The sequence below is a fragment of the Muscardinus avellanarius genome (assembly GCF_963383645.1).
Source record: "Muscardinus avellanarius genome assembly, chromosome: 6".
Taxonomy (NCBI): Eukaryota; Metazoa; Chordata; class Mammalia; order Rodentia; family Gliridae; genus Muscardinus; species Muscardinus avellanarius.
The window spans coordinates 6,063,093-6,207,271 of NC_137791.1; the positions used below are offsets into that span (position 1 = coordinate 6,063,093).

The 144,179-nt window shown below is 39.2% G+C and overlaps 2 protein-coding genes across 2 annotated transcripts; one reads left to right on the top strand and one right to left on the bottom strand.

The window, feature by feature from the left end:
- Positions 1-1,850: 1,850 nt before the first annotated feature.
- Positions 1,851-104,090, bottom strand: SCLT1 (sodium channel and clathrin linker 1; the record flags this gene model as incomplete). The annotated part of the gene is given in 23 exon segments (XM_080697147.1): positions 1,851-1,913; positions 6,242-6,337; positions 7,555-7,633; positions 27,939-28,135; positions 35,789-35,981; positions 37,470-37,615; positions 39,558-39,632; positions 43,807-43,878; positions 46,375-46,473; positions 47,055-47,232; positions 54,195-54,286; positions 57,027-57,117; positions 69,705-69,775; positions 77,631-77,696; positions 78,825-78,947; positions 83,150-83,285; positions 87,166-87,221; positions 92,165-92,237; positions 92,765-92,823; positions 96,182-96,228; positions 96,231-96,245; positions 103,655-103,696; positions 103,760-104,090. Coding segments are annotated over 23 exon segments (2,400 nt in total).
- A 3,055-nt stretch (positions 104,091-107,145) lies between these two features.
- LOC308263934 (UPF0462 protein C4orf33) lies at positions 107,146-116,673 on the top strand (the record flags this gene model as incomplete). The annotated part of the gene is given in 6 exon segments (XM_080697089.1): positions 107,146-107,244; positions 107,248-107,329; positions 111,475-111,535; positions 114,288-114,339; positions 114,453-114,652; positions 116,553-116,673. Coding segments are annotated over 6 exon segments (612 nt in total). The 5' UTR covers positions 107,146-107,148.
- Between the last annotated feature and the right edge of the window lie 27,506 nt (positions 116,674-144,179).

Here is a 144,179-nt window from a genome sequence, read left to right on the forward strand (position 1 = left end):
TTTTTTTTTAATATTTTATTTGGAAACAGAGTCTCACTAAGTTGCTGAGAGCCTCGCTGGCTTCGAACGTGTGCGATCCTCCTATCTCAGCCTCCCAAGCACTGAGATTACAAGTGTGCGCCACCACGCCTGGCTCTTTTTCCTTTATTTTGAAACAGGCCGTGCTAAGTTGTAGAGGGCCTCCCTACGTATCTGAGGCTGGCCGTGAGCCTGCGATCCTCCTGTCTCAGCCTCCCAAGTACTGGGATGGATTATGAGCATGTGCCACCATGCTGGCTGAGGCTGTCCTTTTCTTGAAGAATATGTACGTATTCAAGAGGGGCGGGCGCCAGCTGAAGAGAAGGTTATAGCTGCTGGAATGCAGAGAAGCGTCCTCCTGGGCTCATGTAACAAATGAAGGCTTTCGTAAGGCCCTGTCCTTAAAGCTCAGTCCATGAACAGCTACTGAATTCCCTCCGTGTACCAGGAACTATGTCCGGTGCTGGGGGTACAAAGATGGGTTAGAGGAGACGAGATCCTGCCTTTGGAGAGCTCATGGTCTGTTGGGGTGGAAGCCAATGCAGAACAATTAACTGCGAATTCTAAGGTGGATGAAGAAAAAACAAAGCACTCCAAAGAGCACCATGACAGGGGCCCACCTGGAGCCCCGGGCGGCTCCTCCGCGAACGCCATGCTTGAGTACAGAGAGAAGGATGTGCGCGAGGCAGGGCAGAGACCTGCTGCTGGTGGGGAGGAAGATGTGCTGATGCAGGCAAAGGGCCATCGAGTCGCGAGCACAGAGTGGGGCAGCGGGTCGTGGGATGAAGCGAGCGACATCCCATGGCCCACGGCAAGCGTCATGCCGATGCTCCTGTGACCCCCATGGGTTGGCACCACTCTTAAACGTTGACGCGGGTTGGCTATCCGTACGTGAACACTGTCATGTCACCGCGACTCAAGCACATTGGCTTTTATGTGGTTATCCAGATGCAAATCTCTCTGCCCTAATCACCAGAAAGCAGGGCGTGCCAAGCTCAAACAGAGGCCAAAAATAACTCTATGTATCAAAGACGATCCACAGGACTGCGACAGCGCACATCATACACTGGGGAAATCTAAGGTCACAATTTGATTAGTGCTGTTTTGAGGAATGAAAGAAAAGCAAGCAGCCGGGCGTGGTGGCTTTAAGCAAGCACTTGGGAGGCTGAGACAGAAGGAGCGCAAGTCCAAGCAACTGAGATCCTTAGACCATTTCAGACTAAAAACTAAAAAGGGCTGCGGGTGTAGCTTAGAGGTTGCAGTCTCTGGCTTCAATTCTCAGCACAAAATAAAGAAACAGATGAACAAAAGCTCCCAAACACTTAAATATCAAGTTATATAAATACCTGAAACCATGTAAGTTTTTAAAAAAGCACTACAATTATACATCAAAATACATGACAGCATCACTTTGGAAAATGCATTATTTATTACTCTTGGAGTTCAAAATAAAATGGATTCTTCAAAACTTTAAAAATGAGTTAGAAGTAACAGATATCAAATTCTCAAATCCCCAAACCTGAAGTATTAAGCTCTAGAATTTTCTGAAAACCATTTTCATGATCAGCGCAGTTGAAAAGGGACCGCGTTCTTCCAGGGGCCGGGAAAGGGGAGTTAAAGACTAGAACCTCGGGTGCCGGCAGCGCGGTCTTCTCGGCTGGCTTTATTCTCACGGAAGCTCGGGTGTGGGGCTGAGTTCTTTACTTACAGGGCGCCGTCACTGTTCTCCAGTCACCCTCAGCACCGGCCGGGACACGCTGATGCACAGCGCCGTCCACGGCTCCCGGCGCAGCATAGGCCGCTTTCCACGCCGCCCTGGGCGTGACCGTGGCCTAAGTGTTCTCCAAGCTCACCAGGGAGGCCGCTTTTCTCCTCTGCGCTGTCATCGCACTGAGCTGCAATCAAATACACAATCAGAAAGCGCTTGCATTTTCTACAGGAAGGCTTAGATGAACACAATCTACAGCGCATCCCAACCCTCAGGTGTCAAAGCGTCTCATCAGAAGGGGTCTGGAAAGAGGCCATCTCTTTGTGTGCTCATTTCTGTTTTACTCTCGTCTTTTACACTGACGTGTGTGGGTTACACTAGAGAAATGCAAGTCAAACAGGACGTTCCACAGCTCCGAGTGATAAGACGCAGATTCCCCAAACATATTCCACTATTCCACAGATGTGTGAGAAACAGCTAGAGAGAAGTTAAGCAGAAAAGAGTCTAAAACACAAGCTAAATGGTCCCCCTGGCTGCCAACAGGGAAGAGTAAGGAAAATGTAGTAGGAAATAATCTTTAAGCACTAATTTGAATTGATAATATATATGCACAGTAAAAAAAAAGATCTATCAGGACAAAAGAATCCTGCACATAAAGGAAGTTTCCTTCCCATGGGTACCCTTCATTCCAAGGTCTTCTCTCCAGATACAACCAATAGTCTTTTTTTTTTTTTTTTTGCAGTACTGAGCATGGAACCCAGGGGCATTCTACCTCTGAGCTACATCCCCAGCCCTATTTTTAATTCTTTATTTTGAAATGGGGCCTCAGACTTGCAAAGGGCCTCACTAAGTAGCTGAGGCTGTCCTTAATCCGTGATTCTCCTATCTCAGCCTCCCAAATGCTAGGATTACAAGCGTGTGCCACTACGCCTGGCTTATATTCAGTTTTTATCATTGCTTTTTTCATCTAAGTGATCTGACAGAAATAATTCCATTTTAGTCTGCCCCCCTCCCTTTCTCTCTCTTGGTTCTGCTGATAGAACCCAGGGGTCTTCTACCTCCAAGCTACACCCCCAGCCCTATTTTCTCTTTTATCTTGAAACAGAGTCTCACTCAGTTACTGAAAGCCTCGCTAAGTTGCTGAGCCTGGCTTTGAACCTGTGATCTCCTGGCTCTGCTTCCTAAGCACTGGGATTATAAGCGTGCACCAGCACATCCGGCTCCTACTTTTACTTCTTTTAACAGAGGCAAACTATTCTTGTGCGCTCTCCCATCGCCAACAGCAGATGTTGGGATGGTTCTTAATCTTTATAAATTGGAGACAATGATGCAATTGGTATTTCCACGTGCGTGCTTCCTTGCAAGACTTTTCAGGGTGCGAGTGTCGGTCAAAGGTTACGCACACCTGGGATTTTTGGGAGCTGCGGCTCAGCTGTGCTCCCAGGAGCTTGAGCTGAAGCGCAGCTCTGTTGATAATGTCCGAGAGCAGCAGCTCGATGCATTATGAGAGTTCGGGAGCCGAGAGGTGGAAATGTGTGCGGTTCACGTTAGGATTTCTCTTTGTCTTGTGACTGAGGGTGAGCTTCTTTTTCATCCCAGCACCGGGGAGGCTGAGAGCGAGGATCACCCTCAGCAAGCAATGAGACTCTCATCAGCCTAGAGAGAGCTGGTTTCCAAATAAAAATAGAAATGAAATAGGGCTAAGGGCATAGTTCACAGGTAGAATGCCCCTGGGTTCAATCCCTAGTAACACACACACACACACACACACACACACACACACACACACACACACAGAGTGTCTTCCCTTTTGTGTTTAAACCCTTATCTATAGGACTACAACACTATTTTTCTTTTAAACACTGACATTTTTCTGTGTACTTCGGATATTAGCTCTTTGCCGTGTTTACATTGTCCTCAGTTCGTCGTTGGCATTATGACTTTTTGTCCCAGTGCTGGGGATCACGCTGGTGGCCTTGCGCAGGCTAGACGAGCGTCCCACCACTGAGCTGCGTTCCAGCTCTGTGGCGTCTTTGATGTAGATGTCTAAACTCTCATGTGATTACATTTATTTATCCTTTTGGTAGTTTCCCGGTGTTGTGTTCTTCCGCAGAATGGCCTCACCACGCTGATTCAAAAACTGTTCTTCTGTCAGAGGAATATCCTACGCCACTCGGCAGTGCGGAGGCTGCGGATCCGGCGCCCAGGGCTCCGCTCACCCGCAGGAGGGTGGTGGCTGCCGAGGGCAGCGCGTTAGAGACAGGAACGACCCTGAGTGCCTTCTGTTTCATCAGTGTCACTTTCTTAGTAGGACACTGTTCCTAATAGCAGTGACTAGTTTTTAGAAGCAAATGGGAAAATTATAAGAACAGAAAAGAAAGAGACAATCCCAAGGAAAAATGTTACAGGGAAATTTGTGAAGTGGTGACTAATTTTTTTAAAGAACCGCGGACACTGCCATTGTGGTCTGAATCGCAAAAGCAGCATCAGTACTGGGCTGAGGCTGAATACTGTCGGGAAGGAAACGGGACTAGATGTCAACTGGATTAGACAATTAGGGTCTGGTAACTGATCCTTTCACTATACTACTCAGGATCACTGATTTTTTTTTCTCTTGTGGTACTAGAGATTGAATCTGTGGGCATTCTATCTCTGAGCTACACCCCCAAACTCTATTTTATTTTTTATTTGGAAACCAGATCTAAGCTGTAGAGGCCCTCACTAAGTTCTGAGGCTGGTTGCAAACCTATGATCCTCTTGTCTCAGCCTTCCAAGTACTGGGGTTACAAACATGTATCACAACACATGGCCAGAGTCTTTGATTTTAGGTAGGTGTTTTCTTTACCGTATTCCTTAAAAATGTAAATGTGTTAACTTATACCTGTAGCTATTTGAGTTCAAGGCCAGCCTGTGTAACACAGTGAGATCTTGTTGAAAAAAGTAAACGTGAGCTGGTGGCACACGCTTGTAATCCCAGTACTTGAGAGGCCGAGACAGGAGGATCGCAGGTTCACGGCCAGCCTCAGCTACTTAGTGAGGCCCTCCACAACCTAGGGCCTATTTCAAAAAAAGAATAAACAATAAGGTTAGGGTATAACTCGGAGGTATATTGCTCCTGGGTTCAATCCCTAGTATAGGAAAAAAAAAAAAGAATAAGGAATAAAAGTAAATGTGAAGCTTTAAGGATTATGATAGAAAAATTTAATTTCTCATACAGCTATATAATATTTATTCAGTACCATACCAAAGGATTTACACATGTGAATTCTATTTTATTTTATTTTTTTTCATACTGGAGAGTGAACTCAGGGGCATCCTACCCTGAGCTATACCCCCAGCCCTATTTTTTATTCTTCATTTTGAAATAGTATCTCACTGAGTTGCAGAGGGCCTAAGAAGCTGAGGCTGGCCGTGAACCTGTCATCTTCCTGCTCAGCCTCCCAAGTACTGGGATTACAAGCGTGCGCCACCATGTCTGGCTTCAAGTGAATTCTTTCTATCCTTCAATAACCCCATGAAGGAGGTGTTCTTATCCTATATCCACCTGAGGAACCTGAGCCTGAGAGAAGTTAAAACTCTCCAATGTCACGTGGGTATTTAAAGGCACCAGTCAAACCATGAGAAGCTAAGAATAATACTGGTTTGGGTGGAAACAGTACATTTATAACCAAATGTTATTAACAATACAGTAACCTGATTAGCTTTTGTTGTCTGCCGTTCTATCCACCCAGCTACCCACCCGCACATTCACTGCAACTATCTCATTCTAGTTCATCTTTGTAACTGCTGAGCTGGTCTCTTTTTGTTCCTAAAAGGAGAAACAATCATTCCAAAGTCAGAACTAATGGCCTGTTTCATTTATTTCTTATCATATGCTGTATCCCGAGAAATTACTCCTTACTATTTCCTTGATGTACTGAGTTTTCTATTCCATTTCCAATGAGACATCTTTCCTATTATACTTTAGATTTATTCGGCTATATACAAATGTTCATTAAATAAAGTTAATCTGTAAGCCAAATTATTTTTTTTCTACTTAAAACTACAATAAAAATAAGGGCAGTACAATCTGAACTCTTTTCAGAGCAATGGTATCTACTTTCAGTTTAGTGCAGTGTTGTCTAGCGAGCCTTCATGATGACGGCGATGCTCAGAACGCCGATGCGTCCAACATGAAGCCACAGCTCCGCCTGGCCACTGACCACCTGACATCTGGCTAAGGAGCTCATTTTTAAATATAATTTTACTTAATTTAAATTTACGCAACTGCCTATGGCTGAGCGGCTGTGCTACTGTGTAGTCCTAGGGGAAGATATCAACTGGAGGATACAGTAGTGCTGTTTATTTTTGTTTCTAAAGCTTACCTTTTCAATCACAGGTAGTAAAGGGACTACTTTTAAATAGGTTAATCGAGTGAGCATAAAAGTACGAGTTCTCTGGGATCTTGAGGAGCTAAGCTTCCCTTTCATCTGTTCAGATGGCTTAGCGTCTGGGGAGACTCAGGACGCTCCCTACCTGCTGGGAGGCGGAAGCAGCTCTTTCTTCTGCCTGACTCAGACGCCTCTGAAGCCTGTTGGCTTTCTCTTGGTGCTCCAGAATTAACTGTTCATGCTATTACAGGGCATAAAAAACAAACAAGTTAGAAATCATGTGTGACCTAAAAATGTTCTGGGGGAAGGTATGAATGAAAAATCTATACTTGACTTCATCACACAGAAAACGAGAAGACTCATTCCCAGACGCACATCTTCAAGTTATGAGCTTTAAAGTACAAAGTTAGTTGTACATTCTTTCTAAATTGCCCCCCCCCCAAAAGTGAGTCAACAAACCCAAAAGCAAAGTGGATCGGCGAGTTTCAACATTTGATTTGCTCCCCCTGAGATGCTAGGCCACTAGCTTGGGAATTGAAGTGCGCTTTGGAATTTGCAAAAATTCCAAACTGCTGGGCCTTCCGACCACAGCCACAGCGGCACTAGGCCAGGGGGAATGTTTCTGCATGCTCACAGAGTTACTGGGCATCGCTATAGGGCGAACTGTGCTTGGGAGAAGGCGCTGGAGTTCGAACACCGGTACCTGTGAATGTGACCTTATTTGGAGTCTTTTTTTTTTTTTTAAAAAAAACTTTCTTAGAACAGATTTCTGGGATCAGGAGATACATTGAGGAGCATTTTAATTGGTATTCTTAGCAGCTCCTGTATTCATAGAACACATTCATTTCTTTATTAAAATACAATGCGTAAGAGTAAAGATTTTGCTATGGCTTCTACAGTAGACTACAAAGAATGGACTGTATTCACTATTAATGCAACTAAAACAAACACATTCAAAGTTGGAACAAACGAAGAACTAGAGTTCTATAAATATTCAACTATAACCACAAAATTGTTTTTTTCTAATGTCTTAAGAATAAAATATAATGAGTTCTTGCTATATTTAGTTTGAGGTATCAATCTAAATATATTCCAATATACTCTAGCAAGCAAAATTATTTTCTGCGTGTGGTTTTGAGATAGATTAAAAAATAAGGAGTTAAATAAAAAAATCTTAGATAGGAATAAAAAGGATCCCAATAATTGTCTGACACGCTGCACGAATGATACTTGTAAAACGGAAATAAAAGCTCTGCCTTTTACCACTTACGAGTGATGAATCACTAACTTGCAAAGCTTCTAGGCACATTATACTATGTGTGGACTTTTAGGGCTGTGATGATTTCTATGTGGTTATTTCCAAGTAGAGAATTAATTTGGATTTGGTGCAGATAAAATTCCGTAACATGTGTATCACGCTGCAGGAGAAAGGACCCCCCAGGGGAGTCATTATCTTACCTCAAGCACCTTCTCATTTGCCATTTCCAGCTGAGAAAGCAGCTCTTGGGTATGAAGTTTCTGTCGATTCAGCTCACTCCTACCAGGTGGGGGGAGGGGAGAAAAATCATTTTTTAAGAGCTAAAATTGAATTTTTTTTTGGTACTAGGAATTGAACCCAGAGACGTTCTACCTCTGAGCTACACCTTAGCCCTATTTTGTTTCTTATTTGGAAACAGGGTCTCATTAGGTTGCTGAGAGCCTCACAAAGTTGCTGAGATTGGCTCTGAACCTGCAATCTTCCTGTCTCAGCTCCTAAGTACTGGGATTACAAGTGCGTGCCACCATGCCCAGCTAAAATGGAATCTTTATTGGTCAGATACATAATTCATGTTATGGATAAAAATATCATCTTGAAGTGCAAAATAAAATCATATAGTAGACTGTACTCATAGAACACATTCATTTCTTTATTAAAATACACACATTTTCTAGAGGTTAGTTGTGTAACAACATCTATATGTTTAACATTATTAAACTGTACACTTAAAAATAGATAAGATGGTAATTTTTCTTTCTCTTTTTTTTGGTGACACTGGGAATGAAGTCTATGGGTGTTTTATCCCCGAGCTAAACCCCAGTCCGATTTTGTTTCCTTTTTTTCTTGCAGTACTGAGGATGGAACCCAGGGCATTCTACCTCTGAGCTCCACCCCCAGCCCTATTTTTTTATTTTGAAACAGTCTCACTGAGTTGCAAAGGGCCTAAGTAGCTGAGGCTGTCTGTGAACCTGCGATCCTCCTGTCTCAGCCTCCCAAATGCTAGATTACAAAATGATAGATTACAAGTGTGCATCACCATGCCCGGCTTATTTACTTTTTTAAAACAGGGTCTCAGTAAGTTGCCGAGGGCCTAGCAAGGTTGCCAAGGCTGGCCTCGAACCTATGTTCCTCCTGTCTCAGTCTCCCAAACACTGGGATTACAGGTGTGCACTACCATGCCCAGCTCAGACACTTGTTAAGTGAGTGAGGGACACTACAGTGTTCTTACACTAGAGTGTGGTCAATTAGGTAGAACTCACCTTGCCGCGCACGTAATTCTCTTCCTAAAACACCACTTTAATAATTGGTTTCCTTGAGCAATAATCTTTAGTGGGTCTCTGCTATTGGACTAAACAATCCTAGTTTCTGAAAAGAGTACTGAAAATCTTTCAAAGTTTTGTGTAATTCATCTTTCCAACCTTATCTCTAATGGGGCCCTTCCACTTCAACTGGGCTTCCACTGTCTCAAACCATATATATATGACTTACATACACACACACGTTTATACAAACAAACCATAAATATATTTAATCATCCTCAGACTCATGTTGATGTCATTTTCTCATCTTCTCTTAGATTTCCCATTAAAATCCTGCCCACTTTTAGTTTTTTGCCCATTCTTTAAGATTCTACCTTTGTTCCATTTCTTTTTATGTTTCTTTCCAGTTCATTTTAACCCAAATGGTTCTGTTCACACATCAAACCTTTATGACACTTTATGTATAAGACATCCATCAGTTCTGTGTACAATGCTAATCAGTGACATAAATATGTGTGTACATACATATATATGTACACACACACACACACACACACACACACACACACACTCCTCCAAGTAGAATGGAAAATGTAAGATTGTTTTTAGTTTCCAAAGTATCTAACACAGTGCTTTACACAAAGAAAATCAATAAATACTTGCTGACTTATGCTAAGTTTCTACAGAAGACTTTGTAGTTAAAAAATGTTATTCTTTGCTCAACAAACATTTATTGAGAGATCTACCCGAAAAAATTTTTGATAAAGCTCATTTTTATTTATTTCTGCTATACCTTCTACTAAGGATTGAAGTGACTAAGAAAAAGGTTTCTCTTCATTTAAGCATTTCCTTCTTCCATCTCACAGTTGTCTTCGGAATGAGGTTATAGAAGGTATTAAAGGGAAAGTGAGAAATGATTTCACTGGCTCTGTCTCCTGAGACGTTCCTATAGCCGGCCTGTCAGTACTTTGCAACTCCTCATCTCTCTGTCAGGATATTTCATTGCAGGAATAAAGGAAAGACCCTGGAGGATGATCTGACTCTGTATGGGAAATTTCCTCTTCATTAGAGAACATAATTGAGAGTTCCCTGTATCATAAGTGATTGAGGATAAACATTAAATAAGACTTTCCGGAAAGTTTCACAGTGGTATTATAGTTCAAACACTTGGCAAGTAAAGCTATCTAATCTCTTCTCTGGAACTCTTTAAAAACAGAAAGTCTTACCTATCAGGGATGATTTAAGTGGAGCCTGCCAGAAGGAACAGAGATGAATGACATTTCCAATTCCCGTATGACATTATGCTACTTAAAAGAATTTAATGTGACTTTAAGTGCAACTGTGCCTACTTTCTCTGCAATTTCCAGTATAGTGTATGTTAGAAGATTTAAAGTTATCTTCTGCTAATTTAAAAGAACATATAGAAGAATGAGAAATCTCTTATGCTCACTAGAAATTGTCCAATCCATTAGTGTCTCAAACTTTTTTTATTTTTTTGTGGTACTGGAGATTGAACCCAGGGGCATTTGACCTCTGAGCTACAGCCCTACTTTCTTATTCTTTATTTTGAAACAGGGTCTCACTAAGTTGCCGAGGGCCTCATGAAGTAGCTGGAGCTGGCCATGACCCTGTGATGCTCCTGTCTCAGCCTCTCAAGTACTGGGATTATAAGTGTGTGCCACCACGTCCGGCTGTCTCAAATATTTTTTGATTCTGGTGTATAATTTGTGTATATGTGATGGAAAATCTTAGGTCTACAGAATATAATTTAGAAAAAGAGCTGCAAAACATAATTTCTGTGTAAGTAAAATTTTACTCAATAAATTATAAACAATTATAAATTGATTTAAGTTTTTATCTACTGGGAAACCCTAAATGCTTTATTAAACAAAACACTATAATCAGCATTGGTAAACCATCAAACTAGGCTGTCGGGATTACCCAATAAAACTCCTGAAAATGCCCCACTGCCCCAACTGTCTGCAGTCCACTTTCTTTGCTCCTCCAGGTTTCAAATGGGCAGTCCTCCACCTTGAGGTGCAGCAGGTGAGGGGTCTTGACCTGTGACCTGCAGACAGGCTTCAGTTCAGGGAAGTTCACAAGCACCCTGAAACCACAGCAAGACTCTGGATTTACCTATTCTAGGATGGTTCACAGATTGAATCCCATTTCCCAAGAGTTCTGAGGCCTTAGGAAGGATAATTTTGTGCAGGCCTTTTGCCTGGAAAATATGTACCTTTGATTATTTCTAATGTATGGATACATCGAGTGTTCCAGCAACCACATCCATAATGTAGCTTCTACGATGATTCCACTTTGTGTCTCTTTAATGTGGTACAAGAATGTAAAAGGCACTGGAAAGATGACCTCAGTGCAAAATTACTCAACTTGAATTGGCCCCCCTTCCACGGCGTACCTGCTCCCTGCTCCTCACTCGTGCCCAGGCCCGGGGCTCTCAACAGCACACCCTGTATCTGCCAGTCTTCCATGTGCACGGAGGCTTCCTCCGTAGAAACGTTTAGCTGTTGCCGCTCCTCTTTCAGGTTCCCTAGCAATGCCACTTTTGAGGCGACTTCTCCTTAAGCAGCCTGGTCTCCAGATCACCTGTCCTGCCCGCTTACTACCGACGGCATCAGCTGGTTTATTTTCCTCGCCTCACTTAGTACGCCCATCATTTTGTTCAGTCATTGGTGTCCCTTCTCATCAGTTTTCTCTTGCCCCTAGATGAAGGCTCCAAATGGGAAGCTCCACCCACAAGGCTCACAACAGTGTCTGGCCAACATGAGGTGCTTTGTAATCTGGGGAGATTTTAGTTAATTCCAGAGAATCAGTTGACTAGTTCATTCAATAATAAGATTTTTGAATATCCTTTATCTTGCTTTTCTGAAGTTTTCATGAAACTACTTGCTCTCATAGCAGAACTAATGGAGAATATTCAGTGGTTATATTTTCAAAGTAGGCATCAAATGGTATAATAAATTTAGGAAATCACTGCTGGGAAACCACCGCATGCTAAAGCTTTTTATTTATTTATTTTATTTTGTAAAGATTAGTCCTAGGACACCAAGTGATGGATACGTGTGGATATATATTTATATCACTTTGAATCTCACTATGATGCAAAATTAGTGTGCCAATACATGCACATAAAAAGATTGTTCCTACGAAGCTTATTTTATAAAGGTTTGTTGAACAATAATCGCATGGTTTAGAAAGGTCATCCTTTTAATGAGTACCGACGTGAGGGCTTGCTCCAGGCTGCACACAGCGCATGGTGCTAGGAGACCAGGGGGGCAAGAGCAAGATCCAGTCACTGCTGGGAACTCTGGGAACTCTGGGACGGGATCAGGCTAAACACCGGCCGTCAACACCGAGGCAAGCCCCGGGTGCTCTGGGAACACACCGGGAGGGTCAGGGGATTAGAGCTGTCTCTTCAGAGGAAGGAGGCTTCTACGGTGATATATGAAGGATAAACAGAAGGTAGACGGGGCGGGGGCGCGAGGGAAAAGATGAGGGTCACAGACAATCAAATCCATGTGTGAAGGCCGAGAAATAAGGACAATAACTTTAGGAAAGTAAAAGACATTGGATGCAAATGGGACACAGAAGGGCAACAAGAAGGTGGGGCGGGCAAGGGAGGAAGAAGCAGGAAATGCAGGAAAAGCAGACCACAAAGAGTATGTGTCAGGAGAGGAGATGGTGATTTATCTGCAAACCCTGGAGAGGCACTGACATGCTTTCTGAGAGAAGGGGCATGACTGGATTTGAACATGTGAAAATCCTGGTCAGGCGGTCAGGTTGTAGTTCGATTAGGGGATTTTAGCAGTGATTCCGGTGAGCAGTTTTGATAGGCTGGACTTCTGTGATTGGAGAGAAATGGGCAGACTCCAGGGATATTTAGGAGGTGGAATTAGAGGTGTGAAGAGATCACAGGATCACAGGCGGAATATTAAGGATATTACTATTCATGGGCATGGGAAATATAATGTAAAAACGTGCACGAAGGATGAATACATCGAGCTTGATGTACCTACAGAGAAGCTCAGCAGGGAGGTAGAAATACAGAGGATTTCAAAATAAAAGCAGCATTGGAATGCTGTTAATAATAACGAACCCTTTTCTGTTTGTCCGTGTCACAGGAATGGATATCCCAACCCACAATCTAGGAATTGCTGGTTTAAATGTACTTCCATTCTGAACGTACTGCAACGTTACGTTTTCCTCACAATGATCGATCAGTCTCTTTGAAAACACAGAAATACTTCAGAGGAAACAAATAAGGGACGCTGCAGCCCCTTAATGAATGAGACGGGAGCTTCACGTTAGGCCAGTGTCTCCAGCATTACAATTAATGCTGTCACTGCTCAGATCATCCTGCTATTTTCGAGGCGCAGTTTAAGATAAGGATGAGCATGTAGATTTTGGTTGCTATAGAATAAGAGAAAACTCCCTCAATGCATGAAATTCCTCAGGGATGACTGAAGATTAAATCACATAAGGTTCTACTCCACAGTAGAGGAGAGAATTAAAAACAAAAGGTGTACTATTCATTTCATAGAAATGATGGATCTGCCAGCTGCAGCAAGCACTTTCTTCGAAACTCTCTTATGACAAATTAACATAGCATGTGCCAGATGTTTTTTTCTTCCTGTTGAATTACACTATAATATGCTTCAGTTACTTTTAGTAATTATGCATTTTGTAATCTGCCAGTACCTGCAGCTGCCTCTCATCCTGTTAATTAAAAAAAAAAAAACAACTTAAAAAAAGGCAGTTACGGCAGCCAAACATTACAGATATATAGCCAAAAATTACAATATTTTAGAGAGCTTCTTAGGCTCAAATGTTGTATAAGTAATGCACATGCACATACGTTGAGTATCATTAATCTGAAATCCTTTCTTTAAATTTAATTTTCTTTTTGGTACTGGGGATGGAACCTAGGGGCATTCTACCTCTGAGCTATACCCCTGGTCCTATTTATTTATTTATTTTTGCAGTACTGAAGATGGAACCCAGGGGCATCCTACCTGCAAGCTACAACCCCAGCCCTATTTTTTTAGTCTATATAATTTTTGTGGGTCTGGGGATGAAACCCAGAGGCATTTGACCTCCGAGCTACAACCCTATTTTTTTATTCTTTATTTTGAAACAGAGTCTCACTGAGTTGCAAAGGGCCTCACTAAGTAGCTGAGGCTGGCCGTGAATTGTGATCCTCCTGTCTCAGCCTCCCGATTGCTGGGATGACAAGTGTGCGCCACCACGCCTGGCTCGTCTTTATATTTTTTGAAACAGGGTCTCACTGAGTTGTGCACAAACCTCGATCTTCCGGTTTCTGCCTCCTGAATGCTGGGATGACAAGTGTGCACCAGCACGCCCGCTCCCTAATCTGAAATCTTGAAACCAAAAATGCTCCGTGATTAAAAACTTTGTGCACTGACATCATGCTCAAAAAACATTCAGCTTTTGGAACACGTCAGATTTTGGGTGTTTGAATTAGGAATGTTCAACCAAAAAAGTCCCTTAGTCTGTAGAAATATTCCCAAATCCAAAAAAACCTCCAAATTTCAAACACGTCTGGCCCCATGTATTTCAGATGGACATTGAATCTCTGGACATATATTCACTATATTTCTTTTCATTATGTGTATGTGCGTACATATATAGTTTGTTCTTATAGAGAAGCAAACATTACATATGGTAATGTTTGTTCATTTATTCAGTACAATCTTATCGAATTTAGATTTTATGGGAGATGATAGAGAAGCGTTAGCTCATAGTTTTGTAAAAGAGAGACATAAATGATAGTTTCTATGACACTTCAGTAAGTGCCACGAAGAGGAACGAGTAGGGCCGGCGTGGTGCTGCACGCTTGTCGTCCCAGTACTTGGGAGGCTGAGATAGGAGATGGCAAGTTGGTGGCCAGCCTCAGCTACTTAGTGAGGTCGTCTGCAACTTAGGGAGACCCTGCTTCAAAATTTAAAAAAAATATATAGGGCTTGGGGGTGGCCTGGAGGTGGAATGCCTCTGGGCTCAGCTCCCAATACTGAAAAAAATAAAAAGGAATAAGTAGAATGGCATGGGAGTGTAAGAAGAGAAAAGACTCAATCTTGCAGGGATATGAGGATTTCCCTAAAGTAAAGTGGTATTCGAGTCAGGTCTTTTGAAAAGACGATTTTTCAGGTCGTAAGCTGGGAAGTGACAGCCACGGGACAGCACAGAGAGAAGCATGTGTCCCAACTAGTCCCTGGTTATTCCTATCTCCTGCTTCCCATTCTACATCGAATCCATCACCACCTTCTATTAATTCTAAAGAAGAAAAAATGCAGATCAACCAACTTTTCTTCCTTCTTAGCCTAAGGTTCTACCATCACTATTTTCTTATCTACTGTAAATATGAGACAAATTTGAGAAATTCTAACCTTAAGAAAATATACTGTTCTAATTTCCTGTAAATACTGACACATAATAATTGTATGTATTTTGGGGACATAATGTTATGTTTCGGTACATGTATACAATGTGTAATAATCCAAATCAGGGTAGTTAATATTTTATCATTATTTTGTAATTGGGACGTTTTGAAGTTCTCACTTCTGGTTCTTAGTAAAGCATATAATAAATTGTTGTAAACTATGGTGACCTTACTGTCATTTAGCGGTTTTTTTTTTTCTTTTTCTTGGCATTGGGGATTAGACCTAGAGGCATTCTACCTCTAAGCTACATCTCCAGCACAATTTTCTTTTAAATTTTTCATTTGAAAACAGGGTCTCACTAGGTTGCTGAGAGCCTCACTAAGTTGCCGAGGCTGGCTTTGAACCTGCGATCCTCCTTTCCCAGCCTGTCTGCTGTTCCTGACTGTACTTTAGAAGATCATTCCTCCCATGCACCTGTATTTTGGCACTTGTTATCTAACCTCCCTTTATCTCTTCCTTCTTTCTCTCAACTCTTCCTAGCCTCTAGTGACCCCTCTTCCAATATCTATTTATATGAGATTTCTTTCCTTGTGGTGCTGGACCAGCCTGAGGACCGAGGCATGCCAGGCAAGCACTGCACCGCTGAGCTGCGGCCCAGCCCTAGGCTCCTAGGAGTGAGCCTACGTGGCGTGTGTCCTTCAGCGCCTGGCTTATTTCAGCTCCGTGTCCTCTAGTTCCCTCCGGGCTGCAGCAAATGACAAGATTTCATTCTTTCCCACTGTTGACTAACATCTCTCTCTCCACACACACACATGCATGCCCTGTTTTTATTTATCCACTTATCTTTCAGTGGACACCTCAATTGATTTCCATTCTGGCTACTGTGAACAGTGCTACAATAAACCCAGGAATGCAGGTGTCTGTCTGGCGTCCCGACTTCATTATCTGCATGTATATCTAGCAGGGACAGCTGGATCATAAGGCAGCTCTTTTTAATTTCTTGAGGAACTCCCATACTGTTTTCCATAATGGCTGTGCTAATTTACATCCCCCGCCACTCTCATTCCTTACCAAGAGATGCAAACAGCCTTCTAAGTGCGTCCCCAGGCTTCACACTTGTTTTTCATGGTGGGCAGTGATGAGTTTTTAAAAGTGAAAAATCAGATCTCTGATTTTGAAAATTCAGATTTCTTTTTTCTAAAACTGTCTAATTGCTGGGCATGGTGGCCCATGCCTGTAATCTCAGGATTTGGGAGGCAGGGACAGGAGGATTGCAGGTCCCATGATTGCCTCAGCAATATAGAGAGATTCTCAGCAGCCCAGGCACACCCTGTTTCCAAACAAAAAATAAAAAGGGCTGGGGGTGCAGCTTGGAGGTAGAATACCCCATGGTTCAATTACCATTATAAAACAAACGATCAGACAGACAGACAGACAGATACACAGTCTAATGGCTCTCTTTCAGTTACAACCTTTAACTTGGCTAACCTTTAACCATGCCCTAACTAACCTTTAACCATGCCCAAGAGAGGCTGGGCATGGTGGCGCACGCTTGTAATCCCTGCGCTTGGGAGGTGGAGACAGAAGGATCGCCTGGTTCGAAGCCAGCCATGCTGGCTTAAGAGACCCTATTTTTATTCTTTATTTTGAAACAGGTTCTTACTGAGTTGCACAGGGCTTCACTACGTAGCTGAGGCTGAGGCTGGCCACAAACTGATGATTCTATCTCGGCCCCTCAAATGCTGGGATTACAAGCGTACACCACCATACCCGGCTCAGAATTTAAATTGTTACTTTTATGATTAAATCTATCAATTACTCTTTTCCTCTTTTGGATTTTGTGCTTTGTGGGTTTTTTTTTTTTTTTTTTTTTGGTGGTACTGGGGTTCCTGGAAGCCCTTCTACCTCCGGGCTACACTCCCAGACCTATTTTTTATACTTTTTTAAATTTGGAAACAGGGTCTCATAAGCCAGCGCGGCTGGCTTCGAACCTGCGCGATCCTCCTGTCTCTGCCTCCCAAGCGCGGGGATTACAAGCATGCGCCACCACGCCCGGCCGTGCTTTGTGTTTTATTAGAAATACTTCTATATTTCAGGAGAACAAAAATAATCTAATTTCTTCTACTATCTTATTTTGATATGTGGCTCTTCAATCCATGTATGATTCATTCAATATATAGGATAAGCAGGATTCTAAATGACTTCCTAAAATATTTTTTAAATCAGTGATTAGTTTTTGGGTGTGTATGTGTGGTACTGAGGACTGAGCCCAGGGCTCAGCGCACTGAGCTACAACCCTGGTCCTTTTACATTTTTATTTTGAGACAGAGTATTCCTCAGTTTCTCGGGTGGGCCTCTCCCTTGCAATCCTCCTACCTCAGTCACAGAGTAGCTCAGATTCCAGGCGTGTGCCATTGATCTCCATTGATTTTAAATGCTATGAACAAAAGTATTCAATTTGACTCGGTTTCTGTTTTTTTATAGTCTGTTCAAACTATCTATCCCTATACCAATACCACCAAACAGATTATATATTTTAAGATTTGGTATGGAAAATCTCATATGATTTTTTCCATAAATTTTTAAAATCTGACATATGATAGCAACAACGCATTACAGTAAGATTAGTAGAGATATTAGTTATGAAAGTCACATATTAATAAGTTACCAATTAAACCATTATGGAATGTCAAAATTCTGTGCTACATACATTAGATAAAATGGTGAGACAGAATAATTACAGATGAGTTAATAAAATTCTACAAATTAAACTTCAAACTGAAAGAAGACACCATTGAAGTGCTCAAATTTCGTTTTTTTTTTTTTTTTTTTTTTTTTACAAAGCTTTGGACCCTAAGCTTCCTGGTATTAAGACAATTATTTTCTATAATAAAATTAATTCTTTTCATTCTATTTAATTATACAGTTACTAATCACAAAAAGTCATAGGTGCCTACTCACTATATTTAACTGTTCATTACCAGAAGAAACAAGAGGCTTCCAACGGCAGCTAAACGAGTCCAGAGTAGACCAGAGCATCCGTGGTGACACTTGAACTGAGTTTGTCTCTGCTACCCCCCCAGCTGTAGCCAAGAGCGGACCAGCAAGAAACGAGCCATGTCAGAAGAATCCAGCTGTCACGAAGGAGAGAGGACAAAGGCACCCTGTCACGTCTGGTCGTGACTTGGTGAGTACAACCTAACAAGAGGCCAAGGGACACCTGCACAGTTTACAGCCGGCTTCTAGGGAAACGCCTGATGTTTCAGACAGCGCAGCAGTGGCACTGGGAAGGAGGCGCTGGGGTCCAGCCTGTAAGGTCACTCCGAAAAGGTGTTAATAAATACTTTCGATAGAATGATAGAATGCATAAATCCATGACATCGACAAAGAAGTCATTAAGAGGAGAATCAAATGAACTATTTCCAGCTTCATATATTGTTCTGTTGCTTATTTTGCAATTTATTATGAATAAAAGGTTTGGGTTAAAACTACTGCTGAGGAACACAAATGCTTGTTTCACTTTGAATCTCACTATGACGTGTAATTATAACACACCAATAAAAGTATATAAATAAAATGCACGACAAAGACTTAAAACAGGATTCTTCCCCAAAGATACGGGATTAGCACTTATCAGCTGACCTAGCACAGTACGAGTATAACACAAGTGTACACCAAACTGCTACTGTTCCGCAGGGATGCTACTGCAAATGTTATCTAGAATAGATCAAGCCCTTCAATAACATATGTTTCCATTGGAATAAACACACATTTTTCTACATCAAAAATTATAAATTTATTTTATCATGTAATTTTGTGTTATGACCGACAGGTGAGACAGGTCAGTGAAAAGACTGTGGTAGACACATTTTACGGGGTTCTGTGTATTTTTTGGTATTCCCCTATGATGAGGACTGTAATTCATACACATAAACTTGCCTAAAACCTAGTGTTTTTTTTAGTGCTAGTAATTTTTCACGTAATTAAGTGTTTTGTATATACATGTGGTGCATTACATCGCGGTTTATCTGAACGCACCGGTCTCTTAGCACTTATAAAGGCTGCTCCTCACCCTGGCATTCTGCTTGCTTTCCAAGTCTTTAAGGTGCCGAGCATGGCGCCAAGACCTTATATTTCTTGTTATCATAAGAATGAGCCTCATAACAATCCGCAGCGCTTATAGAAGCGTGTAAAGGCTGGAGGCGGGCGGGGTTCAAACCCAGGTCTCACTCACTCCTGCGTTTGGTGTTCTTATCTACAATGTCGCACTGCCTCCTTATGTGGGAAAACTATGCTGTTTTACATCATCATCAGGTATGTGATCCTTTACGAAGGGGAGTGATCTTACTGCAAGAATCTTGGGAAACACTTTCTACTTTGAAACTAAACATTTGAGTTTGGGTACGTCAGGAGCACACCAACACAGTTTTAGTAGCATAGTAGAAATACGCAGAAAGCCCATAATAGAATATTAGAATGCCTTTCCATTTCTAACCTAGCTTAAACAGCCGGCATAGGCATAGTAGGCAAAAGCTAAGTCCTACCAAGATTTTCCTATGTAAAATCCTAAACACATACAATATAACTTTGATAGAATACAATGCTTTGTCACATTTTTATAATTTTACAAAAATCTCTGTATAATGAATAAATATTTAACTTAAAATTATTCCCTTTTAAGGAGATGTCTAGCTGGGTGTGAGGAACGTGCCTACAATCCCAGCGAAGTGGGAGTCAGGCAGGAGGGCGACAAGCTCAAGGTCAGTCTGGGTAGCCTGGTGAGATCCTGTCTTCAAAAAAAACCCAAGGCTGGGGCTGTAGCTCAGTGGAGAGCACTTATGGAGCTCACCCAGCATGCTCCCAGGCCTGTGCTCAAACCCTAGTACCGTAAAAAGATGTCTAAAGATGAACCTGGACACCGCGCAGGATGTAAAAAAACGTAGCTTATTTTAGCCAGGTGTGGTGGTGCGCGCTTGTAATCCTAGCACTTAGGAGGCTGGGATAGAAGGATCACAGGTTTGCGGCCAGCCTCAGCTGCTTACTGAGACTTAGTGAGGCCCTCTGAAACCTAGTGAGAGCCTGTTTCAAACTAAAGAATGAAAAACAGAGCTGGGGGTGTAGCTCAGGTGTAGAATACCCCTGGGTTTAATTTCCAGCAACACACACACACACACACACACACACACACACACACACTTTTATTTTTGATAGCTACTTTACTTATTTTTTGTTGTACTCAAGACTGAACCCAGACCCTCGTACACGCTAGGCAAGTGCTTTACCACTGATCTGTGATCTTGGGATCTGCTGTTGTTATTGTTGTTGTTGTTTATACAGTATGAGTAAGCCCAAGGCCTTAAGCGCTCTCAACTCTGCCCCATCCCCAGCCAGGTTGAATTTGTTTTTGTTTCCTGCGTGCTCTATCTACACAGCCCGAAGGCAGTTTTGTCCAGTGTCTGTAGTACGCCTGCATTTTGACTGTGACTATGCTCTGGAAGTTTCCATTTGCGACATCATGCTAGTTCTCAAAGTTTCAGATTTTGGAGCTTTTGGGATCTAAACATGCTCAACCCATACTTAAAAATCAGTTAGGGCTGTATGTGGTATTACACGCCTGTAGTCCCAACTACTCAAGAGACCGGGGCACAAGGATTGCTAGTTGAAGGCCAGCCTTTGCATAGCAAGACCTGTCTCAAAATAAGATTTAAAAGGGCTGGGCATGTAGCTCAGTGGTAGATGTGAGTTTAGCCTGTGTAGGTTTCTTGGGTTTGATTCCCCAGTCCCCCACCCCCTAAAAAAAACCCTCACCACCAACAAAGCCCACAACAGCGCTGATCTATAAAACAGAGACCAAGCTGCCATGAACACAGGAGAGGCGATGGCTACAAAATTCTCGTTCTTTCCCTGCTGCCTTTAATCATGGAACTCAAAGGGTTCTTTCCGCGTGTAGTTACTGTGCATTTGTTAAAGTCTGTATTACACTGAACTGAAATGACAAAAGGAAAAGCAACGATAATAATATTTCATTTGGACTTGATAAGAATGTAGTAAGAATCACAAAGCTGAAAATATTTCAAGGACATTCAAAAACTAGCAAGTCAGAGACGGCAGTTTAATAGAAAAAATTTGGAGATAGACTATTTCTAACAATACTATGCAGTATTTTCATGATGTTTTTATAAACTATAAGATATTTGATATATATATTTTTGGTACTGGGGATGGAACCCAGGGGAATTATGCCTCCGAGCTACACCCCATCCCTATTTTTTAGTCTTTTATTTTTGAAACAGAGTCTCACTGAGTTGTGAAGGGCCTCACTAGTAGCTGAGGCTGTCCGCAAACTGCAATCCTCCCGTCTCCACCTCTCGAATGCTGGGATGACAAGCGTGTGCCGCCATGCCCGGCCTGCTTTGATATTTTGATATTTACACGATTTCATGAATAAAACTAGCAACCCGATGTATTTACACTCCTACCCCTTTTTAGTCTTTAGTTTGAAATAGAGTTGCTGAGGCTGGCCTCGAGCCTATGGTCCTCTTGTCTCAGCCTCTTAAATACTGGGATTACAGGTGCCTGTCATTATGCTGATATTGAAAAACTGCTTTAGTATTAATTTCCAAAATGTATAGTCAGGGCCTGGGTGTTGCGCAGGCACTCAGGCAGGGAGGAGCACAGCTGTCAAAATGCAGAGTTCCCTTCTGTCTTTGCCCTTCGTTCTAATGATTAACCTATAGTAAAAGCCTTAGATCAATTAAGGCCTTTAGCCCTAAAAACTATATAGGGGCAACCAGTGCCTCTGTTTACCTCCTCTCCTCTGCGACCTGGCTTGGGTGTAGGAAAGATAGACTTTATGTGCTGCTTCGAAGCACCCATCGGTAATGAGCAACCAGTACTGCCTGATACGATAGAGGCAAAGGCAGGTAGATTCTTGACCCCTGCACTTAGTACGTGCTGTCCGGAGGCAAAGAGGCTCCACCTGGCCAAGGAATAAGTTACCAGGTCGGTGTGGCACTGAGGATTGAGCCCAGTGGCATTGTTTCTGAGCTACATCCCCAGCTCTATTTTACTTTTAGTTTGAAACAGGGTCTCCCTAGGTTAATGAGAATCTCACTCCCTGCTGAGGCTATTCTTGAATCTGTGATTCCCCGGTCTTAGCCTCCCAGGTACTGGGATTACAAGTGCATGCCACCATGCCTGGCTTCACAACTGCTTTTGAAGCAAGCACTGGGCACTCTGGTATTATGACTTTTAAAACTGGTAATATTAGTTTCATATTGTAATGATAAAATTTTCATAAGTAGAAAAATAATAAAAAATGGAAAGTTATGATAAACGAGACTGAAAACACCTAAGGGCATAACCAGAAAATTCCCAGAACCAACTGCTTCGTGAGTGGGAGACACGGAAGACGGGAGTGGCGCCGTGAATGAGTGGGAGCTCTATTGCAGAGGTTGCCTCCTGCATAGTGAGAGAGGCTTAGAGGGAAGACAAGCGTGGAACTCCAGAAACCAATTCGAAAGCTACTGGTATAAAGCAGGCGGGAGCTGGCCTGACCTGAGGTAGGGAGGGTGGGAATGGAGGCAGGAGAATCAGAAGGACACGCGGGAGGCAGACCCAGCCAGGCCTGACGACTGCGCACGGAGGTGCAGGGAAGGAGGTGGAGAAGGGAGCCCACGGCCACCTGCCTGCCCTCCAGTCCTCCTGTGGACCACGTCCGGGTCACTCCAAGATCACAGCTTTGGAAAGTATGGGGCTTCTTTCACAGACTCTAAATTTGCTAACCCCTACTCCCAACCAAACTGTTTTCAGTGTCCAAATAAACTGAATGATGACATTTTAGGACACAGAACGCATTCTAGTAGACTTCTTTCGATCAGTCACCTGAGCTTGCCGCTTCTGCTTGCTTGCAAAGCTGGTACTACATCCCAGAACTCAGGCTGGCTTGCAAACTCCTCTAGAAAATCACATTTCAACAATTCTTGAGTAAATTTAAATAATACTTATTAAGTATCCAATACTATGCTTATATACATGTTTACATAAATATCTATGGCCATACATTAGTATCCATTCAACAACGATTACATGCCAGTAACTGCTGGGGAACAGGTGCCTGTGGACACAGATGCCTAGTTCATAGAGGTCTGTGCTACATGACCAATGCGTACTCATCTATGTCTTAGAACAGGAGTTAAAGCATGATGGCATAAATAATCCCAGCCATACTGTTGTGTCATATCTCTCCTCTGCAAGTATAATCTTGATTATCAGCAGTATTGACTATTAAGTTATTTATTTCAACTAATTCCAGTGTCTACAACCCAGACTATATATTCCTTTATTATCAGCATTTTCCATAATCAATTATTAGAATCAGCTGCATAATTTGAAAGTTTGCAAGATGAGACACAAGTTTCATTACAAGGCGAGCTGTGTTCACCCCGGGAGCTGTGAGCTTCCTGTCTCTCGATCTTACCAAGATAAATTGATCACTGTGCTAAACGCAGTGCTGGGGGTTGAACCCAGTGCCCCACACATGCTAGGCAAGTGCTCAACCACTGAGCCACATCCTCAGAATATTACTGAAGATGATATGTTTGGATCATTAATTACCTAGATTAATCAACCCATTAAAAACTCTAATACAATGCTTTAAAAGTGTGAAGAAGATGAAAATATAGTGAAAAGGTCTCAAGACAATTTTTTTTTCCAGAACTGGGGATGGAACCCAGGGGCATTCTACCTCCAAGCTACACCCCCAGCCCTATTTTTTTATACTTTATTTTGAAACAGGGTCTCACTGAGTTGCAAAGGGCCTCACTAAGTAGTAGCTGAGGCTGTCATTAAACCATGATCCTCCTGTCTCAGCCTCCCAAATGCTGGGATTATAAGCGTGCGCCAGCACGCCTGTCTCAGGACAATTTTGAAGTGAAAGTTAGTAACTGCAAAAGCAGCCAGGCATGGTGGTGCAATTCTAGCACTTAGGAGGCTGAGACAGGAAGAGCACGCATTTGAGTACAGCCCTAGCAAGTAGTGGACTCTCATCAACCTAGTGAGACTCTGTTTAAAAAAAAAAAAAAAAGGCCGGGCCGTGGTGGTGCACGCTTGAATCCCAGTGCTTGGGAGGCTGAGACAAGAGGATCGCACAGGTCTGAATCTAGACTCAGCTACTGAATGAGGCTCTCAGGACTAAGTGAAACCCTGTTTCCAAATAAAGTATAAAGTAGGTCTGGGAGTATAGCCCGGAGGTAGAATAGCCCCTGGATTCCATCCCCAGTACCACACACACACACACACACACACAAAAAAAAAAAAAAAAAAAAAAAAGGGTTAGGGTATAGCCCAGGGTTCAAACCCCAAAGTCTGTCTGTCTGTCTGTCTGTCTGTCTGACACACACACACACACACACACACACACACACTAAATAACTATAAAAGCAAGCAGAGCATCGGAGCACCAGAACTTCTCCCTAAATGCATTTACAATATATCACACTTGGGACCTGGTTCGGTTTGCATTCAAGAGGAGCGGTAAGTTGGGGAGACATTCTCCATCACTGCTCTGGGGTCCTAAAGCCATATCTCATTCAGGTGAAGGGAACAATATCTGAAATCTTGCCTCTCCCCTCAAAGTTAGTGGACTCCAGAAAATCTACTCAGTCATGAGCAAAACAGAAGGAAAGAAAATATTTCTGATTAGTTGTGGTGACAAATGACAGATTAACAACAGAGAACAAGTGTCCAGGGCTGGCCAGGAACCCGGCTGCTCCCTGCTGAAGCGCTCGCAACCAGCAATGCTCTCACACATCCTGAAGCAGCGAAGGCCAAACCTCTCCAGAGGCCCCAACAAGAGATGCCAAGGGCATTACTAACAAGCAGATAGAGGTCAAACAACAGGCACAGAGACCAAGGGAAACAGATTGACCACATTAGGCTATGTGTACGTCTAAATATGTAACAATGGACGCCACTACTAACTAGAACTGTAATGCACCACGTTTTTTTTAGGTGGAATAAAGAAACCTAGATCCGCCCAATGACAGATACTAGAATTATCACACATACACACTGAAATAATGTTTATCATTTTTAAATGAAACCATAAATACCTGAAAATATCAACAAGGCCCCAGAGGCAATAAAAATATAAAATAACTGTCTTGAAAAATAACCAAACAGAACTTTTGGACATAAATAAAAGTTAAGATAAAAACTCAACAGGCTTGAGTTTTTGAACTCAAGCCAAGTGAACATAAAAAATAGAATTTATAAAAGATTGATTAGAAGAAATTATCTAAATGCATCACAATGAAGGGAAAATGATAGACAGTAAAGGCGAGAAACCAAGGAAAGCAGTGTCAAGTCTAGTATCCGTGATCAGAACTACAGGAGGCGGGAGGGAGAATCCTGCAAAGCAGCATGGGATGTAATTATGGAAACTGAAGGACAGTATAGAATTTGGTGACGTCTTATAAAAGCAAACATTGGTGTAACCAAAGGTCACAATTAGGACGTAGAAAGCTTTGCGCATCACCCTAAAAAGCTCCCCTGTGCCCATTCAGTCACTGCCCCGCCTCCCAGTCCAACCCCAAGGCATCCACTGTTCTGTTCTGTCACGATGGATTTAAATCGCCTTTTCCAGAATTTCATATGTATGGATCATACAGTAAGCATTCTCTTAAGCCTGGCTTTTTCTACCCCACTCTGAGATTCAGCCATGATACCCATGTTCCTTCCTTATTGTTCAGTGAAGTTTATTTACACATCTGTAATTGAAAACGTGGGTCTCTTGTTGGTTGTTTTTCCTTATTTTGGAGGTGCTGAAATTAAACCCAGGGCATTGTAACTCTCAGCTGTACCCTCAACCCCCTTTTTTTAAAAAGACAGTCTAAGCTGCCCAGGCTGGCCTGGAACTTGTGATCTTCCTACCTTAGCCTTCCAAGTTGCTGGCGTTATAGGCATGCACCGCTGTGACTATTTATGTTTTTTTTTTTTTTTTAATTTTGAAACAGGGTCTTGCTAAGTTGATGAGAGTTTCATTCCTTGCTGAGTCTGTCCTCAAACCTGCGATCCTCCCAAGTACTGGGATTACAAGCGTGAGCCACCACGCCTGGCTAATTAGTCGCTTTTTATAAAACACAATTGTTAAGAGCGTATCAAACAGAATCCGAAAGCAGGATCTGTCAGTTTGGTAGGTATGTACCTTGGAATGAATTCCTTAATATCCCTGGGCTTCAGTCTCCCTGTCTGTAAACCTAATAAATGAAGCACACATTCGTAATCCCTGCACTTGGGAGGCTGAGACAGGACTGCAGATTCAAGGCCAGCCTCAGCAAATTTAGCAAGACCCTATTTCCAAATAAAAAATAAAATGGGGCAGGAGGTAGCTTAGAGGCATAATGCCTGGAGTTTAATACCAGTACCAAAACAACAACAGAAACAATAAATGTTATACATTTTACAGAGTATTGTAAAGATTAAGTGTAAGTTTCTTAGAACAATGTATAAAGTGTACAATAATAAACACCACCCATTGTTGCTTATTCCTTTTCTGCAAAAGGATTTTCAGAAATATGTATATATATGTATGGGTAAACATATATTTTATTTATTTTGTGTGTGGTGCTGGGTACTGGACTTAGGGACATTCTACTTCTGAGCTACATTCTCAGCCCTCTTTTATTCTTTTCTTTTGAAATAGGGTCTCATTAAGTTGTGGAGGACCTCACAAAGTTGCTGAGGCTGGCTGCAAACCTGCGATCCTCTTGTCTCAGCCCCCCCCCCCCCGTATGTTTACATAACTACTTAATTTTGATCTGCATGTCTCTGGCCACCCCTCGGTCTTCTTCAGTGGCCTCCCCTCTGTCCTCAGAGGCCCCTGTGTGCGCTCCTCTGCAGAGTGTCCTCACTCCACGACCTGGCCAAGGATCCACAGGTGCAGGTCCTGCTGCAGTCTCTCCTGTGAACAGCTTGGCGTCCACGTCTCCTGGGTAGCGCACATTTCACATGGGCCCAAAGGGAACGCTTTCTGATTGTTTCCAGGCCTTTAAGTCTGGTCCTGACCACTGCCCTGCCATGCTTGGCCTCCCCAGCATGGCTCTCCCCTCCTCTTGCCCATGCTCATTCTGGGCCATGGCAGTCTGTCCTCCATACAGTGAAGTCACAGGTTGAGCCCTTGAGCCAGGTCACTGCACACTGCCCAGAGTCCTCCAGTCTCATCCCCACTTTATTTTCTGTGATATTGGAGATTGAACCCAGGGCCATTTTACCTCCAAGCTACACTTTGAGCCCTATTTTTATGTTTTATTTTGAAACAGGGTCTCACTAAGTAGCTGAGGCTGGCTTTGAACCTTTGATCCTCCTGTCTCAGCATCCCAAGTACTGGGATTATGAGCGTGTGTCACCACATCTGGCTAAAAGTTTGTTTTCGTTTTTCTGCTTTTCTGGAACTGGGGATTGAACCCAGAGCGCCTCACTTGTAAGCCAAGACTACATCACAGTCTTCCTCATTCCCATGCTGAAGCTCAAAATCTTAAGCTCTTTCTGAGGAAAGGTTGAAAAACTTTCCTAAAGGGCCACAGAGTAAACATTTTAGACTTTGCAAGTAAAAGAGATTCTGTTGCAATCATTAAATATTATCAATGTCACATCTATATACAAATGTATTACGATTTGAAACTGTTATGTCCAACAAAAATTATTATATTTTGTGGAATATGCATGAAATTTATAAAAATATGTGTTTTAACTTATAATGCTTACTATTTTAGAGTAGTTCAATAAATATATGCTGAATAAAAGGTCTAGAGTTACAGGATTTTACATAAACGTACAGCAAGAACATTAAACTCCAGGTTTAAGCAATTTCTCGAGAGCTTGTGTCAACACCTGCTAGGAGTGACCCACCTGAGGCTGCCGATTCTGGTCTCCGCACTTTCAGTCATTCTCTTTGCTTCTTCTCGCCACCGGCTGGCTGCCTTCTGTTGACTCGCTAGCAGATGTCTCAGTTCAATAGTGGAATTGCGATTACTATCTTCCATCTCTCTCAGCTGAACTTCAAAGCCACGTTCCTTTACTGAAAATTCATGTTCCATTGTACTAATCTAAGAAATAAAATGAACACATTTAGTAATGTTTTCCTCTGTCGTTCTGGGGGCTAGACCGATCAATGCTGTACACAAAAGGAATCATTTCCTGATTCCTGAGATACAGAAACGTGTGGATGAGAAATCTGTGTAAGAAATTAAGTTTATAATTTGTCTTCATCACAAATGAAGACTTAACTGTATTATAATATACATTAGCAAAACTAGAATTATGAAGGGCTGTGATTTCTTGTAACACTTTCCCCGACATCTTAAAATGCCACCAGGAATAAAATATACTATGTAGGAAAAAGAAATTTAATGGTCCTTCTCCTTACTACAGTGTGCCTTTCCCCTGCAGAGAAACGCCCACAGCGGCAGAGAGGACTGCTGAAAATGACTCCATTTCAACTCCTCCTCCTCCTTCCTGTCCTGGGGTCTAACCCAGAACCGTCCCACCCCTATTAAGTTGCCCAAGATCTCCCTGCAGTTGCTAAGGCTGGCTTCAAACCTGTGATGCTCCTGTCTCGGTCTCCTACCACCACGCCCAGCTACTGCATTCCTTAATTTTAGATACTTCTGAGTATTTAGACCACAAAGAAACAGAGGGCCTTGACGGAAAGGAATTTAAAAAATGCTGGCTGAAAGAAAAGCAGAAGCTTTAAAAGCAAATGGAAATTTCATGTGATAAATGGCGGAGGTTCACAACTAACCGGCCTCCCAGGGCCTCCTGCCTTCATCTCCAGCTCCTCCCGTTCATCTCCTGAAGACTCCAAGTGGGAGAAGAGAAGCAGAGTGCAGCACTAGATTCCCATGTCAACAAAGAAAGCATCGGCCACCAAGCAAGTTTCTTTCTACTCCATAAAATAGAATTATAGCTGGATGCTTCTAGTACACCACCATCTTTTCTCCTCCTCATTTATTATTTGTCTTTTTAATGCTTTGTATTTTCTATAGTTTTATGACATACATTATTGTTTTTTGTGTTTTACGATGCAGAGGAGGTGGAATCAATGAATTCTCCATACCATCTGATCCATTTGTAATATTTCAGGATAGTAGCTAATTTCTTGGTAAACAAAGGATGATATAAAACTTATGTAACCTGCATATATCACTAAATCTGCATTTAGCTTAAGAGCACAATTAGTAAATAAAAGGCCCAAAAGCAGACACAGGGATCAGAAGAACAGAAGAGAGGACAGAAAGACCCACACAGCCACAGCTCCCTGACTCTTCACAAAGGTGCTAAACTCGTACGCCAGAGGAAAGACGGCCTCTTTCACAGATACGGTTGGGGAGCTGCATACACTGTGTGGAAGAATGAAACTAGGTTCCCATCTTTCACTCTGTACAAAAGCCAACCACTCGTGGATCCAACAGCCAACAATACCACCAGGAGCTTCGCAACTTTTAGAAGAAAAGAGAGGGAGCCACTTCAACATTTAGGAAAGGCGACGCCTTCCTGAACAGGTCTACAGCTCGGCAAACAATTGCAAGAACCAACCGGGATGGCATCGCGTTAGAACACCTTCCAGCACAGCAGAGGGAAGCCACCGCTGACAGGTGGGGAGAAAGCTTTGCAACTGCGCTGCTGACTGGGGGCTGATGGGCGGGAGACGTAAAGAACTAAAAAACAGCACTGAACGAATGAATGATCAAACGAATGGGCACAGACAGCCCAGTCAACAAGTGGGCAAATGAGCCCAGCAGACACTTTTTAAAAGTGGCTTAGTACAGACAGCCAATAACTACATGAACAGGGGTTCAACACCTTTAGGCATCAGGGACATGCAAATCCAGATCGCACTGGTGCTGCACCTCAGCCTAGTCAGAATGGCAATCATCAAGAAAATAAGTAACAATAAATGCTGCAGAGGATGTGGGGTACACGAGGAACCCTCATACATGGCTGGTGGGAATGTAAGTCAGGACAGCCACTAGGAAATCAGTATGGAGGTTCCTCAAAGACAAAACAAAACAAAACCCTAAGAGCAGAACTGTCACATGATCAGCCACAGATCTCCTCAGTATTTACCTGATAGGATTCAAGTCAGCATGCCACAGAGATACCCGCTTATCCTAACACTGCTCATAATATCCAACTTACGGACTCAGCCTCGGTGTCTGCTAACTGATGGATGGACAAGACGTGATCCAACAGACACACACAAGAGCATTACTTGGCCATAAGAATGAAATCATGTCATTCGCAGAAAAATGGAAACTAGAGCCCATCATGTTACCCCAAACAAGCCAGACTCAAAGACAAGTATTTCATGCTCTCGCTTATATGTGGGACCTGGAGAAAATAACAACGATGGTATTGCTCGGGAACAGAGACATCAGGGAAAAGGGAGGGGGCCAGGAGGAGGGAGGAAGGGAGTCACGATAGGTAATGCAAGGCTGGGAGGGGAGACAGGATCAAAATAGCTTAAAAGAGTAATACAGGAATAGGACACAAAGAAGCCCACTCTAATTCATAATAATAAGCACTAATTAAAAATGACAGAGCCAGGCGTGGTGGTGCACGCTTATAATCGCAATACTTGGGAGGCAGAGACAGGAGGCTCGCAGGTTTGTGGCTAGCATCAGCTACTTAGTAAGGCCTTCTGCAACTTAGTGAGACTCTGTCTCAAGATAAAGAATAAGAAATTCTTATTCTTATAAGATAAAGGCTTGGGTGTGAGGCTTGGAGGTATAATGCCCCTGGGTTCCATCCTCAGTACTGCAAAAAAAAAAAGACAAATATATAATCCTATCACTAAGAGACAACTACTTCTAACTACTACATAAAGGTTTTTATTTATAAATTTCAAAATAGTAATTACAGTATATAAAGGATTACTCCCTGTGTGTGTGTGTGTGTGTGTGTGGTGCTGGGACTGAACCCAAGGACATTCTACCACCAAGCTACATTCCCAGCCTGATTTTTTATTCATTATTTTGAAACAGAGTCTCACTAAGTTGCAGAGGGCCTCACTGTGTAGCTGAGGCTGGCCTTGAACTGGGATCCTCCTGTCTCAGCCTCTCTATCACTGGGATGACAAGTGTGGGCCATTATGCCTGGCTTAATTATGGAATATTTTGATTATTTCTTATGATTGAATTCCAGACTCCAAAGATGTACTATTAAACTTTCAGCTGCACTGTCACTCACGCTGATAACGTAGCAGCTAATTAGTAGTGAGTTTAAACTGTTTGTTGGCCTTCTTCCCCCCTTAGTAAATTCTTAAGATTCCTCACATTTTTTCTGAGTCACAAAATATTTTATTTTATATTTTATAGATAAAGGGGTCCTTTGTCCATATTTATCAAACTATATTTCTATTATTTATTAAATACTTAAAATGGTTTAAAATATTTCATATACTCAATCCTAAGTATTTTCATTTGCAATTTCTTCCCTTTAAGTTCTTTTTCATCTCTCAGTTAAATATACATCTCTACTTCCTACTAAATGTTCCTTGAAAAACTAGAATAACCATATGATCTACTATCATTAATTTTTTTTTGGGGGGGGTCTGGAGATGAAACCCAGGAGCATTCGACCTCCGAGCTACATACCCTGCCCTTTTATTCTTTATTTTGAAACAGGGTCTAAGTAGCTGAGGCTGTCCGTGAACCACGATCCTCCAGTCTCAGCCTCCCGAATGCTGGGATTACAAGTGTGCGCCACCATACTGGGCTCAGTATCATTAAGTTTTATATTATTAATCAATATAAAATTTATATCACAAGCTTATAATATAAATTTTATGAGATGAAGATATGTCATCTTTCTTTCAAAGTACATTGCCTTTTAAAAACAATTACAAAAAAGTTTTAGTATAGAACACTAAATTCCTGTGTGCTTATCACCCAACTTCCATAAGCATCAAACTATCAAACTCAGAGCGCTCTTTGTTTTATCTATATTTTTACCCACTTTCCGGTTTAGATCTCTCCCTCTCTCATGATGAAGTGTGTAAGGCCTTTTCTTGTTCCTTTTGGATGCATTTCAAATACTTTCTTCCACCTTTTAGTCTCTTAATGGTGTTTTGATGACTAAAAAAAAAAAATCTATATTCCTAAGTATTTTATTGTTTTAGAGGTTATGGTGAGTAGCAATGTTTGTGAATTTCTTTTCCAGTAGATTTATGGTTGGTATATAAAAAAGCTTCTAATTTTTCTAGATTGATTTTGTATCCAGACACTTTGCTGACAATACTTAGGAATAAACCTAATCAAAGAGGTAAAAGACCTCTACAATGAAAATTACAAAGCATTAGAAACTGAAGGTCTTAGAAGGTGGAAGGCTCTCCCATGCTCTTGGATTGGCAGAATATATATATTAAAATGGCCATCTTCCCAAAAGTGATACACAGATTCAATGAAATCCCCATTAAAATACTATGGTCATTTAAAACTAAGTCTTTAAATTCATATGGAACAACAACAACAAAAAAAAAGAATAGCTAAAACAGTTCTCGGCAATAAGGACCATGCAGGAGGCATCACAATACCTGATTTTAAACTATACTGTAGAGCCATAGTAATAAAAAACAGCATGGCAGTGGAACAAAACCGGACACACAGATAAGTGGAGCAGAAGTTTCAGAAACAAACCCATAGACCTACAGCCAATTGATTTTTGACAAAAGGACCAAAAATATACACTGGGGGAAAAAAAAGCCTCTTCATCAAATGATGCTGGAAAAACTGGTTATCCATATACAGAAAAATGGAAATAAATTCCACTTTCTCACCTACACAAGAGTCAGTTCAAGATAGATCGAAGACCTGAACATTAGACCAGAGACTTTGCAGTTACTTGAAGAGGGCATAGGACCAACACTCCAACATAAAGGCATGGGTAAAAACTCCTTCAATAAGACCCTTAAAGCACAAGAATTTAAAATGAGGGTTAGTATGTGGGATTGCATTAAACTGAGTAGCTTCTGTGCAGCAAAGGAAACTATCAAGAACATTAAGAGAGAGCTGACAGAGTGGGAGACAATCTTTGCCAGCTACTCCTCTGGTAGAGGACTAATATCTAGAGTATTCAAAGAACTCACCCCCCCCCCACACACACACATAAAATAGCCTGATCTAAAAATGGGCAAGTGAACTAAACAGATACTTCACAAAAGAAATACAAATGGCCAATAAGTATATGAAAAAACAATCAACATCATTCACAATCAGAGAGATGCAAGTCAAAACTACCCTGAGATTTCACCTAACCCCAATTAGAACAACAAGCATCAAAAACACAAACAATAATAAATGCTGGTGAGGATGTGGAAAAGTAGGAATTCTGATACACTGTTGGTGGGTTTGCAAATTAGTGCAACCACTTTGGAAAATAGTGTGGAGGATCCTCAGAAGAATGGGAATGATTTAGCATAAGATCCAGCAATACCATTCCTGGGTAAAAAAAACTGAAACTAGACTGCCATTGTAATGTATGCATATTTATGTTTATAGCTGCACAATTCCTAATTGCCAAATTATGGAACCAGTCACAAAGTCCATCAATAGATAAAAGGACTACAAAATTATGGGATATATATACAACAGAATTCTACTTAGCTGTAAAGAATAAAATTAGTGCAGGAAAGTGGATGGAACTGGAGAACATTATACTAAGTGAGATTAGTTGGTCATAAAAAGTGAAAGTTTGGATGTTCTCCCTCATATGAGGAAGCTGGGGAGAAACTGGGACACAGGAGGGACTCCAGACAAAGGAGGAGAAAGCTTAGTGGAGCAAAGGAGGGGACCAACAGAGGGACATGGGAGGAGAGACTTGAGAGGGAACACCTCAATGAACATGGTATGCACACACAAACTCATCAGAGCCAATCACTGTGCTGAGCACGGGAAGGCGGGAAGGGAGAGGGAGTGGGGTGGGAACTGGGGACGGCTCAGTGAGTGCTGTGTGTGTGCCGCCATCACATTGATGAAAAAAAACCTTACTTTTAATGAAATCCACGTCACTCATCTTTTCATTACAATTAGTTCTATTTGTGTTTTGTTTAAGGAAGCTTTCTCTATACAACAACCTCAAGCTTTTTTTCCTAGAAACTCCATGGTTTTGTATTTCACACTTAGGTTTATAAGACAGCTCAAATTAATTTGCATATTGCTGGGAGTCTAGGTTTATTTTTTTTAAAATATGAACCTAATTTATCTAGAATCACTTATTGTAAAGACAATTCTTCCTCCTTTGTACTGCCATGGTTGTCATAAATCAGATGATTATTAAAAATGAGTTTATTTCCAGGATCTATTCTGTGCCACTGAGCAAATGGATTATTCTTTTTTCTTTTCTTTTTTGTGATACTGGGGATTGAGTCCAGGAGCGTCTACCTCTGAGCTATATCCCCAGCTCCGTTTTATTTTTTATTTTGAAACAGAGAATCACTAAGTGGCAGAGGACCTCCCTGGTTTGCTGACTCTAGCTGTGAACCTGTGATCCTTCTGTCTCAGCCTCCCAAGTACTGGGATTATAAGTGTGTGCCACCATGCCCAGCCTTTCAATTGGATTATTCTTTTCTTTTTTTCTTTTTTTGGTGGTACTGGGGTCCCTGGAAACCCTTCTACCTCCAGGCTACCCTCCCAGATCCATTTTATATTTTTTAATTGGAAACAGGGTCTCTTAAGCCAGCGCAGCTGGCTTCGAACCAGCGTGATCCTCCTGTGTCCACCTCCCAAGCGTGGGGATTACAAGTGTGTGCCACCACACCCGGCTTCAATTGGATTATTCTGATGTTGTTATCATACTACCTTAATTACCATAGCTTTATATCAAGTATGGTTCCACTCCCTGTTTTTCCAACAAGCCTAATGTATGAAGTACAAACTTTTTGGATGCTATAGGTCAATCTTTTTCACTTCAGAGTTTATGCACTTATAAATGCTTGATACCTGTACAAGAATTCACTAAATGTATGTCGATCTGAACCAAGGTGGAATGTGATTCTTATGAGTCCTTCTAGCAGCAAAAATCACAGTAAAATACTAATATTACCACCTTTTATCCTTACCATGAAACTGGAAAACACAGACCTTTGACCATGAAGAGTGCCGCCTTTTGTAAAAGGTTTATGGAATGAAGAAAAAGATGACAGAAATCCTAATGGAGCTACTTTGTGTTTCATTCATGTTCCTATTACCAAAGTATGTCAGCACAGAGAGAAAATACAGGAGAAGGATTTTTTTTTTTATTTTTTAGATGAGACATTTGCCCCTTGTCTGGTTCCTGGCATGGATTTTTAGACTCTCTGAGTGTTTCCCAGAGCATACTGATATAATGCTCTCTTACTGGTAGTTTAGAGAAGTTCAATTTTCGAGAGGCTATACATGAAGGAGACGGGAGAAAGGCAGTCTGCAAAGTTATCTAATCTATAGTTTTGCTAGTGCTGCTTAAATTGCTTTGGCAGGAATATCAGTGTATTCCATGGTTGGAAAAGAATTTTTGTGTGTGTGCAGATAGTGAAGGCCATCATTTTCAAGTATGCTCACAAAGTTCTACAATAGTGAAACGACTGGCTAACATTCTGAATTATGATTTAGTGCTATCTGATGAGAAGGCAAAGAAGTCTTAAAAATGTTTTATTAGGTCTCTCTAAATATTCTTTATGCCTTGACCTTCCCAAGAACACATGTTAACTCTCGTGCTGAAAATACCTTTAACTTGGCTTTTTTTTGAGCCTCCAGAGCAATCTTCCTTAACTCTTCCGTCTCCCTCTGTAGCTGCTCATTTTCTTGCTGAAGTTTCAGCCTCTGCTCACTGACAAAGCCACAGTTCTCTCTCTCAGACTCCAATATATTTTGAAGTTTCTGAATCATTTCATGGGAGCGTGATATCTCTTCTGAGGAACTGATTAAAAAACAAAAACAGAACCAAAAAGAATCCTTAAAATTGAGGATCTATAGTAGAAATCAAGATGTCAATCTACCTTTTATAGTACAGGCTTCTGTTTTCTTTATGCTGAGCCATTTCTTTTCATTTTAGACTGATGTGGTTTCAAAATGTTATGTAATAGCAGATATATACAGTTAGGAATCTTAACTAAGAATAGATGAACTAAACTGTTCTCATTGAAGTAATTAAAACTCTTCATCAATAAACTCGGGAAAGCCCAATAGCTGACTACACTACTAAATTATAAAGATAAAATCAACTTTTGTATTTTCTAGTTATATGTCTTTATAAATTCTAATTCTGAAACTTCCTTGTTTTCCCAGAGGCTAACAAGCTGTATTTCTTAAACTTTCTCAGTTATAGATTATTAGGTAAGATAACCTCTAAACAAAGCGATTCAGTATGTGCTTCAGTGAATACACTGCTAATTTCTATTCCTACTTTCTAAAATATTCATCTTTCTAGTTCCAGATAATCAACCATTCTGAACAGAGAACATATAAATGCTACTAATATTGTGATTGCTTGATAAAAGTTTCAGTTAAAAGTATCTTACAGCAGAAAAAAAATCTTTAAATATACAAACAGCTTTCATATGGTGGCAGCTTTACCACCATGACTTCTCTTTTACCCTCTACAGACAAAATTCATATTGTAGAGACCACGCAAACTCAAACAAATGCAGGATGCTTTTCCTCAGTACTCCTCTCTTGTGAGATACACAAAGGCTTCCACACTGGAGAGCGGCCTTCATGCAGGGCCCTTGCTTGCTACATACAAGAAAATTCATACTGGAATACACTGGTTCCTCCTGCCTGCTTGCTATAGAAGTAATCACAGAAGCATATTATCTAAATAGATTTCTAAAAATTATATACATATTCATGAAACAAATCTGCAGGATCTCCATTTGAAAAAAAAAAAAAAACTTGAGCCTAGGCATTAATGTGAATTTTTAGGAAATATAACTATCTCTACTTAAGATATCTTTAATAGAGAGAATGAGATTTTAGACAGTTAAATGAGTATTTTTTTACAATATTAAGTAACATTCTGGGGGAAAAGGTAAAAAAAAAACACATTCCAAATGAATATACCCTACTATAAGTTTGTCATTTTTGTAGATAATGTAATAAATAAACATGATGTATCATTACAAAATATTTAATATCATAAGAAATAGACTTTGTATAGAAAGTGTAAATGCAATAATTATAAACAAATCACTATAATAGCTGCATAGTTTCAAAGGCTTATGAACTTTCAATGAACTGTTACTCTTTTCTTCCTGAAGAAATTAGTTTTTACAAATAATCTAAAAAAAAAAAACCTCTGTATTTGGCCTTTTCAACAAGGATATGCGTTCTATTTTAAAAAGGGAGTTTATAAAAAATCCTGTGAATTCTGAAGAGGCCATCATAGAAAGCCCAAAAGAAAGCTCACTTGATTTCGAGCTGTTTCATTTTCGTCTCTGCTTTCTTAAGTCTTAGCTGAAGGTCATCTCTGGAGCTCTCTGCAGCCAGGTATCTCTGGTGCATCTCTTCCAGTTTTCTGAGGTCGTTGTTATTCTCCCTGCCTTCACGGTACATCTGCAGAAGAGGCTCGTGTGTGCATCACTCTACACAAGGAAACTCTCTTAACAAGTCATACACTTTAGAAACTGAAATCAACGGTGACACAGAGTCACAACCATGTGTTCATCTGTTCCCACTGTAACACATTAAAACATACCATATTAAAACTTATTAAAACATGTTAAGCACGTTAAGATGAACAAAATATTTTTAGTTTCTGAAAGCATTCGTGCTCACTGTAAACTACTCATTAATATAGAAATGTAAAGCAGCCAAAGCTTTAAGAAAAAAATACTCTAAATGTCAACCTGCACATTACTGGTAATTCTTTGATTAAATGTCCATCAAAACAATTCTCTACTACAATATGCAAAAATAAACCTTTACACTGTATGTCAATGAACAGAGCTACCTAAAAGCATCTCCAGAACATCCCTGAGTTACAGGATGCTGACCTAGCTGACTGATCTGATCCAGCGGGAGCAGCCTGGCTTCCTGTCGGACTTGGCTTCCTCACAGTGCGAGGGCTGAAAGGCCTCAAATCACTCAAGGTCTGCAGGTGCTCGGGAGCTCACATTTTCAGAAAAATCCTACGAACAGCTCCCCTCCAAATCCAGACTACCTGGCCAAGCAAACATGTCTTCACTGCAGGGCTCCTCTGTGACCCAGCACATCAGCGTTCTGCTACTGAAACACAGAACTAGACACTTGAGTCCCTGTAGGACGCTGAGCTTTGGCCTGTGTGTGGGTGCTGTGTCTTCCCTTTGCCTGTTGCGTTAACCTTGTAAGGTTTACAGTTCCTCGGTAAAGCCTATTCCTTGGCCTGTGCCATGAAATGTTGAACCATTCATTCCAAACCTTGATGTAGGGCAGGCAGGTGGTGATCCAAACAGGACCTATCTAACATGACAGAAATGACAGAAGCTCAGAAGGGTCTACCGTGCAGGACAGTGGCAACCAGAAAACGCCTACAATATGTTCTGTTTTGTAAATCAAAAACCAAACTGTTTTACTATCTGATGCCATGACTTCTGGAAAAAATAAATATATCTTATTACTTATATGCTATGTAACTTGTGTTTGAAAATCATATTCTGACTCTTTTACTTTTTTTTAACCTTGGCCAAGTTAACATCTCTATGAAAACTCCTAATATATCACCTAAAACACAGTATGTAAATGCTCAAAATTTGCCTTCCTTTTCCCAAGGGATGTTTGCTAATTAAAAAAAAAAACTATGTTAGAAAGAAAAAAATTATAGATTTTCCTTTCTGGTTTTTCTCAAGTATTGTTTGGGTCAATATTTTTCCTAATGTTGTACTTTTTTTTTTTTTTTTTTTTTTGCGGTACTGGGGATGGAACCCAGGTGCCTTCTACCTCTGGGCTACACTCCCAGACCTATTTTATATTTTATTTGGAAACAGGGTCTCTTAAGCCAGCTGAGGCTGGCTTTGAACCTGAGCGATCCTCCTGTCTCAGCCTCCCAAGCGCGGGGATTACAGGCGTGCGCCACCTCGCCCGGCTCCTAATGTTGTACTTTTAAGAGATAAAAAAAAAAAAAAAAAAAAAATTACAGCAATGTTACAGGGTTTTTTTTTTTGGTGATAGGTATATTTGTTACATTTAGAGATATCCTAACCATAGTAGGAGTTGGCATAAAATTTATAAAGATAAAATGAAAGTAACGTTTGTGATAAGATTTAAGCACGGAATATAGCTACTTCATAAAATTTTACTTTAAGTACAAAGGTAAAGAATAGGGCTACTCTTGGAAAGAAATGTCTGCAGAAGATGCTGGTGTTTAAATGTTGACTCTGAAATATTCCAAGAAAACAAAAGCACTCACCAGGACGATAGGTGTAAGTGTACAGGGTGCTAGCAGAGTGGGGGGCAGACAGTGAGGCTGAGTATTTGCAGCTGGGTGTTAGGCAGGTACACACTCCTTTTTTCTTTTTACCTTTTCTAGTTCGTCTTCCACAGCTCTTTTTTCCCTAATGGCTCGTTCAATTTGGCCTTGTTTTTCATTACATTCCTATAAATTCAAGTCATGATATAAATAAATATATTTGGTAGAAATCTTAAGAAAAGTAAAGAAAAAATAAAGAAGTAAAATGATTTGTTCAGAGGACTATCAGAATTATCTATCGCCAAAGTAAGGTCAGTGATTAAAAGTAAAACAAAATAAAACTCAATCTGCAAAGAGCTACCTATCCCAGGATTTCAGAAATTGCCTCCAGTTACAGAATACCAAGTTAATAAAAGTAGGTGGAGGTTGGGGGATTCAAGATAGGCAAAAAAAAAAAAAAAAAAAAAAAAAAAAAAGACAGGGCCAGGCATGGTGGTGTACACCTGTAATCCCTGTAAGTGGAAGGGGAGACAGATGGCAGGTTTGAGGACAGCTGCGGTAGTAGGTAGTGAGACTCTCATCAATCTAGAGAGACTCTGTTTCAAAATAAAATAAAAAATAGGGCTTGGGGTATAGATAGGAGGTAGAATGCCTCTGGGTTCAATTCATAGTGCCACAATAAACAAACAAACAAGGCCCCTTTCTGATGTTAAGGTTTTGCTTTTTATACACTTTTCAATGACACAATATCCTTAGTGATATTCTGTGCCTTAAAAGGTGTACAAATTCTGCCGGGCATGGTGGCGCACGCTTGTAATCGCCGCGCTTGGGAGGCAGAGACAGGAGGATGGCGCTGGTTCCAAGTCAGCCTCACTGGAATAAGAGACCCTGTTTCCAAATAAAAGTATAAAATAGGTCTGGGAGTGCAGCCGTGAGGTAGAAGTACCAGGAACCCCAGTACCACCAAAAAAAAAAAAAAAAGGTGTACAAATTCTAAATGTTAATTCTTTCTCTGCAAAACTTACAAACAGCCATGAAAATATTAAAATGCTTTGTTAGTATAAACATACAACATTTTTGCTCAAAGAATTCTGTGATCAGAAGGTTTTAATCAGTATATTTAGTATCAGTCAATAACTTCAATATTTTGCAAATGAGGCCAAAACAAAAACAAACAAACAAATCTCTCCAACTGTTGGCTCTCCCCCAGTCATTTGTTTTTCTCCACTTTGGGGGAGGGAGCACAATTTTCTTTTTTACGAGTTGTGGGTCATGCTTCGGGTGAATGTGCTTTGCTAACAGTCTACTACTAATAATATTCGGCGATCATTGTCCTAAGTTACAGTAGTTGCAAATCTTAAAGGAAATTTAAAATTACTCTAAATTATGGCCCTTAAACTTAATCATCTGTGGTTACAATGAAGATCTTTAAGCCTATGTTACAAATCAGATAATGATTTAAATTTAATATCTCTTATTAAGATAAGAGATGGTATATGTAAGAACTACAATTTTAATGTTTCATACATGCTCCTTTATGTATCTATGGAAATTGCTTATCTACGGAAAGGCAGTTTTAGGGTACTAATCTGGGATTTCTATGTTCATAACTCCTCCCATGTAAATTTTAATATAGATAACAAAGTTGGAAAACACTTTTGGATCTGGTAAGTGGCATATAAAGAAAGGTATGTTAGAAGTATGCGATGCATCCGTCTCCACTCCATCCACCATATCTCACTGACAAATGGTGGTGGAAAGAGTATTTGGCTAATCTGGGGTAACAAGGTAAAATGAGGCAGACAAACAGAAACCTTTAGAGAGAATTATTAATCTAATTCCATTAAAACACACTATAATATCAAAGCAAACATTACAATTATTCTTAAAAGATTTTAAGAGCTATTTAATAATCTTAGATACCTATCTTTGAAGAAAAACATGACAAAAGAATGATAAATATTTCTTCAAGCATTCATGGAGTATTTCCAAGCTCATACTCAATAAAGGAGATCTTAGAAACTTTTAAGAACCAATATTGTATAGACTATTATCTGTTTCTCTTATGTAACCAAAGTAGAAATCAATAATTATGTGTATTTAGAAACTAGAAAAATGGCTGGGTGTGGTGGTGCGCGCTTGTGATCCCAGCCTTTGGGAGGCCGAGACAGGAGGAGGATCACAGTTTGTGGAGAGCCGCAGCTACGTGGTGAGGCCCTCTGCAACTCAGTGAGAGCCTATTTCAAAAATAAATAATAAATAATAAAAAATAGGGCTGGGGGTGTAGCTTGGAGGTAGAATGCCCCTGGGTTCCACCCCCAGTGCTGCGAAACAACAACAACAACAACAACAAAACTAAAAAAACGAACTTTCAAAAAATTCAAGGATCTATGAGCAGATCATAATGAATGTTTTATTTTACTTCCATATATTTGCATGTTTTATAATTAACCTCCTTCCTCATTTGCTATAGATTAATAGCAGTGTGTTCCATGGCAGAATTGGAACCTCGGTATTCCTAAGAGAAGCTACACCTGGAGGAGAAGCTACCAGCTGCTGGGCACGTGCGTCTCCACTGGGAGGGGTGTCTTGGGGTACACTGCCTCTGGTCTTTTCTTAACCTGTTAAAAAAATCTGTGCACAAGTTAACCTAAAACACAAGTTTTATTTTTTTCCCTCTCTGCAAGCATTTGGGTTAGCCAGATCATGTTTAATTTACTCTCAGACTTAATCTTTCTGACAAAATTGCTATTTAATAATAGAAGACAGTAGCAGGCACTGGGCTATTATGCCTGAGACTGTGACCTAGATTTTCAGAGATAATCTGCTTTTTAAAAAAGTAAATGAAAATGTTCCTTGGAACATATTTTCTAACATATTTAGTGTTTCAAGCACTTTTCAATTAGATAGCAGCTTTTCCCACAGAATCAACATAACATTAGATAACAGTTCATATCTTCAGAAAAATCACTAGCTACGGAATAGAACTGTTTATCGTAAAGCATAAGAAACACCTTGTGTAATAAACTGAAACTGCCAAAATGGTCTTACTGTAAAGTGAGTTTAATATAGCTTTGGTTGTTACACAACTAACAATTATTTTAAAAAAATGTTTTTCCCCTTGCAGAGTTTACAGTCCGTTAAATGATCTCAGATAAAGGTAGTTATTTCTCTTCTCTCACAAAGATGTGAATCTTTTGAAATCAGCCCATGAAATGAAATAAGCAAAATAACAGGGTGATGGAAAGCAAGACTGCATAGCAGAGCATTACACGTGACCATGAGCCCTGCCCCAGCCCGCTGGTCTTACCCAGTGCGCCGATAAAACTAAACGAGTGACATCTAACAAAAACAAAATAACACCGCCCCTCGTTCTACACATTCAGCACCTGTACACAATGATGACGGTCTCCTGGTGGACACTACGGTTTGTAGAATATGGAAAAGATATAATCCTTTCTTCAGGGATATTTACATATCATTTAGTTGATAAATATTTCAAAATTAACTGTGCAAAAATACTGTAGTAAATAATGGGAAAAATAAAGGAAGGCACAAGACTTTTCTACTTTGCGGCGCTTACAATCTCACTGCAGAGAAAAGATTTTCATGGAGTGAGAACAGGAGCGCATGTGCAGCAGATACCCGTGTTTCATGTTTAATGCAAGACAGAATTCACTGCTAAATTCTTGTAATAGGGATGAAAAGTGATACAGGAATTTAGAAAAGATGAGAGTCTGTGAAGTTGTTACTATCTTCCCAATTCATAGAAATTATTACAGTTTTATTTCCCTGTAAGAAAAGTTTTAAAATTTCATTTGCTAGGGGGGTGGTGAATTGGCCCGGACCACCTTCCCCTCATGCCATTCTGGCATGGGGCTGTAACTATTTTCTGTATTTGTATCTTTTTAATAAACTTTTTTAAATCTTCAAAATAAATTTCATTTGCTCATGTCTTCAAGTTAAATTTGTATTTCGGATGCTATCACTCTTTTCCTCACCCGTTTTAACTATTTATCCTCCAGGACTCATTTCTTTCAGGAATGTTCCTTTCTTCCCTCCCACTGTTACACACACTTGGTCCCTCTCGCCCTCTCTGATCTCCTGATGACCCAGCACCTGGAGCGCTGCAGCTGGGGGCTCGAAGGCGCTCTGTTCTGTCGCAGGCAGGTGACTAGGGTCAGTGTGATGAGCGCCGTCTATCTTCCCTGCAGAAAGTAGGACTTTCTGGATTTGAGCTTTGCCCTAGCACATAGCAGAGGTCAGAGCTTAATGACTGTATCTGAATGAATGAATACATATCTTGGCCTTTAAAATAAGCAATATTTGGAAGAAAATATCAATACAGTCTTTAACGTACCGTTTGAAGGGCTAAAATTTCTTCTGTTAATCGAGAAATCTGTATGTGATATTGTTTTCTTGTGTTTTCAACCTGTAAATTAAGAGGTTACAAATTACTCAGGTAAAGAATAAAATTTATTACTATCTGCTAAAAATCTAGAATAATTTTTATAAAAATAAAAAGTACAACGTGAAGGGCATAAAAGACAAATAAGCAACACAGTGTATTAAACAGCAAGAGACTGTCAGGAGAACGGAACAGGGAAGGGGACTAGGAAGATACATCAAAAAGACGGCAGTTGTCGGACGTTGCGGCGCCGTCGACACTACAAAAACCAAGAGCTTTTGTTCATAATGGATTCTTCCTATGAGTATTTTACCATTACTAGAAATAAAAACAAAGATTTAAGATGCTGAATTCTGAATTTCTTTAAAAAGAATTAAAACCATTACTTCTTAGTGTAAATAATATATTTTATGAAAATAACCATATTCTCCACAACTACGTTTTTTGGAGAAGAGGGGCATTTTGTTACATCGCTGCCAATCTCGTTCCTGTTGGGCTGACCGGAAGACAGCTAGATTCTCCTGTCTGTTTCTGAGTCCACCTGTGTGCTGCCGCGTGTCACACGGCCTCTGCGAACAACACCAGAGGCTTGTGAGCGAGTGTGAGCAAGGCTAACAACGTCCTACTGCAGTGAAGAAAGGAGCTGAGACCTTGCAGAATCCCCGGGCAACACCTTGAGGACTGCTGCCAGAGAGCAGGCCGAGAGAAAACGGAGGCACACACCAAAAATACGATGAATAACTTGTACGGCACTTTGTGCTACAAAATGAAGGGTTTTATAATGCACATCACATCCTAGTGCTAAGTAAATTGCTTTTGAAGGAGATCTTTATTCTATTTAACATTTAAATATCTTCAGAAGCAGTACAATTTATGTGCACAGAGTATTTTGAAGAATTAGTCATATCTTGTCAGGATGGTTCCTATAACAATAATGTTTTTCTAAGAGTTTTCACAATTAAAAAAATACTGATGGCAATGGTTATATCATTGGTAAACTTTATTGATCCAAAAGTCTTTTCTTAGTATCTTATGAAATGTACTATTTTAAAAACATAATGAAAATTTTCTTTAGAACATCTACAATGTACTTTAGTTGCTACTATGAGTTGTGTGTGGTGCTGAGGATTGAATGCAGGAGCATTCTACCTCTGAGATATACCCCCAGCCCTATTTTATCTTTGTACTTTGAAACAGGGTCTCATCAAGTTGTTAAGGGCCTCACTAAGTTGCGGAGGCTGGCTGCAAAGTTTGTAATCCTTCTTTGTCAGCCTCCCAAATATTGAGATTACAGGCATGTGCCACCAGGCCGAGTTGAATTATCTTTTAAAAGACCTGCCAAACAATATAAGTGGCTTAATTTTAGCGCTATTTTAGGTTATAATTTGATGTTGACTTTCCTTATAAATTAAGAAACAGAACATTAAGAATTAATTTGTTATGGGTCAGTACTATTAAGAGCTTAGTTTATTAGATTTAGGTGAGATAAGCATTTTTCAGGATGCCTTACATGTACTTCACAACAATTCCAGTATGAAGTTTCTATCTCCACTGCAGTCTGGATCTGGGACACCCCCAAGGCTTGTGTGGAAGAATCTGGAGGGAGCACTGGGGTCACAGGGGTCGCCCTAGAAAGGGTGGCCAGACTGCAGCCCCTTCCTGCTTTTCATGTCCTGGCTACAAGGTGACCTGCTGACTCCCTGTTTCTCTAAAAGCAGTGGAGTCAACCGATCATAGGCTGGAGGCTCTGAAATAGTGAGCCAAATTCCACCTTTTCTCTTTTTAAGTCGATTATCTCAGGTATTTGTTATCAAAATGTAAAGCTGACTAACACTGAGGCACAGAGAAATTGTCATAAAAGTTCCTAGAACACAAACATTCTGATTCTTAAAATAGGACAGAGGCTGTAGCTCAGAAGTCAAATGCCCCTGGGTTCCCTCCTCAAAACCACACAAAAATAAATAAATAAATAAAATAATAAACTAATGAGGTTACTAAACTGCAGTTAACCCAGGAATAATAATCATAGAAAAATATGGATAAGGAGCTGGGCATGGTGGCGCACGCTTCCCCACGCTTGGGAGGCGGAGACAAGAGGTTCGTGCTGGTTCGAAGCCAGCCTTGCTGGCTTAAGAGACCCTGTTTCCAAAAATAAAAAAGTATAAAATAGGTCTGGGAGTGTAGCCCGGAGGTAGAAAGGCTTCCAGGAACCCCAGTACCAACAATAACAACAACAACAACAACAACAACAACAACAAAAATATGGATAAGGAAAAAAGACACTTATTTTATCCTGTGGAAGACTACACAGTATATCCTACATCATATGGTATATGGCATAGGAACTCCTTTTAAAGTTAAAAAGCATTAGTTTTTAATCACTTATGTTAATAATTTCATGTAGTTTTTATGAATTGTATAAAAGTATCTTAGTTTTAATTTTAAAGTCTTTCAGTCATATTTAGTTCTTTAGTTGGGGCTTAAAATTTTGGACTTTAAATATAATTAAAAACTTCTTACTTCTTTCTTGGTTATTGTGGTGCTATTCTGGATAAGCCGAGAAATTGCATCATTCATTTTCTTTTTATCTTCTTCTTTTTGCTTCTTTTCGAGCAAAGCCTTCAGAAAATAATCATTTAATGTTAAAGATCACATCATCATTAGTGAAGATTACAGGTTAAAAACATAGGAATTTATTACATTTTTAAAAGTAATCATCTCATTCTAAATTCTGGGGTATCTCCTTTGGGAGATCTTGCCTCAGTCATGAATGGTATTCATTTTCCTAACCTTACCTATCCTTGTCTTAATCACAAACTACTATAGTACTTGTGTAGGTGATGAAGAGTAAAGATGAGTAAGATTCAGCTGATTCAATCAAATTAAATAAAGGGTGTGTCATGGTTAAGTTCTACTATGAGATTTTCAAGAAGTATGAGACATAGGAAAGGAAGACCAGTTACCAAGAGACTGGGGACATAAGGAAATTCCAATATTGAAATATAAGTTGTGGGAGAAGGTTGATATTTTATCCTTTGTGATATTAAGTCCTACCATCCAGAAATAGTATGTCTCTACTTAACAGAGCACGAGGCGATTTTGCTTGCTGCATTTATTCTGTAGCTATTGATTCAGTCGCTATTAGGTCATATGGGGGATGTTTCACAGTTTATTATAATCATATTCACGAGTGCCCTTACCTGATTTTTTTGAAGGTTAGCTTCTTCTAAGAGTTGCATGCTCTCTCTGGCTTTTACGATAGCCTCATATTTCTCATTTTCCAATTCAGTGCACATTGTTTGTAGCTCTCTGGTCTGTTTTTCCAGATGTGTTTTTTCTGTTCTTAACTGGTTGGCTTCTTGGATTGCTACACATAATCTAAAAATTAAGGATCACATTATCAAAGTTAAATAATTTCATTTTTGTTTATTTATCTCCTTCTCCTTCTTCATAATAGTAGTAGTAAGAGTAGTAGCAGTACTAGTACTAGTACTGGGGATTGAAATCAGACACAATCTATGTCTGAGTTATACCCCAACCCTTTTTTACTTTGTAATTTTGAAACAGGGTTTTGCTAAGTTGCTAGGGGGTCTAAGTTGCTGAGGTTGGCCCTGAACCTACAATCCTGTCTCAGCCTCCCAAGTACTGGAATCTTTTACAGGACAACAGGTAGTAACTTTGGTGTGTATTTTCTCATTTGTGGGCTTTATTATCTCTATTTATAGAACAGCAAACGTACCCCGAGGTTTAGCATTTGATTACAGTCACATGGCTAAAGAACTAAAGTTGAGGCTGAGCCTGGATATTCTAATTCTACGTTATATTCACTGCAGCATCACACTGTGCAATAGTGATATGATATTATAACGCAGATCCTTAAAGACTGAGCTTTTTATATCTATATGGTCTTTCTTTTTTCTCTTCTTGCTTGGCTCCCTTTTTCCTTCCTTCTACCCAGGTAAGTCACATTAACTTACTAAAGGACATCATTAAATATTTTTCTCCATGTTCATATAATCATGTACATACACATAAACACATTACACTTACATAACGATCCACTGGTGTCTAGACTTAACATTTTGTTATAAAAATTAAAATCATAGTATATATCTTCGTTTCTCATTTTGTATCTTACAAAATTCTATCAAACAATCCATCCCAAAGCTCTCTCTTCTAGTCTGATGCCTATCACCTCACTTTGCTGCTACCAACTTGACTTCCAGGGAGTTTAAGTACATGTTATTATGTTTTATAAGTCATATGCATTTTGTTCTTTGAATTTCCTCTTCTATCTTCTCTGCTCATTTTTCTTTGTTGAGTTGTTTACTTTCCCCTTTATAAGAACTCTTAATGCTATAGCTATTAACCTTCAGTCTGTCTTTTATGTTGTAAATATTTTTTTGAAAAATCTTGTTACTGTTGTTCCTTGACTCTATTAAAAAAAAAAACACCTTTATCACACTGAAAATTTAATACAGCTACATCTGGTGATTCGCCCACTGTTGGGATCTCAGCGTTTATACATATGGTCTTCCTCGGCTGATGCTTTGGATAAACGATGTCCCCGGAATAGCTCATGTTCAGAGGTGATATATGTGAATCAGGGGTTCTAATCTCACCAATGGATAGATCCATTGTGATCTAGGCAGGCAGGGCCTGGCTGCAGGAGGCTCACTGGAGTGTGGCCTCGGGTACTATGTAGATCAGCATGGACTCCCTCTCTCTGACCCACTGTATCTAGGCAGGCAGGGCCTGGCTGCAGGAGGCAGCTCACTGGAGTGTGGCCTCGGGTACTATGTAGATCAGCATGGACTCCCTCTCTCTGACCCACTGTATCTAGGCAGGCAGGGCCTGGCTGCAGGAGGCAGCTCACTGGAGTGTGGTCCTGGGTACCATGTAGATCATCATGGACTCTCTCTCTCTGAACCACTGATTCTAGGCAGGCAGGGCCTGGCTGGAGGAAGCTCACTGGAGTGTGGTCCTGGGTACCATGTAGATCAGCATGGACGCCCAACTCTGATACACTGTATCTAGGCAGGCAGGGCCTGGCTGGAGGAAGGAGGTCAGGCAGTGTGGTCTTGGGTACCATGTAGATCACCATAGACTCCCTTTCTCTCTCTGCTCTCTCCTGCCATGCCCTGGGCTCCACAGATGTGATCCAGCCTAATGTGGACCGATACCTCTGAAATTAATCTTCAAAAAATATTAGTTTCATCAGGTAACACTGTTAAAGAATCTACAATTAAGACTGATGAGATTAAAATTAATTTAGTTTACTTCTAAACCCTCCATACTTTATGCAACCTATTTTCTCCCTAATTTCTGATGCACAGCCTTTTATTTCACTTATTCAATCAATCAGGCCTGTATTTTAGCATCTAATTAAAAAATTCATATAGTCTACTATGCTAAGAAGTAGGAATAGTAAACAAAATAACAAACAATGGTTAGAATGAAAATCCCTTTCCACTAGTCAATTAAACAAACATTTCTAAATACCATATTTAGCATATTTATGTATGTACTTATAATGTTTTTCATGGTGTTGGGGATGAAATCCAGGGGTCTTCTACCTCTGGGCTACACTCCTAGACCTATTTTATATTTTATTTGGAAACAGGGTCTCAAATTGCTGAGAGCCTCACGAAGTAGCTGAGGCTGGCTTCAAACCTGTGCGATTCTCTTGTCTTGGCCTCCCAAGCGCTGGGATTACAAGCGTGCGCCACCACACCCGGCTGTATTTAGAATATTTTTATTTTACAAGAAATAAAAATTAAAAAAGTAAAAAGGGCAAATTAAAGTAACTTTACTCTTTAACTTCTGTATTATTTAATAGAGCATGTATAAACCATCAACACCTTTCCTAGAGACATCTTCCATTTCTTGAAGCCTTAAATCATCTAAAAGTGGGAGAGGCAGGAGCAGGGATATCTTTCTTTAGAGAAGAAAATAACTTATGCTTCTTAAAGTTTTATGGCATTTGAAAGGATCATTTTTTGGCTTGAAGTTTCCAAACAAATAGGTCGCATAAATTTGAACACCAAGTCTTGTTTGAGGGCAGGGCTCTAGTTACACATTCTCAGAGAAGACTATGATGGTTATCATGGTTTGTTTTTATATTTGGAAATTTGCGAAATAGTTTTCTATATTTTCCATCTGTTCTGAGACAAACATTTTCCTAGTTTGGCCGGTGGACGTGATGGTAGCTTCCTGAAGTCTCCCAGCTTTCGGCAGGTGGAAGAGCTGAGGCTTCCTGCCATGATGTGGCCCCAGGTCTGGTTTCCTTACTTACTCACCATTCTGGTTTTAGCTCCCCATTTTTCTTTTCTTCTTCTTCTTTTTTAATATGGGAAATTGACTTCTCTTACATTAAAATGCTCAATTGGTAAGAAAGTTTTTGCCTTAATTTATCAAGATGTTCAAATTAAGAAAATTTCCTATAATACTTGGTCTGCCATTACATGAATTAGAATAGTCTGCCTATTCGTTATGAATCATTATTTAATTTTCTTCCATTTCTACTGAGTCACTGTTTTAGTGAGTCAACAGGCCCACTATTCTTTTCTGTTCCAGAAAAGGGTTAAGAACAAAGGATAACCTTGTCCTCCTATATTCCAAGAAAAGACCCACCTCTATCCCTCTTCATGACTCCCATGAAACTCAAGTATGCCACACTTGTTTATCTGCCTATAGGAAACTTTACTTTAAAAAAATTTCCTCGTTAATAAATGTTCTTTTTTCATTGATAATCTGAGTAAATTTATCTCTTATATTTGGTGCACTTATTCTTTCAGAGTACTGAAGAGTCAGTCCTTAAACTACCCAACCATGCCTTGAAAAGAAAGAACATTTTAATTAAATTATTATTTTCAATCATTTCCACGTTAATCCCTTTCAAGCTCTTAAATATACACAAACACCATGGTAACCTAGCTTTTCCAGTGTCTTCTGTCTAGGAAGTGAGTATTCGCTGAAGAAAGGGGGAAAAAAAGCAATTTGTATTCTGATTAAGTATGTAAAGATGTATTAATCCGGATGTATTCTTTCCTTTAGTAAACGAGGTTGAAATCTAAAATATAAAATCAAGTTGATGTAAGTAAACAACCAAGAGTCAATTATATTTTCAAATAATTCCCTTTAAGAATCTAAGCATATGAATGATGGTCAGCAACAATGAGTGTAGTTATACAAGGAAGAGATGTTTATTAATCAGACTTCATCCTAATTCTTTACTGATCTTTCATAAGCCAGATTTTTACTTGTAGTAGCCATTGGTAAATTTTTGCTACTGATAACTAATGTAAGACAACATAGTGAATATTCAATGGCACTTATACTTTAGAACATATTTTGCATTATTTAAATTAAATAAGTATAGTTGCTGGGGGTGATGGTGCAGGCTTGTAATCCCCGCGCTTGGGAAGCAGAGACAGGAGGATCGCGCAGTTTCGAAGCCAGCCATGCTGGCTTAGAAGACCTTGTTTCCAAATAAAAATATAAAAAGTAGGTCTGAGAGTGTAGCCTGGAGGTAGAAGGGCTTCCAGGAATCCCAGTACCACCAAAAATAAATAAATAAAATAAAATAGGAGTATGCTGACTGATGACAGGACTTCATCTATGCAGATAAAGATTAGATGTTACTAGATGTTGGTCAAACCGAGAGCCCCAAAACCTCAATACTGAATATAGATAGTAGGTGCTTAATAAATGATGCTTCTGTGAATATAACAATTGTTTCAAAAGGAAGTCAAGATTTTTCCCACCAATGAATGGGATATCATATCTAATGAAACGAATATATTTCAATTCTTAGACCTTTCCACTAATCCTGTTTAGTAGGCAGAGTGTGACAGTGTCCACTTTAGTGGGAATTGCCACTGCAGAAACATGTTCCCTCCTTTAGCCACTTGTGAGGATACTTCTCCCTTTGCCCAGCATTCTAAATTCTGAGATGGTGTACCTAAATATTGTAATAAGGTGTTAGCTGCTAAGTAATCTTTTTCTAGCTTTATAGCACTCAGAACATTGGTGACGTACATATGACATTAGAATATGCAACATCTTCCTCCTTCTTTAGCTCCGTGCATCAACTAACAAAGCATACAAAGTACTGTGATGCTTAACCTACAGAATGTAATATGTTTGGAGATAGTCCCAGAAGGTCGATTGCAATCTTCCAGCCAGAGAAAAGAAAAATGAAATAAGCAGATACACACTGTATGACAACATTCCTTCTCAGCCCACAGTCTTCCAGCCCAGTGTCCCAGCTCCTCCTTTTCCTCCCTCTAAAAGCCCTTTTTATACCTGAGTTTCTCAAAATGTGTTCTGGGGCAACAGTCTCCCATCTTCTCAGATTGCCAACCTTTAAATAAAACTGATATCCTTCCTGCAAATACTGGGTTACCTGAGTACTGGCTTCTGAATGGTGAGCATCTGGACATGGGCCCAGGAAGAAATTGATTATGAGTTTTAAGTATGCTTTGCGTATGCCTATACCCTGTCTAAAACAAAAGTACTGAAAACTAACAAAATTATTTTAGCTCATCATTTCTTTTATTGATTTCTTCAGGGGTCATACCTGTTTTTTTCTTTTAATTCAAATTCTTACATGGTAAAATTCTTAGCATAAAAAAGCATGTTAAAGTAGGGGGCAGGCATATATTATTGTCAACTTTACAATAACCATTGTGTCAAAAGGTTAGATTTTATTAAAGAGATAAATTATTCATTTTATAACAAAATTAAATCATCAAAGCAGTGGGAAAATGCTTTTCATATTTCATATTATTTTAACATGGACCACTATAAATGCTTAAAAGAACATTATAATAAAAATATAAAATTCAGAAATATTGCTATGTACTGTCAATCTTTTAAAATCATTTTATGAGGTATAACTTCATGTTTCCATTAAAGTAGAAATGTAGGGGATAGCAAAAGTTTTAACTTACAAATGTGGATCTAACTAACCTAAGAATACTAGGCTGATATATAAAACAATGCATCATGTTAAAAATTACTTCTTATATTTTGAAAAGGACACACATATATCCTTCTCTACCTATATAAAGGTCCACAATCTAATTCTAAGCCACAATGCTCGGCTTGGAAAAGAACATGGACTAAGAAAAAGAACACTGAGCTTGGGGCACAGCTCTGTGGTAGAGTGCTTCCCTAGCATGTGAGGCCCTGGGTTCAGCCCCAGCACCACAGAAACAAAAGAAACAAAGACATCAAGGAACCATTGTGACCACCAGTGTCCTACATGCAACGCTTTACAACTCTGATGGTAATGGCACTGAGATGTGTGGGGACATTTTGGTGGTTACAATGATAGGAGGTGCATCTAGGATTTAGTGTTTGATCCCAGGGATAATAAATATCACATAGTTATTGCCATAGTCTCCAACTAAGAACTCTTCTACCCAGAAGGCCACTGGTACTGTTGAAAATCCTAGCACCAAATGGTGATGGCTAGGAAGGTAGAGATGAGCATGAGTCTGGAGAAGGACCAGCAGGGCTGCTGGGGATCAGAATTCCAAGAGCACTGGAAGGGAAGGCGCTGAGAGCAGCATGCACTGGGCAGCCTGGCTTCCAAGGGGCGTGTAGAGATTTCCCGACACACTGAGCCCAAGGTGCAAAAAGAATCTATAATTCAACTCCTGGAATTAATCCTTTGTGCAGAACTTATGGGCCACAGTTTCTAAGAAAGTTTAAACATGGACATTTTTTTCCTCTTTCCTTCCTTTCACCTTCTTTACCTTTCCCTCTTTCTTTTTCTCTTCCTTCTATCCTTCCTTGTACTGGGTCTGGGCCCACTCTACACTGACCGAAATCCGCAGCTCTCCTTCTCATTGCCTTCCGTTTTGACTATTTCTACTGTAACTGCATTTTTTATAAAAGTGCTGAATTTTGGAGGGGCTGAGATAATATCAAATTTCCTCTGATACTATGATTTAAAGTTTTTAACTACTTAATCAGAAGAAAGGAGGATTCTAGGGTTTTAAAGACCAACTAGGTTCATTTCAAAATTTGTACATGACCTTCAGTGCTGGACTAAATTTGGTAACTTTTCTTTCAAAATTACGACAAGAATTAAAGTACTCTGTAAAAGGTCTAGATTTGTCAAGCAAATGGCCTTTGGATAGATACTCAAAATGTAACAATTTGCCGCATATGATTTTTCAATAATGCTCAAAGCATCGAGTGTTAGCCTCTGATTAGAGTTTTGATTTAGCACAAATATCAAATATTTTCTTAAATGCCATAAACTGAAACTCCGTGATGACATACCTGTTGGAGCATACAGACAAAGCTAAGTGTCGCCCAGGATTTACCTCGTTTCCAGTAGTTTTATGCTAGACTGTAACTGCTGTAAGCGCCTATCTGATGCATTTTCTCTTCCCTGGGCAGACATCACATCCTCCTCCTAGAAACCAAGAAACTGGAAGCTTACTTTAAGTATGTGAAAATGTAACACAGCATTTTATAGCCAAAGGTAGAGTTCACAGGGCAAAGTTAAACTTCTGCTAGAATTCTAATACGTAAGTTTCAAGAAGTAATATGACTTTAGAAAGAAATCATGCATATGATAAAAACGTGACACGGAGAACTTCCCCAATGATAGCACCATATCAGACAATCAATCAAAGCAGTTATTGCATCTAGATTTCTAACAGTGTTTCAAGCTATTTACATAGCGGAAATCTATTCAGACGGTGAGCCTTCAGGTTACTGTTATAATATTTCTCATTATCTATCAAAATAACCCGGGGCTTACTCTCTCTTTTGAACAGTAATGGTTTAAAACATGTTAGAGATTTTATTTGTATTTCTGGAAAATTCTCCTTCCCTGCCTTCTTCTGTGTTAAGTATTTTTAAGATGTTTTAATTCCTTTATTGCCTTAACTGTACCTTTCAATTATTTTTTGGTTGAAGGGTTGGTACATGCAGAGGTGACGATATGCTTAGCTTACTCCTACTTATTTATCCATTAGTGCCAAAGTCAGGAGAAGATGTGCGCAGTTTTCTTTTCTCTTAACATCTCCCACTTCATACTTGCCAGTCACTGCTTTTAGTTTCTTCCTATACCTGAGTTGCCATCTAGTGCTACTTACTTCCAGCCTAAATAACTTCGTAATTTTTTGAAATGCAGTTTTCCTGGGGACGTATTCTATTTCTGTTTATTTGAAAATCTCTTTAGTTTTGCCTTTGTGTTTCCTATGTAGTTTTCCTCAATACAGAATTCTTGGCATTTTCCCTCTAGTATATGAATATGTCACTCCACTGTTTTCTGCAGCCACGGTTTCTTCAGGCCTCAGCCTTAACTCTCTTTCCCTCTTTGGGCCATTTTTCCTTCCCTATTTTACTTTTTTCCCTTGTTATTCTAAATGGTTACTGTAATTTAAATGTAAATTGTTATGCTGATTTAAAAACAGATTTTTAAACCGATCCTTGAACACATTTATAATAGCTGATGTGAAGCCTCTCTACCTGCAAACTCTACCAGCTGGGTCCACTGAGAGTTCGTTTCTGACAGCTTCTCTGTTCTTCCAACAGATCATTCATTCTTGTCTAGTAATTTTGGGTTGAAAACTGGATATTACAGGTAACATGCTATCGTTATTGTGGATTCTGTTATGTTCCTTTGAGGAATAGGGCTTTGTTGTTGTTCCAGTAGGCAATTATCTCGCTTGGACTTGAACTCTGAAATCTGTTCCCCCTACAGAATGCAGCAGCTGATACGTGTGATTATTTCTTATGGTTTTCCCCTGTTATTTTATCGCTAGGTATCTAGGGAATGCCCCCGTGCATGACTGGAGAATCGGTTTAGATTTGGTCAGAGGTAGAGTTCATTCTCTTTGTGCTTTCCTTGTTGCTACAGCATTCCCCAGTAAGTTCCTGCTTTGGGGTCTGCCCCCGATCCTTCAAATCACAAAGCTTCAGTTTCCTGATGCTTAAAAGTTGCCATATTTCTGGACTGTACTCAGTTGTAAAGAGTATCAAACTCAAGTCTCTGGCTCCGGGTACTTCCCTTTCCCGAGTAGCCTCCTCTCTGTCTCTCTGCCTCTTCTCTGGCTCCTGCCCACCATATGCATGATTCAGCACTCAGGCACGCATCTGGGAAGAATTTAAACTCAAAAGCTGAGCCTGCTTTTTTTGGTGAAGTTTTCTTGTCGCTAGTATTTCCTCTTTAAACTTCCAACTGCTTTCCTAGCTCTAAAGTTTGACCTTGAGGACCTTGAGTCCATTGGAAGCTGTTGTTTTCTGAAGCTATAACTGTGGGGACTGGAAGGGGCACCAGGGCAGAAACCCAAAATGAACAATTCTTACCTCTTTTATTCCTTTCTATTTTGGGGTGTTAAAAATTATCCCTTTTGTCATTGTTGTTGTTTTCAGTCCTGGGGAGTGAAACCATGCAGGGCCCCGCACATACTAGGCCAGTGCTCTGCCACTGAGCTATGCTCCAGCCCTTTTCATTGTACTTTGAGACAGGGCCTCACTAAGTTGCTGAGACTGGCCTTGAACTTGTGATCCTCTGGCCTCAGCCTGCAAATCAGCTGGAGTTACAGCATGCACCACCTTGTCTGGCTCCAATTGTTACCATTGCTCTCTATGGGAAGGTTCTTTTAACCCTTTCACAAATCTATCACTATGGAGATCCATAACCACCCTTTTTAGAGAGCAGGAACTAAGGCTTCCAAAATTCCATAGCTAGTAAGTGCTAGAGCTTGAATCTTAAATAATTGTATTCATCTAAGTCCAAAAGTTGACCCCTTTCCTCAATGCCTCCTGAAATTTCTTTATGATATATAAAAAGAATCAAGCCAACAAACAGCTTAATAATATAAAATATAGTATTAACTATTTATTTTCCATCTATACATAACCAATTAACCGCAACTTTACCTTAATCTGCATTTTAATAATGATGTTCTTAGGGATGATTACGTTTTACTGACTTGGGCAAAAGTTAGTGGAAATAAAAGATTCTTTAAAAGGTGTTTCTAATATAATTTAGTTCCCAACTTTCATATTTTATATTAAAGGGCAATAAAATAAGTATTTTCTAACCACCCCATTTCCATACCTAATCCAAAATAAATTAACAATAAAATACATAGAAAACTAAGCTACAGGCATTCAACTGTCTTAGGAATACAAGATACCTTCTTTTGCATCTGCTGCTCAAGGTCTTCGGTCACTTTGGTTAACTCTTCTACTTTCCCCACGGCCACTCTCAGGTCTGACTTGGCTTGCCTGAAAGAGGAAGCAACTCGTGTGCACAGTGCTCAGAGACTAAAACCACCACAAACCTCTGAAAGTGAATCTAAAAATGCTGAGGAACTCCTATGTCATTAACAAAATGCACAGGAAAGATAATACAGAAGAAAAATGACTGGTTAGGGAAAGCTACATTATACTTTATTTCTATGTTACATATACAAATAATGGCACATTTCATGAAAAATTAAGAGTTATCTAGTAAGAGTTTCACTGTACGGAACAGAATGTAGTTATTCCTATAATTTTTTGAATTTACAGTTAGAAAAATGTTACTGATCGGTCTTCTCTATGAAAATGAACTTAAAATTATATACTTTAAAATAACTCAAAATTCTGACTTCACAATTAGAATTTTCTATAATACTTGTGTTCTCTATGCTTTGTGGGTGTGAACGCCAACTTTTTGCCACCGCATGTGCACAGGTGGTGCGTGACACTCTGTGCCTCGGCGCTATCTGAGACCTTTTCATGCAGAGTGTAGGGCCATCTTGGTTTCTTAGAACATCTATAGGAAGTTTTGATGTATGTCCACTATCTTATATTGTAGAAAACACACAATCAACAGGTTATTCTTTTTATAAACAATGAGTACAAGTGTTTAAGTCATGTAACTTTCAGGACCACTGACAAAGTGGAGAAAATATTAATTCATATTTACTATTAAGCAGGCTAAGTCTTTTATGCAATGGAATACTAAAACACGTACTCTTGGGCTTATGATGTTTGAGACATTATGGTTTAGGAGATGTGTAAACACACAAGAACAGGTGAGATACAGACATCTCTAGGAAGACCACAAGACATACTTTAATCAATACAAAAGATTAAAACCTTAGGACTCAGACAATAACGAAGTACGAAGCATTTAAAATAAGAACTGGCAGAGAAATTATATATCTCACAAGCAGAGATAGAGAGAATGCTTCCGTAAGTACAAGCAAACAAAAGCGAAGGGAAGGAGGGGACTTCTTTAGGGAAGAGAGGAAGAAGACAGTGAAGGTCAGGGGACTACGTGTCCACAGCCTTAGCGGACAAACTCGATAATCTGTTTGAACATAAGGGCAAACGGAGAACCGCTTAAATAATGGGATCTCTGATGCATTTTAGGAATTTTAATCTGGGAAATCTTGGAAAATTTAAATCTTGGGAAAAAGAATGGAGAATGATAGTTCTGTTGCTTTTTGTGTGTGGTCCTGGGGATGGAACCCAGGGGCACTCTACCTCCAAGCGACACCCCAGCCCTATGTTTTTATTCCTTATTTTGAGACAGGGTCTCACTGAGCTGCAAAGGGCCTCACTAAGTAGCTGAGGCTGGTCACAAATCACGAACCTCCTGTCTCAGCCTCCCGAATGCTGGGATTACAAGCGTGCGCCGCCAAACCCGGCTAGTTCTGTTGCTTTTTAACCAATATATTTCAATAAATGAGCAAGAGGCAGGGAAGATCTGTACTATAGCAATGATAACACTACTGGAAGAGAGGGCACAGAGTTTACAGAGATGGAATGATAGAGGATCCATGAATTCATCCTTTGAATGAATAATTACTGCATACGTATAGATGCCAGGTGCTGTGAATACAGTCTGGACGTGTTGAGCTTCAAAGTGCTGAGGGCTCCTTCCATCTTTGGCACTTTGTTTGTTTGTTGTTTGTTTCAACTGCAAATCAGGCCCCCCAGGGTCATTTGACTCAGTGGTATCTGAACTGTACACTAAGCACGGCTGTCAGCACTGGTGATGCTCGTGGTAAACAAGGAGATAAGGTCTCTGCTCTCATAAAGCTTATCCTGCAGCGGAGGATGATAGATAATATGTACACAAATAAACGTGGACTTCTCAGAAACTGATAATGCTACAAAAATGATATAAAGCAATGGGACGTATGGGAATCAGGGACAGACTGACTGAGGACAGCCTTGAGCTCAGGACTAAGTGATGATGAAGGCAATTTAACATCTACAGTAGAAAACTACAGGCAGAGACGATGAACAAGGCAAAGAACGTGAGAAAGATCCTTAAAGAAATCACGGTTAACCTGGGAGGTATTATGGAGAAGGAACAGTGGGAGACACAGAGAGGAAGCAGAGGTCATATGACACGAATGTCTTTTGGATACAATAGGCCATGGCGGCCACGGGAAGGCTTCCCGCAGGCAGGGGAGTGGTATGATTGGCTATATGGCCTGGGCCGAGAGCCTGGGCTAGAGTATGAGAATGAACGCAGTGGCGTGACAGGGAAAGAGCGGAGGCCAGGGAGGCAGCCAGCATGGATGACGACGGCCTGGGAGAGGTGATCATCGTGACGACAGGGCCTGGGATTATCTGGATAGAGAGCCAACATGCCTGGGCCGTGGAGGGGAAGCCAAGAGAAGAATTCAGCCAATACCTAGGCCTGATGACCAATTACTAAAATGGGGAAGCCCTCTGTACCTCACTTCAATCATAAAAGTTCTACTTTTATCAGGGATATCACTGATATATATACACACATATATCATACACATATATTATATATACATATATATCAGGCTAGGTATGTGAATATATATCACTGATATATATCACAGATAAATATATATTTATGTATACACATTACATGTATATATCATATACGCATATATGTATATACGTGCACATACAGACATGTATGTATGTATGTATGTATGTATATATATATATATATATATATATATATATATATATATGTATTTATTTGGGGGGTACTAGGAATTGAACCCAGAGGCATTCTACCTCTGAGCTATACTCCCAGTTCTATTTTGTCTTTTTTAATTTGAAACTAAATTGTAGAGGGTCTTGTTAAGTTGCTGAGGCTGGCCATTAACCTGCAATCTTCCTGTCTCAGTCTCCCAAGTCCTGGGATTACAAGTGTGTGCCATTATGCCTGCCTAGTGTATATATATTCTCTGGGTAAGCTGGCTCCCCCTCCCTCCTTCCTTCCTTTCTTGTCTTTTTTTAGAGAAGTCTGCCAAAAAAAGTTAAATATAAAGTTTAGAAACCATGAACCCAGTAATTCAAGTGTGGAGCTGAACTTAAGGCCAGCTGTATGTATAAGGGGATACTGTTGAGATGAAAGTCTAAGTCGGACAGTACAGATGTCATCTAAAGAGGGAGGAATGGAGTGAAATGGTTAGAAACTTAAGAAGTGTCTATGGTTAGTAGATAAGATGAGGAAACGGAGAAGCAAAGAGATGGCTACAAAAGGAGAGAAGAAATCAAGGCATGAATACAAAATATCTAGTAGAAAAATGTTCAAGAAAGGAATAAAAATAATCTATCAAGAGGAATCAAGGAGTATGGAGAATTCTGTTTTAAGATTTAAAAAGCGGCCCTAGCAATCTTGAGAAGCAGCATAGGGATGGGTACCAAATCCAAACAAAAAATTCCAGAGAGGCTGTGGTAAATAGAGATTCTTCAAAGAAGTTACAGGGAAGAGGAAGAAGAACACACAGTCACGTGAGGAATCATTAGGGAAGTCTACACATCTGAGGTCTTAAGAGGCCCTGCAAAAGAGAAAGTAAGATATAAAAGCCAAAAGACTAAAATTTACAGAACCAAATACGAGAAGTAACAGAAAGAATTCAGAATCCCTACCTGTGTCACTTGGATCGTAAAGGAGGGCAGTGGGCAAAGCCAGTGAGAGCTATGGCACAATGGCATACCGCCAGGAGCTCATCTCAGTGCCATTATAGAGGGGAAGGAACTACGCACGCTATGTACTTACAAAACCACCCTCAGTCGATCAGTGAGTAAACGGCCGCTATGGTCTAAACGTGTGCGCCTTCCCAAAATACAAATGTAGAAATCTCTTATGAATCCAATCTTTATATAACCTCCAGTGTGATGGTACTAGGAGGTGGGGGCCTTTGGGAAGGACATAGGTCATGAGTGCAAAGTCCTCAAAATTGGGACTAGTGATCTTAAAATAAAAAGAAACCCGAGGGAGTTTGCCTCCCTTAAAGCATATAAAGACACAGTAAGAAGCCACCACTGTGAAGAGAAATGTGCTCTCAGTAGACACTAAGTCTTCCAGCGTTTTGATCCTGGAGTTCCCTCTGTCCAGACTGTAATGAGGAAGAGTCTGTTGTCTGTAACCTACCCTGTCTATAGTATTGTTACCACAGCCCTAATGAACCAAGACAGGGGCAGAGCCCTGGTGGCAAAACCAGAGCTGATTTCAAAGTCTGCGCTCGCGACGCTTCACACTGTATGAAGCGCAATTATAGGATAGGTGTACAGATGCGAGGTACTCACAAAGGTAAGCTAACTTATTTACCACCAGTAAAAAGTATTTTGAGCCGGGCGTGGTGGCGCATGCTTGTAATCCCCGCGCTTGGGAGGCGGAGACAGGAGGATCGCGCAGGTTCGAAGCCAGCCGCGTGCGCTGGCTTAGGAGACCCTGTTTCTAAATAAAAATATAAAAATAGGTCTGGGAGTGTAGCCCAGAGGTAGAAGGGCTTCCAGGAACCCCAGTACCACAAAAAAAAAAAAAAGTATTTTGAAACAGAACAGTGATCTACTATTAGAGGCAAGCTTTCTGAACAGTATTGTTACAGGTTTGTTTTATTCTTGCCAAACCCTCAAAACAAGAAATATTAATTAGCAATACAGTTTAAAAGTATAAAAAATATTTTATGCCTTTTAAGAGAGCAAGACAAACATTTTTGAGTAAGAGATGACTGTAAGTACCCCTTAAATAACATTAAAACAGTGTGAAAAGATAGGAAGATGACAGCAAAGCCCTATTTCTCTCATCTTAAAACCTGTTTTCTATGCTCAGAAAACTGGCTGCCAACACATAAGGAACTGTCTGGCAATCCTATGACTAAGCACATCTGCTCGGGGCCATTTCTCACATGAGATAGTTTCCAAGAGACACTATGAATCAAAACTGGTGATCACTGAATTCCAGATTTCCATAGCATTTTTATAATATTAGACACAATATTATTCAAATTGGACTGTGAAACATCTGAGAAAAATCTGTTGTCTCAGCTAAGATAAACTATTACCTGGCAGAAATACATTTTAAAAATAAGTATATAAAATTATTGACAATACAATATTTTTGGAGAAAAAGTATGCATTTGTAAAAAAAGATGAAAAAAGAATAAAAGGAATATATGTAAGCTTTGATTTATATAATTTAGCTCTTGCATTCAATAAGACAGTGATATCAAGAGCTTTATTCTGCCGGGCGTGGCGGCGCACGCTTGTAATCCCCGCGCTTGGGAGGCAGAGACAGGAGGATCGCGCAGGTTCGAAGCCAGCCGCGCGTGCTGGCTTAAGAGACCCTGTTTCCAAATAAAAATGTAAAAATAGGTCTGGGAGTGTAGCCCGGAGGTAGAAGGGCTTCCAGGAACCCCAGTACCACACACACACACACACACACACACACACAAAGAGCTTTATTCCTAAGCCAGGTGTGGTGGCACACACCTGCTATCTCAGTACTTGGAAGGCAGATAAAGGAGGATTACAGGCTGAGGCCAGTCTCAGCAATTTTAAGAGACTCTCGGCAACTTAGCAAGACCCTGTTTCAAAAATAAAAATACAACAACAACAACAAAAGGCTGGGGGTATAGATCAGAGGTAGCCTGCCCCTGGGATCAATTCTCAGTATCAAATACACAAAAAAGAACGGTATTTCTATCTCATTAGTGCCTTTGCTCCTCAGTGAAACAATTTACTTATAATTTCATATTTGCATAGAGAGCATTAAACAAAAAATCTTGAATGCTTCAGTGGCCCATCAACATTTTAAGATTATTGGTAATAAAACAGGGAGCCAATGTTACCAAGTCAATTCAGAAGCGGTGGACCGGGCAGAGGCAGTGTCAAGGCTGCAAAGTGAAGCCGAGAGACAGTTACAGGAGAGAGTTGGGAATGAAGAACGTACGATGAATCCGACTTTTCGGATTCAGGAATTGGATGACACCATTCACAAAACTGGAGAAAACATTTGGGAAATATGACAGCAAACGCTGTAGAGCCTGTTGTTCCAGGAGCCTCTGAGCCACCTGGGTGGGTGAGAGCTCGTTAACCTGCACAACTCTGAGCTAGAGAAATTTAATGAGATCTCATCTGCGTCTGCAGAGACTGGCGGAGCCACAACAGAGCACCTGAGATAGACTGGGTCAAACGGAGACAATCTGGAGGCTATCATCCACACCATAACTGAATTTATTAAAGACGCTACCCCCAGAAAGCACACGCATGTTTTAAAATTCGTGATAAATAGAAACTGATTGGCGAGTTACCCGTTCTTTATATGAAGACAGTAACTTTGTCTGCTAATGAGACTCTTCCTGAGTGACTAAAAGGATCTTTAACACTCTGTGATGTCACTCGGATGAGAAGTTAACATGGTCCCCTGTGCACACATTTCAGTCAATGCTCACAGCACACCTCTTACAGAGATAGCAGTGGTGATTCTAAAAGCTGAACACAAACGACAGTCCTTTCCTTCAAAGACTTTACAAGGCAGATGCAAAAGTCTGAGCAGATGTGATTTGGAAAATAATAGTTTATACAACTCAGCTGGGTATACATTATCCTCAAATACACAGACTGGGCGAGCCTTAAAAAGCAAGAGCAGAGCATCACCATTTAAATGGTTAAGTAGTAAGGAGATCCCGGAGAACAGAGCGAATGTGCGGGAAAACGATAAACAGAAGTCTAGGGAGGGCAAGTTTTGCCCAGGTTTAGAAAATTATGGATTTTCTGAGAAACAGAATAATGATAAAAGGCAAAAAGACAGAAACCAAAAGATCTTCTCTGAGAAAGAGCAAAATGACAACTCTGAGCAGATTATGTATAACTGGAGGGCTGTGAGGGACCAGGTGAACTGAAGTTCTTAAGGAACCAGTCTGAAGAGTTTTATCTGCTATGGCAGGGTATCACTAAAATCTCTTACAAAGGAGAACAAAAGAAGCTTTAACTAAAAATTCACATGATTTTAATTTTTTACACATTATCAGAAAACAAATGAAACTAATATGTTTCACTATAAGTACAAGCTTGTGCTTAAAGAGTTTCCAATTTAGTTATTCTTGGCGTGGCCATATTGAGCAACTCATAATCTCAATTCTGGTAATGTCAATATGCCCATCATTCAGAATCTGTCAAAATTGAAAGCAACACCCTTCTCCCTAAAAGAAGCATCTGCTTACCCTTATGTTCCTCAGATCTGTGGCAGGAAAAGCAAGCACACTTCTATGGATACAACTCGGAGCTGCGGAATGTTAAGCGACGGAGCGCTGTCGGTAAATATTATGGCAAAGCTGCTCCCGGACAACCCAACACTTAACACCTTTTAGGCTTCAGAACACCCTGGCTGACTTTACCAGTGTCAATTCCTCTAACCTCAATTTATAATCTTTACATCAAATGTCCACAAGCCAAATGAACCTTTCTACGGATGTCAAAATAATCAGTATCTCCGCTCCTCATCCTCCGTCTTGTGCCGGGCCATTCCAGACTCCCTCGCTGCCCTGAGTACTGCCAGGGAGCCAGGCGCAGAAGCCCACTAGGTTAGCAAGTGCAGGGTGTGCGGTCTCGTTCGGCTCTTCCATAAATCTGTTGGGAAGCCCTGGACAAGACGGCTGAGCCTTGGGTTCAGTTTGATTTCTTTTATAAAATTAGAAAGTTCGATTATATGACATTAAGACACCAGCAATAAAATTCCATGATATTTCGCTTAACTTTTAAACTAAGATCGCTAATAATCTTCTCTATGCATCATTATTTTCTATTTCCATTATCATCATATGGTTGCAGGTCTTCATGAACCAACTGGGTCATGCATCTTCTTTCCAGATCTCCACATTCTGATTTGACATATTCCACAAATCTTATCTTCTTTTTCCTTCTACTCATTTTTGCAGAGTTGTTAATCACACTATCTCATGACCTGTTACCATTATTAGCTAAAAAAGACTTTCTCATTTGTTTATTTTTATTTAATAATTCCATTCTCATTCCTTTCATTTTGCAAGTTCATATTAAAATGTGATATATCACTGGGCATGGTGGCACAAGCCTGGAATCCCAGTATTTGGGAGGCTGAAACAGGAGGATTGCAGGTTTGAGGCCAGTCTCAGCAACTTAGACTCTCAGCAACATAGCGAGACACTGTTTCAAAACAAAACAAAAATTTAAAAAGGGCTGGAGGTGAAGCTCAGAGGTAGAATGCCCGGGCTCAATCTCCAGTATCACAAAATAAAAGTTTAAAAAGGTGATTATCCTTGACTATACTGGCAAAATACATACCCTTACTATAGAAATGTGTTTTTCTGATAAAGACCCATATCTTTTAAATATACATTAAACACTACTTTTTAGATCCACATATTTGCTATAATTTTATTTTTACCTGTAAATACTTGTTATTTATTTATTTATTTATTTTTTCCGGGGCTGGGGATGGAACCCAGGGGCATTCAATCTCTGAGCTACACTCCCTGCCCTATTTTTTACTATTTTTAAAATTTGAAACAGGATCCCACTAAGTTGTGGAGGGCCTCACTAAGTAACCGAGGCTGTCCGCAAACCAAAATCCTCAGGTCTCAGCCTCCCGAATGCTGGGATGACAAGCGTGCGCCACCATGCCTGGATTAAATACTTGTTTTTAGTGATGTGTTCCACAGATATAATTACCATATTTTACCGAAGCACTGCCTTAGTGACAGACATGGAGGCTGTCTTTAATTCCTAACTTGTACAAAGAGCCTCACTCCACAGAGACCATGACTAACCTGAAGTGAGGTTATATCATTTCTGGAAATTTTAAAATTTCATTCCTTTATAAATATACATACACATAATATGTACTTTATTCTTTACCTGCATGTATTTCAGTATCTACATATACAGCTAAATATATCATAATCATTACACACTATTATATAAAATGTTTGAAATTACATAGGTTGAATCATATTATAATCTTTTGAACTTTGTTATACTCTATATTTTTGACACTGATTGTTGAGTGTGAAATGGTATAGTTTGAGCTTCCATAATCCAAAAATCTGAAATGCTTCAAAATCTGAAACTTTCTGAACACTGACATGAAGCCACAATTGGAAAACTTCACATGAACCACAGTACCCTGTCCCGGGGGTGAACTCAAGACACTGCATAAAATTCCCTTTGGGCTCCGAGTATCAGGTATATATGAAACATAAATTTCATATTTAGACTAGGGTCCATCCCATATATGGTATATATGTATCATACATATATATGTATATGTGTGTATATATGTATGTGTATATATATATTTATATCCTAATATTTGAAGAAATCCAAAATCTGTAACACTTCTGGTCCCATACATTTCAGGTAAAGAATACTCAACCTACATCACATTGTTTTAACTTGCATTTTCCTGAGCTGTGACTTTTTAAATTTAATTTATAAATTTTTAAAAAGAACTATATCCCTAGAAAGATGTTAAAGATTCTTTAATATTTTTCAAACAAAATCTGTGAACTTTTGCTTGTCACATTTAGGTATTTAATCTATAAAGCTATATTAATACTAATGTGAAAAGCAAAATTTTTACAAAATTTCCTCATAGAAAACCACCATTCCCAACACATTTTTATCTATTAATTTAAAATGCCAACCCTGGCAGATTCCAAACTCCTATATATTTTTTTACTTCAATCTATTTTACAAATTCACTCCTACAATAATCTTCTACCTTATTCTTTTACACAATGGTCTTGGTAATTGCTATTTTACTATTTCATCAAGTTAGGATTAAATTATCATAATTTGTCTCTCACACAAACGCATGTGTGCAAACTAGAGGCATTTTATAATACAGGTTATATTAATTGGAATTGTCAGATTTGGGAACACATTCTCATTATAGAATTAAATCCTTCCCACCCAAATCGAGTAGTTCTAAACTTTCTATTTAGTTCTTCTATAGATCTTCTATTTCTTCCTGAAGCATTCCATTTCTCGGTGGGAAATTTCTATTTTACATTTGTTTTAAGCTTGTTCACAATTGCTCACTGATGCATCTTTATTATGGCTGTTTAAAAGTCTTTGTCAAATAATTATAATATCTCCATCATCTACGTGTTTATGTGAATGACTGTCTTCTTCATTCAAATGGAGATTTCCTTTACTCTTGGAATGATGATTTTTTATGGACTCCTGGGCATGTCGAGTATCATATTATTAAGCAGCTGACTGTTATTTAAAGCTATTTCCACTCATTTCCTATCACCCATCCAGAGAGAGCGGGCTGCTTTGTCACCGCCAGCCAGGCAGGAGTCCATCCTCCCGAGGCCTTTGCCACATGGATACAGCTGGGCCCGCTGTTTTTTCTGGAGTATTCGACTGTAGTAAAGAGGTTAGAGGCTACAAGGTTTTTGTCGTGCTACACCGTCCCTTTCCTGCCTTTGACTTCAGAATGCAGATTTTTGTGGGGCTTTTATTTGGTATGCACTCAGTAGCGCCAGGTTTCTAGTTGTTTTAGTTCAGGTCTCATCTACGTGAAGCACAGTAGAAAGCAAGACAGGGACTTGCGGCGCGGCAGCCCTGGGCCCCGAGGTCCCCAGCCGGAGCTGCTTCTCCCCGAGGCCTTTCTAGGGCCTGCAGTTGCACTCAGCAAAGGAGCAGCTCATCTTGCTGCCCATTTTTAAAAATATAAATGTGCACTGTAATTATCAGACCTTCCTTTATGCCTTCACTTGGTGAGGTATTCTAGCTCCTTCTGCTCTGGTCACGTATGACTTCACTGTGCACTCACACTGCGTGGTTATTTACACGACACCTTGCTGAATCCTGCCAGAAAATGAAGCACTTCTGCTAACTATGAAACCTTATGATGCCATAAAAGTCATTTTGAAAGGGGCCTGATTAGTAGAAAAGAAGAACTGCAGCCGCGTGTGGGAACTACAACAGTTCAGTTAGAGAGAATCTGCTTCTGGCCTTTCTAACCTGTTCGTTTGTCCACCCTTAAGCCAATGATCACTATCCTAGTTTTGCTTTACAGTAACTCTTGATATCTGGCTTGGGAAGTCCCTTTACTTTCTTTATCACAAGTGTCTCCTCTATTCTTGACCTTTTACATAGCAATATAAATTTTAGAATCAACTTTTCAAATTCTATAAAACACGCTCTACTGGGTTTTTGCCTGGAATCACATTAAATAGTGGTAACTGTAAGCTATCACAATGTGCTCCTTGACTTCCAAACAAATGTAATTCTCCAGACACCTGTTACTGATTTATAAGTTAATATCATTGTAATGAGAAACTGTGGTCTGTGTTGTCAACTTTTCAAAAATTATTAAGAATTATATTCTACAGCTCAGAATGAGATCAATTAAAAAAAATTCCATAGATATAAAAAGAAAGTCGAGTTTGCAATGCTACTGTCAAAACTACAATGACCTATTTAGTGAGATGATGTACCCCCCCCTTCATGTCCACCTCAAACCTTATTTGGAAATAGGGTCTGCAGATTTCATTAAGGAACTAGGGATGAAATCATTCTGGATCTGAGTGGACTCTAAATCCAGTGACGAGTGTGCTTACTGGGATTTGCTTTAACAAATCATAACTTACATTACAATTTAATGGTATTCTTAATTGAATGCCTCAGAACAAAACCTCATAGACTATACTTCTGAATTTTAAATAGAAGAACTAAGGGGAATAAAAATAAAAATCATATTTTTTGGTCATTATGAGATCTGCCTGTGAAATCAATTAAATCCAATAATCACACATATATACAGTATATAATTTATACACACATACAGTATTAAATTGCATACTTTTTAAAACTCTTTTACAGAAGGCCCCTGATTCATGATGGTTTGAAATAGACATGAGTTCATTAGAAGCTGCACTTTGGTCTTCGCCTGTGCCGCCGAGTGGTATGATACTCCCTCAGGCTGCTGGGCAGGAGCAGAGAGCCACAGCCCCACTCTGCCCGCAATCGTGTGCATAAGCCAGACTTGCCACCGCGTGATACGCTGCCGAGCCGCGAGACTCGGTAGGCAGGATGTTAGATGCCACTTTGACTTATGGTCCTTCCAAGTTACAACGGTTCTGCTGGGACATGGCCCCGTCACATTGAGGAGCATCTGTATCAGCTGCCTGTCTATCGCTTTCTTGTCTCACGCCCTGCCAGTGCTCCTTGCTTATTACCTCCTAAAGAAACAGTAGGTTTGGGAACCCTTTTCTCAGGGTCTGTTTTTGTAGGACTCTAAAGAAAGATAGGAGTAGTCTTTTAAGGGTAGGACATTCTTTCCTAAAGGCCCTGGTTTTTTTCCATACCACGGCTTTGGCCACCATGATACCACCCCTTCACAGCTATCTCCTGGCTGACCATTTTGATTTCAGTTTCTTCCTGTCCTGGATTGATCATACATACCCAAAGCTACCAACAGAAACTTAATAAAAGGGAGAAACAAACAAGCAAGCAACAAAAAGCCATAAAAGACTACGGCACCATCAGCTCCCTGAATAAAAGTAATTACTAATAAAATAACAAAATTAAGTTTTGGAAAGTACCTAAGTTGTTTTCGGAGTTGATCGATTTCCACATTTTGTTCAGTTACTGCTTTCAGAAAGTGTTGGTTAGTCTGCCATAAGAAAAAAAAAAATTTCAGCATTAGAACATTTCAGAACTGTATTGAAAGATTAGGCATATTAGTAGGAAAAGAACAAGATTCATGACGATTACATATTTTTGTAACAGATCCATTCCACATGCTATTGTTGACTATGAACTCGTGGTATAGTCGCAGATGGCTTAGTTCAATACTGACATGCTTTTTTCTCTCCTTCTCTGTCTTCTCTCCCTTAATTGTGAAAGAGGCCAAGCTAACAATTAACAGCCCTTTCAGGTAGTGAGGGTCTGCAGAACTGCTGCCAGTGGGTCTGAGGAACTCATCTCACGGGCACCATTTGGACATGCATGGCGTTTCTGACCAACTCCCGGAGCTCCCTCCTTGGAGTTCCAGGCTTTACAAACTTTATCCTTCCCTTTTGAGATTTGGAAAACCAGCTATCTGCAGAATGCCACGTTCACTGTATTTTCCTTTTTGCTAGCAAATCAACAAAACTTCATTTTCCTTTTCCTCAAAGCCTTGTCTGCAGTAATTAGATCTGGCAGTATTGGGACAAAAACCGAGATTTTGGTATCATTTTGACGATAAAATGTGCCCCTGGCTTTCTTTCCTCAGCTTTACTTCGTGGATACCTTCTCTAGTTCAAACTACCTGCAACGGCATGCCTGTGTTTTATGGCCTGCTCTGGCTGTGGAATCCTCCTTTGCTTATGTGGCTGTGAAAAGGGCTACAAGTGGAGAAGGACTGTTCCATCCTGCTACTCAACAGCTTGATACCACTGCAGGAGCTAAGGGCGTAAACAGCCCGAGTTCCCTTGTTCCATAGCTGGGAACTGAGGCCTGAGGTCTACACTGGTGTTTACGTTAGATCACAGTGCTGCCTGGCTCACTGCTTAAACCCTCTATTGGTTCTTCCTTCTTTCCTACTTGGTCTCATTTCGCCATTCCCCTACTGGTGCTCCCTGGTATATATCACATGCTGAATAAATGGCGGGTGTTGCAACCTTTCTCTCAGGGTTAGCTTCTGGAGGAACCCAAAGTAAGGTAAGGCGCAGCCTTATCTAAGAAAGGTGATTTTTTTTTTTTAGCACAAGTATTGGTTTTAACCGTGATGGTACAAATTCTTTCTCTCTCACATGTACATTATACTTACCTCTTGCCTGACAGTTTTGATTTCAGTGTCTTTCTGTCCCAGTAGATCATATTTACGGCTCTCTTCCTATAATCCCCGAGGCAGCATCTCTGTGCTGCTCTCGTCCTCTCTCCAATCGCATGCACTGGTATTCTGAACATCCTGTCGTTTTCCTTTATCTCAGATACTTTCATTGCCCACACTTGACTGGTCCACTGACTCTCAGGTGAAATCAACTATTTCCTTTCTGCATTTTTGATGAAACTTAATACATACCTTCACAGTGCACACTGCAATATATCTACACATTATATTTAAAGATTATATATTCCTGGTTACCATAGGAGCCTTTTTTGAGGATCACTGCTCTCATAACTCCTGACGCATGGTATATGATTAGTACATCAAAGGCGTCTACACTTTTGAGGAATGAATACTTTTCAAGACATGAAAGAAAGGCTCAGGATTTCCTCTTTCTCTGGGAAATTAGACTACTACAGAACAGAATTTAATATTAAATTCACAAAGTATTAAATATAAGACTCAAAGACTATTACATGCCCAAAAAGGATAGAATATTGATAGAAAAAGGAGATTGGTACATTATGCCATACAAGAAAAGTTAAAAAAAAAAACAAACAAAAAACCCAATAAATACTGTGATTTATACTAAGAAATACATTTGGTATTCCCTGCTTCTTGGCATGTGGCTCAGAAAACCTTTGGACCACTCAAATTCGTGGTGACTTTTGATGTGCTGAGGAGATGGCTGTGGCTGTGGGATCCTAGAAAGCCTCTGGATGGGGGTTGGCTGCCAGGAAAATATGTGGTGAAAGGGCTGGAATTTTCAGGACCCCCAGCCTTTAACTCCAAACTGCTAGAAAATCCACTATTTGTGTTATATGAGTTCTCTTATAGGAGATAGGTTACTTTTCTCCTGCTGCTACCAAAATACTCTGGCTTTCACAACGGGATGACAATGTGCCCACTGTGGATTTCTTTGGATTCCCCCTCTTTTGGTGTCCTCTGGGTTTTTTGAGTTTGGCTATCTATTTCCTTCCCGTGGTTTGGGATGTTTCCAGGCACGAATCCTGGAATATACTTCCTGGTGTTTCCTTCTTGTTCTTGAACTTCCACAGTGCACATATCGGCCTGTTTCCTGGTGTCCCTTAAGTTTTCTTCACTGAATTTCATTCTTCTCTCATTTGCTATTTTAAATGATTTCCATAGCAGGACTTTGTGTTCTTCCTTCCTGCTTCTTGATCTAGTTTTCAGTTGAATCCCTCTAGTAAAATTTTCAGTTCAGTTTATCTTTTTTTAGCTCCATTTGTTATTTTAAAATATTTTCTCTTTGCTAAAATTCCCACATTGTTCATGTATTGTCCTCTTGACCCAGGTGAGCATCTTGAGAGTTGTTTTTTAATTCCTAGCAGGTAAATCGTAACTCTTTTTCATTAGGACTAATTTCTGGATTTAAGTAATCCTGTTGGGTGTTTGAGTTTCTGTTTGGCTCTGTATTTTGGTGCCTATACCATAGAAAAAGCAGGTACTCCTCTCCACCTTCAGAGACTGGCCTCTTAAAACATCCCAGCAATCAGCAGCCAGAGATTTCCGGGGCCTCTCCCAACTTCTCGCCTTCCCAGGGAGGTGGTGGCAGCTGTGGCTTCTGTCTGCCTTCTCTGTGCTGAAATGCGGGGCGGGCTGGAAACTGTGATGGCTCAGCACAAGCCAGCATCTCCACTCTTCCCTGGTGGCTACCTGGGATAGGCCTGATGCAGCATCAGCACTGGGAAGATAGATGAGCAATCTGGGAACCTGAGAGGTTGGGCCCTGGATACACAGATCAATTCTTTGCCTCCTCCGGGGGAAGCTAGAAGCTGATTTCCATTCACTTGCTCTGTACTGAGAAGAGGCGATAGGTTCAATGGTATCTATTGGTCCAAGCCAGTGGCCTCCCTTCTTCCCTGAGATGCTAGACTGTGCTGTATCTGTTAGAGCTTCAAAACTGGCAAGATGGAGGCCGGCCTGAAAGTGGGGCTCTGGATGTGCGTCCCAACCTCTTACTTTCTCTGGGTGAAGCGAGGAGCTAAGGGGCCCCTTTTGGATGATGTGAGGTGGTATTCGGAGCTGAGCCTCCAGGGAGAAAACTCTCCTGGGCTGTGGGAACCTTTCAATTCATTTCCGATTTCTCACAGAGGGAATCACTGTCCAGGAATCACTGCAGAATCAGTGTTTGTGGGAAGAAAAAGGTCCGAGTCTTCCTTCTCTGCCCTGTCACACTGAGATATATTTCATTTACTCACTGCAAACTAACTAATTTATGGTACATCTGTGGAAACCTACTCATTTAATGAGTTTATTCATGTAATAAGGAAACTTTAAAGAGCTCCGAAGCCTGATCTTCACTCAGATTTGCTCAAAGTGGTCTTTGAGATGCGCAAGATCTTCACAATCACGTAGTCTTGTTATCTTTAAACGTCATTTTTGATATCTTTCATATACATTAAGAAAAACTCAAGTTTTAGATTTTCTCTCAACTATTCTCTTTTATTTTAACCACTTGTAGAAAATTCTTCTTTTTTTTAGTTCAGCTTGCCCCTCCTTTATCACTTTTATGGTACAGACACATTTTTTGTTTTTTATTTTTGTTTTTGGTACTGGGGATTGAACTCAGGGGCATTCTACTTCTGAGTGACACTCGTAGCTCTTTATATTTTTAATTTTGAAAGAAGGTCTTACTAAGTTGCTGAGGCTGCCCTCAAACCTATAATATCCCTGTGTGCACTTCCCAAGTATCAGAATTATAGATGTGCCCCCTTGTGCCCAGGTCATGGCTTTATACTCTGAGCGTTGGCTTGACCCTATGAATTCTTCTGCCTTAGAAATTTTTCATGTTTTCCCTATGAAGAAATCATTTTGAGTTGTTTATACTGAAGTAGGATCTCCATAGTATATGATATACCAAAGAATTGACTAATTCTCACAATTCTAAAAGATATATTGAACTTCCGGGAAGATGGCGACCGAGAAAAGCGGGGCTTAAGAGCCCCACCAACAACTAATCTCCATTACCACAAAATCAGTGCCTTTCATAGCCAGAAAACACCATCACCAGAGAAACAAAAAAATCACCAGGCTCCAGAGAGAAAGCGGACTGAGAACAGAGCTCAGAGCCACAGAGGAGATACACCAGCCTCACGCCCGAGGCCGCAGCAGCAGCGCCATACTGCCGGCGGCAGCGGCGATTTCACCGGACGGCTACAGCAAGCCGAGGTGAGCCGCTGCGGAACAGCCAGGCGGGATTTCTCGCCGCAGGTAAAATCTAAAGCTCCCAGTGGCTGAGCTCAGCACACGCTGCAGGGATTCAGAGTGGAAATCAAAACCAAGAAGAAATACCCCAGCCTCACGGCCGAGGGCGTAGCAGCAGCACCATATTGCCACCGGCGGCAGCAGCAGAGAATTCACTGAATCCAGTACAGCTACATCTGCGTACTCAAGAACAGTGAGTCAAATTGTGGGCCACAGAGGAGAAATCCCAGTACTGTACTCCCTGGGACTTGACCCAGTGGGGGAGGGGCGGTGGCAGAGATATCACACCATAGGAGAACGTGCAACCTGGCACCCCCCAGTCTAAAGCAGCCTCTATCGACTCCCTGGGTCGGAGACTCTGTGATACAACCCAGTAAAGGAGTAGTGGGGTCTGAGATACTACAGACTCGAGATCCAGAACACCTTAAGTGAAGTCATAGTGACCCAAGGGAAGAACCCAGAGAAGGCACAAACTTCTGAAATCATGGGAAAGAGGAATAATACTGGAGCAATGAATGCCCACAACCCCACAACATCAGAACCCGATAAAACAGAAATTCAGAGATTTCTAGAAGATCAAATCAGGAAAATAACTGTAGAAATAATAGAGGTGCTTCGAAAAGAACTCAGAGAGAGCCAAAAAGAGATAAAGGATGCAATTAATGAAGTAAAGGCCTCAATTCAAAGCACAAACAACCGATTAGACCACATGGAGAACAGAATCTCGCTCTTAGAAGATGATCATTCCAAAAATGAACGCATAGTTTCTAATCTAGGAAAAAATATCCAACAGCAGGAATCTGATATTGAAGAAATATGGGCCCATTTTAAGAGAGCTAACCTAAGAATAATTGGAATAGAGGAGGGAAAAGAAAGTGAAACTAAAGGGATCAACAATCTCTTCAAGGAAGTAATAGCAGAAAATTTTCCAAACATAGAGCAAGAGGTTGATACACAGGTCCAGGAAACTTAAAGAACTACCTTTAGACAGGATCAGAGAAGAGGATCCCCACGCCACATAATTGTCAAAATGACCAATGTGGAAGCCAAGCAGAGAATCTTAATGGCAACAAAAACAAAGGGCCAAGTGACATTCAGAGGCAAGCCAATTAGAATCACTCCAGACTTCCCAAACCAAGTCATGAGAGCCAGAAGGGCTTGGAGTAACATATTCCAAACTCTGAAAGAAAACAACTTCCAGCCAAAGATTTCCTACCCAGCAAAACTTTCTATCAAATTAGATGGAGAAATAAGAAGCTTCCATGACAAACAGAAACTGAAGGAATTTATGTCTTCAAAACCAGCACTAGAGAAAATACTCAAAGAGATTAACTACAAAGAAGAAATAGGTAACACACACCAGAGCCAGAGAAACAAGAGTTTCCATCCAACAGACAACTAAGATTGGTTATCTGTGGAGATTCATTATTTATGTTAGTCTTTTACCTATCTCTAAATGGTATTGTTTGCCTTTATTGTTGTTAATTTTTAGGGTTTCTAGTTGGAATATTAATATACCTTCAGATATAGCATTTGGAAATATTTTATCCCATTCTATTAATAACTGTTAACTCTGTTTACATTGTCTTTGGATATACAATATTTTTTTTTTTATTTTTTAGGGAGTTTGTATACTCTTCTGTTGCCTGTGCCATTGAAATCATATCCAAGAAATCACTGCCAATTTCAATGTTGTGAGGTTTTATGACCCAGATTTTCTCCTAAAATTCTATAGTCTTAAGATTTATATTTAGGTCTATTATCTATTTTGAGTTAATATTTGTATATGGGATTAGGTAAGGGTCCAACTTTATTCTTTTCCATGTAATTATTATGTTTCAACAATATTTAGTTAAAAGATTATTATTCCCACCACCAAATATTCGTGGAAACCTTGTCAAAAATAACTTGACAATATAGGGAAGAATTTAGCTCTAGGCTTTTATTTAACTCCAATGGTTTATATATCTGCCTTTAGAATAGTACTACACTGTTTCAATTATTGTAGCATTATATGGTTTGAAATCAGAAAATATATATCTTCTAGCTTTGTTCTTTTTCAAGATCGTTTTGGGTATCTAGAGTCCATATTCCATATTAGGATAGATTTTTTTTTTCTGAAAAATAAATATATAAATATATGATAGTTTCACCTAAAAAAATAGAAAAAATATTCTCTGGTAAGAAAGAAAGTAAAAAGAAATATTGAAATGTTTTCTTTAAGTCATCAAAAGCTTGGTATCAGACAAATGAAACTGTTATGTGAGATTATCATTTTTAATTTCGGATAAATTGCTATAATACTAGATGTCAACCACTAAGCCAAGCATGGGAGGGAGGGATGGAGAGAGAATGGGGTGGGGATCGGGTGGGGGCTGACTGGGCGTTGTGTGCATGTATGTCTACAAAAGTTTGTATCCCACTATGATGTATGAATACAGTGTACCAATAAAAAAAAAGATATATTGAGAGAAGTAATGAATAACTATATTAGGATAAAATATTAATTCCATGCAGAAATATATTATTAAAATATCTTTCTTAATTATGAAAGTCAGTAATCACTTTCACTTTGTTCTGGACTACTTTACTAGGATTTAAATACTCTAGATGGATATTATCTTAAACTGTGATCAGATATTCTAAATATTAACATAAGTAGAACAGAAAGAAATGCTCCATTATTTTTATAGTTTTAAAAGCGCAAAAATAAAATTGGGTAACTTACTTTTGATGACACAACTCCACTTTTAAATAATGACATTTTTATTAAGTATTACCAAGAAATAACAGAGTAACTAAGCATGTGAAGAAAGGAAAGAAAGGGATTACATAGGGTGTCATAATCCTATTACTCAACAATGTAAACAGAAAATTCCAAGAAGATAAGAAAAACAGAAGGGAAGTGAGAGAATCAAAAAGGTAAAAAGTAGAATGTAAAGAGCTGATTATATTTGCTTTAGGAAGTTACAGGGAAATTTAAGTAGATCAAAGTTAGTAGTGATGTTTAACTAATATGGTTCTTTGTTTCCTAATTTTTTTTTTTAGAAAATGAACAATGCACCCATTTTTCAAAGAGCTAATTCTATTCTCATCATAGACCTGGCTGTACAGTAAATGAAGAACAAAGAATAAAGTGTGGAAGTTATGCTTGGGGAACTCAGTACTAAACTTAGGAGACCTTATCAAGGACCCTTAGAGGATCTTCAGTTTAGGATGTATTTCAGATATATAATGGGTCTTTGGAGATATTGAAATATGTATGTCATGTGAGTGAATGTATAAAAGAAAGAGAAAGACTACTGCTTGCCTATTTTAATTTCATGCAACATGTTCTTGATTTAATTAATATAAACAAACATGATGATTTATAGTGACAATTTCTAGTTTATGTAAACAAGTACAGTAAATGGTTATTTTCACTTACCATTTCTACATTCTCTTTAGTAACATGAAGTTGTTGGGTCAGTTGTTGAAAATTGGTCAGCTGCTCCTAGTGGGAAGAGTATATAAAGAACATTTTGTTTGTAACCCTTATTTAAGATAAAACTAAGCCATACCTAAAATTTCACCCAAGTTTAGGAGAAATCAGTAGTGTTTCTCTATTAATGGTGTAAATTAATAGTTGCAGAAATAAAAAAAAATTTAATGATTAAAAAATCAAAGACAGAGGTAACATTTGATACTAACATAACTATATTTTCTGTAAATCATTATTTCTAGAACTCAATCCATTAATAAACACTATTTTAAAAATTCAAAGACATATATTATCAAAAATTACAAATGATTAGAAATCCCAGATGTTATCGAAGCCTTGCCCAGGATTGGAAAACCATATTCAAAACTACTCAAAACCTACAAAAGAAAGCAGCATGCAAGTATTATTGTGGCTTCTTCAGGTAGAAATTCCCAACTATGATGATAACAATGGAGGTAGTTATAAACGGAATTTGCTAAGTATATGAATTAAAGGGCGTTATGAGAGCCAACTTGATGAAATAGCTGTTTCTTAAGATTCACAAAAAAGGGCTCAGAATTAGAACTTTTCCCTAGTAAATGTGCCACTGGGTTGGATGGAGGGATGTTCTCATAAGGTAGTGAGTTTTGTTAATAGAATTATAAAACAAAAGCTGGATTTCCACTTTGAAAGAAGTCTTATGTAGCCACTAAGATCTCATTCTGTTGTAAAATTCTATTCTGATTACGGTAGATAAACTTGACATCTATTTTAGTAACAGCCACATTTAAGAGCATCAACATCCATATTTCACAGTGTTGTCACCGTATTTGTCCAAATTTGTTCACTGACCATAACCCAATGAACAGTTTTGCTTCGTTTCAAAACAGCTAGGAAATAAAGCTAATGAAAGCTCTGAAGGTCCATTTATATGAAATAATCTTTATAGCTCCTTTACAGAATAAATACAGCTTTCACGGTTAATCATATTTCCAAGCCAATGTGCCCTGGAGCAGTGCTTTATCTTATCTGTTTACGAGTGTCTGAGCATCAGAGATCGATTTATTGTTAACATGAAAGGCACAGTAGAAACTTAGGCATTCCTTCTTCAGAATGGGATTTCTTACTGATGTACAAGAAAATCACAAAACCCAAGATTACCTTTTGTTTTTGGCTTTCAAATACATGAATCTGGGCCTCAGTCATATGTTCCTGGTAAAGTTTCTGCAATCTGTCCAACTCCTGAGAAACAATCTGCCACAGTTCCACAGCCTGAGTTTTTTCCTATTAAATGAAAAACATTTGACAATTCGTTAGATTATTAGCAAAGTATTACTGCACAGTGCAAATGGATCATATTATTTTGCAAATGACAGAAAAAACAGAACTTGTGTAGAGGTACAGTCATGCATGGCTTAATGAAGGAAACATAGTCTACAGTCCGTCATTGGATAAAATGGCATTATGTGATGCATGACTGTATTCAGCACACACACACACACACACACACACACACACACACACATATATATAAATAAATATAGATACACACACATATATGTATTTCTTCTTCATTTGCAATGCTAGAGATGAATTCAGGACCTCACATACTACACAAGCAATTTACCACTGAGCTATGCTCCTAGTCTAAGATGTAATATTTTTGATGATTTGAAGTTATATTAATAGTAATTTAGGGAAGAAAGCGAAAGATGAAAATTTTCTTATTTTGAAATTTTCTTTTCACTCAGATTTCATAGCCAAAATTAAGTTTCTCAGTGATAAAGATTAAAACTACTCTACAGGAGGATCTCTCTTTATATTAAAATATATAATTATATTCATAGATTTATTTTAAGTTGAAACAATATAACATTTAGACATATATATATATATATATAATTTATCTTAGAGTATGTTAAAATGGAAAATAAAAACTAACATGATATTTATAATAATTTATATCTCTTAGATCCTTCAGTACCTTATTGGCGTAACTGATAAAATTTGAAGATGGTTTGAGGATTAAAGAACTGTTAATTCTTTTAATTTCAAAAACTGTACTCTGCATAAAAGAATGTCCTTTTCCTCACAAAATACTAAAATATTTAGGTATAAAAGGACCTGATGGTATAGAAGGATCTCTTGAGCTCATGGGTTTGAGACCATCCTGGGTAACAGAGAGACCCTGTCCCAAAACAAATAAACAAACAACAAAAAAAGGTTAAAAAAATAAAAAAGTGAAACCATTCTATTTGTTTCATATGTATTAGCCTTAGTAATTAGTGAAAAAAAAAAGTCTTGCTGGAGCCAGGCATGGTGGCTAATCCCAGTACTTGAGAGGCTGAGACAGGAGGATTGTGGGTTTGCAGACAGCCTCAGCTACTTACTTTAGTGAGATAACACACACACACACACACACACACACACACACACACACATCTTTAGAACATGAGTATACATTTATGTTCACAGGTTTCTATAAAACAATTTCTAAAGTATAGCATGCATTAAGAAAATATATAAACTATGAATTTTTACAAAGTGATCATATTCATGTAACCAGCACCCACTTCAAGTAAGAAAATGTTATTACTAATCACCTAGTATGCCCCTCTTGTGAACTCTTCCAGATTCAAATAACCATTAGCCTGTCTTTAACACCAGATTTGGTTTTGCCTAAAACTTGCATAGTTTTAGAATTTGCAGATAAACAGACTGGAGTCAGAAGACTTGGGTTGGATCGCTAATTCCAGGCTGGGTAAGCTTGGACAATTCACTATCTTCCCGTAACACTCACTTTACACTGTTTTCTTAAGGCCTCAGTTCAAAGGTCCTACCCATCCTTCCAAAGGTCCTGCCATTTCCTACACCTGCCTGATGACGAGTCACCTGCACTGAGGGCTACAAACTCAGATTCTCTGAAGAGGAGTGGTTCTCCCATCACACAGTCATCAACATCATCTCAGACTGTCAGGAAGGCAAATTACTGAGCTCTAGCTCAGATATCCTGATTCACAAACTGGTGGTGGGAGCAGTAATCTGTTTCAGTAAGTCTGAAGGTGACTGTCATGGACACTAAATTTTGAGTACCAGTAAGCTAATAGATTATTTCTTTACTTTTTATTATTTTTTCTTTTTTTCATATTTTATTTGGAAACAGGGTCTCGCTAAGTTGCTGAGAGCCTCACCAAGTAGCTGAGGCTGGCTTCGAACCCGTGCGATCCTCCTGTCTCAGCCTCCCAAGCGCGGGGATTACAAGCGTGCGCCACCACGCCCGGCAACTTTTTATTTATTTTTTAATCTCATATTTTATTCATCTTAATGAGACACATGATGGTAGAGGTATGCATGCACACATCCCTTATTTAGCCCTTCCCCAATTCCCACCCTATTCCCTCCTTCTCATGTTTGGCTTAGTGATTGACTTTGATATGTTTGTGAATGTGTATAATGTATATTAGGAAATTTCCTTCTTCCTCCCTTCCATCCCCCTCAGTGAGGTCACCTTATTTGCTCATCAGTGGTTTTTCCTTCATCATCTAGAGTTCCTCCTATGACCTTTTTTCTCTCTAGCTACTGCAAATTAGGGAGAACATCCAATTTTTTACTTTTTGTGACTAATTTCATTTAGCATAATGTTCTCCAGTTCCATCCATTTCCCCACAAATGATGTAAAAATGGGGAAGTGAACTAAATAGACACTTCACAAAAGAAGAAATTCAAATGGCCAATAAATGCATGTAAAATGTTCAACGTCATTAGCAATCAGAGAGCTGCAAATCAAAACTACCCTGAGATTTCACCTAACTCCAACTAGAATGGCCATCATTCAAAACACAAACAACAACAGATGCTGGCGAGGATGTGGAGAAGTGGGAACTCTAAGACATTGTTGGTTGGATTGCAAATTAGCGCAACTACTTTGGAAAACAGTGTGGAGGATCCTCAGAAGAATTGGAATGAACTTACCATATGATCCAGCAATACCAATTCTGGTTGTCTACCCAAAATAAAAGAAACAAAACTACCAAACTAATGCATGTGTATCTATGTTCATAGCTGCACAATTCACCATAGCCAAACTACGGAACCAGGCAAGATGTCCATCAACAGATGAATGGATTACAAAACTATGGGATATGTACGCAATGAAATTTTATTCAGTTATAAAGAAGAAAAAATTATTTTTTAAATGGTATGAATTTATCATTTGGACCAGCCACAATTGAACTGGTTCTCTATCTTAGATCTTAAAACTATTTCCACATTTCATTATATAAACATTAAATAAACATATTTATACATACATTTTTACATATGATCTCTTATATTCCTAGAGTCTATGTCATATTATTATCTAGTTATTTGGTCAAAGGATATGAACATTTCTAAGGCTCTTAGTGTCAAGTTGCCTTCCAGAAAGATTTTAACAAGCCACACAACTGTAACTGAACAAAATATTCAAAACTAAAAATATAAAGTTAGGTATTTAATATTGTACTTCTGTTATAAGCTTCTATAGCAATATATTTGCTTGACAAGGTATCTTTCACATTTAATTTGAATTCTTATTTGTTTGGCTTTTCAGTAATAATGAAGACGATAAGATATAGGTATATTAATTAACATATATGTGCTTGGCACTGTAGTAAATGTTTCACAAGGATTGTTAATTTATTTACCCTAAGATCCCTGTAAGATAAAAATCATAGTCCCCATATCTAAATAAGGGAGGTTGAGGCACAAAAAAATTTCCTAAAATCACACAGCTTGAAAATAAATGGAGGCCAAACTCAAGACGTGTGACCAGAACCGGACCCTATCACCTCGCTATCACAGGACCAAAATCATGTTAAAAGCTCTATGAGAGCTAGGCGTGGTGGTGCACGCTTGTAATCCCAGTACTTGAGAGGCCGAGACAAAAGGATCGCAGGTTCAAGGACAGCCAGAGGAGGTAGTGGGATTCCCATCAACCAAGTAAGAACTTGTTTCAAAATAAAAATAAAATAGGGCTGAGGGTGGGGGATACAGCTCAGAGGTAGAATGCTCCTGAGTTCAATCCTCAGTTGCACACATGAAGAAAAGATTTATGAGTTCATTAAAAAGTGTATTTGGCAAACACCAAACGATTGTTACAATTCTTATGAATTGTACAAAATCAATAATTTTCTATGTTGCAATTTTGTTATTCTGTTGTCATTCTTCCATAATGTTTAACACAGATTTTGAAAAACTGTAAGCCGGGTGGCGCACCCTTGTAATCCCAGCATTCTGGAGGCCGAGACGGAAGGATCGTGGTTCGCAGATAGCCTCAGCTCCTTAGTGAGGCCCTCTGCAACTCAGTGAGACCCTGTTTCAAAATAAAGAATAAAAAACAGGGCAGGGGGTGTAGCTTGGAGGTGAAATACCCCCTGGGTTCCATCCCCAGACCCGCAAAAAAAAACACTGTAAATGGAGTAAACAACTTAAAATACTGCACTTACTCGATTGGCTAGCTGTAACTGTTCTTGGAGGTTCCTCATTGCCTCGTCATCTGCATACATATCCTTGTCTACCTCTGTGACAAAAGGAAGGGCTTCCAGTTGCTTTTCAACAACATCTTTTAATTCACTGTGCAACCTTCAGGACAAACAAGTAACAAAACAACAATTTAAATTTATTTCAGTAGCAGTAATTACTGTTTTGGGGTCAATTAAAGAAACACTTGGTTCAAAAATAATTCCTTACACAAGATCACTTTTAAGTAGACTTCAAATAAAAAAAACAGAGTGTTTAACCACCATTAAATACTGTGCTTTGTAAATAAGGAGATGAACTTTAAACATATTAAATTTATAACAATTAGTTCAAATGGGTCAGCTTGTCCTAGAGAGATTTTAACTTTTTGCAATAGTAAAATTCAGATGTTATAAATTATTAAATGATTAGAAACAAGCCATGGAATTGACTTTATTGACGCCTTGTAATTATACCACACAGTAAGATGCAAAGTGACACACGTGTACTCGGCGTGCCTCTCTGCAGACGCCCAGCGTGCCCCACTCCCTCCCTCCAGCACGTGGCAGTGAGACAGGTCCTGAGGACTTCATGCAAGAACATAAGGCCAGTTGAACTGTCTCTTCTTCCAGCCTCTTTTTTCCCTTCTCCTCCCCATCTCCTTCAACTACTCCACTGGTCTCTCTCCTCCTTATTTGAAGTCCCTTTGTTTCCTGTTTTATCTCCAGCATCCACAATGAGAGAAATCATGATCCTTGACTTTTGAGATTAGCGATCTTACTTGGAGAACATAGTGTTCTCTAGCTCCATCCATTTCCCTGCAAATGACATAATTCTGTTCTCTTTATGGCTGAGAAAACTCCATGGTGTGTATAGGCCATGTTTTCTTCATCCACTCATCTATTGACACTTGGGCTGGTTCCATAATTGGCTACTGTGAATTGTGCCACTATAAACATGGGCACGCATGGATCACTATAGTATTCTAATTTTAATTCTTTTGCAAATATTCCAAGGAGTATGACTGGGTCACAGGGTGGTTCTAGCCCTAGTCTTCTGAGGAGCCTCCATACTGATCTTCATAGTAGTCGTACCAATAACAATCCTATCGATAGTGCATGAGGGTTCCTATTTTCCTAAATCCTTACATTTATTGTTTGTATTCTTGCTGATTGCCATTCTAACGAGAGTTACATGGACTCTCAATGTTGATCTTCAATGCTAATGATGATAAACACTTTTTCATATATTTCTTGGCCATTTAAATGTCTAGTTTTGAGAAGTATCTGTTCAGTTGAGTTGTCCATTTTTTTTTTTTTTTTGTGGTACTGGGGTTCCTGGAAGCCCTTCTACCTCCGGGCTACACTCCCAGACCTATTTTTACATTTTTATTTGGAAACAGTCTCCTAAGCCAGCGCACGCGGCTGGCTTCGAACCTACGTGACCCTCCTGTCTCTGCCTCCCAAGCGCAGGGATTACAAGCATGCGCCACCACGCCCGGCAAGTTGTCCATTTTTTGATTGGGTTATTTGGTGTTTAGTTTTTTATTTTTGTTCTTTATATATTCTAGATATCAGTTCTTTATTAGAGGAGTAGATGGCAAAGATTTTCTTTCTTTCTGTAGGGTCTCTTTTTAGACTATTGATTGTTTCCTTTGCTGTACAAAAGCCTTTTATTTCTATGGCATCCCATTTATTGATCCCCAGTTTTAGTTCTTGAGCTTTGGCAGCCTTGCTGAGGAAGGCTGTACCAGTACCTAAACGTTAGAGAATTGGGCTCACATTTTCTTCTAGTAATTGCAATATTTCTGATCTAATTTTTAGGTCTTATCTATGCCGAGTTGAAAGATAAGGGTCTAGTTTCATTTTTCTACATACGGTCACTCAGTTTTCTCAACCTCATTTGTTGAAAAGGCTGTCTTTTCTCTAGTTTATGTTTTTGGCTCCTTTGTCAAAAATCAACTGACTGCTGACTCTGAGTGTGAGGATTTGTTTCTGTGCATTGGTCTACGTGTATGTTTTTATGCCAACACCATGCTGTTTTTGTTACTATCGCTCTGCAGTGTAATTTGAAATCAGCTATTGTGATATCTCCAACCTGCCTGCCTGCCTTCTTTCCTTTCCCCTTTTTCTGTCTCTTTTGTTTTATAAATCAGAAAACCACTTAATTAGTAAAACCCATTCGAGCTGCTGCTGTCAATGCCCAGCTAAGCCAATGTTATGTGGAGGCCCCTGCTGCACTCAGATCCTTAGGGAGCGGTCCTCACCCTCCCTCCCAGTGCCGTGGTGGGCCTCCAGCGCTGGCTCTGGGCTGGAGTCGGGCAGGACAGGATGCTTACTGGCTTTTATTGCCCAGAATTGCTTTGGCTATTCTGGGGTGCTTGTTCTTCCATGTAAATTTTAGGACTATTTTTTTCTACCTCTGTGAAGAATGACATTGTTGTTTTGAGAGGGATTGCATTAAATCTGTAGATTATTTTTGGCAACATGGCCATTTTAACAACATTTATTCTGCCTATCCAAGAACATTAAAAAGCCATTTAAAAACATTTAAAATAATAGGTTAATGTAGTCAATTAAATAAAAATGGCATCTTATATTTTGTAGAATTATTTATTATTTTGTGTTTCATAGAAGTCATTTGAATTCTTAACTAGTGCCAGCTAATAAATGGAGCAAAAGATAATGGTTACTAGTTATGAAATCAAGACAATTAGAAACTTTTCCCCCAACACACCTTTACATAAGCTGGCCCATAATTTTGAAAGCCTTTAATCTTAACACACAAATAAATTACAAATATTTACATTTGTAAAACAACTCCCTAAACCAAAACAAAACACATACACAAAGCGCAGGAGGGTACAACTTGAAAGGCTGATTGTTTTAATTTAAATGATATAAACCTAGATGGAAAAAGCTCTATAATACTGAAAATACTTATTTCATATAACTGAAAGCAGAAAATATAGTGTTTATAGTAAGCACGTCTCAGGGTGAAAATTTAGGAAAATTAAATCTATCTATCTCAAATATGTAGAGAAGAATTACCTCCCAATACTATTAATTTACTACATACTAGAAAATTAAATCTTAATTTTTAGAACATACTTATCAAAATCAATTGTTATAAGAAAAAAAATGTTTTTAGGTACTGGGGATTGAACCCAAAGGCACTTTATTTTCAAGCTAGATCCCCACCCCAATTTTATTTCTTATTTGGAAGCAGGGTCTCCCTAGGTTGATGAGGGTCTCACTACTTGCTGAAGCGGTCCTTGAACCTGTGATCCTTCCGTCTCAGCCTCCCAAGTACTGGGATTACAGGCGCCCACCACTACACCCAGGTATGTTATCAAATTTTAAGGAAATAATTACTGTAGGTGTAAACAAAAAATTACTCTATAAGTAAAGGACAGGGGTTGCTAATTATTTCCTAATTTAAAAAGTATTTAAGAGTACCAATAACACAAATATTTGTTTTAAAATATCCAACAATATTTTAAAATATTTACATTTCTGATAGAAAATATTTTACAGAGAAAAATGACCAATACAGAAATATAGCAAGATTCCAGAAAATCCATGCCAAGTTGCAGAGAAAAAGTCTGTAATGTTGTTGTGTATTTTCTAGCAGGATTTTTACTCTGTTAAAAATAGAAAAATACGTGTGTGTGGTGGCACACACCTGTAATCCCAGTACTTGGGAGGCTGAGGTGGGAGGATTGCAGGTTTGAGACTAGCCTCATCAACTTAAATAGACTCTCAGCAACTTGAGAAGCCCTGTTTAAAAACAAAAAACGAAAAGGCTGGGGTTTAGCTTGGAGGTAGAATGCCCTTGGGTTCAATCCTCAGTACCTCCACCCTCTGTGACACAGAAGAATCTGGGAGTCAAATAGATCCCGAAGTTCACATGGACTGAATAACAAAAATAAAAGTTACCTAAAACTTTTAAAAGAAAGAAATAGCTAACTGACAATAAAAGAACCAAGAGCTAACTGACCTACCTTTCATTTTCCTTGATGACACTTTCAAGTTGTAGTTTCATTTCTGCCACCTGATTCTGAAAGAATAAAATACGGTGTAACAATATGTGTTGCAGACAATCAGATCTCCCCAGGCCGTTCATTCATATGCAAGCAGACATTGTGACATCAGACAGGACTTATTCTTTACTTCTAATAAGCAATATTACATTTGAATAGTTTAATAATATACAGAACATGATAAACAGTAATTTTAAATAGACTATAAGTAAAATGAACATATTTTATGTAACACATTGAGAAATATTTATACATATAATTCCGAAGAGTTGTAACTATGAAAATCGCATGAAAGCGACCCCTTCCTAAGACATTATAACACACATCGATGACACACGGGTCTTGAACGCGTATCTTAGCTCACCTCAGTTTAGGTGAGGCCCATATGAGTGTGTTTATTTTTCTAGTATTTCAATAGGTAACACGGTAATGGTAGAAATAGGAGTCTTTTTGCCTCTGACTCATCATCTTTATCAGCTTCTCTCTCCGCCATTCTACACTACGCTTCTCTGTGGACTACACAGCCCCGCTATGATACGCCGACAGTCACTTAGACCTAGCAGGGAAGACGACTCTAAACACTTGCTGACTAAAATATTAAGAGTAAAATTCATACTGTGGTCAATGAGACGGAGGTTTACTTGACCATCTCTGAAGGAATAAAGAGGTTACTAGGAAGGATCTTTCAAGTAAGAAGAAATGTGAGTTAAAGCAAAACATAAGTAGCTCTCACTAAGAGGAAACGGGCGAGTGAGGCAGGAAGGAGGGGTAAACCTCACACTTGCGCCGTCAACTCTGGACCCACGCCCTGGCCTGGCCTGCGCACCCTGTGCACCCGGGCTGAGGAGCCTGGCCAGGGACGTGTGGGCTGGCAGCTGCCCGAGCCTCTGCCTTTCCTCCATACAAACCCCAGGCAGCCTGGGCCGGGAAATCAGTTACGGCCAATTCTACCTCGCAAGCTGGCACGGAAGGTGAATTCTCCCCAGGCCCCTGCTATGCCTGAATCCCAATTAGACCAAAATGAATTAATTTCCTCCCAGATAACTGAGCAGTGACCATACATGCAGTAAGCAGTGGGAGAAAACTAGAAAAGGCAGGTGTGGGGTCTTGAACACTGTTAGGAGGTTTGGATTTTACTGTGGCAATTATCTTCATTTTAAGATTTTTTTCAAAAATTGATCTTTAAAAGTTATAAAAAGCTGGGCATGGTGGTGCATGCCTTTAATCCCAGTACATGGGAGGCTGAGACAGGAGGATCACAGGTTCACAGACAGCCTCAGCTACTTAGAGAGGCCCTTGGCTACTTAGTGAGACTCTGTTTCAAAATAAGGAATAAAATAGGCCAGGGGATGGCTTAGAAGTAGAATACCCTTGGTTTCAATCTCCAATACCACCAAAAAGAAAAAAAGAGTTCTAGAAGGATCGATGTATCTTGAAAAGTTACCCTCAAATTCTTACATGGGTCAAATATATACATTAGCTAAAATTAAAGATGGAGTACAGCATTCACATTATAAACTACTATAAAATATTTTAAAATAATTGACATTTAATAGGAAATTAAAATCTATACAGCACTTTTCACATTATCAAAATTTTCCTATTATTTACATTCTCTGACAGAAAATAGTAACATTTTCTGCAGCAGTACTTTTCCTGCTTTGAAGAAACACTATTTTTTTTATCAAGTTGGTAAAATCATAAGAATTTATTTTATTAATGAATAATATCTACATAAGCAACTATTCTTAGAAATAGCTATCAATATCTTTTTTCTCTCTAACAGAAGTAATGACTCTTCTTATCATCATCATAGATTCTTGAGCTTTCTACTGTAACTTCTTGTTATTAATTAAGTAATCACCCTTAGGTGGCAAGAATGTCAAATGAAAAACTGAATTAAACACCTTAGTATAATAGCTGATTAAAGATTACATGAATCAGATTATAAAAGTTTAAGAGAGTTTAATTTCAAGATAATCAGCTATTCTATGCTATAACAAAGCACATAATATGTCATTATAAAAATTCAGAGGAAGTGAATTTTAAAGCAGAAACTTTAGATTCACCAGTCCTATAATATATATATATATTGTTCGTGCAAAAGAGAGCTTTCTGTTGTTTTTGTCAGTTGAAGAGATGTAAAGACATTATTGTGGTTGGCTTAAATTTAAATGACCATAGGCTAAAGAGTACACAGCAAAGACTAGAAACTAAATTAAGAATTGGCTTATGACGAAATAAAAACTGTAACTTAAAGAAAATCTGTTTTTGAAGAAACTGAAGGAATTTATGTCTTCAAAACCAGCACTTGAGAAAATACTCAAAGAGATTAACTACAAAGAAGAAATAGGTAACACACATCAGAACTAGAGAAACAAGATTTTCCATCCAACAGACAACTAAGATTGGTTATCTGTGGAGATTCATTATTTATGTTAGTCTTTTACCTATCTGTAAAGGGTATTGTTTGCCTTTATTGTTGTTAATTTTTAGGATTTCTAGTTGGAATATTAATATACCTTCAGATATAGCATTTGGAAATATTTTATCCCATTCTATTAGTAACTGTTAACTCTGTTTACATTGTCTTTGGATATACAATATGTTTTTTATTTTTTAGGGAGTTTGTATACTCTTCTGTTGCCTGTGCCATTGAAATCATAACCAAGAAATCACTGCCAATTTCAATGTTGTGAGGTTTTATGACCCAGATTTTCTTCTAAAAGTTTATAGTCTTAAGATTTATATTTAGGTCTTTTATCTATTTTGAGTTAATACTTGTATATGGGATTAGGTAAGGGTCCAATTTTATTCTTTTCCATGTAATTATTATGTTTCAACAATATTTAGTTAAAAGATTATTATTTCCCCCACCAAATGTTCATGGAAACCTTGTCAAAAATAACTTGACAATATAGGGAAGAATTTAGCTCTAGGCTTTTATTTAACTCCAATGGTTTATATATCTGCCTTTAGAATAGTACTACACTGTTTCAATTATTGTAGCTTTATATGGTTTGAAATCAGAAAATATACATCTTCTAGCTTTGTTCTTTTTCAAGATCGTTGTGGGTACCTAGAGTCCATATTCCATATTAGGATAGATTTTTTTTCCTGAAAAATAAATATATAAATATATGATAGTTTCACCTAAAAAATAGAAAAAATAGATTCTCTGGTAAGAAAGAAAGCAAAAAGAAATATTGAAATGTTATCTTTAAGTCATCAAAAGCTTGGTATCAGACAAATGAAACTGTTATGTGAGATTATCATTTTTAATTTTTGATAAATTGCTATAATACTAGATGTCAATCACTAAGCCAAGCATGGGAGGGAGGGATAGGGAGAGAATGGGGTGGGGATCGGGTGGGGGCTGACTGGGCAATGTGTGCATGTATGTCTACAAAAGTATGTATCCTACTATGATGTATGAATACAGTGCACCAATTAAAAATAAAAATTAAAAAAAAAAAAGAAAATCTGTTTTTGAAACTTGGGTTCAGAGGTTCACTTTATAAATTTATACATTAGAAGAAGAACTTTATTGAGATACAAGAAAAACTCCAGATAATAGAAGAGAAACCTTAGTAAAGCCAGGGAGAAGACACAGGTGTAGGGGAGGAGGAAGACTAAGGTTCGTTAACAGAAATTCTACCGTAGACTATGTGTATACATGTGAATATACACCAGCGTCAACCTGGGTATTGGGAGGGAGGGACATGGGGAGGGTGGGGCACCAAGTGTCACGTGCACGTATGTCACTGTCAACACGAGTCACATTATGACGTGAGGTTACAATGCACCAATAAAAGCACAACAACAACAAAAAGAAGGACCTTGCAAATGAAGGCTACAGAATTCCAAACAACGGAATACCTGCTTTAGTGTTAGGAGTTATAAGCATTTTGTATTCTCTTACTAAAGGTACACATAAATCTATTAAAAAAAAAAACCCTGAAAAGTAACAGGGTGTTACGCTATCTCCAACCATCTTGTGTCCATAGCCCCGGCATTCAGCCATTCATCAGAGATCCAAAGGCCTACTATGTGCTGTACTTAGAGCAAACCAAGGATCTTTCTGTCCATGCATGAGAATGAGTAGGAGAAAAAAAGCACTGAGTGTCTGCCTTGTCCACACAACCATTCTGATAAATCAGCCTCAGCCCAGGGGATTTTTTTTATATAGTCGTTTTACTTTCTTCCATCTGCAGTAAATTAAGTCAACCCTGCTGTCCTTACCACAATGGAATTGATCCCTGGATCGCTAACTCAGCCAAATACAATCACGAGTACATTCAGGCTCGCGCAAAGAGAAGTCACTGCCAGCTGCTGGGCCTCACTTGAGCCGCCCGAGCCCTAAGAGCTGCATCTATTGTATTGTGATCTCAGTGTCGGGAAATTTGGGGGGGAAATGTAAAAGTCGTTTTCAGCTCAAAGAAACATATTATAAATATCAGCTATACTCTAAAAGTGTAGTTCACTGAAACTCAGATTGTATCCTGAATAATTCTGTACTATTATTATAATTTTCTACAGTCTTGGTCTCAGAAACCCTGGGACCCAGAATAATAATCTGTCTGTAGAAACAGCTTTCTCCATTTCTTTATCCCCTTCATTTCTAAAATAAACTCTCATTACTAAAAGGATTTCAGAGAAGAAGCTCCTAAAATTTAAGCCTATAAGAGAAGTAGATTAACAGTATTTAACAGACATAAAACAAATGAACAAAAACAGTATTTTAAAGTGGAAGAAAAATATCCATTCTGCAAATAAGACAAATGCAGGTAGAATGATGGTAAGGAGAAACACTTGAAAAGATGTGAGATCACTCTGAGGAAAAATAATTATACATATATATATACACATGTATATTCCTCATCAATAAAGAGAATGGGAGCTTCACTTTTCCTTTTTGTAATAAAGTACTGCAAAAAGCTTCATAATTATGATTTCATACCTGATAATATTTCAGCTGTTCATTTACATCTTCCAGTTGTTTATCATACTCAGTAATAAGAGGAGCTAAAAACCTTTAAAAAAAAAAGACCCAAACAAAATTATGGAATGCTCAGCTCCATCTAGTAGTTATCTAAGAAGTGAACAAATTAGACATCAAAAACTGGCAGGAACCAATACTTTGCCTTTCCCCCTAAACTAAGGGCTTTTAATCATAGCATAATTGATATTTTAGACTGAAAAACTCTTTATTGTGTGTGTGGGGGGGGTGGTAGGGAGCTAGCCTGAGTACTACAGGATACTTAAAAACCCCCCTGGCCTCTACCCATTAGCTGCCGGTAGCAGCCTACCCTTCATGGGGTTTGCTCATTGTGATACATAGAAGTGTTTCCAAACATTGTCAGTCTCTCCTGGGGGATCTGGGCCACCCCCCTCCTGTGAACCACTCTTATGGACTCTGTAACACTTGTTTTTTCTTATTAGTTCAAGGACAGGTCATTTAAACCTAACTGTAGCAGACCGCAAAATAAACATTCCTAATACCAAAGGAATTCAGTGATAATATAACTAAGAAAGCAACATATTTCTTAGAATACTTTACCTCTGGTCAACTACTGAGTTTACGAATGTGTCATCTCCATCCCCTTTGAAGACAGCTTTCTATAACAGATAATATATATCTTAAAATATTTCTCACATCATTCTAGCTAAAATTGACAGTGGTTTAAAGTTAGTGCAATCAATATTTTCATAACTTTACAAAGTCTATTGATAGATTTTAAAAGGATAGAAAGAGAACAATTAATATTAAGTGGTATTTAAATGTATTCGGTAAATTTAACAGCCATGTATGATAAAATTCTTGGCAATTTAGAAATATTTAGAATTTTCCTTGATTTTATTTTAAAAAATCTACCAAAACCTACATTAATAGCTTTCTTCATGCTGAAAGAGCAGAATCACTACATTGAATTTATTAGCAATACAAGGCTGCTCACTATCACTACTAAGATTCAAGAGCATACTGAAAGTTCTAGTCAAACCACAGTACAGAGGGGAGTTAAAGGTAGGAAAGTAAAATATTTTTATTTACAGATAATTTGACCATTTACCAGAACATGCCATATAATATACCAATTATTAGGATTAATAGAGTAAGTCCCAGATAGAAAAATCAACATTAAAAAACTTCAGTAGCTCTTCAAACATCAGCACTCTTTAGATTTATGAATTTTATGTATCTTTTAAAACAACCATCTTCTTTAGTTTTGTAGTTTTTCCCAGTCTATGTTTATTTTTTTCCATCAGTTTCTACCACCTGTCTTCTTTTTGGGGGGGTAGAGGCTAATCTGCTCTGTTTTTTCATCTCTCTGCTGAAATACATGTAATTAGGACTATGCACTTCCCTCTAAGCACCGTTTTAGTTACATCCTACAAGCTTAAACATGTTTATTTTTAAAGTTTTGAAGTAAATGCAGATTACGTGCTATTGTAAGAATAGGCAGATGTCATATAGCTTTTGACCAATTTTCTCCAATGGTAACATCTTATAAAACGACATCATAATATACAGAGGCTCCTCAACTTATGATGGGGTTATGCCCTGATAAAATCATCTTAGGTTGATAGCATCATCATTTGAAAATGTGTTTAGGTGAGTGCAGTGGTGCACGCCTGTAGCCCCCAAGCCTACCCAGCACCATCGCTCAGCAACAGCACACAGAAGAGCATCAGTGGTGCACCCTGTGATCATCTGGCTGCCTGGAAGCTGTGGCTCACTGCTGTGGCCCCGCATCATGAAACAGTACCACACCACAAACTGCTAGCACCAAAGATCAAACTTCACACTTCACAGCACAAGTTTCTACTGAATACACCATCCTAAAGTAAAAAAAGACTGAAAGTCAAATCATTGTGGGTTGGCACTACCTGGAGTACAACGTCACAAACAAGACAGCGACACTACTGAGGTGCAGAACGGTTCCACAGCCCCAAGGACCCTAACCTGCCGCCCATTCCCACTAAGTAGCTGAGGCTGGCCTCAAAACCTCCCAAGTACTAGGATTACAAGCCTGCACCACCATGCCCGGCTACAAGGAAGCACTTCTATAGGACTTTATTTTGAAAAACAAAACTAAAAACTATGTACTTGTATCTCCCAAGCTGATCACATTTCCTAACTTATGACATTTATTGTGTTTGACGGAGTTCAGATCATGCTGGCAGGCAGTATGAAGGAAGAGAAGGAGGACGTCCTTATTTCATTCATTCAACAAATATTGATCAAGCAGCTACTGACAAGAACTGTTCTAGATATCTGGGAAACTGATTTGAATAAAAAGGGAAACAAATTTATGAAGAATTTTTGTTGCTTTTAGCAGCTGCTTGGAAACCACAGTGCCATGACAAGAGATCTGACTCGGTGCTCCTGGGTCCACAAACCCGCTGAGAATGGTTTCCTTGTGCTTTGTCCTTTACTAAAACAAACAAAAAGTCTACCAATTAAAAAAAAAAAAACACCAAATGATGGGTCAAGAACCCCCAGTAGATGCGGTGCGTACGACTAAGGCCATGGGTCTGACTGCCAGAAAGCAGATCCATCTCCCTTTTGTTCTCACAATTGCAAATCATGGGATGGAAAACAAGAGCCATGGTGATCGGAGTCCTGAAATAACAGCCTGTTCTGAAAATAAGAGGACTAAAGAGGAATCTAAGGCAGTAACAGCATGCTGCCACAAAAAGTAAACGCTAGGAAGCAGGATTTAATTGAGTAACTACAAGAACAGTACATGTTAGGGGAGAACCTGCACCTTCAGAGAACTAAAGATGTACTGTCTCTGAAGAGCATACTGTTAGGTAGGGGGAGATTTGTCCCTCCTTGGTCTGCTACCCTCAGGCTCAACCAATTAAAATCACAATGCAGACGCAGGCAAGTCTGAAGAGCTCTGGAGTCACTGCTATGTTACCTGTCAAAGCATCTTTCATATTTGAGTCAGCCCTAGTTTCCAGCAGATACTCTGGAATAGCGTGCCCTGAGAGCTTCTGGGGCTTTAAAATCTACCGTTGTTTGAATCCTTCTTTTCAGGCCTATAAGATATTCAGCAGAAGCGAAACCCTAAGAAGCCGAGCAAAATTTAGAGTCTTCGGATTAGGAAAGATTTTCTATCATTTAAATGACTATAGGTCTTAGGTATGCTAAAAAGACAATACAAAAACAATATGGTAATTAGATCGAATAGTGGATGGATAGCTTCAGGACCCTCTGGACTCAGTCCAGTCTTTGGCAACAAAAGCAGAATGGTAAGCTAACGTTTGCTACGTTAAAGAAAACGCCCATGATGATAGGTACACCTAAGCTAACAATAAACTAGCCCTTTTTAAACACCGAAAAGCAAGTTATCCATTTTTATACCTTAAATCAAGTTCTGTTCTAATTATAAGATTCAGTTATGCAAAAGCAAAACACTTTTTATTGTGCCAGTAGAAAGCCATCACTGATCTAGGAGCCATTATTTTTTTTAATATCCTATTATGTGGGAACCACCTTGTTTATGTTGTTGGTTCACAAAAATTTAAAGTCAATATTTAAATAAGAAACATGACCAAAGGAAAAAATATTAAAAACAATGCCACATCTTTTTTTAAACTATTTTAGTTTATGCTTTCTCATAAACTAATAATTTATAAAAATTGAGAGAGTTGCAGCACACAACTAGAGGCATCTTGAGAAATAATCTTATGATGTGTTAACACTTAAATGAATTCTCCTCTTAGAACGTAAGACATCTTAATGATCCATATAACAGCTCCAATTTTGGAGAAAAAAAGTAATTTTTATAGACAAAGAATTTATTTTCCTAAACTTTCCTCTTACAAATATACAAGTTGTAAACAAATTTCAAAGGATTGTAGGCAACTTCACATGAGAAAAATCCTAAGTAGAATTTATACTGCATTCATATTGATGTAGCATATTTACAACTAAATTTGAATTGTGTTTTAGACTTTGTTTACATACCTGTATAAATGAATATTTGGAAAAATTTTCCATTTGATACCACCTTTTTTATTTAGTCTTTGATCTGAAACAAAGGAAAAAACAAATTTAAGTTCATTAAGTATTGTTCAGTGTGTGTGTGTGTGTGTGTGTGTGTGTGTGTGTCTAGGGATGGAACCCACGGAGAGTTGACCTCCAAGCTACACTGTCTGCCCTATTTTAATTCTTTATTTTGAAACAGAGTCTCACTAAGTTGCGGAGGCCTCACTAAGTAGGTGAGGCTGTTCTTGAACTGCTCCAGTCCAACCTCCAGAATGCTGAAATTACAAGTGTGTGCCACCATGCCCGGCTACTGTTCAATTTTAAAACTAGAAAAACAGTAGTTATTATTTGATGTGTCCTATGATAAATGGCTAGTCTCCACTGTTTCTCAAAATATGAATCATCAATTTCAACACACCATTTTAGAACTTAACGTTAGGACCTTTTATATATGTAACTCAACTAACTAGTAACAATTAAAAAACATGTCTTGGATTTTGGTTTTGAGATCAGGGATGTTCAAATTATATTAGAAAAAAGCCCAAAGCTACAAATCCATTCCAAAAGGTGAGCGAACACAAAGAAAGACAGATGAAAGAAATAATGATGATAAACCGAGAAAGTAAAGAAACATAAAAAATAGGGCTGAGGTGTAGCTTGGAGGTAGAATGCCCCTTGGTTCCATCCCCACTACCAAAAAAATAAAAAAGGTAAAAAGAAGTCAAGTGTTGGTGAAAATTTGTAAGAAATCAAACTACCATCTATTGTTGGTGGGAGTATAATTTAGTACAACTTTAAATATAAACATAATTCCTAGAAATACAGCCAAAGTATATGTGCAATGGGGCACAAGGGCCCAGGCACAAAATGATGGTAGGAGCAGTATCCCCATAGCCCACATCTGGAGCCAACTAAGCATCCATCGAAAAAATGAAAAAACATGAGAAAACAAGACTGTAGTTCTCTACAGTAATGGAAAGGAGCAAATTACATCTGCATGTAACAATATGGATATATCTCAAATCTCAAATACAGAAGGAGTCACAGTTTCTGATCTTATTTTTAAAACTTCAAACACAAGTAAAACTAAATTATAGTATAAAATTAAAATTATACTATAAAATTACAGAGTCTGATTATTTTTGACTATCTTTGAAGAAGAGGAAAGGATTATGATTATAAGGGGGTTAGGGGTTCTTATAATGTTCTATTTATTGGCCTGGGTTGTAGTTACATGAATTTTGCATTTGTTTTAAATATACACACAATGCATTAAATAATGTTTTCAATATATATGCACACATTAACTTCTATAACCGGTGTAGTAATTTATTGATATCTTTTATGATAGCCAAGTTTTATTTCTAATGTAGTGTAGTAGTACATTTTTCCTTCCAGTTAAAAAAAAGTATGTGTGTGTACACTTGGTCACCCCCTTAAAGAGAATTTGTTCGTTCAACCAACGTGGAGATGATTTTCTTCCCATATTTCAGGGAAGCATTTTTTATCTTTTCTTTCCTGTTTGGACAGCCAGTTGTCCTAGTAAATTGCCATTTACTGGGGATTTATCATTCCCCACTGATTTGTACTGCCTGTTCTGACAAATAACAAGTGTTCACACGTCTATGCTTTCGTATCCACTGACCAATGAATCTATTGATTGTCGGAGATGATATTGGTTTATTTGGAAATTTATAGTAAGTTTTAATACCTGGCAAAAGAAAATTTTCCACCTGGATGGTCTTTAAAACTCTTACCTACCCTTAGGGCTTACACACAGGATTTAGTAGTAGGTTGTCAAAATGAAGTGTATTGAATCTATCCATTAATTTGTGGGAAAACTGATATATTTACCATATTGAGTTCTAAAATAAAAATAAAATGCTTCTTAATCTTGATCTTTTATATCTTGTACTTAATAATTTTATATGGCAAACTATCCTTTCATTGCTAGGCTGAGGCCAATATTAAGATGACTGTATGTGTATATATATACACAAATTCATTGCTGGATTTGATTTGTTAATATTTTATTTCAGATTTTAGTTCTGATATACATAAGCAAAACAAGTATATAGTTTTTCTTTATTGCAAGTGTAATTTTGGGGTAATAGTTAAGAACATAGACAAAAAAACAAGACTGCTTAAGTTCAAATCCTAGCTCAGCTACCTATTAGTTATACGTTAACCTTGAATTTGTGGTAATATTTATCCAGAGTTTTGAGTTTTTGTTTTTGTTTTTTTTTTTTGGTGGTACTGGGGATGGAATCCTTCTACCTCCAGGCTACACTACCAGACCTATTTATTCTTACACACACACACACACACACACACACACACACACACACACACATATATTTTTTAAATTCGGAAACAGGGTCTCTTAAGCCAGGGAGGCTGGCTTCGAACCTGCACTATCCTCCTGTGTCTGCCTCCCAAGTGCGGGGATTACAAGCGTGCGCCACCACGCCTGGCAAGTTTTGAGATTTTTTTTTTAATCTGTATTGAACAGATTTGAGAATAGCAGCAAAGGCAAACTAACCAAAATGGTCTGGAGACAACGTGTTCTTGGGCATATACTATAGAAAAGCCCAATTATATTGATTACTTACAGGAGAGAAGAAGGATTAATGGACAAGTGACAGTCTGTTTGAAAGAACAGTAAAACCAAACTGAAGGAAACGAGAGACAAAGAGTCTGAAGAAGAGAGGTCTCAGTGAGGTGGCAGAACAGTTACACTTGGCATGAGGTACGTGAGTGTAGGATGCCAAAGCAGGGCAGTTGACAGCTGAGCGGGACACGTGCTAATGCTCAAGAAGAAGCAACAAGGAGCACATACGTCTCTGCTCAAGGCAAACAAAAACCAAATGCCTGAGTTGATGGTCTGCAGGACACTGGGCATCAGAGGGTGATTTGAGATAGGACACAAATGAGGTGAGCTCTGCTTGCCCCAGCTGATGGCTTCATTCAGGCCTTGGCACAGCGAGGAGAATGGCAGGCAGGTAAGATGAGGCAAGGAGATGAGAAGATGAAGCCAAGCGTTGGCGGAGACCAAGGCAACTAGCGAAACCAAGAGAACTAGGACGGGCAGGACAAGGTACAGGTTGAATACACGTTCTCCAAAATACTTGGCATCAAGACTATTTCAGATTTTGGAGCTTGCCAGATTTTAAGATATTTGCATAGACGTTACTACTAGTTGAGCATCCTAATCTGAAAATTGGAAAAATTCCACAATCTGCAACTTTTGCATGTCAGTGCTCCAAACTGTTTGCATTTCCAGTATTTCGAGTTTCACATCTTCGGAATAGGGATGCTCAATCTGTACACGGGAGAAGGTGGCACAGAGAAAGAATTCTGGGTATCTGAGATCTGCAGGGTGACCGCTCGAGCACACAACAAAGTAGTGAATAGCTCTTCATCTATTGAAGAAATTGGATTTGTTATTTAAAATCTTTCCACAAAGAAAACTCCTGGTCCACTTGGCTTCACTTCAAATTCTACCAAACATCTGAACGACAAATACTACTAATTCTACACAAACTCTTGCCAAAACCTGCAGAGGACAAAATAGTTTCCATGTAATTCTAAGAGACCACCATTACTTGACAGTATAATCAGACAAAGACATTAGAAAGGGGGGTAAACAGAAAAGCTTCATAAACAGATATTAAAATTTTAAGCAAACTTTTATAAAATCAAATTCAACAATAGAGAAAAAAGATTGTACATCATGACAAAGTGCAGTCTATCTCAGAAAAGCTGGTGGATTTAGCACTTGAGAATTAATCAATACAATTTTCCCTATTAAACTTAAAGCAAAAATATTCTCATCAGCTTGATGAATGCAGAAAAGTAGTTTGAAAACTTCTAACGTCTATTCTGATAAAATCTCTTAGCAAACTAGAAATAGAAAAGAACATCCTTAACATCCTGATAAGAATATGAAAAATACATAGCTAGGATCACACTTGAATCTGAAAGACAGATATTTTCTCCCTAAGAACAGGAGCAAGATGGGAGCCACGCCCGCTTAGCGCTTCTGTTTAACAGTGTACTGGAAACGTTAGGTAGCGCACAAAAGCAAAAAAAGAAAATAAAAGGCATCCAAGTTAGAAAAGAAGAAACAACACTATTTAGACCAGATAACCAGACTGTCTATACTGAAAATCTAATGAACCCTAGGGAGAAAAAAAAACCAACTGGAATTACTAAATGAGTTTAGCAAGATTGCATACTAATAGTGACAAATCAGAAAATGAGAGTAAAATAACAATACTATTGACAGCAGTATCAAAAATTTTAATATATAGGAAGAAATCTGACAAAAGATGAACCAAACCCATATGTTAAAAACTATAAAATATTGCAGAGAAAACTTAAAGGTATGAGGTATGCTTTTTCATTGGTCAGAGAACTCAGTATCATTAGAAATTCTATACAAATTGACTAAAAGATTTGAGACAATGCCTTGAAAAAAATCCCAGCATTTTTCTTTTTGGTAAAAATTGACAAGCTGATTTTAAAATTCATATGGATACATAAAAGAATTAGGATAGTCAAATAACTGAAAAAGAACAAACGTAACCAGCTAAAATTATTTGATTTTAAGACATTATAAATCTGCAATAATCAAAACAGTATGGTACTGTTGTCCACATATACCAATATAGTTTAGAAATATATCCACAACTGATTTTTAGCAAAGATGTAAAAGTAATTCAATGAAAAAAGGATAGTCTTTCTGAATGAGTATCCATATGCAAAAAAGTAATCCAAAATCCTTACCTCATACCTTGAGCAAAACTTACTCTTTAACAATAGTTTAAATGCAAAACCTAAAACTAAAAAACATCTTTAAAAAATTGCAACTTTGAGTTAGGCAATGATTTCTTAGGTGGAGAACCAACAGCACAACTCAGAAGAGGACCAAACTAAAACCTCTGCTCTATAAAAGACAATGTTATGAAAAGAAAAAGCAAAAGCTAAGACACAGCCACAGAATTAATACAGTGTTCCTGGAATTGATGTACAATTTCCTGTTTGAACAGGTCCCTAAGGACTACGAGATCTTTCTTCAGATTGAGATGGGAAAATAATATACAGTGCAAATATGCTAGATGTTTATTCTACTAGAAGGTGACTGGGTGTAAAGTCAGCCTGTGATTATCATAGGTAAAATTGAAACAGTGCTTATCAGAGATAACATCATGTAGAGTTGCCACATATACTAAGACAAATTGTCTTGAGTCAGGCTATCAAATCCAAATCCCAGGAATGAAAAGCAGCAGGCAAGATCAATAGGAGTCAACATAGAGAAGGCGAGAAGCAGGAGGGAAGGCGGAAGCCATGAATTGATCTCTCAGCTGGATGTTCAGGTGGTTTCTTTAACCCGCTGCCTTTAGCCGGCACTCTGCTAAGGAAAACGGGAGGGTCACTGACGCTGGACCAGATATTCTTTCTTGTCTCTTGCTGCAAACTCTACCATTCTAGGCTCCAATTTCCTCCGTCAACACCGATTTCAAGCCTTTGCACCTTTGCTTCTGCTTCTTCTGTCCTGGATTCCTTCCTTCCGCTTTCCTTGTCTTCTGGTGAACTACCACTTATTTTTCAAGAAATCAGCTACCATGCTTTAATGGCCGTATTTGGTTTTTGCAAGTATATGTATGGGCCTCCAGTTTTATCTAAGAATTCCAATTCATTCTTTCTAAAACTCAGGTATTGTCCCCATGCTAGCCACATTCCTCACCACATAATTCCCATCCCCCATGCTTGGAATCCCCGCACTTGGCTGAGACAGGAGGATCGTGCAAGTTCGAAGCCAGCCTCAGCTACTTCACGAGGATCTCAGCAACTTAGTGAGACCCTGTTTCCAAATAAAATAGAAAGTAGGTATTGGAGTGTAGTCCGGAAATAGAAGGACTCTGGATTTCATCCCTAGCACCACAGAATAAAAATAAAAATTAAAAATAATTCCTGTCCCATAGCACACAGGCGATGGCCAGTTAGTCTACTCAGTGGAGTGGGGTTCCTCTCACTAACATCATAGTATCACCGCTTATTTGGCACACACACCACACTTAACCAGCCACCACGCTAAGGGCTTAGTTTGCATCATCCAGTCTCACAACTCCATGGGGGTTATTATGTCTTTAAACTCATTTTTAAATGAGGCTAGTGAGGAGAGAATCAGAAACTTGCCCAAGGCCAAAGACTTGGAAGGAGTTACTGTCAAGCTAGGCTATCCACCCACACAGGCTAAATCCAGACCTGCGTTCTTAACCACTGTCTAGGATGCTTCAGAAATGAAACACATCACCTGGTTTCTACCTACTCTGTTGCTCAAGTTAAAACCTTGGGTTGCTGTTTTCCTCCACCTCCGAAATCCTCTGATCCTCAATCTCTCCTGCTTCACTTCTTACCCGGATAATAATAGTTACCCAACTGCACTTTTCCATACGGCTGGATCTTATAACCACCAGACTGGGCTTTCACACCACAATTTGATCAGGTCACTCTCAGCTGAATGCCTTCCAGCAGTTCCTGCTTCTAAACTCTTTGGCACAGGGAAGACACCTCTGGCATGCAGCCCTTCAACACCACTTGCCATTTCCCTACATAAGCCTACCTATTCCATTCAAGTCCTACCTTGTTGCAAGTCTAGACAACGCATATTCCTAATCCCTTTCCAATGCTTCAATAATGTTCTATTTGGGACACCCTTACAGTTCTTTATATTGTATATTTATGCTAATGCTTCAAGTTTTCGCCCAAATGGCACCTTTCTTAACCAGTTTAATGATAATCCTGTAATAGCATTTGCTTAGCACAATGTATCTGACACCATTCTTAACCCTTTATATATTTTAAAATTTATTTAACAGTAACAACAGCTACGAAGAAATCTGTACAAGAGTTAGCGTGGCAGCCACTTCGGTGTACGCATGGGATTTATATATTTCCCTCCCAAAATTAAATTCTTGGAGGATACAACTGTCCTCTTCATCTCTGCAGCGGCTATGTTTGTATAGTGCCCGTAACAGCAACAGGAGAAGCTCAATAAACATAAACAAATGGCGTGGGCTGTGCCTTTCGGTCCTTAACTGCAGACTTGGAAACCCGTCCTGGACGCTGGCCCTCTGATTCCTTCAGAGCACGAGGGACGCATTACAGATATGCTTCACGTCTGGTAGAGTACTATCACATCTCAGGAAACCTACAAGTATATTTACCCAAGGTTCTGCTGAACTACATACACACCCGCGTGTGGATCCCAAGCTTCTGATGCAGCTAGCTGCCTTTTAAATCTTTACAGATCTCCACACTGGGACTCAACAGGGACTTAAAATATATATGTATTTATCTATCTATCTATATATCCTATATGTTAGATGGTCAACGATGACATTATATATTACGTATACATTCTCAATCAACGAATGGGGACCTTACTTTGGTCTCTCAGAAAGTCGATTCCCGTGGCCAATCCGATATAATTTTAGTTTGGGGCTTCCACCACCTCTAACTCCCTCCGAAAAAAATAAAATAAAATCGCACCAGGCTCGGGCGCCGCGGGGAGGCTGTGGGGCCCGGGCGGCGCAGTCGGCATCCTACTCACGCGGCGCGCGCTCCCGGCCGGGCTCAGCCGGGGCTCCAGGCGCCGGTCCCGGGGGGACGCGGGCCGGCGAGGGGTCCCGCGGGCCGCCCTGGCGATCGCCCGGGCCGCCGGCGGGCAGCTCGGCCGCGGCGATCTTCGCGGAGCCGGCGACGACGGCGGGAACAGCCCCGCAGCCCCGGAGCGGCGGCGGAAGTCCACTCGGCCCGCCCTGCGACTTTGAAAGCGGTGCCCCGGGCCGCTCCTTGGAGACGGTGACGCCGCCGCCGTCATCATTCGGCGTCAGCGCCGCGTCAGCGCGCCGCCGCCGGCCCCGCCGCGCTATTGGCTAGCTGTCAAGCGGTGGGCGGGCCCGCGAGAACTTGAGTGACAGTGGGCGGAGCCGTGGACTCGGCGGGGCCAGCAGAACGGCTGACAGGCAAGGCTGGGGGCTCGGGCTTATTGGGGTCGGCGTCTCTTTTATTTTATTTTATTTTTTAAGAAAAAAAAAAACCTCAAAATGTAGCGCGGGAAGGACGCAGGCACATATTTTTTAAATGCTCTCGGTTTCTTGGATTACTGATGGACTCGGTATTTAGGGACTGGGAGCACCCGCTGGCTAAGGGGTGAGGGAGTGGGACTGGGTTCCTGGCACTGGGGGCGCAGTGAGTCCCTCGTCGAGGCTGTCCTTCTGGGGTGTTTCTGAGCCCGGATTTAGTGATCTCCAGAAGATGGGCACGGTCCTGCCCCTCCTGGGTCTTTAGAGAAAAAGGAGGACTGTTTAAATACTTAACTCCGTGGCAAATGAGGCATGTCCTTAGAAGTACTCAAAAGTTTCTGCAAACTTAGCTGTTGCTTCTTCAGAGATTTATCTTTCCTCAAATAGAAGGAAAGAGAAAAGTCACCTTTTTTTTTTTTTTTTGCAAGAAAAAATGGGTAAAATTTGCATGTGTGGATGGGTTACAATTCCCAGCTTGGTCTCGGGTTAATTCTGAGAGCTTTTTCAAAACACATAATACTGGAGGAAATTACAACACCAGAGAGAAAAAATGTTACCTTGAAGCTTGCTCCTAGTTTTAGTGCTTTTAGTAGGTTGTATTTTTATTTTTATGGATTGAAATAAAATTTCACTAAATTAATGTGATGTGACGTAGCACAAGTTGGCTTTCTGTTTAACACTTTAAGAATATTTTTTTCTACTAACACTGCCATGCAAACAAAGTAATATTAGCAAAAATATATCAAGAACTTTGTGAAAATATGTTCAAGTATGTCCAGTTAGGTGGGTGTGTGGTACTGGGGATTGAACCAAGGGCATTCTACCTCTGAGCCACACCCCCAGCCCTATTTTTTTATTTTGAAACAGGGTCTCACTAAGTTGTGGAGGGCCTCACTAAGTAGCTGAGGCTGATGGGGAACCTGTGATCCACCTGTCTCAGCCTCACAAGTACTTAGGTTACAAACCTGCGCCACCACTCCAGACTTTATTTATTTATTTATTTATTTACTTATTTTGCGGTACTGGGGATGGAACCCAGAGGCATTCTACCTACGGGCTACACCTCTCAACCCTATTTTATACTTTATTTGGAAACAGGGTCTCACTGAGTTGCTGAGAGCCTCACTAAGTAGCTGAGGCTGGCTTCGAACCTGCGATCCTCCTGTCTCAGCCTCCCAAGTACTGGAATTACAAGCGTGCGCCACCACGCCTGGCTCCTGTTGCCTCTTTTAAAATCTTTCCACAAGTTCTCTACTCACTTTTCCCCAAGGTATTTGTCTCTTCAGCACTCGGTTCTTGTTTTTCCTGCAGTTATTATCATATTGTTACCCAAGGTTCCATTATAGAACCTGGCACTCAATAAAGATTAAAAAATATCTGATATACATTAAGTATCTATGAATGTAAAAGCACCTATGAATGTGTTTATTCTCAAGCTACTATTCCATGGTTTCATAACTAACATTTAGTTAATCAATTATCCATGAGCACCTAGTATTATATGCAGAGTATTACAAAGAATACAAAGTTTGATGCTTAAGCAAGGTTTAAAACTGATCACCATTAGAAAGTTGTCCGAGTTGGGATCTAAACCCAAGCCAGATGGTTTCAATGTCACAGTTGTTAACCACTATGTCTATACCTCCCAATAGTATAGTTTATATACCTGGTATAATATAATTTATATTTTGTGCTTATCCAGTCAGCCTTTAGCTGTAATAAAAAATGTCTATCCCCGTTCTATTGTAATCTTAGTGATTTACAGTTGATTTTCAAATTATTGCACAGTATTTATATAGCAGAATACCCGTCCCTCTTCTAGAAAACCTCTCAAACTTCAGTGGAATGGTTTAAAAGTCTTCAGAGAGTCATCTGTGGCCATTCTTTATTTTCTAGAAAAATCAGGTGTCTTGTCCTCCAAGTTCCACATCCTGGAACTGTAGGAAGCTGGGCAGAACCTCAGGCTGATCCCTCTAGAGACCTGGACTAACAAAGAGGGAGCTGGTGTCGCGCTGAGAACTTCCAGATATCTGTTCACTTCTTGTTATCCCCTCTTCACTCTGTCATTCCTTAAGTAAACCTTAGCCTGGTCTTGTTCTTAGCTTCTTCTCTGAAAAATACTGAAAAGTAATTTACTTTTCTGCTGCCTCCTGCTGCCAATGTTTACTCCCATTTTTAGGCTAACTTCTTCATTTCCCCTTCTCTTATAAATAGATGGAGAAGGGGGGAAAGCCAACTGAAAAGAAAGAATTATTGTAGAAAAACTAAAGGCACTCATGTGAATAGAGGAACTTGGAAATTTCCCCCGCAAGTTGTTTTCTTGAAGAAGAACCTTTCCCCTATCTCCCATCTTTTAAACTTTGTGGAATATTTTTTTTTCTTTTTCTAGATGCTTTCTTTTTCTTAATGCTGATCCAGAATTTTGTCTCTTTTTTTCTTCATTTCCTTTCAATTTCAGACATCTTTATATTTCAGACATCTTTATATTTTACCATAAACAAGACACGAGATAAAATATAAACTCATTGTACTTATACTTAATTTTATTAATTTCTATAGTGGGCTTAATTAGCTAGAACCTTTAAAATTGACTTTGATGTACTGTATGAGGGAACTAGAGCCGGATCTGGACCAGTGGTCTTAAAGCTCTTAGGACCCATTGGCCTGATTGACAACGGAACTTGGAGCCAGTTTGCTACCACACGGATGGCTTCCAGGATCTCCTCCCTTTCCTTTGCTGCTTTCCTCCCTTTTATTTGGCAGTGAAATTTTCACTTCATTTCTAACTAAAGGAAACTTTTATATATCATTAAAGAGCTTGTTTTAATGAGCTTCTTCCTTTACAGTCTTCAAATGGACTTTAAAATTGAACACACTTGGGACGGTTTGCCGGTGAACCATGAGCCAGTGTTTGTCAGACTGAATCCAGGAGACGCAGGTGTGGTGATGTAAGTCAGTGCTCCATTTTTCAATGATCCTCCAGCCCCACGTGGAGAACCAGGAAGGCCTTTCACTGGACTGTGGGATTATGAAGGTAAGTGGAAGTACTGCGTTTTATTACAGGCATAAATCTTTTTATAATAGCCTCTCATGGAACTATTATGTTATCTTGCTATTAGGAAGTGAGTGCTCTTAGGGATAGACACGTGCAGTTTCTGATGGTTCCAACCAATCACTCATTCTGACTTTCTGTGTTACCTGGGTGACTTCAACTGTATAATCAGAATAGTAGAAAATGGCAAGAACAGATCTATGTTTTTAGTTTGCTGCCATATTTTCTTCATTTATTTCTATAATGTAATCTGAGAAGAGTTCCCATACCTGGTTTGTCCTTATCCTCAAATTGCCACTGTAACCTTTTTGAAACCTTTTGGGTATTTTAATTATTGTAGGAACTCTGTCAACCTCAACATGAAATTTAGTTTGACTTTGTCCTGGCCAGTAACTTCCCCTAACAAATTAGGTTTATGAAGCATGCTATCAAATTACCTAGTTTCAGATTTATTCTGTGATCTCAAAGCACTGCAGCCTAATCATGCTGTGAGATTCATTATTCTGAAATACTCTTCATGATGCCTCTAGAAAAAAGTCCAAAGCCTTCCTGTAAGCTTTCTGCATACTGATGAACTGGGCCGCCATACTCAACCCAAAGCTCTTGACTTCGGACAGGCCAATGACCACACTGTCCATGCTACCCGCACACCAACTCCTTCTGCTTCCTCTGCCTCTAATGCACAGAGTTCCAGATCTAATTCAGTCCCATTTCTTAAAAAATGCTTCCAGTGAGCTTTCTAGTGAATATTAATATAATTCTCTCTATTGTTTGTATAGTTTTATAGTTTGGATGTAGAGTCCCTCCAAAAGCTCATGTGTTCGAACCATTGTCCCCAGTGCAGGGAGTGGAGCATGGCTGGGGAAGCAGTCACTGGCCTTGAGGCCTGAAGATGTTCCGTGCCCTCCCCTGCATTCTCCCTTCCCCCTCCTCTGCTTTCTGGCTGCCACAAGCTGAGCAGCTCTCCTCTGCTGTGTGATTTTTCTGCCGTGGATTTAGCCAACCGTGGACTGAACTTCTGAAACCACCAATCAAAAGACTGTTCCTCTTCCTCTAAGTTGTTTTTATTCGGATATTTTGGTCACAACAGCAAAAGCTGACTAATATAACATACCCTTTGACAGTGTTAACTTGCCATATATTTTCAACATATGCCATTTTTACTGACACAGAACTCGTATACGAGGCTTCTCACATTGACTGACTCTTGAGATACTCTGGTCACCAGACACAGCAGACCCTAATCTCATCTCATCTTCTTCTCTCAGAGACTTGCTCCCTACCTTCCCAGGCTCAGTCAATGAAACTGGCAAGACCTTATATCAGCAAATACAGAAGTTATGAAATCTTTTCAAGATATCCTTCTTTCTCACTCTCCATTTTGTATTTATTTACTAATGCCTCAGCTTCACTTCTTAAACGTTTCTTTCATTCAGTGACCCATCTTTCTCCCTATTCCCTGCTATAGGTTAGGCATTCATCCTCTTTCACCTTGGGTTAATACGGAGATTTCACTGACCAGGCAGTAAGGCACACACCTGTAATCCCTGTACTTGAGAGGCTGAAACAGGAGGTTCACAGTTTTGCGGCTAGCCTCAGAAATTAAGTGCAGCAACTTAATGAGACTTCGTTTAAAAACAAGGTACCGCCAGGCGTGGTGGCCCACGCTTGTAATCCCTGCACTTGGGAGGCTGAGACAGGAGGATCACACAGGTTCCCAGCCAGCCTCAGCTACTTAGTGAGGCTCTCAACAACTTAGTGAGACCCTGTTTCCAAATAAAATATAAAATAGGTCTGGGAGTATAGCCCGGAGGTAGAAAGCCTCTTGGTTCCATCCCCAGTACCACCAAAAAAAAAAAAAAAAAAAAAAAAAAAACCAACCAAACAAAAAAAGAAAATAAAAACAAGGTACCTTCAGAAAAGTTTGGAATGATGAAAAATGGAAATGAGAAAGGGGCTGTGTGCAAGGGAGAGATACGGACTCGTTTTAATGAATTGGATCCCACAGTTGTGGAGGTTGGCAAGTCCCAAATGTGCACAGCCGGCCTGCAGGCTGTGGCCCAGGGAAGAGGTGAGGTTGCAGTCCAAGGCTGTGGGCTGAGTGCTTGTCTGCTGGCAGAAGCCCTCCCTTGGAGGAGGGCCTCCCTCCCCCACTAAGACTTTCAACTGATTCGATGATGGCACCCGCTCTCTGGAGGGTGATCTGTTTCGCTAAAAGTCTAGTGGTTTAAACTTTATTCTCATCTAAAAATGCCTTCAGCCGGGCGTGGTGGCACATGCTTGTAATCCCCGTGCTTGGGAGGCGAGACAGAAGGATCACTCTGTTTCCAAATATAAAAAGTATAAAAATAGGTACTGGGAGTGTAGCCCAGAGGTAGAAGGGTTTCCGGGAACCCCAGTACCTCCACCAAAAAAAAAAAAAAAAAAAAAAAAAAATGCCTTTAAAGAAACATCTAGAATAACATGTGACCTATGGATTCGTCAAGTTGATGCACAGAATTAATCATCACTATATACTGTTTTTTTTCCAGTAATAGGATTGAACTCAGAACTTCATGCATGCTAGGCAAGTGCTCTACCACTGAGCCGTGCCACCAGCGCTCACATTAGACATTCTAATTTGTTTAGGTAAAATATTTAGAAAGGAACAATTAGGTTCTCTGAATTATTAATGGGACTATATCTTAGCTATTTTATTATAAAACCAGCACATGAAAATTAGAAAAATTTAAATGTCTGCATATAAAGGATTAGATGCATTAAATTATAACATTCTATAGGAGAATACCATGTAGTCATTAAAAGAATATATATATATCAAAAATATATAGACAAAAATTAACCAAAAAGTTATTTTTAATAAAAAAGCAAGTTCTAGACAAGTATGATTCCATGTTTATTTTCTGAAAACCTAAACAGATAAAGTAGTTTGTAGAAACACAGAGAAAGCCTGGTAGGTTTTAGACCAAAGGAGGAAGAAAGGACTTTGAATTTTTACTCAATATGAATTTGTATTGTTTTAATTATTTATAAGAACATTGTAGTACTTTCATAATTAAATAATTTTTAAAATAACACATGACCAAAAAATTAGAGGAAATAATATAATAACAACAAAAATTGCCTACTTGTATTCTGCAGTCATTTTAGGGAGCACATTTTGTAGATGTCTGGCTACAGGCACACATACACATTTTTTAAATTGGTACATTGCAATTATACATCATAATGAGGTTCCCAGTGTTATAGACATACATGTTCATTTTAATTCCATGTATATTAGCTGCTGTGCTGTCATCTCCCTATCAAATAATGTGAATATCTTCCCAGTCAACAAATATTTAACTGTATCTTTTGTTTTAATGTATTTTATCATTTATTTATTTATTTATTTATTTATTTATTTATTTATTGGTGGTACTGGGGTTCCTGGAAACCCTTCTACCTCTGGGCTACACCCCCAGACCTATTAAATATATATATTTGGAAACAGGGTCTCTTAAGCCAGCACAGCTGGCTTCGAACCTGCGCAATCCTCCTGTCTCCGCCTCTCAAGCGTGGGGATTACAAGCATGCGCCACCATGCCCGGCTTATCTTTTTTTTAATGTATCTTTTATCTTATATTTCATTGCACGGAATTTGTTTATAATTGATTTATCAGCTGTCTTGTATACTTGGAGATTTACTTGTAAAGTAGAAGATATTCCTATATGAGGTATAACCATTTACATCACTTCAAATTTTGAACAGTACTATGATAGATAGAACCATGCTTATTTTTCTAATTTGTCTCATTAATTTCTTTAGGGTAATTCCTAGTAAAAGGTAAGTGCATCAAAATCTGTCTTTGTGATAATATTTATTTCTCTATGACCTCACCTGTAGTAAGCTTTATAAAACTTTTTATTGTATGGCAATCTGATAGTATAATGTTGATGGTGATTCATTTCCTACGTATTTCTTCTTCCAGGCAATATCTATTTATTTTGCTTATTTTCATACTGGGGATAGTATGGTAATTTAAAAACCTGAGTCAATTCATTTTATTATTTTTAAAAATATATAAATTATTTATTGTTGAAGCAGGATTAAATTTCTCAATATGTCATATCTCTTTTTTCAAAAGTTGTGGAAGCATTTTTCTTGAATGATGTCACAGAGCAATATTTAGAAATTGAACTGTGTCCGTAAGTATAAAATATTTTTTTTTAATGATTGCTATGTAATTTGAACACATTATCTAGTTAGGTAAATCGTATGATTATGGTAGAGCTCACTAATTCTAACTAACTGGAGAGAATGCTAACTATAATTATCAAAATTATACACTTTCATTGTCAAGTACAATGCATATATTTTGAATATATGCTTAAAATATATCCCAAATATTTGAGTATGTTATATAAATGTTATTTTTAATTCACAAATATAGTTGGTTTTTATCACAAATGTAGTTGATTTGAAGATTTTTTTGCAAAATGAAAAATCATTATAAAACAAAATCTTTCCCTCATTATTTATTCTAATAATTTATTATTAACTGTTCTAAATAAAGGGAGACATATAGTTATAATGAATGTAACTATCTTATAAGAGAGTTGCTTTTAGGGGCATTTTTAATAACTAAGCTTTATTTTTTTTGGAAAATTTAAAGGAGTTTATTAAAAAGATAGAAATACAGAAGACAGTTACAGCCCCACGCCATTTAGGAGTGGCATGGGGGGGGGTGTTTCGAATGAAATCACCACTAAACTTTAATTTTATATGTATTACTTTTCTTTTTTTTAGTCATTGTTTAGTTTTTGAGTATATACTATGTCAGTTTGGCAGTCAGTGCCAGGGTTGAAAAGTAGAAAACTAAATTATGCATGGATTTTCTCAGGCTTATTAAAAATATTAGCCCCTTGGGAACCTTCTTTATCTGACTGACAAGTTTATTCCTTTGGGAACCTTTGATCTAAAAAATATTTTTTCTTATAGATATGAAAAGTATGCTTATACTGACCTGTTATCTAAATCATAGCAAAATTTAAATCAGTAGGCAATGAATGAGGTATTTCCATATATTGCCATTATTCATTTAGATACCATTAGATGCCCTTCACTATCAGTGACTCCGTGGTAGAGTGCTTGACTAGCACTTGTGAGGCCCTGGGTTCAAACCCTAGTCCTGCAAAACAAAAAACAACAAATAACCACAAACAGAAACCCCACAAAATAAATAAAGTTAGCCAGGCATGGTGGCTCACGCCGGTAATCCCAGTACTTGGGAAGCTGAGACAGAAGGATCTCAGGTTCAAGGACAGCCTCAGCAATGGTGAGACTTTCATCAACCTAGCAAGACCCTGTTTCAAAATAAAAGTTAAATAGGGCTGGGGGTGTAGCTTGAAGGTAGAATGCCTCTGGATTCAGTCTCCAGTGAGATATACATAACATGGGGTTATTGAAGGATATAAAGAATTCACTTGAAACCAGACATGGTAGCACACGCTTGTAATCCGGGTCCTTGAGAGGCTGAGATAGGAAGATCACCAGTTCGTGGCCAACCTCAGCTCTGTAGTGGGGCCCTCTGCAACTCAGTGAGACCCTGTTTCAAAGTAAAGAATAAAACGTATGGCTGGATGTGTAGCTCGGAGGTAGAATACCCCTGCGTTGCATCCCCAGTAGCGGAAAAAAAAAAAAAAATCCTCAGAGTAGTCTGATTTTATAGACATCAGGATAGTTAATAACCAAGAATCATGGCTTTTCCTCAGGCAGATAATTTCTATAACAGATAATTGACTTCTACGAAGGCAACAAGAAGAATACTGTTGTTTTAATTTGCGAGAAATTTTACTTACTTCTCCAATGATATTTCTAGAGCTGCATAAAACTAATAAAAATAACCAGAGGATTTGAAAATGAAAAAAGAACACTTGTCTTGAGAAAGAATACTTTCCTGAAGAAAATCTTCCCCTGAAAGCTCACAAAAGACAATCTGTATAGACATGTTTGATAGTCTTTTCCAGAGAGAGAAAATTTGCTTCACGTAGATATGGGAAATCCTTTGATTCTTACTAAGCTGGCTAATCCCAATTGTACACTCTTATTAGAGTTTCCTCTTAAGACTATATTGTATTTCTTATTGAAAGTGGGATGTTGGTGTCTGAGCTAGTAATAGAAAGTAGGAAAACACAAGAGGCAGACAGTCAAGGACAGTTGTGTGATAAAGTAGATACAGATACTTGGCTTGTTGACTAGTTTTAGTCAGTCTGTATATTGTATTTTGTATCTTCCTAATGAGCCTCAAGATACTTCTTTACTGAAATAAGTAAAGATGCTATATTCAAACTTGGAAATTGGTAGCAGTTTCCCTTAGGTACTTTAATTTTTGAAATTTGTTTTTTGGTAAACCCCAAATGATATGATTTCCCTCTACTTCCTTTATGTAATTCACATCTAACCAAATTTTTATATAATTTCTTATAAAGACTATTAGCCAGGAGTGGTGGGACATGCTTGAAATCCAAGCATTGGAGAGGCTGAGATAGGATCGCAGTTTGCGGCCAGCCTCAGCTACTTAGTGAGGCCCTTTGCAACTCACTGAGACCCTATTTCAAAATAAAGAAAAGAAAATAGGACTGGGGGTGTAGCTTGGAGGTAGAATGGCTTTTTGGGTTTCATCCCAAGTACCACCAAAAAAAAAAAGACTATTAAAAACAATCCTATCATGTGAATTATACGAATTGGACAGTAGTTATGTGGGAAACAGTAAACCCAAAGACATCATGCCCAAGTAACTGAACATCCGGCTCCCCCATAATTATCCAGTATTCATGTTGTTTCTTTTAATTATTTAGAAATTTAATTATAAGCACACATATCCCATAGCTGAAAGATGGTGGAGAATATACTGTTAGTTTCTTTCAAACACTAATGAGGAATCTTAATTTTTGACAGCCATGGGCAGCATTTGGTGCTTTTACTCTCTGGAAGAAGAAATGTGTGGAAAGTAAGTATAAAAATATGAAAAAAAAATCCTTAAGTGTGCAAGTACTATGTGTGTGTATGTATTTAAAGTATGAGTGTAAACATACCTTTTACGTTTCACATTTCTTTCCATAGCAAGAACTTGATCTATCATTTAAAGCGTCCAGAAGAGAGACAAGATGGGAAGGCAGAGCGTGTCTTCCTTGGAGCTATTTTCCAGCAAATGTCACAAAATTTAATTCATATGCCATTCATGGATCAAAAGATAAAAGAAGTTATGAAGCCCTTTACCCTGTACCTCAGAACGAACTGCAACAAGGACAAAATCCTGACTTGTGAGTAGGAAGTCAATGGAGACCTACGTTCCAACCAAAGAGGTTGTTGGAAATTAATTATTGGCACAGCGCTGGTGACACTTTGCGTTCAGTAACGATGGTATATGTCGACAAGCACCTAGTAGGGTCCTATGTTTCCTGGTGGTCCTCAGTGAATATATTACAGGTTAACTTGGAACTGACATGGTCTTCACACAGTAGAACACTTAGTTTTCCAAAGTAGTATGAGAAAAAAAAAATCTCATTTAGTTGAGTGTTACATCATCAGCTGAATTAGAAATATCATTTTAAATTCATTTATGATCCTTTTTAGAGCTAAATGGTCAGAGGAATCCGTGTTTCCTGGTGTGAGCAAAGAGATCATGGATCCCTTTGCTTTCTGCAAGTGAATCCATGCCTCAGTAACCTCCGTTGTTTGCTTCTTTTGGTAACCTCTTAAAATAAGAATGTCAACCATGTTTCTAGGCAACATAGCTTATGATAAAAATGACCTCTAGCTGATAAATTACATCTGCACGGATACTAATTTTGAGCAAACTGGAAATACAGGATGGGGCAGAATGTTCCTGTGGGGACCCTGGGAGCTACGCCCATGGAGCTATCACAAGAGATACAGGCTTTTGTGGGGCAGCAGGCATTCAAGCCTTCAACACTATTCCAATCTGAATCTCGTTTCTTTGCACCTGAAGCTGTCGCCCAGGGAGACTAGAGCTCCTGCTCAGTCTATGAATGCTTCCTGGGCTGCTGCAGGGACTAGTCCCTTAGGGAGGAGAGCCAGGTCACTGGGATTCCTGTCCTGAGTATAGCCAAGATGGCCTTGTGGGTCATAGCACATAGTCCGACAGAGGCGTCCTCATGAGCCTCGTACCATGGTAGGCTGGCACCCCTGCCTTTTCCGCTTGGGATGTGCTGCGCTGTCCCTCCCCTCCCACTTGCCATCTCCTTCCTGCTTTGAATTCCCTCCACTTTGCCTTCATCTTTTATAGCATGTTTCTGAGTTCCACCTGACACATGCCTGCCTTTTACCTTTGCTGTTCTCCTTCGTCCTGATCCTTTCTGCCTCGCCTCTTTCTCTAATTCTTTACTGCTGTGTCCTGAACTTCTTACTCTAGGATTGATAGTTGTCATTCTAAAATGACAGGTGGGCAGAAAAGATTGGGAATCTAGGGTGCAACTGGCTCAGGGCCCTCCCAGGAAGATGGCAGGTCACTCTGGCTCTTCCCTTGTGATACCGTGCTGTGTTCAGGCACCCACGTGTACGCTCATGGGCTCGCTGCAGGTAGTAGGATGGATATGCATTGGCCAGGGCCAATGTGATTTTCTACAGAGCAGAGTTCCACTGTGTGTTAAGTAAAACTAACTTTCCTCATCAAGCCATAAAAGAAAGCTTCACAGTAGGTAAAAGGTCTTTTCTAGAAAGGAAAGATCAATGATTAACTCTTGTATGTTAACTTCCCTTGCTTTTGGCAAAAATGTTAAATCAGTCTATCCTCTCACGTGTAGGTGAAACTTTTTTAAACAATTGCCTGTATGACCGATATAAATGATATCAGTTTGCATACAAAAACATATGCAAGAGTAGCACATGGTTTGTTTAAAGCTAGATGGAATGATTTAGATTCTGAGCGTAGATCTTTATTTCACCCTTCAGCTTTGAAGGAGCTGTTTGCAGAATTGAGAGGAGAGTGCTTTGAGATGCGGATGAATGTTTTCAGAACGGAGTGTTTGATAGCTAGACTGAGAAAATTGTACATATAAAATACGTCTTACCTTTAGTATTTCTTAAAATAGAGTGTTGTCCTATCACAGCTGTGACAAAATAAATAGCCCTGCAGGACCACTATATTATTGCCGATGCATAATTCATTTCAACCTCCACCTTCTTTTTCTTTGCTTTTAGCCATCGTCTAGAGTATTTCAAGCCTTTCAGTTTCAACACAATGCTTGGAGAAGGATGGAATCAACCAGAATCAGACCTGTGGCTAATGGAAAAACCTGATATACAGGAATATAATAGATAACTACATAGATCACATTTCTTCTCACCTCTTAAGGTAAACCAGTAAGTACAATCACTTTTAATACACCATGAACCTATTTCAACAACAAATATATTCATAGAAGACACAACGAATGTTGTATCTCTGTGGCAAATTGTGTATGGTTAACAAGAAAATAGAAAACTTATCGATAACTTTTTCTATAAAGTTAAAATGTTTCTCAGAGGTCGTAGCCCAGGAACTATGGTTTTGCATTCTGCCTTGTATTGCTGTTCCCAGCCGTCCCTAACCCTGTAAACCAAAGTCATTATTTCTTTCCCCACTTCCTTAAACTTCAGCCAGCCTGAGACTAGGAAATGTTATTTGCAAAGTTTTTAACTTCATGTAATATACAGTAATTTTTTACTCTGAAACTATTATCCATTCTTGAAATTAATAGAAATAGTGACTTGGTAAAATTGCACAGTCAATCTCTGTTAAGAGAACATTGAGGTACACAAGTTACTTAACCAGCTGTCTCTCTCATCCCAAGAGTGGTTTTATTCTGCATAAAGACATTAAGTAGCCTTGAATTCAGGCAACAAACTCTGCTTTCATTTATAAAGAAATGACATTTTCTTAAAACAAAATATCAGAGTGTATTTATTTATTTATTTATTTATTTATTTATTTATTTATTTACAGTACTGAGATTGGAACCCAGGGGTATTCTACCTCTGAACTACACCACAAGCCCTATTTTTTTATTCTTTATTTTGAAACAGGGTCTCACTGAGTTGCAAAGAGCCTCATTAGGTAGCTGAGGCTGTCTGCGAATTGTGATCCTCCTGTCTCAGCCTCTCAAATGCTGAAACTACAAGTGTGTGCCACCACGCCTGGCTTCATTTTAAAAGCAGCAAATACTCCTAGTCTAGAATTTTTAAATATTGTGTTATAATCTTATAGAATTGCAGCCTTCTAGTATATCATCTGTGAATTTCTCCACCAAACTTGGGCTTTCTCCAACATCTTAACTCAGAGACCAGCAGCCTTATAGAAGATGAAGTTTTATTACTTATAGACACATCTAGTTGCCTCCCTATCAATATACTTTATCTTCTTCTTTACCAAGAGAAATTAAATATATTTAGAGGCTCTTCTTAGAGACTACATTTTCACAAAGACAAAAATGCTATCAATTTCCCCATCTTCTTTTGCAGATAGAAATAACTATGATCAGTTCAGGTCAACAATATGTAAGAGTAGTCATGTGCCACATAACAACATTTTGGTTAGCAACAGACTACATATTCTGGTCCCGTAAGATTATAACTGAACTGAAAAATTCCTGTGGTCTGGTGATAGCATATGTATTCTAATACTGTAGCTTAGCACATTACCTGTACATGGCGCTGCTGGTGTAAACCTACTGTGCTGCCAGTCTTATAAAAGTATACCACATATAATTATGCACAGTACAGAAACTTATGTGTCTACTACATTATACGTTCTATCTTCTTGATTGCATCAAAAGGAGATTGAGCAGTATAGACCATCTCGGTTGGTGTAGGCACAACACTGTGATGTTTGTACAATGACAAAAGCTCTCGAAGCATACAATAACAAGGACCAAATTTAACCAAAATCTATAAAATGTCGATGTTGATTAGATCAGGCCCAATGTTATTAAGATTTCCCCAGATTGATCTATAGATTAATGTAATCTCTCAGTTAAAAAACTCAAAAGGCTTTTTGGGGGGTAAAAGTTTGAGTAAAAATAAAAGCTGGCTCAAAACTTATATGGTAATGCAAAGAACCTCAATTGCCAAAACTGTTGAAAAAGGACTATATTTTGAAAGAGGACTTATATTATCTGATTTCAAGACTTTTTATTAAATGTGTATAATGAGGACAGTATAACATTGGTATAATAAGTTTGGATAAATGTATCAATAAGACAGAATAGGGGAACCAGAAAGAGACCCAAGATTATATAGTCTGTTGACTTTTGACAAAGGCGCTTATGCATTCAGAACAGGGGAGGATGGTCTTTCAACAAATGGCATTGGAATAACCAGGGAAACAGGGAAGAAAATGAACCTTCACCATAATTAACTTCACATAGATAAATTAACCCAATGTGACTGGTAAACAGAAATTCCAGGAGAAAATATAATACAGGACAATATTCTTTTCAAACAGGACACAAAAAGCACTAATGAAGGAGAATATGATAAATTGGACTTCGTCAAAATTACTGACTTCTGCTAATCAAAATACTCTTCATAAGCTGGGCGCACACACATGTAATTCCAGCATTCGGGAGGCTGAGACAGGAGAATCATGGTTCCCAGCCAGCCTCAGCTACTTAGGACCTCTGCAACTCAGTGAGATCCTGTTTCAAAATACAGAATAAAAAATAAAACGGGGAGTGTAGCTCAGAGGCAGAATGCCCCTGGGTTCCATCCCCAGTACTGAAAAAAAAAAAAAAAAATCTCCATTAAGAAAGAGAAAGGCAAGCTACAGGTTGAGAGAGAAAATATTCAAAATAGATGTATCTGACAAATCCTACCTGGCTCACATAAAGAGCTCCTACAAAGCTATTTTTAAAAAAGGACAAGCCAATTAAAAGGACAAAAAACTTGGGACACATCACTGAAGGAAATACACACCCGGCCAAGCAGTATATCCAAAGGCTGTCAACTATGTCATCAAGGAAGTACAAACTGAAACCATAACCAAATACAACTGATTAAAAATTTAAAAAAATGCAAAATGGCTAAGTGTCTGAAATTTTGACAGTATTAATGAGAATGTGAAGTAACTAGAGCTGGAAATTTCTAATTAAGTTAAATACACACCTACCTGTGAATCAGATTTACTGTACACTGGTTGTCAACTTGTCTGAGTCTGGTTAGACAAGCACCCAGCATGCAAGTCATGGAGAAGCCGATTTATTACTTTGGTAGCCAGGGGCAACAGAAATAAGATTTCTTGTCAGCCAGTCTCCCAAGGCCCAAGAAGCTTCCTGGAATCGATGAAGTCTCATCTGCATGAACTCCACTTGTACTACAGCTGAGGGCCCTGGAAAACTTCTCAATGGGAGGTACACCCCAGGGTCACAGGAGTCCCTGGATTCAAGTGTTGATGACATCTTGCTTCTGGGAGGCACAGGAACAGAGGATATGCTGTTTGGCCAGTCTGTCTGGCCAAAACATCTTTGTAACATTCCTAGCACATTCTATAGTTATTCTTGAAAACTACAAATGAGAAAGTGAAGAAAAGGGTTTGGTAAGCCCATCTAGAGAAATGTCCTCTACAGTCTCAGCCATTTAATTCTTAGATGTATACCCAAGGAAAGTGATGGTAGCAGCTTTATTCATAATGGCACAGAAGTATAAACAATTAAATTTCCAGCCATAGGAGAATGAATAATAAACTGTAAGATATTAAGACAATAGTTGTGTTAGTTTTCTGTTACTGTGACAAAATGCAAGAGATAATTGACTTAAAAAGAGGAAAGGTTTGCTGTGGTTTCTGGTCTTAGGGGCTTCAGTCCATGGTCATTTGACCTCTTTTGCCTTTGGGCCTGTCACGAGGCAGTATATAATGTTGGGATCACACGGTAGAAGAGGCCTGTTCACCTCATGGCAGCCAGGAATCAAAGAGAAAAGAAAGGTGTGGGCATGGTCCAAATATTCCCTTTATTTATTTATTTTTTGTAGTACTCCGGGGTGGAACCCAGGGGCTTTTCTACCTCTGGGCTATACTCCCAGACTATCTTATACTTTATTTGGAAACAGGGTCTATTAAGTTGCTGAGAGCCTCACTAAGTAGCTGAGGCTGGCTTCGAACCTGCGTGATCCTCCTGTCTCAGCCTCCCAAGCACTGGGATTACAAGTGTGCGCCACCACCCCCAGCTCCAAATATTCACTTAAAGGGCATGTTCCCAGTGACCTAACTTCCTTCCATTAGGCCCCACCCTCAGCCTGTGGGCCTTTGAAGGTCATTAAGGGGTGGGGTAAAAAAGGGGCCACTGATGCATGTAACCTAGATGAAGCTCAAACATTACGTTGATCAAATAGGCCAGAATAACAAACTGCATAATTATGTTTATATTAAAATCAATTACAAGAAAAATCAACCTATGATCAATAATCAGAATAGTGGTTGCTCTGAGTGAAGGTAGGAGATTTAGGTTGCCTGGAAAAGAAGTATGAAGGGATTTTCTGGGATAATTACTCATACCAGAGTATGAGTAAAAAAAAAAATCTATATATGTCTATATATATCTATCATCTCTCTATCATCTATCTATCTATCTATCTATCTATCTATCTATCTATCTATCTATCGTGGTACTGGGGTGGAACCCAGAGGCTTTCTACCTCAGGCTATACTCCCAGATCTATTTTATATTTTATTTGGAAACAGGGTATCATAAGTTGCTGAGAGCCTCCCTAAATAGCCGAGGCTGGCTTCGAACCTACACTATCCTCCTGTTTCAGCCTCCCAAAGGCTGGGATTACAAGCGTGTGCCACCACACCTGGCTTAAATATTTTATATTTTGATCTGGATGGTGGTTATATAGTTGTACACATTTGTCAACATTTCTCACACCTTAAAAATAAAATTAGCAGGAAATTAAGTCTATATTCATTGAACAATCACTAGTGCTACATAAAGGTGGTTGATGTCCTATTTCCACTTATTAAATATGTTCATCTGACAAGAGAGCTGGTATAAGAGACATATTGACTTTGACAGAAGGAATTTAAAGTATCTTCTTGACTGTATATCATAGTGACAGTGTTAGGCATCTTAAATAAATTTGGAAAAAAGTGATAATAGCAACTAATGTGACAGTATGCCAGTTTTGGGGGCAAATGCATATTTAAAGTAATCTAGGATGATTTATTTATAAAGTACCTGAAGTAACTTTATAGTGCATATAAAGCTATCCAAACAAAAAACTGAAATATATCTTAATCCTGATTTTAGAAGCAAATCAGTCATTTTGAATCACAGGTTCAGATATAAATCATATCTCCTTATAGTATTGGGGAAAGTAAAGCACAAATATAGTTACATGCACAACCATATAAAATTGAATTTCAATATTGTGGTTTGTGAGCTTTCTAAAAGCTGTCCTGCCTCTCTTTTTGTCTAAGATGGTCTTAAAATACCTCAACATTATCTCATCTAGATTAAAAAATATTTTTTTTCTCCAAAACCAAACAAACGAAAAACCTTCAACATTATATAGTCATTTTCTTTTGAAAGGAACATGGCCATTCAACCACCGAATTTTGGAAAGTTTGTCCATTAGTTAATACTATTAATGTACCTTTATAGAAACTTGATATTTAAAAGTGGATGTTCACAATAACTGTTTCAAATGTTTTCCAATTTGAGGACCATGAAAGAATAATCATTCCTTTGTTTAAAATATGCACAGATGCATTTCCTTGTGGTATTTTGAATTGCTCAGTCCAGTAGAAGCAGATTCTCTTCACACCGACTAAGTAGGTCACACTCTATCTTTTTATTCAGGTTTTTTCTCATGCTCTCCCACACCTCTAATAAAGTGTAAGTCACATTCCAGAGAGAAATATGCCTTTTACTTTTAGCTCCAGACTACTCTATTTAAAAGGACATTGCAATGTTTCTGCCACAGAAATACTATATGATTTCACCTCCTCTCTCTCTCTCTCTCTCTCTCTCTCTCTCTCTCTCTCTCTCTCTCTCTCTCTTGGAGGGACAGAAGATAATGAATATAATTTATCTGAGATTTAAAAAGAAAAAGGAGTGGCAATGATGGGAAGAAAGGCTTGTAGTAAGTCCTCAGCACTTTTACTCAGACCTCAAACCCAAGGACGGCCTCTTCTTTCCCACTTAAGTTCCCATAGTGTTTTATATGATACTCCCTAGAGCACTTATCTCCCTGTGGAAAACCTCTTTGATACAAGTCCCATCTTCTCAGCCTAAATATATTCCCAGCATTTAATTGCACACAGTGAACTGACAGGCAGTCGCCTGGGCTGCCCTGTGTCTCTCTTGATTCCTGTCCCCAGGGCTTGTCTACTGTGTGCACTGTCTGCAGGAACTCACTCGACAACTCTGAAACATGAACTGCCTTGGTGTGGGAGGGAGATGACATGCCGTGGGACCGTTCCTGACTAAGGAGAAAGGGGCCTAGACACAAATTCTTTTCTTCATCCCTCTGGTTGACAATACTGAGGTCCCTTCCATATGGCTCCTCAAACCCAACTAACCATATCCCCTTTGCATTGTCTTTCCCTCATTTCTCTCATTTTCTTTTTTTCCTCTTTCTTGGCCCTTACCTCTTGGCCAAAATCAACCCAAGTGCAAGCTTTGTCCTGGCCTGGTTCATGGAGAACCCAGGCTAAGTCATTTTCTGAAGTGCCTGGAAGGAGCCCATCAGGATGATAGTCCACAACTGTACTACTCACACTGCACTGTCGATAAGGACTCCATGGTTGGTGGTAGTGACCCTGGTATGAGTAACATCGCCGTTCCTAAAACTTTCCTAGGGGGGTAGAGAACGTGGAGGGGAGGTGCATGAAGGTGAAACACCAGTGCCCGTGACAGGTAGCACTAGGCATAAAGGCAGTGGCGATAGTAAGAATTGTGGAGTTGCCTGCTTTGATTGGAAGTTGTTTTCTTCCATGGTCTGGATTACATTATACCAGTCTCTCTTTTCTTGGTATTTATGACTTGGGTTGTAAAATCTGAGGTGATTTTTATTGTTTTGCCCCTGAATGTCACCTGTTCTTTTATTCTCACTGCTTTTAAGATTCTTTCCCTGGCCTCTATGTTGGTTGTTTTGATTATTACATGGCAGGGGGAGGTCCTTCTTTGATCTTGTCTTAATGGTGTTCTGTATTTCTCCTGTACATGGACGTCCATGTCTCCTTCTATGTTTGGAAAATTCCCTGAAATTATTTCTCTGAAGAGATTATGGATACCCTTGGTCTGTGCCTCTAACCCTTCTTCAGTGCCATTTGTTCGTGAGTTAGGACATTTCATATTGTCCCTTAGTTGTTGGATGTTTAGGTTCTGTTGTTATAATGACTTCTGTACACTGTTGATTGTGCTTTCAGTTTTGAATGGTCTTCTAATAGTTTTCCATTTCATCAAATCTCCCAGAGTTTCTATTGCTGTCTTCATTTCATTTATTGACTCACATTTCATTCCAGGCCTCTTTCTGATTCTTTCTTAACATCTTAATTTACTCTTTCATTTACTGTACACTTACTTTGAGGCCTTTCATCATATTGAAGATCAGGATTTTGAATTCTCCTTCTTAAGTTTTTTGTAGGTCAGTATTTGTGATTTTCCTTTTTCCACAGATTTGTTATTTCCTCACTGTTCCTTGTTCTCATATTTTCAAAATTCTCGGGTTTATGTTTCTGTTGACTTGGCATCTTCTTTTTATGTGTGAGTTTGTGGATAACCTGTCTGACCCAATCTTAACAGTAGGGATTAGAGGTGTCAGCATGTTCATGTACAGGTAAGTAGTGTGGTTTTTTTTCCAATGGTGAGGGTTAGGTGAAGGGGGAGGAGCTGGATTGATGGTACAGGAGTAGGGTATAGTAGATGATATGAGTAAATTGAGTAAGAATTTAAGTATAATAAGGTTAGTATCTGGTTGAGAATGAGAGATGGTGATATAGTAGGATTCTTATAGCTAGTATAGAGTTTTTATAAATGGAGATATTAAATAGCTTGAGTATATAACAAGGAGATACAGTAAAGGGAAACAAGTTTTGAGAGAAGAGAGTAGATAAGATAGAGGGAGAAAGCTTATAAAAGGAATGGTGGAGGGAGCAAACAAACATGCATATAATAACAAAATAATCAACACAAACTAACAATTTTAAGAATAAATCAAAGACTAAAAACCAACCAGAAAAAAGCAGTAATGCTAATTTACATATAGAGGGCCTGTATGTCTGTTCACTATAGGAGATTCTGGAGTATGTTCCAATATCTCTCATTTGCTCTGTAACCTACTGTCAGCTTTTATACCCACTTTATGAGTGTTTGCACCCCTCTCTCACCTCTGACTGCTTTGTGCTCAGGTATCAGGGTGGCAGGTGTCACTGTAAATCAGTTCTGTGTAGGCGTAGGGTTCTGTGTCTTCTGGCCCTTGGCTCTGCACTCTCTGCCCCTGGGCTCTGCATTCTCTGGCCTTGGGCTCAGTGCTCTTTGGTCCTGGGCTCTGCATTCTCCAGCCCTGGGCTCTGCACTCAGCAGCCATGGACTCTGCTCTTTCAGGCCCTCAGCTCTGCATTTTCCAGGTGTGGATTCTGCACTTTCTGATCCTGTGCTCTATGCTTTCTGGTCCTGTGCTGTGCACTTTCCTTGCCAGAGCGACTGCCTGTGACCCTGTGTGGGTACTATGCCCTGGGCACTATGGGCCTTTCCTGTGTCTGTAGGAAACTTCCTCAAGGGTGGGCTGCCAGATCTTAGCCTTCTGGGGTCCCCATAGCTGCTCTGGGCGGTTGTCCACTGAGAAATGCGGTTACTTTAACTGTCCTGTGGCCTGAGTCTCTGAGGAGCACAGTGCGCTGCTGGGGGTGCCGGCTTCTGGTGAATGTATGGGCATTTGGATCTTTATCTCCATCCCTGAAGCCTGGTGCTGGTTACTTAAGATGTCGGAGCTCGGATCCATGAACAGAATAACGATGAGGCTGGGATAGAGGCCATGCATGGGCCTAGTAGTGTATATTCTGAATCACTGTGCTTGTTAGTCATGCATGCTCTAATTCTCAGTAGCCCAGACTTATAACAAGACATCGATGTGGTGCTTTCTCTTGAAAAAACTCGCCAGGCGCTTGGAGGCAAGTCGATTACATCAGACTCCTATTTGAGTAATACATCAATTCATCTGGGCTGTAGCAATACCGACTCAGACCTGGAAACGTTCCCCATGCCTACAGTGCCTCCGCCAACACCACCACCTGAAACTTGGAGAATGCCTGATTTACTGACGTGGAGTCCTACATATCACTTCAGATCAACTAGCCTCTTTAATGGGAGATGAGATACGAAAATAGGTACACCCCCGTGAGATATGATGATCTCGATGTGTTGCATTGCCTGGAGCAGGCAGCCTAATAGAATGATGAAATGACCTAGTAAGAGCTGAATGAAGGACAAGCTAGGGAAATTACCCTGGAAAGTGGGCTACTGCTCTTACTTGAACTGAACTCATGACCCAAGAACCAGGATATTGGTATTCCTTTATACGAATAGCAATGCAGGCAATTACTCATCTGGACTGAACATAGGGTGGGAAGGCTCCCACTAGAAGATTCAGTTCACTGAAATCCAAGCTATGAGAACCACCAGGTTCCTATGGCTTTTTATGTTAACAATTCCTTAGGCAAATAGTATTGGAAGGGATTGCTGACCCTGGCTACCACACATGGAGTTACAAGTATTTATGTAGGCAGGAAAGAATGTGTCCTTCCTAGGGGTTTATGTGGCATCTCTTAGTGCCTCAGTAACAAGTATAACCTTAAATGGGCAACTGTGGCAGCCCCAACTCAACAAAGCAAAGCAACCAAGAACCGTAGCCCTTTGACACTGAAGGTCTGGGCCTCTTCACTGTTGACAGCCATCTTAGAACTGCACACTGATATTAACATCTTGGACTAGCTCAGACTGTGTACACGGTACTGGCTGAATGGGATTAGTCCACAAGCAAGCAGACCAATTCCAAGGGACCCAATGGAATCAATGAGAGAGAGTCGATGAGAGTGTGGTCTACTTCCTTTACCAGCAGAAGCAGACCTTCCTTCCTCTAGGCTTGTCCCATGATTGCCCTACCATCTTTTCTTATCTCAACCCATGACAACTTGATGGCTCCTGTGTTTAGCCACCCTTTATGATGCCTTGTTTAAATCATTTATAAAAGAAAATCACAGGCTGCAGGAAGATGGGAGAATTGTCTGGCTCCTCTCCAGCCTCCCCAAATATTAAATATGACAATCTACAAATTTTCATATCTGAGTCATTTTCATGTGAGAGACTAATAATCAGCCAATGTAAGCTGGGTGTGGTGGTACACACTTGTCATCCTAGTACTTGGGAGGAGGCTGAGACAGGAGGATTGCAGGTTCACAGCCAGCCTCAGCTACTTAGGCACTCTGAAACTTAGTGACACCCTCATCAGCCCAGTGAGATCCTGCTTCAAAATAAAAATAGGGCTGGAGGTAGAATGCCCTGGGTTCAATCTCTAGGACCACACACACATGCACACATGCGCACACACACACACACACACACACACACACACACACACACACACGAAAAGAAATACCAACTGATAAATCTAAGAATCAAGGCTGCAACAACCTAGGCAGCTGGATGAGAGCATTGGTGTTGACTGGTGATGACCAGGGTTTTCTTGCTGGGCAGGAGCAGAAGGCCTATTACAGCCACCTGAAGAGGGGAGAACTGAGATGCCTATGGAAAGCTAATGCCCCTCAAAAGCTTCAGTCCCTGCCAAGAGCACTAAAAATCCCAGGAAACAAGGTAAAAAGGATGACAAGTCTGTTTATTCACTCTGTTTGGGGACAAATCAAATCTTCTATAAGAAATATGCCAACCCTGTGGCTTCCATTGATGTATAGTTTGAATTTGCCTGGTTCTGCATGAAGCATTAGGCCTAGAAGTGATTACTGTCCTAGATCAATGGTGCCTTTGGGGCACCTGGAGAATATTAGTTCTAAACTTCCTCATCTAGGAAGCATGGGCTGACCTCAGGGATAAAAAAACCGTGCTGAAGTCGAGTTTATCATAGATGCTCAGTTCTCGGGAAGCTGAGCTAGGAGGATCACAGGTTGGAGCCCAGCCTCAGCAATTTAGCCAGACCCTATTTCTAAATATGTGTTTAAAAAGGCTGGGGGCCAGGCGTGGTGGCGCACACTTGTCATCCCAGCATTCTGGAGGCTGAGACTGGAGGGTCGTGGTTCGTGGACAGCCTCAGCTACTTAGTGAGGCCCTCTGCAACTCAGTGAGACCCAGTTTCAAAATAAAGAATAAAAAATAGGGCTGGGGGTGTAGCTCGGAGGTCGAATGTCCCTGGGTTCCATCCCGGATCCACAATAAATAAATTAATAAAAATTTAAAAGGCTGAGGGCTATATAGCTCTATGCTACAATGGTCCTGAGTTCAAGCCCTAGTATGAAGAAAATAGAGAAAGAAGGAAAGAAAGGAAGGAAGAAAGAAAGAAAGGAAGAGAAAGAGAGAGAGAAAGAATCTCAGAATTTGATATAGAAGAAAACAATCTAAAAGATCATAATCTAAGTGTGTATTTTCAAATATTATTTATTTGTTGTACTGGGGCTTGAACCCAGGGCATTCCAACTTTGAGCTATACCCCCCCAGCTCTTTTTATTTTAAAAGAGGGTCTCTCAAAGTTGCTGATGGTTTCCCTAGGTTGCTCTGATTGTATGGAAGTTTCAAGCCCATGACGCAGTAACTTAGTGAGAACCTGTTTCAAAATAGAAAATAATCTGGGCGTGGTGGCACATGCTTGTAATCCCAGTACTTGGGAGGCTGAGAGGAGAGGATCACCGGTTGGCAGCCAGCCTCAGCAATTTAGTGAGGCCTTATGCAATTTTGTGAGACCCTGTTTGAAAATAAACAATATAGAGCTGAGGGTACGTTATTGGGATATCTAATAATATTCAAATAGGTTCTGAAGAATAAAGGGTGGTAATTATCAATGTTAATTTCTTGACTTTGGTAGCTATTTGATATTGTGCTATGAAGAGAATGTTTTTATTTATAGAAAATACAAATAAATTATTTAGGAATGAGGAGATATCACATTGGCAACTTATTCTCAAATGACTTAGAAAAAATGTCTTTATACTAAACTTGTTTCTTGTTCTATTCTTTTTCCTTGGTACTGGGGATTGAGCATAGGGGCATTCTACCTTTGAGCTATACCCCCAGCTCTAATTTGTTTATTTATTTATTTATTTATCATTCATTCATTCATTATGGGACTAGGGATTGAAACCCAGTGCATTCTACCTCTGACCCACAACCCCAGACCTTTTTTTTTATTTTAAAACAGGGTCTTATTAGGTTGCTGAGAGTCTCAACAAATTGCTGAGGTGGTTCTTGAACCTGTGACCCTCCTGTCTCAGCCTCCCAAATACAGGGATTATAGACACGCTCCACAATGCTTGTCAAAGATAATTTAATTCACAGAGATATGATCCCAAATTTAGAACAGAATATAGAGCAAATGTCATATTAAAGGCTTAAGGATGACAAGAGTTGCTGAAAATATTACTTTAAACTTAAGCAAGTATTGAAAAGATAAGTAGTCTCTTTTCATGAGTGATGCTCTTTTCTTTTTAAAGAACAAGAAACTTTAAAAGAAGTAAGACTTGCTTATTTTGACTATAAATGATCCTCTCAGAACTGGGCTGTGTGCTATTGGTCTTGCCACCTCGCTCTGACCATATATTTGCCACAGAGATCTGTCACCATTATTAATAAATGAGCAACTAAAGATGGTAAATATTATTAATCATAAGCTTTCTGGTAAATGGTGAAACAATGCCTTAACCTTGATAGTAGACACTAAGATGCAAGTAAGGTAGAAAATATATTTTTGTTTCAGTCCTTTGAAAAGGAAGGCCATCCTGACTCTAATTCCTTGTGTGGTGTGCCAGGGAGGCACTGACAGCTGTGCTTTTCCAGGGGGGCATTTCATCTGTTTTTATCATTTTTCAGAAATCTTACGAGAAAGTGACTGTTAAGAAGGATAATAATTCTTTCTGTTCCATAAAAATTCTACTGGCTTTTCCTTTTTTGCCATATGTTTATAATAAAATTGATACAGTAAACACACTACTAGTCTTTGTAGATAAATGGAACATATTATAATGGTCAACACTTCTAATCATTGGAGTTTTAGATAAGTTCAGTTTTATTGTGGAGGATTATGTTTAAATGGTTGTTGAGTGGTTAATACTTGTTAAGTTTCAGGAATACCTGGAGAAATTTATACAAGAATTTTATTTCAAAATATGGGAAAGAAAGTTGGATGCCAGAGGCTCTTCTGCTAACAAAGAGTTAGAGGAAAAATTTAGAACCACTGAAGAACGTCCTGCGTGATATCTTGTCTTTTGTGGTAAGTAATGACGAGAGGTTTGACTTCTGAAAAAATAGTCTATGTGAAGGCAAGTGGTTTTAGTCAAAACTTGAGCATATCTATTACTTCTGATTTTACATGTGATTATATGTAGAAATAAAAGCAATTGTATTCCACACAATGAAAAACCCTTTCATTTAGGGTATCTAAATGTTTTAAAGTTCTTTTGTATTTTTTGTGGTCATGAGAGTACTTCAAAAATAACTTGCATGTTAAAGAGGATCAATTAATAATTATGAGATGACTTCAGAAGAAACAATGAGTGGGAGTGGGCATTGTAACTCAGATGCAGTTGTGTGAAATTTTTGGCAGTTTCTTTTTTTTTTCTTGATTCAAAGAATAAAACATTAAATCTCAAATAGGTACTTAGCATTGCCTGTGTTCTATCAAAATGTGAAAATATACCTCTGTTCTCTAAATAGATTTTTACAAAAATTCTTATATCATATCACAGTTTCATTCTAACCCAGACTTACCTGGCACAGAAATTGGTTGAGTGCTGTGGTATGGATTTCTTCTTCTTTAGGCTCAAAATATCATACAACCTATAGACTCTAATACTTCTAGAGATTCACAATAGCCATGCTTTTCAGGGATTAAAAGTTTTTATTTATTTATTTTTAAGTTTTTATTGGTGCATTGTAGGCATACATCTTAATGGACAAAAAAAATGGTATGGGCATACATGCACACATCACCCAATTAGCCCTTACCCAATTCCTAACACATTTCCTCTCCCTCCCTCCTTCTCATGTTTGGCTTACTGACTGATAATTTTTGTGAATGTACATCATGTATGTTAGAGAATTTACCTCTTCCCCTTCCCATCCCCTCAGTTATGTCACCTTATTTGCTCAACTATAGTATCTCCTTCTTTGTCTAGAGTTCCTCCTATGGCCCTTTTACTCCCTAGCTTCTGCATATTAAGGAAAGCATCTAATTTTTTATTTTTGTGACCGACTAATCTCAATTAGCATAATGTTCTTCAATTCCATCCATTTCCCTGTAAATGAAATAATTGTGTGTTTTTATGGATGAGTAAAATTCAGAAAATTTGATAAATTCAAAAAATGTGACATACTTCCCTGTGTATTTTCAGACCATAATGGAATGAAACTAGAAATCAACTATAAGATGACCCAGAGAAATTACATAAACATGTGGAGACTCAACATAACACTGCTGAATGAAGAATAAGTCATAGAAGCAGTAAGGATTGAAATCAAGAATTTCTAAAAACAAATGAAAATAGACATAAAACATATCAAAACCTTGGGACACTTTGAAGGTAGTATTAAGAGGAAAATTCATAGCACTGAGTACTCACATAAGAACAGAAACTCACCAAATAAATAACCTAACGACACATCTCAAAGCCCTTGAAAATCAGGAACAATCCAAGCCCAAAGCCAGTAGAAGACAGGAACTTATTAAAATCAGAGCAGAAATCAATGAAGTAGAGAATAAAAAAATATAGAAAATCAACAAAACCAAAAGCTGGCTTCTTAAAAAATTAACCAGATAGATAAACCACTAGCCAACTTAACAACAACAACAAAAAAGAATCAACCCAAATTATGAAGATAAGAGATAAAAAAGGAGATATTACCACTGACAGTGTAGCAATCCAGAAGATGATCAGAAAATACTTTGAAAAACCATACTCCAACAAAATGGAAAATATGGAAGAAATTGACAACTTTCTAGATAAATACAAATTTCATAAACTGAGTCAAGAATATATAAAAAATTGAAATGACCAATAGCAATCAAAGAGATTGAAATAGCATTAAGGAGCCTACCATTAAAGAAAAGCCCAGGACCAGATGGTTTCCCAAGTGAATTTTATAAAACCTTTATAGAAGAGCTCTTCCCTATAATCCTCAATATATTTCATGAAATAGAAAGAAACAGGACTCTCCCAAATAATTCTATGAATTCAACATTATATTACTACCAAAACCAAATAAAGACAGCTCAAGAAAGGAAAACTATGGGTCTATATCTTTGATGAACTTGGATGCAAAACTGCTAAACAAAATACTAGCAACACACATTCAAAACCACATCAAGAAAAGCATACACCATGACCAAGTAGAGTTCATCCCAGGGGTGCAAGGCTGGTTCAACATACAAAAGTCAATTCATGTAATTCATCACATCAACAGAACCAAAGACAAAAATCACATAATCTTAAGATGGATCAAAGACTTGAAAATTAGAACAGATAACTTGGAGCTGCTTGAAGAGGGTATAGGTCTAACAGTGCAACACAGGCACAGGCAAAAACTTTCTCAACAGGACCCCAAAGCTACAAAAAACTAAAAGGCAAAAAAAATACATGGGATTGCATTAAACTGAAGAGTTTCTGTACAGCAAAGGAAACTATCAAGAACCTCTACTGAAAACTGACAGAAGATTTTTGTCATCTATTCCTGAAATAAAGGACTAATATCTAGACTTTACAGAAAACTGAAGAAACTCAGCACTAAGAAAACAACCCAATACAAAATGGGTAAGTGAAATAAATAAACACTTCGTGAAAGAAGAAATTAAAATGCCCAATAAATGCATGAAAAAATGCTTAATATCATTAGCAATCAGAGAGATACAAGTAAGAACTACCCCGAGATTTCACCTAACTCCAACTAGAATGGCAGTCATTCGAAACACAAACCACAACAAATGCTGGTGAGAATGTGAAGAAGTGGGAACTCTAATATTGTTGGTGGGATTGCAAATTAGTGCAACCTCTTTGGAAAAACAGTATGGAGGATCCTTAGAAAATTGGAAATGAACTTACCATATGATCCAGCAATACCACTTCTGGGTATTTACCCAAAAGAATGGAAACCAAACTACCAAACTAATGCACGTGTATCTATGTTCATAGCTGCACAATTCACCATAGCCAAACTATGGAACCAGCAAAGATGTTCAACAACAGATAAATGGGTTACAAAACTATGGGATATGTACACAATGTAATTTTACTCAGCCATAAAGATAAACACTATTACATTGTTTACAGGGAAATGGATGGAACTGGAGAACATTATGCTATGTGAGATTAGTCATTCACAAAAAGAATAAGAAATCATATGATTTCCCTAATATGCGAATGCTAGGGAGAAAATGGGTCATAGGGGGAACTCTAGATGAAGAAGGAGATACAACATATGAACAAATAAGGTGACTTGAGGGGATGGGAGGGGCAAAAGGGAAAATCGCTAATGCACATGATGTACAGAAACAAACATATCAATGTCAATCACTAAGCCAAACATGAGAAGGAGGGAGGGGCAGAGAATAGGGCGGGAATTGGGTAAGAGCTAATTGGGTAATGTGTGCATGTATGTGTCCATCTTGTACCCCATTAAGATGTATGATTACAATGCACCAATAAAATTAAAAAAAAAAACTATATACTATTTGGAGTGATCATCTTCTAAGAGCAAGATTCTTTTCTCCATGTGGTTCGATTGTTTATAGTTTGAATTGATGCCTTTACTTCAATGATTTAATCCTTTATTTCTTTCAGACTCTCTCTAAATTCTTTTCAGAAGTCCTGTATTATTTCTACAGTTACATTTCTGATTTGTCCTTCTGGCAATGTCTGCCATTCCGTGTTGTCAGGTTCTGTTATTGTGGTGTTACGGGAGATCATTGATTCTTTGTTATTTCTCCTCATGATTTCAGAAGCTTGTATCTGTTGCTTTTGGTAGAATTCTTTCAGTCTCTAGGTGTCAGCTGGTATATCCAAGGGCAAGTTGTGCTGTATTCAACAGTGATGGTTGAGTGAGGTGGGAAGTGATGTAAATGCAAGGATAGGGTAAAGCCACAGATGGGATCAAATAGAATGAGAGTAGGAGTTTGGTAAGGTAGTATTGAGTCGAGATTCGAGATAGCAAATATGTAGTAGTATTCTAGTAACCAGTGTAGAGTATTTAGTACAGTGATATAAAGTGGATTTAATACAAGACAAAGAAGAGAAGAGAAAGAAAAGTGAAAAGGAATGGAGAGAAGAGATTAGGTATGTACAAGGGAAGAAGCTTGGGAGAGGTGTTGGGAAGAGAACAAACAAGCATACACACACACACACAAACACATACACACACAACAAGAAATAAAAACAACAAATAATGCAACCCTACAAATATATGAATATTCTTTAACTGGGCCTCCGCAATCTCTCTCTGTGCAGATACCGAGTGCCACTGGCACCTTTCCTGCTGCAAGCCTGGTTCTCTGAGTTTTTCTCAGTCTATGGATGCCAGTATCAATGGGGCTGGATCTCTTGTTAAGCAGAGGTCACTACCATGCTTCCCACGGATATGGAGGCTGGGTCCTTCTCTGCCTGTGTAGGTGGTGGATGGCTCTGGGACTAAAGAGTGTCTGTTCTCCACAGTTAGGGCTGGTCTGGTCTGACTTCTACCTGTTCACCGCAAGTGGGTGGTCTGTGGTGATCCAAGAAATCCCAGTAGTTGGATCTAGTGTTAAGCATAGGTTTCTCTCCACACTTTCCACTGATACATAGCCCGAGTCTGTCTGAGCCTCTGGTGTTTCCAACAACAGACTCCATCCCACTTATGCCAGGTTGAATCTCAAAGTCTCAGACCCCCAAGTCCCTGGGAGTGCCACTGGGCATTCTCCCAAGCGGACAGCGGGTTCACTTACTCATGGGGATTGAACAGTGTTGCTGAGCGCTGGTCTGGATCTCTGGAGGGTGCGGCAAGCTCAGCCACCACTGCTGCAAGTTGTGGTAGGTGTTTGCACAGGAGGAATTAATTGATGGCTTACAATTTTGATGAACTGCAGCCGCGTACTTCGTTTCAAGTAGTTGGTTGTTTACCTGTGGGTCTGTGTGGAGGCAAGATGGTGCCGGCTGCCACGGCGCCCACAGCGCAGCCATTAGGGGCTGGCTGAGTCCTTTTCTGCTCTCTGGCCTGCCTTCTAGAACTTTTTTCTGCTTCTTTTTACTTGTTTTCTTTCTTTTGTAAGAACGCTGTTTTTAAGGCTATGGAGATCAGGTGTCAGCAGGACTGATTTGTGCAGCTTTCCTCCGTTGCCATCTTCCCAAAAGTCCTCTAAAAGTTTTTAGTTATCCTTTTATCTCCCTATGCTAGTTCTTCAGCAGATATTTTCTTTTTAATTACTCATCTGCTTCTTTTTAATCTATATTCTGTGTATGTGTGTTACTGGGAATTCAACCCAGGGGCATTCTACCTCTGAGTCCCACTCCCAGCCCTATTTTATTTTTTATTTTGAAGCAGGGTTTCCCTAAACTGCTGAGGCTTGTCTTGAACCTTGTGATCCTCTTATCTCAGACTCCCAAGTACTGACTTCTTAAGCTACATTTCTAAGATTGCTTGCAATAACCTTGAACTTTTCAGCTAAGGTTTTCTAAGAAATTTAACCCCCACCAAACATAAATATTAATATTAATTGCTAACTGGCTACCCAAAGACTTGAAGGCAACCTTGAAAACTGCTTCTAAATATCACCATACCTGTTTACAAAGGTAAGCTACTTTTGAGAAAGCATTTGCACTAAAAAGAGCACTTTTGAATTTATTTTTGAATTTATGTCAAATAAATATTACCTATTATAAGAAAGATAACAGTACTACAAAATCTTGATATATATTAGATACGTTGCAAATAGTATTTCCTATCTATCAAGCACTTAGTATTATTCGTCCCATATTTTCTATGCATTTTCCATTTAATGTATCATAATGGCTGTGTAAGGTAAGAATGATCACTTTTACCTATTTATAGGTGAGAAAACTGAGACTAAAAAAAGTGGGGCAACCTGCCCAGGTTCACAGAACTAATACATGACGGCTGAGACTCCAGCCCAGGAAACCCTACAGCAGTGTTCATTCCTAACCTGGAGACTGTATAACATCTCTTCTCCCTTGCTTGATCCCAGAATAATGAATAAAATACTCATGCCAGTGATGATGCATATAGCTCTCCTGAAATCCACTCCTAAGTAACTTACTCATTGTGAAATGAAATCTTAAATATCAAAGCCTCCAGTTTTAGTATCAAACCACATTATAACATGAGAGGGATCCACACATTTCCAGCTTCTGTGATGAGCAAAGATGTGTGTGTGTGTGTGTTCTGCCATAGGTGTCAGCCATCCCTTCAGGCCACCAGAGTCCATCTCTATTCTGGCTCTTGCTGGTGCCAGATGGAAACAGTTGTTTATGGCTTCTGAATCTGTTGGCTGCTGGGCCATCTACACAGGGGCAATGGATCAAAAAAAAAAAATCTCACAGTTAGTTGGCATTCTTTCCTGGTCCCTATCCAGGGAGACTGGCCACAAGTACACTGGGGATATTGAGACCACCTCCCGCCTGTCTTCTGGGGTAGAGTTGCCCAACAACCCTATATTCTTTGCCTCAACCCCTCCTTTCTGTTGCCACTCTACTTCCCCGTTTTCCTACTACTTCCACATACAGAGAAGAAGATAAAAACATTGGACTGATTCCAGTTGAGGGGAAGGAGAAAACCAGTAGAAAATCCCTGACTGTACTCAAATCTGCTTCGGTGGCAAGGGTGTTAGGCAGGGTTTTTCTCATCTTGAAAATTAGAAAACTAATTTGTATTCTTTTAATAATAAAAAAAATTGAGTTTGAGGTGGTCATGCTCCTTAAACATATCTAAAAACTTCGACAGCTTTTAATTTATATTACCATTACAGGGGGAGGGAAAAAGCTTGTTGTCTGGAGAATTTTTTTTCCACTTCTGTATAACCCACATTTAACTTCTAAAACATTAATTGCATTTGCAGTGAGGCAAACAAAGTATTAGAAGGGCAGTCAGACCTCATGTATGAGGGATAAGCCAGTGTCCTTTGTGAGTGAAGAGAATTCACAATTATGCTATATGCATTGCATATTAGTTTTCATTAATGTCTTCGAGGCAGCTCTAACAATGAGGGCAGCTGTTTCTCCATCCTTAAATCTTTGCCTCTTCTCTTCCTCCAGTTGACCCCAGACCTCAGGTCATAAAATATTTCACTGCTATTACTGCAAAAGTATTTTACCTGGCAATTCCAATGGGACGGTTCAATTTCTGTGGTTCCTAAATGTACCTCTTAAAACATAATAGCACAGTAGCCGTATGCCCACAGCCGAGATCAGTGGAATTCTAAGCAGTCATCCAACAACTTGTTCCAAATCTGTAACTATATATTCCCAAACAAATCAATCGTAGTAGAATATGAGGCAACGCATAGCTTTGTACGGGTAGTGGGTCTTTGTGAAAGTATGCAAACACACATAGGACTTAAGTGACTTTGGCCATTATCCCAGCTGCACACTGCCATTTTGCTGAAATTATTTTTATATTTTGTAATTACTATGTATTTATAATTTAAACACTGGATGTTGGGCTGTCATCATCTGTACTTCCTAAAATGGCATTTAAAGCTATTTGATCATGTTTTCTTTCTTTTCTTTGCTTTTCAATTTTTTTAGGACATTTGTTTCTTACTGCTTTTTGCCACTAGATGGAAGAAGCAGGTTAACAAAATGATATTTTCAGTGCTTTATTCAACGCTACCCAGAAACAACCACAAAACTGTTTAAAATCAGAACAGTCTCAGCATTCTTTGATTTACCTATTTTTACTGCCATATTTCTTTTTACATGAATACTGTATCTAAGAAAAGTAGTTTTAATAGAGATTAATTTTCTTTTTATTATTTTGAAGAATTGGGAACTTCAAAGTAAGCAAGAAAGAAAACACTGGCAGCTGGAAGCGGAGAGTTAAGGCTTAGATAAAGATACTGCTAACAGTTATGCCAAAGAGTAATTCCTAGCATGCATTATTGTCCGAGGAAGGATATACTCACATAACATCAAGCCCCGTCCATTCAATTATGTCTACAGGTGTGTACCGCACAACTGGAACATTGCAGATATTAGAAGTGATGCTACGAAACCCACACGGTCATGTGATTTGGGCACAGCTCCGGGTGAAGGATTTTATATTCTGCAAGGGGACTAACTGAGCAAGAGGTAACCCAAATGTATTCATACATACTTTTAGAAGAAGTAGAAACAGATGCGTACCAATACCAATGGCGATAGTCTGGATGTACAAGGGGAATGGGAGGGGTGGTTGGAAGGAACTGCCATTTTCATCGGAGAACAGCAAAGATAACTTCAGGAAGAAACTGGAAGAAAAACGGATCTGTGAAGACCAGGTATAGCGGCACACACTTGTAATTCCAGTACTGGGGAGGCTGAGGCAGGAGGATTACGGGTTCACTGCCGGCTTTAGCAACTTAGTGAGGCTCCCAGCAATTTAATGAGACCCTGCTAAAAAAAAAAAAAAAAAAAAAAGAAAGAAAGAAAGAGAAAGAAAGAAAGAAAGAAAGAAAAGAAAAGGAAAGGAAAGGAAAGGAAAAGAAATTAGGGCTAGGGCTGTAGCTCAGAAGTAGAATGCCCCTGGGTTTCATCCCCAGTTACACACAAATACACACACACACACACAAAGATTGGTGGACAAAGTTTGGGACGCAGGAAACAGCTTTTTTTTTTTTTTTTTTTTTGGTGGTGGTGGTATTGGGGGTGGAACCCAGGGGTTTTCTACCTCTAGGCTACACTTCCAGACCTATTTTCTATTTTATTTGTAAACAGGGTCTCACTACGTTGCTGAGAGCCTCACTAGCTGGCTTCGAACCTGTGTGATCCTCCCTGTCTCAGCCTCCCAAGTACTAGGATTACAAGCATGTGTCACCACGTCCAGCTGGGAAAGAGCAATTTAAAAAAAAAACTTTTTTAGCTGGGTGTGGTGATGCACGATTATAATTCCCACACTTGGGAGGCTGAGACAGGAGGATCCCACTGGTTCGAAGCCAGCCTCAGCTACTTAGTGAGGCTCTCAGCAACTTAGTGAGACCCTGTTTCCAAATAAAATAGAAAATAGGTCTGGGAGTGGAGGTAGAAAGCCCCTGGGTTCCACCCCCAGTACCACACACACAAAAAAAATTTTTTTAAAAAATAAACGGACAGTTCATCTTAAAGAGCAATTTGAAAATTTGCATGGAGAGGACATAGCTATTTTGTATATGTTTTTAAACATATAGTTAGTACTAGAAGTAGCCTCATAAACTGAAGCACCAAGAAGTTCCAAGCAGGAACTGGAAGACCACCACGATGCCGCCTGGATGCGGACGCTAGGACCCAGCATGCATCAGTGCCAGGCCAGCTGCGGGTGGGTGATCCACCTGGCTCAGAAACCTGACAATCAGTCTTGGAGGATTTTAAGTTCTGCTTCCAAAGGCAGCTTCCTGCGGCCTCTGTTTACCTTCCCTTCTCTTATGCACCCTAGAAAAGAGGCCCAGGCAGTCAGCTGTCATTGAACGCCAAGGAACCAGCATTTAACCTTTAAGACAATACCTCGGCCGCCTACTTTCTTGCCTTGAAGTCTATTCAGATAAATGAGCAAAGAATTCTATTCCGCTGCTGGAAGCAATGAGCTTGAACCGTGATATTATGAGTGGCTATAAAATTATCCAGCTTTTAAACCCAACCGCAGAATTTGATTTTATGACCTCCTGTGGAACTGGAGCTACAGGTTAACCAAAGGTTGTGAAGTAATATTTCCTTTTTATAGTTCTGAATTCATTGCCGTGTAATCTCAGAGATCACCTTGTTCTATAGTGGGACAAGCTTTATAGCATTATAATTTCATATAACTCAATGAGGATCTTGTAACTTTTTCTTTTCCAAATTCAGATTTATATTATTGCTATGATATTGCATATCATTTGTTCATCACTATGTTAATAACTAAAATACATAGAGAGCTTTATATGATTTTTAATTAGGAAGTTTTTTTGACACAGAGCCAGGCGTGGTGGTGCACACTTGTAATCCCAGCACTCAGGAGGCTGAGACTGGAGGACCGCAGTTCCTGGATGAACTCATCTACTTAGTGAGGCCCTCCGCAACTTAGTGAGACCCTGTTTCAAAATAAAGAATAAAAAATAGGGCAGGGAATGTAGCTCGAAGATCAAATGCCTCTGGGTTCTATCCCCTTACTCTCAAAAAAAAAAAGAAAGATTTTTGATACAATATATTATTTTTTTTTCAGTACTGGGGATTGAATCCAGAGGCATTCTACCTCTGAGCTACACAGCTTCCCTGCCAGTCCTTCTTATTTTTTATTCTTTATTTTGAAACAGGATCTCACTAAGTTGCAGAGGGCCTCACTAGCACATTAAATAATTTGGAGCCTCATTTTCCTACTATGTTCTATACCTTGCTTACAAGTATGATGTGCTTAGAGTTCGGTTAAATCTCATTTTACATCTTCATGGATAAAAGTGTTATGCATTCAATCCTATTTAAATTTCAAATATATGTGATACCACAGAAGATTGCTGGATTACCTAAAAATCATATATGCTTATGTCTTGTTTTTTTTTGTCACTGTCACTAAAATACCTGATAAGAACAGCTGAGAGGGGGAAAGATTGATTGTAGCTGACGTGTTTCTGTAGGTCCGATCTCTGGCTGTGGAACCCAGCAAGGCAGAACTTTCTGGTGGGCGGGCATGGTTGAGGAGAGCTGGCTCAGCTAAGGGCAGCTAGGAAGAGAGTGAGGAAGCACACGAGAGGTCCCACCTCCCGGTAGTCCATTCAGCCACCAGAGGCTTGATCCACTGATGAGGGCAGACCCTCATGAGCCAATCAACAATCACCTTCCCAAATCCCCACCGTGGAGCACTTGAGATTTTGGGGAAAATTCCAGATCCAAACCAGAACAGCTTATGTATACTTATAGATCACCGCTCTCAGTCAATGTTGAACCTGGACCGCAGAGCCTGGTAAGATTGAGACGGACTACAGTCTTATGCTATGATTTATTCTGGGACCTGTGAGGCTCTTATCATCTAGCGGAACCCAGGAGGTTAGTAGAGGTTACAGACTTGGTGAGAGCAGTGCGCACGCAGCACAGTGGATCACAGTCTCAGAAAAAGCCGAGTCAAGGTCTTCTGCAAAAAAATCTGCCTGGTTACAAGTAATATATATTTTCCAGGGCTTTTAGATTAAAGCATACTGATTTGTCAGGAAGCATGAGAGTGAAGCCAAGGCCACATCTTGGTCCACAGCACGCTGAGTGAAAGACCTTTGTCCTTCTCGGAGCTTTTGCGCTAGACTCAGTGCATCCTTCCTAAGATGTTTCTATTAGCTTGTGTCCTGACATGTACACACATACATACATACATGACACACACATTTAATTTCATATTAATACATTTGGATTACAATCAACCTCACCACTTTAGTTGTCAAAGTAACTTTGTTTTAATAGCTACATATGTGTATTTTTCTGAATTCCGAATAGTGATAACCTTTATTTTAATATCAGCATAAAATGACATTAACGATGTTTGTATATCACTAGGGTTAATAATTTACTTTCACTGCCCTTTCTTAGACTTTACAAAGCGCAGGTTGATTCTTCTACAAGGGGAATCATAGCAGCTGGATTTCAAGATGGTTTTGCTCATCTCCAATGAATAATCTTTCAAAAATTATAACTTGCAGTAGTATTAGATAAGAAAAATATAACTTCAAATGCACTTATCAGAGGGATAAAAATTGGCTGCAAAAGCCTATATGAATTATTGATTCTTTTTAGAGCTGTGTGTATATAGTCACGGTAGAGAATAGAGACAATTATGTGAAAAAAAGCTGAGTAAAAATGTAAAACTCTGTAACTGAAGAAATGACAGAGCAAGGAGTTTTAGTCTAGTTATCCAAACTGTGCATTTACATTGATTTTATTGACTCAGTGTAATTGCACAACTCTCCATAACTCTTAGAGATGAAGGTGGAAACTCTAGAAATAAAATTCTGTAATTCTGGCACAACTCAGCCCTAACTGCGATGTGACTTGCTTTCCTATTATTATCATTTAAAAATCATTGGTGATTTTCCTACATAGAGTTTTAAAAAGGAAATATTTCAAAAAAATCATTCAACTAAATAAAACACGCATTAAAAGAGTGTCGTGTGCTCTTGTATTGACTTTTAGAAGTTCATTTCTTCCAGTGCAAGATAATTCATTTTGCCTTTCAGGAGTCATAAGCATTTTTTGCTAAATAATACCTCTTTGTTACTACAGGTGGTATAATCCTTCTCTGTAGAAATGTGATTTTTTTTTGAAGATTTAAAGAAGTTTATTAGAAAGATAGAAATACAGAAAATAGAAATACAGCCCCATACCCGAGTGGCATGGAGGGGTGACTCGAATGAATACACCCAGAAATGTGATTTAACAAAGATGTGACACAAAAATCAGGCCATCAGGTCAAATTCCACACTCTGTAGTACTGACACCAGATGGGAATTTCACAAATTTAATAGAAAGGTGACTTTGAGTAGTTGAGAACTTTAAAACATCATGCTATTTTAGAAAGGGGTTGACACACTAGTGACTAAGCATTAGTGTGCCTAAAATTATATATGTTGTATGTGTTTGTTTTTATTTTTGCATATAAACCTTATACATAAGAAGGGTTTTTTAAAATAGGAAACTTCCTTAACAAATTTAATAACAAACAGTATTTGAATACTAGAATTTTAAAACTGTGCTATTTGTCAATACATTTTTAGTCTATCCCAAACAATTTTGTTGGCATCAGATATTAATAAACTACATAGCCAAACAACTAAAGTTTCCTATGAAAAATTAACATTATTTGATCATTTGAATTTTTACTAAAGGTGACAGTTCTTCTAAAATTTGTTACCAAATGAATGCCTTTGACCTTGTTGGGATATTAGAAAGATTAAAACTATCTGTTTATAAAGAGAGGAAAACTAATTCAACATAATGCATTGAAAGTAATGCAACTTTTTTTTCTAACCAAAATTATCTGAGGGATAGACACAACTTAAAAATGTTTAAGAGGAAAGGAAAAATCACACCGCAAAATACGTGATGTTTCAAACTTTCGTATATGTAAATTTCTTTTATGATGGGATCATTTTCTAAGTAGCTCTTTAAACCTATAGGATTCAATGCTTATGATAATTTATTCTCAGCTCTAAATTTTGCTTTTTTCTCCCCTCAGCCACAATCATTTTGGTTAATTTTCTTCACATAATGAGAAATGAATAACTGGGAAGGCATGAGTGTATCTAATGCTAGGAGATTCAAGAAGTATTCTGTTGCAGCGGGGGAATGAAACATTCTATTGAATTGACTCCAATTCTGTTCTTTAAGATCCTTTTTCTCTTATAGACATTGCTAAGAACCATTTGAAATAAAGACTTAACTTTGAAAATAAAAGCTTTCCATGGCAATTATAGGAAATTAGAATGTTAAAATAAGTTTTAAATAAGACTTCAAGTTCCTTAAAGGTATTTTTGTTGTTCTATGGGTGTGCCAGACTCATTCTGCTAAACCACAAACCTCACCAGCAAATTTCTTGCTTAAAACCAATCAGCATTCCATGTGGCTTCAGCGTAGACTCTGATGCTGGCCTCATGCATGGTACCCATCCTGCCAGGATGGCTTCTCTGGGTGCATCTCGACCCTGTGCACCTGTGCTTCATTCAAACCCCACCTCCCGTCAGCTGTCGAGTGGCCCGGGCTTTTGTTCCACTTGCAATACACGTGTTTCCTCTCCTCTTCTGTTCCCGAACATCCTGTGGAGTCTTTGCTGTGCTGACCACACGTCCAATTCCCACTGTCAGAACACGCGGTGCTCTGCTGCGTGCCCATACTTTTATTAGGAGGTTTCATACTCTGCTCATGGGTGGTCCACAGCCTTGTGCTTCCCACCTGGTTAAAAGTGGCCAGCAGGCAAGACACACTTCTTGGTTTTGTAATTCCAATATTGAGTACAGAAAAGCTTTGGGTATATGATAATGCTATTTTATTAATTGATTAGCACTTACTAAGCGTATAACATACACCCAGGTGACAACAACACTCTGGCTGGCGTGGAAGGTGAACTTTAAATGTTGACTGATTGCTAAGTCATTATTTTCAACTCTCCAAAGTTCAGCATGGGTGTTTCCTTTTTTATGGGCTCAGGTTCCAACTTATATCTCAGTGTTGCTATTACTTTTTTGCCACCAAGCAGTTGGGTTCTTATTCAATGCTTTCAATGTTCCTGGGTTTGTAAATGTGTGGGACCCCCCCAATTATAAATATTATATGTTCTTTCCTGGAAGAATTATATCTTCATGTCTTTGAGTTTCCTGACAGATCCAATGAGAAGCTGCACACATAGTATGCCTTCAACAGTTATTGGTGGAATGCATTAAAACAAATTCGTGCCATTAAACATTGCAACA